We start from the raw sequence: 144179 nt of genomic DNA on the forward strand, positions 1-144179 counted from the left end.
ATATGCCCTCCTGTGCTAGTAGTATTGGCTGTGTGCCATTAGTACTTTCTGGATCTTTGTTGAAACATATATAAGTTGAATTCTTTTGTGAAATAAAGGGAATCTTGCACAGAGAGTTTGAGCGCTTAATCGAGTCTCCGCAATAAACTGTAAATCTCAGAACCCAAACGATCACTGGGGATTTAGAATGTATTGATGAGGTTAGATCTAAAATCCTGTGTCCTGATCAGTAAGAGAGTAAACTGTAAACTCCAGTTGATAAACACTGAGCCCTAAAAATTAAAGTAATAAAGCTCAACTCTCAAGTGAGAAACCGTGCAAAACAAACTTTAAACAGCAAACCTTAAGTGAAAAACTCTGAACTCTGTTTTAAGGGACAAATTCCAAAGCATATATAACCAGGAAGACTGTAACAAGAAGCTGAGTAACGTTAGCCCACAGTTTTAAAATTTTCCCCTTTATTGGGCAGAGCAGTAGAACATGAACACACCAAGAACACTTTACAGTCACTGTTCATACGCTTGGTTTCAGTCACCATTCACATGTGACCATATGCATGAATCAATCCATATGGCTGCACTAAGATGCACTTCCACAGAACCTACCTGCACCACTGAGAGCACTAATTCATCTCCATTGCAGACAATTAATATTTGTGGTCCTCTGAGCTCCACAGGCAAATATCCAGAGCCAGTGGGGCTACATCTGGCTGGCAACCGGTCACCAGTGGTGTTCCTCAGGGCTCAATTCTAGGGCCACTTCTGTTCAACATTTTTATCAAAGATCTAGATGCGGGAGTCGAACGCACCATTAGCAAGTTTGCTCATGATACCAAACTGGGAGATGCCATTAGCCCTCTCGAGGGCCAAGAGGCCTTGCAGAGGGATCTAGATAGATTGGAGCATTAGGCAATCATCAATGGCATGAAATTTAACAAGCATTCTGCACCTGGGATGGAGTAACACCAGGCACAAGTCTAAATTGGGAGAGGAGTGGCTGGAAAGCAGCCCTGCAGAAAGGAACCCGGGGGTGCTGGTCAGCAGCAGGCTCAATAGGAGCCAGCAGCGTGCCCTGGCAGCCAAGAGGACAAACTGCATCCTGGGGGGCATCAAACACAGCCGGTCAAAAGAGGGGATTATCCTGCTGTATTCAGCATTGGTGCGGCCTCACCTGGAGTACTGTGTGCAGTTCTGGGCCCCACCATTTAAGGAAGATGTGAAGCTGCTTGAACATCTCCAGAGGAGGGCAACCAAGCTGGTGACAGCGCTGGAAGGCATGTCCTGTGAGGAGCAGCTGAGGACTCTGGGTTTGTCTAGTTTGGAGAAAACGAGGCTGAGGGACGACCTCATTGCTCTCTACAGCTTCCTGAGGAGGGGACGTGGAGAGGGAGGTGCTGAGCTCTTCTCCCTGGGAACCAGTGATAGGATGCATGGGAATGGCTCAAAGCTGCATCAGAGGAGGTTTAGACTGGACATTAGGAAGCTTTTCCTTAGAAAGAGGGTGGTCAAACACTGCAACAGGCTTCTTGGGGAGGTGGTCAATGATGCCCCAAGCGGGTCAGTGTTTAAGTGGCATTTGGACAATGCCCTTAATAACATGCTTCAACTTTTGGTCGTCCCTGAATTGGTCAGGCAGTTGGACTAGATGATCGTTGTAGATCCCTTCCAACTGAAATATTCTATTCTATTCTATTCTATTCTATGACACCTATAACCACCAACCAGCATCTCCTTAAGGGAAGTGGTACCTGCTGAGAGACAGAAGCATTTATGACAACCAGTAAGACAACTCCTGCAGTCACTAATGCTGCCTCAAAAGCCTTTTCCTCTGGCAAGCAAATCCCACCCTGAGGACTCACTGGAAAATATCTCACAGACTGACCAAGGGATGCCTGGGCACAACAGAGGAGGAGATGGTGATGGCAAAGAACTCACTGGGAAGCCCAAAAGAGGCATCACGGAACTCACATCGCAGAAGAGCCATGGGGGACCCCTATGTCCTAGAGGAGGAGAAGGCATCACACTGCTGCACCAGCACTGGAAATATCCAGATCCCAGTGATAGCATATTTCCATACATTCTGTATGGCGCGTCTAAATATTTGGATGGTTCTAATATTTTGTACCAGCCGTGGAAACTGGTTTGCTGCTAGGTGACCGTAAAAGTGAGATTTGGTAAATAATTATTAGAAATCTTACACTCACACTATGATTGAAACAATAGACAAAAGTATAGCCAAGCAATTAACTAGTAGAGGTAGTTACTCATAAGTTTTGCAGTTCTTTGCTCTTATGACTAGATGTTCCTGTGCACTAGATGAGAACAATGCTGAAACTGACCACGTGCGATTGAAACTGCATTAAGCTTCAAGATCAAAGAACAAGGACAAGAATAAAGACTTCAAGGACAGCCAGCAAGAACTTCAAATGGGTCGGTGGTCGTAAAAGCAGCCCTTCGACTCAAATGGATCCTTCATTGCGCATGATCAGATATAGGCAGTACTATGATAATCAGTTGCCATCATTTTTATGTATATGTATACTAATCTGATTAATATGCAATTAGTTATTCTATATAACCTGTTTGTGCTAAAGCTGTGGCATGCACGCTAGGTGGAACTATCCCATGTGCATCCAGCACTGCAATAAAGAATGCCTGCTTTCTAAACCTCCAAAATGAGTCTTAGAGAGTTTCTTCGGCTTTTCAGTATCACCAGCGTGGTGTGTGGATGCCTTGGGGACAGGGGAACCTTATGCTTTGCAGCAGCTGTACAAGCTGTGCAAGGCTTGTGGAGGCTCAGTGGAGGTTTTAATTAACCCTTGGTTTAGTTGGTGCCCACATTTTGTGCACAGGGACAGACGTAGCTTCAGAGTGCCCAAGGATATCTTTCCTCTCTCTGTTTTTGTTTCCTCCATTCTCAAGTAACTAACTTGCGGCTGCACTAATTGTCCCTTACTCAAAAGTACCTTAAGTCTGCTTGGTTCACCAGTTTTAAACTTCTGCGTTGCTCACCAGCACTCCTGGGCATGCTTGCTACAACCAGCTGACCTCCTCCCGTGGATGCTGTGCCAAAATTCTGCTCCAGGGCCCATTTGCTTTCCCCACAGCTCCAGAGGGTCCGAAGAGCCGAGTGTGCACACAGGCCCACACTGCGGAAGACGCTGTGGGACCTAAAAGCGAGATAAGGAAAAGGGAAAGTTTTCCCCAGTGTCCCAGCACTGAGCGTGGCGGGGCCGAGCCCTCCCTGCGCACTTGCCTCCAGGCAGCGACGACCCCGGCCGGCCGCAATCGCCCCCACGCTCAAGCGCGGACAAAGGGATGCACTCGCCTCACAGCGGCTCCCGGCCCCTCAGCGCCGAGCTCTCACCTCGCTGCGGCTCCCGGCCCCTCACCGCCGAGCTCTCACCTCGCCGCGGCTCCCGGCCCCTCAGCGCCGAGCGCTCGTCTGCCTCGCCGCGGCTCCCGGCCCCTCAGCGCCGAGCTCTCACCTCGCCGCGGCTCCCGGCCACTCAGCGCCGAGCGCCCCCCGTCCGCACTCGCTCCCGCACTACTCCGAGACACGACGCACGCGCCGGCCGCGAGCACGGCGGAAGCTGCTGTGCGCCGTCCACGGCCGCGCGTGAACGGCCCAAGAGGTGTGGCGACGACGGGGCGGGGGGACTGCGACGGGAAGCGGCGCCATCGAGCGCTCAGGGCCCGCCGCTGCGGCCGGCGCGCTCGCTGCTGACCCCCGGTGAGCACAGCCCGGCACTGCAGGCGGCCGCGCTCCGCTCCCAGGCGCTGGTCACACGGCAGACGGCGCATCGCAGCCCATCGGGCGCGCGGCCGTACCCGCAGCGGTGAACGCTTCCAAGCAGCTCTGTCTGTCCCGATGCACCGGCGAGGACCGACGGGGTGAGCAGCTGTACCGGCCTGTAAGCGACACGAAGCAGCTACGAGAAGACAATTCGCGTCCCTGTGACAACAGGGACTAACGGCAAGAGCTAAGACCTGTTCTAAGCACTGGGAAGGGGTGGCGAGAACGGCCGGTTATTTAACAAACACATAAAAATTATATATGTTTCTTTTCCGAGTTAAGTAAAGGTGGCCCGTCCACCTGTGTCAAATCCGGTAAAGTGGTCCAAATTAGTAAAAAATTTTGACATTTCCAATTAGTATTTTGTCCAGATTTAGGTTGGTGCTACCGAAACACTGCAGTGGCACCCTGCGCTAACACACACTGCGCAGCAGCGCGGGGCGCTCTGTACTGCGCATGTGGCATGCTCGAGCGAGGGCAGCAGAGTACGGCAGGCCGCATTGCGCATGCGTGCTCTGGCAGCAAGCGTGCACCATCGCAGTCCGGGCAGCCACCGAGCGCCTGGCAGGCTGGGCTGGGCTGGGCTGGGCTGCACGTGTCTGGTACTGCTCCAAACGAGTCGTCATTGCTCATGCGTCTGTCTGCCGGCAGGCTGCGGTACCGCGCACTGAGCACGTGAGGTCAGCAGTAACCGGGACCAGCTGCCGCTGCCAGCACTCGCACCAGCTTACTCCCGTACGGAAGCCATACACGCTCTGTGGCGTCGTTGGCGGAGGTGCCGCCCTGCGACATCCGGTGTGCGGTTCTTTCCTCTCAGAGGGCAGCCGTCTGCGGTGCGTGAGCTGGAGTCTTCACCGGAGAGCCCCAGCCGGGGCCGCAGGGCCTTTCTCAGCGCCGTCCGGGCGCGGCGCAGCTGCTCCGTCACTCTTCTTACCCCTCGAGCTGGCGAGCTGCGAGTGCAACCCGAACCAGGCTGTTGGCAGCGCGGTGCGCGCAGGACCGCCCTGCCCGCGGCTGCCGCTGCCCGGTTCAGGTGCACGCCGGTGCCGTTCTGCAGACGAGGGGTTTCGATGATGTCTCGGTGGCCCGGCAGGACCCGAAGCGGGGCTGGCAGCTGCTTCTGTGCCGCAGTGGTGCCAGGTTCCCTCCAGGCTGGTCGGTGGCACGGCAGCCGCGGGGCCCTCGGAAGGCGTGGAGCAGCGCGGGAGCGGCCTCCTCCTCCTCACCCAGCCCGTGGCCCTCGTCTTTCCCGGTGACGGGGTGGCCCCCCGGGGCCTTGGGCGGGAGCGGCGCCTGGGGAGCGCAGTGAGGGTCTTACAGGTGGGACTGGGGGGGCCTGGTCAGGCTGGCCGGGGCCCTGCGATGGATGTAAAGGGTTTCTGTCGGAGCAGTGCTTTGTTACCGCTCTGCTCATGTAACTCAGTGAACTTTACTAGTAAGGTTCAAAACAAATGCTTCCAGGGAACTTTTAACACAGATCTGGATTTACATTGTCTTATGTTCCTCTTACGGTACCCTGGAGCACCTGTTCTCCCTTATTGCCCAATACTTGGTCGGTGTCGCAGTAAATAGTCATAGTTTTTCATGAACTCTGAATTTTGTGGTTTATTTTTTTCTAGGTTTAAGAATCTACAAGTGGCCCTGAAGTTAAGTTGTATACTGGTTCCCCCCAACTTGCCTCTGATATTTAGGGTGGGGTAGGTACTAAAATACCTGAGGAGACAGATAATTTTTGGTCCACTGAAAAACTATGCAAGTTGGAAAAGGTGGGTTTTTAATATGCACATAGTTCTTGATAGCTGTTTCTATTGTGTGCTTTGCAACATAACCTGCTTGATTTTGGAAACTTTTGCTGTTGTCTCTGGAGAGACTGATGCCATGATTCCCTTATAGGCAGGGATTCCCTTATAGGCAGAGATTCTATGGCGAGTAGAAAGCCAGAAGCTGAGCAAAAGCCTCAAAACTACCTATTTATGAAAATATTTTGAATTATGTCGGTAATGTATGGATGTCTTCTGTGAGAAAAGAAGGTCCGGATGTTGATGTCTGGCATTTTGAGTTTTAACCACTTTGGTGTAGGTAGTTATGGCGGCTAGTTTTCTGGCTCAGTCCATATAGCTTTCTCCTGATGCACAATGCTATCCTCAGTCTTGTTCTGCTGTGATTTGTAATAAACTCCAGAATAGAATATCATTGGCCTGTTTTGTCTTCTGAAGATTTCTTTATTACAACTGGAGTAAAGAAGGGTGTGTTTTGCTTGTTTGTTTCTGCAGCTTTTTCAGGATGATGCAGGTGTATTGGTCAAGTTCCTGACGTGAGTTACTGGAATTGGGTACAACCTTTTTGCCCTGTTTATTTGATGGAGTTATGAACAGAAACTGGGAGGCTGGAGACTGTGAGAAGAAAGAATTTTGGTTTATGCAGCAGTGCCCAAACTGAGACACCAGATGTGAAATTCACTGAAAGAAAGGGGTACAGAGTTGCCTGATATGGACTTTGCAGTAGAGAAGTAGAAGTGGTGACTTCATGTGTGCAAGTTGAGATGGGAAGGAGAGAGGAGCTGGTCAAAAAGAGAGCCATGAAAAACTGAGAGTACTAAAAGTGGAGAGGTAGAGTAGGAGCCTTTAGACATGTGGTAGGAGATCGGGCCAGGCATAATGGTATTCCACAGTGTGTTTCTCAGAGGAGCAAAGGGGCCCTGAAGCAGAAGGAAAATCAGGGCTGTTCAGGAAGGTGCTGTAAGAAGGTACCAGGCTTGTTCCAGTTTCTGTTCCTTGCCTAGAGAATTCCCAGCAGAAAAGAGTTCAGCCTACAGACATGGGGGTTGCAGGTGCATCAAAGGCAGCAGCAGTAGAAACAGATCCCTTGGAAGTGAAGGGGGCTATGATACTGGTTGCTAAGAACAGGTTTGGCTGAATAGAGAGAATGTAAAATTAATTTATGCTTAGAAACAAAGCAAAGTGTTGGTATAGAGAGTAGAACAACTTTTATGAGGACCACAATGGTTTGCAAGTGTTTGGAAGATTTGTTCAAAGTTTGAAGATACATAATGGCTTGAGATTGTGCTTGAGAAATCAGGGTTGCATGCAGTGTGTGAAGTTTGGATGCGTGTCTTAGGACAGTGAAGGATGCCTCTCTTGGTCTGGAGTTTGGTAGAAGATAACAGGAAGGATTGCCACTATGACATGATAATTCGAGATTTGTCAGTTTTGTGGTAATGTGAGGGCTGAGGTTTTTGGTGGGACAAAGTGGATTCAAAGTCTGTAAGGGTGGTAGAGAAGCTGTAACTGTGGTATTTTGGAGTTGGAGGGCAGGAAGGTTTGATGGTTTCCAGGCTGATCATTGTTGGTGCTGTGAGGTACTGGACAGATAATGGAATAAAATGTTTTACTTGCCTTCTGTTTGCAATGTTGGTCTTTTCCAGCAGAATGGTGAAGATTAATCTAGTCACACAACTTCTAATGGGAAAAAAGTTCAACTATTCATTGGAGTATTGTGCTTATGATGCACACTCTATCCAAACTGAAATTTGGACTGCTTTGCTCTACTGTAGGCTGCAAGTTTGTTTCTTAAGTACTAATCTAAAGATGCTTCTGCTGCTGTGACCATAAGTTCATTCAAAAGTGATTATGGTGAAAGAAGACCTTAGCATGCAGCAAATTAGATCTCTGTTGTCTGAAGTCTGTTGAGTGAGATGTTTTGTGTTGTTTGGGGGTTTTTAAATGATTACATGTCAGTATATAGTTCCATTAACACTAAAACTGTGCATGCCAAGCCTCCAGTGGCCATTGCTGTTGATTGAAAGTACAGCTTGAAAACGTGTCTGCCAAGTGAAAGGCAAATATCAAAAATTACTTTAGCCTTGATCTTGAAGAGCCAAGTGGGTGACAGGAAATTCTAAAATTCCTTTCAGTGTTATAAGACTTTTCCTGTTTCTTCTTACAAACTGCCAGGAAGTTTGTGAAGGAAGGAATTAAGACTTTAGAAGGTGAGTGTGTCATACGCTGCACTGACTGGGTCCTCAATTCAAACTCCAAATAGTGTTTCTTTTGTCAAGCTGTCAAGCCTCACAGTGATACTGTGCTAGCAGGTATGCTGAGGTTTTGAGGAATTAAAAATCTAAAGTTAGTGCAGAGAGTAAGTGCTTTATATACATTTTCACAATAAGATGTTTCCAGAGTAACATAGATTCTGTAATAGAGGTAAAAGGTCTGTTAAAGTCTTATGGCTTTATTAGATGATTCTGTATGTGTTCTGACTTGTGCCATAATATGTTGACCAGGCTCTGCTTAAAATACCTTCTTTTGTGTTTGACTTCGAAGTTGCTGTTTTGTTATGTGTTTTTTACTTGGGTCATCTTTGTAGTATGGGAAACTCACTGTCCAAATTTTGGTCCTCGGGTAACATGATTATTTTCTTTTTTTTTTTTTTTTTTCCTTCTTGTAACTCTAAGGAATAATGAGCACAAGCTGACTCATTGTCAGCAAACAGGGCTGAAGTAAGCTTTCTTGCTTAGCTTTTCTAATGACTCCTGTAGACAGCAGGATGTTATCTGAGGTTGCAGAGGCCAAGGTAGGTCTCATTCTTTTTGTGTGATCTATGGTTTTTTTCAGCAGCACAGGTTTTGTGTCTTGGATTCAGAATTCAGTAGGCTTTATCTCCACCTTGAAGGGATTTCTGAATGACTTCTCGGATGGCTCATGGAGGATTGCTTTAACAAGATTGCATTGTGTTCCTTGATGATCCATTTCTGAAATGGCCTGCACTCCCGACCAAAACACTACAGAGGTGCCCCAAGGTGTTTTTCTTATGTGCTGCATGCAAGATAAGGCCTTTGCAATACCTAAACTTAAGAATGTTATTCAGTGTGTGTGCCTTTCCCTCAGTACTTACTAGTATGAATGCTGCATACCAAGTGGTTATTCCCCTGTGCTGGTCTTGGAAAAATTATAGGTGTGTTTGCAAGAAACTGCAAATGAACCACTAAATCCTGATATATCTGACCTGGTTCTGTGTGGGGACAACTCTATAGGGCTTCTGCATTAATCGTAAAATCACAGAATGTGTGACCAGAGCAAACTGTCTACTATTGAGTGAGAAATGTTACACAGTGATTGTCTTCTCACCGCTCATCTCTGAGCCCCGTATCTGGTATGCATCTTCACCTTCGTGTGTGTATGAGTATTTAAAGGAAAACTTTTCATTGTGGAAATATGACGTAATGCAGGCGATCCATCCAGGTGTTATAGACGCTCGTGACAAATTGGAGGAGCCAATTTGTATTAAATAAAAGATCAAATTTATTAGCAAGCGATAAAAGAGCAAAACAGCGCTGGGCGGCCGGGGAGACAGTGCTCCGCCACAAGCTCGCACTCAAACAGGGGAAGAGCCTCTTTATTTATACAGTCTTTTTAGTCCCTGATACATGACGGCTGGCTGGTATCTTCGGTATCTTGTGCCATCAGGTGTTAAGTGGTCGTAATTTGCCTTCTGGTGGTTGTTGGGATGAAGGCCGAAGTTTTCCTCAGCTGTTCTTTAGGTGACTCAAGTCCCATTCATGCTCTGTAAACGTCTCTCTACATATGCTAATCATCGGTACTCATGGTCTTAGATAAGTGAAGAATATCCCTACCCCCACATGCGATTTCATGAACAAAGTTAACCCGTTCATTACAATCCCCCCTTTTCTATTTTATCCTGATTTTGTTCATTAAATCGATCTAATACTTCTTTTGCCCGCCCGAGGATAGGATTAATTCCTTTATCCTTTATTTGTTTATATTGTTTTCGTAACAGTATTAAGTGTGCAGCTTCTAAGCGCCCTTTAACAATAGCGATCAACTTATTAAAAATGCATGGCCCAAAAGTCAAAAATAAGATCAACAAGATAAGGGGTCCTGTAATAGTTGACAATAGGGTGGTTAACCAGGGTGAATAATTAAACATAGACTCATACCAGCTCTGTTGTGCTTCCCTGTCTTTTTTTCCGTTTTTCTAACCTCTCCCGTAGCTTGGCCATTGTATCTTTAACTACTCCAGTATGGTCAACATATACACAACACTCTTCCCGTAGGGCTGCACATAACTCCCCCTGCTGCATGAACATTAGGTCTAAGCCCTGTCTGTTTTGTAATACTACTTCTGATAAAGACCTAACAGACTCAGACTGTTCTAGGGCTGTCATGGCTTTTTCTATCCTAGCCAAATCCTCGTCGACTGCTATTCTTAAGGATTGAAATTTTTGATTTTGTTGTACGAGGGAGGTTATTCCTGTACCAGCTCCAGCAGCTCCGACTGCTATGAGGGTTGTTACCGTGAGGGCTGTCAAGGGCTCACTTTTTTGTATGTGATGGGCCTGAGTAGTTTGATAGTCATAAACAAAATCTTCGGGATGGTAAATAAGCTTAGGTATTACAGTTACTTGTATACAATATTTAGTTATCCAATTAAAAACCTTTAGGGATATACAAGGTGTAAGCTCAGTTTGGGAACAAATCCACTTAGTATTATCTGTAGGAATTAACCACTCAGCTGTTATTTCTCTTGATTTGTGAATTGTGTTACACAGGTGTCGTTTGTCTTTTGGGACATTCCCTATACATCTTCCTTTTCTTGATACTTGGGACTTTGTTATCCCTTGTTTACGTCCAGATTCCTTATTCCATAAGCACTGAGCTGGCTTTGTTCCGTTGGACTTTTTAAATCTACTGTCTACCCCAATAGCTTCATAAAAGGGTGGTCGAATGTCGTAACACAACCAACAATGCTTAGTTATATTAGGGTGGGTGGCATTCAGTACCTGATAACTGGCTGGGAGCATATCTCACAATGGATTGATTCTTGTTGATACGCCCGAGATATTGTTTTCAGTGATGTCTATATTAGGGAGGATAGTAGCAGTCTGTACAATACTGTTACTATCATCTTCCTCTGTTAGGACTGAATTTGGTCCTACACCAGAGGGTTCATTTGGCACCAGCTCTTTCCTTATCGTAATTATTCCCCCTTAATCTGCGCCTGGTTTTCAAAGTCTGACTCCCCATGTTCCCTCGGTTAACCAAGCAGGATCTTTCGGGTTGGTTGCATTAATATAAATATATGGGCAATTTCCACTCTATAGTCCTGTTTGGCTTCCATCCCAACCATGTGAAGCAGGTGTACATCCATGAGACCCCCACCTTACAGATAGGAATTTATCTGTACCTCACCTAGGAATCCAATCAGAAGCTATAGTTTTGCAACCCCAATAAGCACAATAGTAAGAGTCGGGATGGTTGCAATACCCCTTTCCAGGGTTAGAACTGGGACAAAACTAAAAGCCTAAGTTATGTAGACATGGGTTCCTGGGTATGATCTGACATAAGGATTGATTAAAGCTTGGGACCCCGGCAGCAATTACTTGCTGTAGTATTTTTTGATCCTCCCACCTATAGAGCGTCCATTTGTAAGGTTGGTGGGGGTTCCCTTTGCCTTGGGTTGTCTCTATTAGCATTAGTAACAGTCCTATCATTCAAGTGCTTAATCTCAAGTTTGAGAAAAGTGGTGTCCCTTTACCCTTGCGACAGGTATTCCGAGGGTGCTGATAATCATTTTGATTTTTGTTTTCATCTCTGGTGAGAGATGGGAGACTTTGGGGAAGCTCTGAGGATGTTTTATTTGGGAGTAATAAGTCAAGAGGCTCCGTGAGCCTTCTCTGGAGGTAGTTCATCAACCTTAATCCCCACAGCAGTACGTCTCTGCCCTCTTCTCTGCCTACTCTGTTGCTTAGAGCAGCGAGGTGTACCATCTTCTCGGCAGCAGTCGTATTCTTCAGGGGAACCTCCTTTATATTTACTTTGCTTTGACTCATATGCGTCCCAGTTTGTATCTTTCACTTCCCAAGCTCCCCACCCCACTCTGACTACTGTTCGTCTGCGGGATACTTGTACTATTTCAGCCTTCGTTGGGCATAACGCATTTACATAAAGACAACACCTCTCAGGGTTTATGTCTTTAGCAAAAATATCCCACCATTCTTTGGAGTCTTTTATAATTTTTCCAGTTGATATTCCCATACATAATGCTTGCTCAATTAATTCCTGTTCGTAATTATAACATTCGTGGCAAATGTCACTAGGGGAATACCCATAAGAGCAATGTGTCCACCACTTTTCTCTACAAAGTTTACACTTGTAACATATAAAGATAACATATACAGTGAGGATTTTTACAAAAGACAGTCTCACTCCTCCACTTTTCTTCGGAACTTGATTTTCAAGCTGTCAGGGTCTTTGGTCGCCTCTCAATGAGAACTCCAAATTGGTCCTTTGATCCTGCTTGCATGAGTCCATCCTCGTTCTGCAGTTCGGACAGCAGTTTCTGTGGTAAGTAAAACAAGAAAGGGCCCCTCCCACCTAGGAGTGAGAGAGGATTCTTTCCAGGCTCTTATTAAAACCATATCACCTGGCTTCACTGAATTTCAGGGGTTGTTCTTCTTTGGTGTTCCTTAACATGTACCACAGTTATTCGCTTGGGCTCTCTTATTGCTTGTCCTGACTTCCTTTTCCCTGTTATTACTCGAGATGACCCATCAGCGAATAACTTTTCTCCCTCTCCCAATTCTACTTCTTCCAGATCTAGCCTAATTTTTGTTTGTTCTTCAATGGTCTGAAGGCAATTATGTGTTAATTTTTCTTCAGGACTCCCATACAAAAATTGCTCCAGATTTTGCAAGTTCGTTGTTCCGATCTCCAATTTAGGGGAATGGATTAGGATCCTCTTATATTTTAAAAGCTTAGCATCGGTGATCCATTTTTCAGCTTTTTGTTGGAGATCCCCTCCATTATAAGGGGAGAACACCCTTAATTCACTTCTAAACGTTATCTTATTTGCTTCTTCCACTATCAGGGCTACAGCAACAACTGCTTGTAAACAGGTGGGCCACCCTCTACCGACGGGGTCTAATAATTTGGAAATGTACCCCACGGGTCTCTTTTTTCCTGTCCATTCCTGGGTCAAAACCTCGTATGCTCTCCCCTCCTCAGTGGACACAAATAAATAAAAGGGTCTTTTCACATCAGGCAGACTCAAGACAGGGGCGTTAACTAGATCGGCCTTGAGACCTTCTAATCTCTCTTCATCCTCCGGGGTCCATTTAAGCAACCCATCCATAGTTAACTTTTGATACAAAAATCGTGTTTTCGCACTAAAGTTTTCAATCTACTGCCTACAATACCCAAATAGTCCCAACAATTGTCTAATCTGTCGTTTACTCCTCGGGGCTTTCAGTGATAAAATTCCATTTACTCGTTCGGGGTCCAACTTCTTAGTCCCCTTGCTTATCCAGTGTCCTAAATATTTCACCTCCTTTTCCACAAACTGTAGTTTTGGCCGTGATACCTTGAGGCCTTAAAGGCCCAAGAAATTTAACAACCGTATGCTTTCTTTTCTGACTGTTTCTTGATTTTCTCCTGCTAACAATAAGTCATCTACATACTGTATTAGTACAACTCCATCCTGCAGTTGGTATTCCTGTAGAACCCGTTCTAGGGCTTGTCCAAATAAGTTTGGGGATTCTGTAAACTCCTGGGGGAGTACAGTCCACCTTAACTGCTGTCTCCTATGAGTGTCTGGGTCTTCCCACTCGAAGGCAAAATAATCTCTACATTTCTCCTTTAGAGGGCATGACCAGAATGCATCCTTAAGATCTATTACGCTATACCATTGGTTCTCGGGTCCCAATTGACTCAGCAGGGTGTGTGGGTTTGTCACTACCGGGAACCGGCTGACAGTCCATTGATTTCCCTTAGGTCATGCACCAACCGATAGCTACCATCGGATTTTTTTACTGGTAAAATCGGGGTATTAAAGGGGGACATGCAGGGTTCGAGTACCCCCTTTCCCAATAGTCTTTTAATCTCAGGTTTTAGTCCCCTTCTCCCTTCATTAGATAAGGGATATTGTTTAACTCTCACTGGAATCTCGGGGTTCTTAATAACCACCTCAAATGGTTCAATCAAGCCATTCCATTGGGGTATCATCTTTTTCCTGTGAGTTGGATCCTGATTATTCCAGTTTGGCCGATTTAAGGGCTATTTTTGATCCGTCGCCGGGCCAGCCTGATGTTGTTGGTCCCAGAGTCTCATCCCAGCCCCCCTAATCTTGTCCCTTTCTTCTACGGTAAATAATATGCCCAGGATAGACTGTAATTCATCCCACGTGTACAAATTCAGTCCCAAGAATTGATCCAACCTTTCGGCTACCCCCAGGGGATCATCTAACAGATTCCCCATTTCCTTCTTAAATTTTTTACATCCCCTGTATTAAGGGGGACTGCCACATACCCCGTTCCCGGTCCCCCCTGTTCATCCTCACCAGGCACCAACATTTCCCGAAGAAAGAACAATCTTTCCTTTCTTCGTATTTTATTACGTGCAGACCTTCTGGGAGGGGGTGCCGGGGTTGAGGGGCCTGGGCTATTTCCTGGCCTTGGAGTGGGTCCTGAGGAGGAGGGGCCTGAGGGGCATAGGGAGGGGGCCAAAGGGGGTCCTTAGCATCTTTTAGAAGTTTATCTGGTCTGTTTTCCCTTAAGGCAAAGAGGAATGACATTTCCCAGGATTGGGGAATCCATAAGGCAGCATATTCACTTTCCTCTGGGCTGGCTGGTGGTCTTTTATTGTTTACCCATATATTTAATTGTTGACACACCCAATCCTCAGAGGACCCGAACACAGGCGAGAGTACATGAGGATTGCTGGGAGGTTTTCCACCCCAAATCTCAATACAATAACTAATCATCTTTTTCCTTAGACCTATCCTTTTTCCTTGGTGAACTGTCTCAATATCTTAACATCAGGCTTAGGGGACTGTCCGGGGGTATGTCTGGTAACTTATTTCCCTTCCCCATCCCCATGGGTCCAGAGGGCTTGCTTTTCCTCTGTCCCATCTTCCGAGGTGCCTTTATCCACACACACACACTCACTTCCCCTCGGTCGTGACTCGCTCCCTCGCGGGCTACGAGAACTGCACTACTGGAGGGTCCGCACTCGTGTGATCTCAGAGAGACCTCTCACACAATCGCACCTCGGGATAACCACCCCAACCAAACGGCTCACGCTTTATATACTCACCCGCTCCTGGGGTCTTCGTTTGGTCTTCGTGCACAAAATTTAAGGGGTCCTGCAGGTTCTTTTGCTCAGTTATCGTAATTTAGAGGGGTTCGTGGGTCCAGGGTATGGCGGCAGCACCTCTTCAAGACGGGGCTATCCAGGGATAGGGCGCCTCCCCGCTTGAAAGGGCCCGCACCAAAGAACCTGGATCCGAGTCACGGCACCAAGTTTGTTATAGACGCTCGTGACAAATTGGAGGAGCCAATTTGTATTAAATAAAAGATCAAATTTATTAGCAAGCGATAAAAGAGCAAAACAGCGCTGGGCGGCCGGGGAGACAGTGCTCCGCCACAAGCTCGCACTCAAACAGGGGAAGAGCCTCTTTATTTATACAGTCTTTTTAGTCCCTGATACATGACGGCTGGCTGGTATCTTCGGTATCTTGTGCCATCAGGTGTTAAGTGGTCGTAATTTGCCTTCTGGTGGTTGTTGGGATGAAGGCCGAAGTTTTCCTCAGCTGTTCTTTAGGTGACTCAAGTCCCATTCATGCTCTGTAAACGTCTCTCTACATATGCTAATCATCGGTACTCATGGTCTTAGATAAGTGAAGAATATCCCTACCCCCACATGCGATTTCATGAACAAAGTTAACCCGTTCATTACACAGGTTTCCTGCATGTTGTTAGTGCATGCCTTGCCCATGGGTCTGGTCCTGGCATTGTGTTCAGATCTTGTTTCACAGTCACTGGAAAGTGCTGAACTGCAAGAATGATTTCAGTGCAATATGTTTTTCTTTTTGTCCCCAGTTCCACTACACTCCCTGAAAAAAAAGTGGTTTCTTGTCTCATACCCAGAACCCTTACAACAGTTTTGGCTGATATTTCATGCTGATGTTTTGAAGATTTTTGAGAAAAGAATCATGAGGGAAGAAATGCTGAAAATGCACATTAGAAGGTTTTCATTGAGGATATGAGGCAGTGAGGGCAAATGAATGGCTGACATATTGAATAACTAATCTTCCCTCTTTCTATGGGAAATTGTACTGGTAGAGTTAAAGAAACTGGACCCAAACTGTATTATTACAGTTTGTGGCAGTTTTGGATGAGATTGGTGTTCCTGTGGCACTTTCATGTTATTTTGGGCCAATAAGATGTAGAATTTATTGGTATGCATATGACTTGGAAATTGCTATTCTGACTGTTTTAATACGTGTTGTTCTTCTGAAGAGATGGTTTATGTCATATCCCTGCTGCCTGTTTTGCAATTAACTGGGCTGGTTGGTTTGGCAACAAAGCTCCCACAAACTTCATCGCTTCCACCTCCCCACACCACCACCACCCCAAATAGTGTATTGCAAAGTATAAATTGTTCTCTTTGTTTTACCTTTACAGCATTCATTGCTACACAGTACAGCAGGAAGTTCTCAGGTACTTTCTGAGATGGAGGGTGATGCCAAGTCATCTGTGATGGAAGAGCAGTGTTCTCTTACTTAAAGATCAGTTTTTCCACAGGTGTCCTGGATAGTCACTGAGTGTTTTCTACTGGAAAAACACATTTATAAAACAGGTTAGATGAATGTCTGTCAGTGTTAGTATAGTTTCTGTTAGTGACGAGTACTAGAGTTTAGACAGAAAGCTTAGCTTTAACTGGTCTTGTTAAAGCAGACAGCAGAGTTTGCCCTGAGGTATTTTCTTTGCTGCTTAATTTCCTAGGCACAGAGTCAGGCCAGGGGATAAAGATTATCTCCCAACTAGTCCAAATTTCACATCAGAACATACAAACAGGTATGTGTCTTTGCATTACGGTGAAGTACTTCTATGCCTTACTACCAGAATGGTACATATTTTGAAATTCAGCAGAAGATATGCAATCTCAGACATGTATTGCAGCTTCTTCCATGTCTCTCTTACTGTAATAGTAACCTGTTCTCTTTGACCAACGTGTTTTAAGGAGTTACAACCACTTCTTATGTCTACGTATTTTATGTTATGATGTCATTGCAGCAATACTTAGTTGCTTACTCTTATCTCTCCCTCCTTTTACTGTTCTCCTCATCCCCCTCCAATAATTTGTTTTACTTTAACAAGCTTTAAGTGTAAGAACTAGCTGAATAAAGCAGTGACTAAAGAGAAACTCAGTATCTCTTTATATGGTTGTAACCCTTTGGAGGAGAAACAAATATCCTACTGTGGTTTGTAACATTTCTGGGATAACTCTGGAAAATATTAATGACATTTTGCACATTTTGTGATTTTATTTTATTTTTTTATAGAGTCATGATTTTGAAAGCTCAACACTCAACTAAGAAACAAGTTTTGCCATTTCTAATGAAAGTTATCTGATGACATAGGTATCAGTGGAACATTTTATTATGTCTTCACAGTTAAAATTTTGTTAGCTTTTTCTAAGTATTGATGCAGCATATTTTTGTGTTCAGATTTCATGTAGCAGCAGTGATGTACAGTGCTAATGCAAGTCATTCCTGAACAAGTAAGACACTTATGATTTGTAAATTACTTTTTTTTTTTTAAATTGTGTTATCACCTTTCCTAGCCAAAGCTATTGCATCAAGCTGTAGAACAACTAGGAAAAAATCTACTTTGTCACAGATATGCTGTCCAAAGGTGAAAACAAATTCATGGTAAGGTTTTTTTTGGAGGTGAGGGATATAGGGGAGGTTATATCTCACAACAGAAGTTTGGAAGTATTTATAAGGTATGTTGTTTATAGATTTTGGCAGTTGCTGCCTAGTGAATCTCTTTTAAGGATTTCAGTATTAGAAAATCTACAGATACTTTTGTATTTATTTTTCTATGTTTTGTAGTTGAAACCCCCCGAAATCATGTCGACCACGTCTCTGTTTTGCGTAATGTTTCTCCATGAGCTTGGCACTACCTCATCGTTTCTTAAGCCACATCATTGCCCTCTCATTCCTGTGTCCTAACCATCTTGAACTTGATTACTGATTTCAGTTGCATCTTTACTGTGTTTTGGCTAACATACCACTCACTTTTGTCTCCTTTTCTGTAGATGTTGTTGCAGAGCAGTTAGAAGATACGCTGGTAGGCTGGGGATATAATACAGAATGGGGGAGGTGCCTAGGGAGAGTAGTGGATTATAGGAGGTGATGACATTACGTTTTGTTAGGTCCTTTACTTACAGCACAACTGCTATTTGTTTTCTTAAACGTGGACCGTGTTGTCTTGGGTTAGTTCTGGTTGTGAGTTTTAACAGATCTGGACAAGGGATGTATGCAAGGTGGCTTCTTAAGAGTTTTGGACTCCAATTTCATTTGTTAGCTCAAAGCTAGCAGTTGGAGAAGAACTCAAGTGGCCATGGTGTGACCATGAGCACCATGTTCAACACTGTCTAGAATGTGTAGAAGATTAGAGTCTAACTTAAGGGACTATGACCATCCTCGTAAAAATCACTTGCTAGAAAAGCCTATGTGTAATGCATCCAGATCTAAAATCATGGCTTAGCTGGGCAACCTGAAAAGTAATGCCTTAGGTTGTGATTTATTCGTGTGGTGTGTGTGTATCTTAGTTTGCATTCACAGTTCTGCAAGCTTGTTATAATTTGACTATTTTCTTTGCGTAACCCTCTCTGCTTTAAGAAATTGTTCTGGAATAGTCCTTGTCTTCAAAGTAAAAGGTAAGAAAGGAATGTTGCAAGAAATGGAAATGTGATTGCAGCTGAGAATCCGAGAGGAGCATGGCTTTGTATGGAAACAGGTGGCATAACTTTCAAAGGATGGGCAATCTTGAGCTTTCAAAATAAAGTTAAGAATAGAAGGGGAAGTGTGAAGCTGGAGGATACATTTATGAGACTGTGTACTGTCTAAATATGTCTAATCATTATGGTTCATTTCCCCCCCATTTGCTGCATTATCATTTTAGGTGATGACAGACTAGACATAAAACAACAAAGCTGAAAAATGAATTGTGTAGAGATTACAAAACATTTTGATAGGAAAAGTGGCAGAAAGAGGTTTGCTTTCTTGCATCTATCAGCACGAGCTTCATCTGCATTTTTCTTAGGCTGCTGTGATTTGCTCACACTGTTGCATAGTGAGCAGCCTGGTAACAATTAGGGCCGAGGAATGGAGAGTAGGAAGTCCTGTGGTCCTTCCTGCTTTAATATCACTTTAGGTGTACACTAAGGTGAACAACAGTACTCATAGTAGTATAAAACAGTGTTTCACAGTACTGTATGTCATCTGCATGTTCTAATGGAATACATAACTAATCAGTTCAGCAGGGATTTCACTTCGATCTCCAGGGTGACTGCGAGTCAGCTCTGTGTCCAGACACACATTGTCATTAATGAATGTGGATTTCAGTAACTTCCTAAATGATGACCTACAGTCAAAGTCCAAGTTAAGGTAGAGATAAGCTATAGTAACATGCTGTTGAAAGCTTTAACACTTTCTTCAAAGTGTTTTGATTTTCCTTTTTGGTTTATTATACTATGTATGAGTCGTACATCCTTTTGAAACTGTTAAAATTCTGTATTACAATTTCATTCCTGTTTGACAAGCATTATCTATTATTAGTTTCTCAAGAATGCACATCCGGGCAGAACTGCATGTATTCAGAGATATGTATTTCTAAAGATGGTTTTGATGTGATGGCACATCAATCAAACCATATGAAACCACCTCAAATCTGTTTGATTTCATTTTGAATTTCTTGCTTTCTTTGCTTCCTTGCAGAGTGTCTCTCAGCTACCAAATAAAGACAGTGTATCCACCAAGGAGAAATGATATCTGGTAAACCTAAAAAATCAGTTGGTCTCTGGTACGCCACAGGCATTTCTTTAAGGTTTTATGTTCAAATCTACTTCCATGCCCAGAGCATGGCACTTACTAGGTATCTAACTCCTTTGTGTAGTATTGCATTGGTTTTGGATGGGGTGGAGTTAATTTTCTTCATAGCACCTTGTATATGGTTCTGTGACCAAAACAGTGTTGACAACACACCAGTGTTTTGGCTATTGCTGAACAGTGCTCGCAAGTGTCAAGGCTGCCTCTGTTTCTCACACTGCCCCCTACCAGCAAGTAGACTGGGGATTGCACAAGAAGCCGGGACAGCTGATCCAAACTGGCCAGGGGGATATTTTATACCATATGGCATTGTGCGCAGCAATAAAAGCTCAGGAAAATGAGGAGGAAGGGCTGGTGAGGGTGAGTGAGCACTGGAACAGGTTGCCCAGGGACCTTGTGAAGTCTCCATCCTTTGAGATACACAAAAGTTGTCTGGGTATGGTCCTGGGCAACTGGCTCTAGGCCCCTCTTGAGCAGGGGGGGGCTGAATCAGGTGACTTCTGGAGGTCCCTTCTGAACTCAACCCTTCTGTGATTTGATTCTGTGGAGTTACAGCATTTGTCTTGCCAAGTAACTGTTACGTGTGACAAAGCCCCACTTTCCTGGAATTGGCTAAATATCATCATCCCTGCTGATGGGAGGTAGTAAAGGAATTCCTTATTCTGCTTTGCTTGCACACACTACTTTCCTTCACTTATTAGACTGTCTTTATCTCAACCCACAAGTTTCCTCACTTTCACCCTTCCAATTCTTTCCCGCATCCTGCTGGGGTGAGGGGGCAAGTGACTGGCTGCATGGGGCTCAGCTGCCTACCGGGGTTAATGCACAAGTGTGGAAGCCACTGTATAGCTGCCAATCTCCACAGCGGGTTATTGGCAAGAATGCTGCATTTCAACTCCTGACTGCAAAGCAGGATCTCTTTACCCAGTTTCAGAATTGCAATCTACTTTATCACATGAATTCTAGGCAAGATTGTAGCACCGTAACTATGCAGCATTGAATACCAATAATTTATAGACCAGAGCAGTTGTGCTGCATCTTTTTGATATGCATTTCATTCTCGCATCAGCAGTTTTGTAAAAATAAACTAATAGAGAATTCCAGAATTTGTGTACTTAAATAGGGAGTAAATCAAGAAGAATGTGGCTGTTATAAACGCTCGTGACAAATTGGAGGAGCCAATTTGTATTGGATAAAAAAATCGAATTTATTAGCAAGTGATAAGAGAGCAAAACAGCGCTGGGCGGCCAGGGAGGCAATGCTCCGCCATAGGCCCGCAACTTTATGTTACTGTTACATTCCTTACATACATTTCATGTACCCCTTTCTTGTAAGTCTCTGCCTTGTCCTGCTTCTTCTTTCTTCATTCGTGCAGGTTTGTTACTATGCAGATTCGGTAAATTTTCTCAAGGATGAGTATCCTTTGATGTAGAACGTCTTTTGACGTGGAGAAATACAGTCTTGGTAAATTGCAGCTGTTGTCTTTCCTCTCCTTATCTAGTAAGTTATAGCTGTTGTTCTTTTCCCTCCTTATATGGTAAGTTATAGCCATTGCTCTTTTCCCCCCTTATCTAGTAAGTTATAGCCATTGCCCTCCTCCTGCGACCTTTACGCATCACTTAAGCAAGCTTTGTTATTTACACAAGGCATATGTTAACTCTCAATATGTCTCTTCCCCCTTCTCGATTTCATGAACAAAGTTAACCCGTTCATTACAATCCCCCCTTTTCTATTTTATCCTGATTTTGTTCATTAAATCGATCCAATGCTTCTTTTGCCCGCCCGAGGATAGGAGTAATTCCTCCATCTCCTATCTGTTCATATTGCTTTCGTAGCAGCATTAAATGTGCAGCTTCTAAGCGCCTTTTAACAACAGCGATCAACTTATTAAAAATGCATGGCCCAAAAGTCAAAAATAAGATCAACAAAATAAGAGGTCTTGTAATAGTTGACAATAGGGTGGTTAACCAGGGTGAATAATTAAACATGGACTCATACTAGTTCTGTTGTACTTCTCAGTCTTTTTTCCATTTTTCTAACCCCTCCCGTAGCTTGGCCATTGTATCTCTAACTACTCCAGTATGGTCAACATATACACAACACTCCTCCCGTAGGGCTGCACATAACCCCCTCTGCTGCATGAACATTAAGTCCAAGCCCCGTCTGTTTTGCAATACTACTTCTGATAAAGACCTAACAGACTGTTCTAGGGTTGTCATGGCCTCTTCTATCTTAGCCAAATCCTCGTCGACCGCTACCCTTAGGGATTGAAATTTTTTTATTTTGTTGTACGAGGGAGGTTATTCCTGTACCAGCTCCAGCAGCTCCGATTGCCATGAGAGTTGCTACCGTGAGGGCTGTAAAGGGCTCACGTTTCTGTATGTGATGGGCCTGAGTAGTTTGATAGTCATAAACAAAACTTTCGGGATGGTAAATAAGCCTAGGTATCACAGCTACTTGTATACAATATTCAGCTGTCTAATTAAAGACCTTTAGGGATATACAAGGTGTAACCCCAGTTTGGGAGCAAATCCACTTAGTATTATCTGCAGGAATTAACCACTCAGCTGTTATTTCTCCTGATTTGCGAGTTGTGTTACACAGGTGTCGTTTGTCCTTTGGGACATTTTTGATACACTTTCTTTTTCCCGATACTTGGGACATTGTTATCCCTTGTTTACATCCAGATTCTTTATTCTACATACACTGAGCTGGATTTGTTCCGTTGGACTTTTTAAATCTACTGTCCACCTCAATAGCTTCATAAAAGGGCGGTCGAATGTCGTAACACAACCAACAATGCTCAGTTATATTAGGGTGGGTGGCATTCAGTACCTGATAACTGGCTTGGAGCATATCCCACAATGGGTTGATTCTTGTTGATACGCCTGAGATATTGTTTTCAGCGATGTCTATGTTAGGGAGGATAGTAGCAGTCTGTACAATACTGTTACTATCATCTTCCTCTGTTACGACCGAATTTGGTCCTACACCAGAGGGTTCATTTGGCACCAGCTCTTTCCTTATCGTAATTATTCCCCCTGAATCTGCGCCTGGTTTTCAAAGTCTGACTCCCCATGTTCTCCCGGTTAACCAAGCAGGATCTTTCGGGTTGGTTATATTAATATAAATATATGGGCAGTTTCCACTCCATAGTCCTGTTTGGCTTCCATCCCAACCATGTGAAGCAGGTGTACATCCATGAGGTCCCCACCCTACAGATAGGAATTTATCTGGACCTCCCCCAGGAATCCAATCAGAAGCTATAGTTTCGCAACCCCAATAAGCACAATAGTAAGAGTCGGGATGGTTGTAATACCCCTTTCCAGGGTTAGAACTGGGACAAAAGTAAAAGCCTAAGTTATGTAGACATGGGTTCCTGGGTACGATTTGACATAAGGATTGATTAAAGCTTGGGGCCCCGGCAGCAATTACTTGCTGTAGTATCTTTTGATCCTCCCACCTATAGAGCGTCCATTTGTAAGGTTGGTGGGGGTTCCCTTTACCTTGGGTTGTCTCTATTAGCATTAGTAACAGTCCTATCATCCAAGTGCTTAATCTCAAGTTTGAGAAAAGTGGTGTCCCTTTACCCTTGCGACAGGTATTCCGAGGGTGCTGATAATCATTTTGATTTTTGTCTTCATCCCTGGTGAGAGATGGGAGACTTTGGGGAAGCTCTGAGGACGTTTTGTTTGGGAGTAATAAGTCAAGAGGCTCCGTAAGCCTTCTCTGGAGGTAGTTCATCAACCTTAATCCCCACAGCAGTACGTCTCTGCCCTCTTTGCCTACTCTGTTGCTTAGAGCAGCAAGGTGTATCATCTTCTCGGCAGCAGTCGTATTCTTCAGGGGAACCTCCTTTATATTTACTTTGCTTTGACTTATATGCGTCCCAGTTTGTATCCTTCACTTCCCAAGCTCCCCACCCCACTCTGACCACTGTTCGTCTGCGGGATACTTGCACTATTTCAGCCTTTGTTGGGCATAACTCATTTACATAAAGACAACACTTCTCAGGGTTTATGCCTTTAGCAAAAATATCCCACCATTCTTTGGAGTCTTTTATAATTTTCCCAGTTGATATTCCCACACATAATGCTTGCTCAATTAATTCCTGTTCGTAATTATAACATTCGTGGCAAATGTCACTAGGGGAATACCCATAGGAGCAATGTGTCCACCACTTTTCTCTACAAAGTTTACACCTGTAACATACAAAGATAACATATACAGTGAGGATTTTTACAAAAGACAGTCTCACTCCTCCACTTTTCTTCAGAACTTGATTTTCAAGCTGTCAGGGTCTCTGGTCGCCTCCCAATGAGAACTCCGAATTGGTCCTTTGATCCTGCTTGCATGAGTCCATCCTCATTCTGCAGTTCGGACAGCGGTTTCTGTGGTAAGTAAAACAAGAAAGGGCACCTCCCACCTAGGAGTTAGAGAGGATTCTTTCCAGGCTCTGATTAATACCATATCACCTGGCTTCACTGAATGTATGGATATATCTAAGGGTGGCTTCTGTACTACCATTCCCTTCTTTCGCAATCGCTCTCTCTTTTTCATTATCTGAACAATATAAGGGTTAATACTATCTTCATCTAAAGTAGGATAATTGGCTGGGCATTCCATATCATAGGGCATGCCATATAACATTTCAAATGGGGAAATTCCAGTATCCGCTCGGGGCTGAGTCCGAATATTTAATAAAGCAATTGGCAAACATTTTACCCAGGACATTTTGGTTTCTATCATTAACTTACTTAGTTGCTTCTTTATTTCTCCATTCATTCGTTCTACTTTCCCGGAATTTTGGGGATGCCACGGGGTATGGAACTCCCACTTAGTTCCAAAGGGGGCTAGAGCTTCTTTTATTACTTTGGAAACGAAATGTGGGCCTCTATCTGAATCAATAGTTTCAATATTTCCATATCGCGGTATGATATGCTCTAAAAGTATTTTTACCACTGTATTGGCAGTTGCCCCAGCAGTAGGGAACGCCTCGACATAATGAGTGAGGTGGTCTACCAATACAAGTAAGTGTTTATATCGCCCTACTTTAGGGAGATCAGTAAAATCAATTTGTATTAGCACGACTCCATTTTGCAACCGGTATTCCCGTAGAATCCGTTCTAGGGCTTGTCCAAATAAGTTTGGGGATTCCGTGAACTCTTGGGGAAATACAGTCCACCTTAACTGCTGTTTCCTATGAGTGTCTGGGTCTTCTCACTCAAAGGCAAAATAATCTCTACATTCCTCCTTAAGAGGGCATGACCAGAATGCATCTTTAAGATCTATTACACTATACCATTGGTTTTCAGGCCCCAATTGACTCAACAGGGTGTGTGGGTTTGCCACTACCGGGAACGGGCTGACAGTCCGTTTATTGATTTCTCTTAGGTCATGCACCAGCCGATAGCTACCATCAGATTTTTTTACTGGTAAAATCGGGGTATTAAAAGGGGACATGCAGGGTTCGAGTACCCCCTTTCCCAATAGTCTTTCAATCTCAGGTTTTAGTCCCCTTCTCCCTTCATTAGATAAGGGATATTGTTTAACTCTCACTGGAATCTCTGGGTTCTTAATAACCACTTCAAACGGTTCAATATCCAGTTTTCCAACTGTTTCGGGAGTATACCACACTTCAGGGTTAATTTGCTTCTTGTCCACCTCTGTAAGGGGACAAAGCCTGATTTTCAACTCTTCCTTTTCCACATCCACCCGAATCCCCATTTCTATGATTAAATCCTTATCTAATAAGTTATATTCTGCTTCAGGTACCAACAACAGCATTCCGATTCTATATCTGTAACTTGATTCCACCGCCACATCTTTTATAACGGGGACCCTAAAAGGTTCCCCTTTTGCTCCAATTACATTAACTTTATCCTCAGATATGTTACATCCCGGAGGTAATGATTGTACCGTAGACCTTTCGGCCCCGGTATCTACAAGAAAGATCACCTCCTGACGCTGAGGACCCACTTTTAAAGTTATTAAGGGCTCTTTCTTATCAGGGGTCCTCAGCACATAGAGCCCCTGACCCCGCTAATCCTCCCGAAACACTTTTTCATCCTGAATCCTTTTTCTACATTCTCTCTTCATGTGTCCTTTTTTCCCGCAATAAAAACATTCCACGGCTTTATCTCCTCTCCCCCCGATTCTTTCCTTATCCCCGCCCCCCCGAGGCCGACCGGGTCTCATTATCACACCTTTCTGTCCCTCTCTTACCGCTGCAACCAGCAGCCTAGTCTGTCGCTTTTCCGTTTCCTCTTCTCGCCTCACATACACCTTTTGAGCTTCTCTAAGTAATTCATCCAACCCCCGCTCCTGCCAGTCCTCAATTTTCCCCAACTTCTTCCTAATATCTCCCCACGACTTGGCCACGAACTGAGTTTTCAGCAACGCTTGTCCTACAGGAGTGGCAGGGTCCACCCCAGAATATAGCTGGAAACTTTTCCTTAACTTTTCAAGCCATTCCGTTGGGGTCTCATCTTTCTTTTGCTGTTCATGAAAGGCTTTATTAATATTCTGTCCTCGGGGAACAGATTCCCGTATCCCCTGAATTATAATTGTTCTCAAGTCTGACATATTATTCCTATGAGCCAGATCCTGATTATTCCAGTTTGGCCGATTTAAGGGCCATTTTTGATCCGCCGCCGGACCAGCCTGATGCTGCTGGTCCTACATTTTCATCCCAGCCCCTCTAATCATGTCTCTTTCCTCTACGGTAAATAATATGCCCAGGATAGACTGTAATTCATCCCACGTGTACAAATTCGGTCCCAAGAATTGATCCAACCTTTCGGCTACCCCCAGGGGATCATCTAACAGATTCCCCATTTCCTTCTTAAATTCCCTTACATCCCCTGTATTAAGGGGGACTGCCACATACCCCGTTCTTGGTCCTCCCTGTCCATCCCCACCAGGCATCAACATTTCCTGAAGAGGAAACAATCTTTCCTTTCCTCGCATTATTCTATTACGTGCAGACCTTCTGAGAGGGGGTGCCGGGATTGGGGAATCAGGTTCCGAATCTGACCCGCCCCGGGCCTGGGCTATTTCCTGGCCTTGGGGTGGGTCCTGAGGCGGAGGGGCCTGAGGGGCATAGGGAGGGAGCCAAAGGGGGTCCTCATCATTTTTTCGAGGTTTATCTGATCTGTTTTCCCTTAAGGCAAAGACGAATGACGGCTCCCAAGATTGGGGAATCCATAAGGCAGCATATTCACTCTCCTCTGGGCTGGCTGGTGGTCTTTTATTGTTTACCCATATATTTAATTGTTGACACACCCAATCCTCAGGGGACCCGAACACAGGCCAAAGTACATGAGGATTGCTGAAAGGTTTCCCACCCCAAATCTCAATACAATAATTGATCATTTTTTTTCCTTAGACTTATCCTTTCTCTTTGGTGAACTGTCCCAATATCTTATCATCAGGCCTAAGGGACTATCAGGGGGTATGTCTGGTAACTTATTTCCCTTCCCCATCCCCATGGGACCAGAGGGCTTGCTTTTCCTCTGTCCCATCTTCCGAGGTGCCCTTATCCACACACACACTCACTTTCCCTCGGTCGTGACTCGCTCCCTTGCGGGCTACGAGAACTGCACTACTGGAGGGTCCGCACTCGCGTGATCTCAGAGAGACCTCTCACACAGTCGCACCTCGGGATAACCACCCCAACCAAACGGCTCACACTTTATATACTCACCCGCTCCTGGGTCTTCGCTTGGTCTTCGTGCACAAAATTTAAGGGGTCCTGCAGGTTCTTTTGCTCAGTTATCGTAATTTAAAGGGGTTCGCGGGTCCAGGGTGTGGCGACGACACCTCCTCAAGACGGGGCTATCCAAGGATAGGGTGCCTCCCCGCTTGCGAGGGTCCGCACCAAAGAACACGGATCCGAGTCACGGCACCAAATTTGTTATAAACACTCGTGACAAATTGGAGGAGCCAATTTGTATTGGATAAAAAAATCGAATTTATTAGCAAGCGATAAGAGAGCAAAACAGCGCTGGGCGGCCGGGGAGGCAATGCTCCGCCATAGGCCCGCAACTTTATGTTACTGTTACATTCCTTACATACATTTCATGTACCCCTTTCTTGTAAGTCTCTGCCTTGTCCTGCTTCTTCTTTCTTCATTCGTGCAGGTTTGTTACTATGCAGATTCGGTAAATTTTCTCAAGGATGAGTATCCTTTGATGTAGAACGTCTTTTGACGTGGAGAAATACAGTCTTGGTAAATTGCAGCTGTTGTCTTTCCTCTCCTTATCTAGTAAGTTATAGCTGTTGTTCTTTTCCCTCCTTATATGGTAAGTTATAGCCATTGCTCTTTTCCCCCCTTATCTAGTAAGTTATAGCCATTGCCCTCCTCCTGCGACCTTTACGCATCACTTAAGCAAGCTTTGTTATTTACACAAGGCATATGTTAACTCTTCAATATGTCTCTTCCCCCTTCTCGATTTCATGAACAAAGTTAACCCGTTCATTACAGTGGCTGAATATCATATGGCTTGTAACTTCTGTCTTCAATGCATGCATGCTTTTCTTTCACTCTTACTCTAGGCTTACACCCACAGCTCTATATTGCTGTGCTGTGCTGTATTCCACAAGCAGTGATTATGTTCAGTCAGACCGTGAGAACTTAGGCTCTGAAAATAGGCTTCATGGTCAGTAAGTACGTGCTGTGCCCCAAGAGTTGCTGGGCAGCTCAGGCCTTTGTGCAGAGTATTCATTCTAGTTGCACGCTCTGCGATCCTCACCCTGAATGATTTTCTCAATGTGTTGCCAATGTTTCTGGTAAATACTGTAGCGTCCTCAATTTCTCGCCATGGCCTCGCTGGTACTGGATGCCGTTATAGCAGGGAGCAGCAGCCTACTTAATACACAGGCAAGATTGCGGCACAAAGGTGTGCCTTCAGAGAGGTCATCTACCTTGGGGTTTCTCTGCTAACTTTAAGTATCAGGTGTTCCAATCACCGGGCACAGCATGCATTTGTCTTTCCATTCTTTTACCAAGCTTACCTGGGTCCTTCGGTTATTTTCTTTTGGAGGGGGTGGGTAGGTGGGATATTCTCTCTCTCTCGTTTTAAACGTCACAAGCCTAGACCCCCCGCAGGGTAACGAATTTCCCCATTTCCGTTGGCACGAGTCAGAGTAACTAAATACCTTTGTGAGTGTGTGAGAAGGTCCGTGGCTGCTGTGCGCGTCGGTTTGACTGGCCGCTCTTTGCCCAACCTCGCCATGCCTCCGGCGGGCGCGGTTTGCTCGGGAGGCTGGCCCGGTGCCGTCCTCGGGGAGGCTTTCACCGGGCGCGGGCTGCTCCCGGAGGGGCGGGGCGCTCGGCCGGGGCCGTGCCGTGCCGGCAAGGCCCGCCGCCGCTGGCGGGAAGGCGCGGCGCGGCTGGTCGGCGGCTCCGCGGCCGTCGCCGCAGGCCGGAGGGCGGTTTGGGAGCGGGTGAGTCGGGGATGTGCCACCCGGGGAGGCCCGGCGTGGGCCGAGAGCGTTGGGATCGGAGGCGGGGGAGGGCAAGGGCCGTGTTGTGGCAGTGAACTCGGCGCTCCCCCTCAAAAGCTCAGAGCCCCACGCCTGCCCCAGCGCGCCCCCCGGCCCCACGTCCACTGCCAACCTCGACCCCCCCCCCACCGGCCCCAAACCCTGCCCCCAAAGGCCCGAAGTAGTAACAGCTTGGTGTTATTAATTGCAAGACTGATTTCTGAAAGGTTTTCTGATGGATGTTAGATGGGATCTGTGTTCCGCCCCCACAAAAATTCCTTTTTTTTTTTCCTATTGGAGAAAAAGGAATTTTCAGCATCTTTTGGTGAATAAGATGATGGGTGGATGCATAGATAATGTTTGCTTGTTGTTTGTTTGTTTGTGCTTTCTCCTTTTTTTCCAAGCCATCTTTCAGAATGCTCTGTCTATATAGCCCTCTAAATGTGCCCACTCTGGTATAGTATCACACTGCAGAATCCTTAAGGGGAACAGGAAGATAAAACTTCAAGCTAAGGAATAGCCTAAAAAAATAAAAGGGTCAGGAAAAGCCAGAGAGAACACTGAAGGGCTGTGCGAAATCTCAGCCATGCTGCAGGACACAGCATGGGTTTTAGGCACATCCTTGGGGAAGGAGCAATGTGTTACTCCAGCTGATGGGATAATGGGCACTATTAATTACCAACTTTAAATACTGGATGTGTTGTAAAAGCAGAAAGAACTAGAGATGTCTGGCTCTCTAGCCCAGCAAAGCTTTAAAAACAAACCAAAAGAACAACAGAACATGCCAAGCAGTCAACCTAAAGCAAACTATTTATGTTTCGGTAACAGAATTGTGTAGCTTTGTGTAATGAGAGGTTATTCCATCAATCACAGTTAAAGCTTTGGAAAAGTGCTCTGAAAGTATGATAGCCTAATTGGTCTCAACATTCTTTTTTGCTTTGTTTTGCAGGGTAATCCTCCAAAGGAGGACACTTGAAGAGAAGCAGCTGGACACAGTAGTACTGTAGTTCATTTCAGTCATTTTCTTTGAGGCAAGCATCCAAGTACAGGAGACATCAAAAAGGTAATAGGTTTAAAACAGCAGGAAATCAGTTAAGTGGTATCACTTTTCTAAGGCAGTTAGGCATTGAAAGAAATGTGGGTTAAGTGTTTCTGTATGAAAGTTTGAGGGGGATTACTGAGCAAAAGAACACCAGAAGCTGCTTGGAGCTGTGGCAGAACCAGGTTTGCTCACTGATTCAACCTTTTCAGGTTTTGTTATTCTCTTACAAATATGAATGAAAACAAACCAAAGAATGATGACATTTGTCTGAAAAACAGAGACTATTTGGGGATCTCTTTAGATAAAGTAAGTTGAAAAAAGATGGAAATAAGGATGCAGAGGGCAGTAGTTTTCCAGGAAAATGGATGCAGAAACATGCAGTTTTCATCCATTACTCAGAGCTTCAACACAGATGACTGTACTTGTGTTTGGCTGAATTAAATGAGGTTTATATCACTGATAAGACTATGTATTTAATGATGTTTATGTTAAGTGGAATTAATTTTGAAGCTTAAACCATTGGAAATGCAACTTCTGTCTGCTTGATCAGTATAGCAAACTAACAGAACTGAGATGCTGCAGACCTCTTAGAAAAAACCTGTGTAAGAAATCATCTCTTCTGACTACATGCACGTAAAGTTTATACTCTGGTAGAAGTTTTTGTGCATCGGGAACCCAAAAAAAGCCCTTCTAAAGCTCTATTTCCATTCAGAAAATGAGTCTTTAGCTGTCTATACAAATTACCATTTTGACTGCAGCTTAAAAAAGGCTGTATTTCCAGTATTCTCCTTCCTTCCTCATTGTGACATCTACTGTGGTCTACTGGATTCAGTTATTGTTACAAGGTCAGGACAATTTTGTCTTGGTGGTAAACATATAAAAGTGCCAACTGAAGGAGGGCAAAGAACAAAGAATTAGGCAGTGGGAGAGAATAAGTGGAAAAACTGAAGTACTGCAAGACACTGAAGATCTGTAGTGGGTCACAAATAAGTAGATATCACTGATCTTCCAGTTTTTTACTGGTTTCTGGGAAGAGGGGGAAGTTAGAGTAAGGTTAGTGAGAGTGAAGGCTGAAGAACACAATAGTAGAAATTTTTAAGGAGTGGATTTAAGGCTGGCACAAGATTCGGTGCTTTTACTTTTTTTTTCTTGAAATATATTAGGTGATTTTTTAATGCTACATTTGAGTTGGTAAGATCAGGGGTTTGGGAGCTTATTTCACTGCAGGATCTTGCTAAGCTCAGGAAAATATGATTGAAGCTGATGTCAATTACAGAGAATATTTCAGGGTTAGTTCTTAGGAAGGTACGAGTCAGTGCTTTAGTTTTGTGAGTGATGTTGTAAGTAATGTTACAGCTGGGGTTAGGATTAAGGAATTGGAAAGAGCAGCTGGACGAACAGAGATTAGTGTAGGATGTTTCAAAGTTTGAACAATTCAGATAGCAGTAAACAAAATGAACAGAAGTCAAAATAATTTCTGTTATCTTGGAATGGCTGTCATGGTACAAAGGAAGATTAGGGCAATTGCTGGGTTTTGTGGTTTATGTGTGTTTGAAGACAGTACCTATGGAAAAAAAAAAATCATGCTGCTTATATTTAACCAAGCTCAGGTTCTGAGCTCTGTGAGGTCTGGGACAGACATTCTTCTCTGAAGCCAATGGAGTAGGTTATTTCTCAGAACTGTTTTCATTACCATGCAGTAGGTTACCTCCTTTGCTGCCAGTGTACATCATAGGTGGGCTTTCCTGACAGAGCTGGGTTAGGGAGTGCTCCCGTAAGCTCCTCAGTCACCAGTTTGTTGAGAAGTAACTTTCAGCAAGCACTAGCAGAAGATACAATCTTCTAATGGCAAAGCAGGACTCTTTGGAAGACAGCTATCCCCTACCTTAAATTAGAGAGTGAATCACGTCTCTTGCTGCTTTCAGTTTAACTTCAGAAAGCAAAACAAAACAGGAGGTTCCTCCGTAGCAAAGAACTGTGAAGAATACATCAGGGTTTTGGCCTCTTGGCAATCTAGCACCTGACAGAAGGTGTTGGATATGACTCTTTTCTTTAAACTGAAACCTGTCTGAGCAAGACTTGTTGCTACCTAAGAATGGTTTGGTTTGAATTAGTTCAAATTGACTGGGAACTAGTTCACGCTGAAGCTCTGTGAATCGGTCGCAAACTGAAATAAACACCCCAGTCAGAGCTTTTAGTGGTTGAACTGCAGCAGAGGGACGCGATTTCCTCGTTATTTTTCTGGGTCTGTTTGAGTTTCGTAACTGGACACCTGCAAGTGCAAATTAGGCATTTTTATCCATGCAAACTATCCAGTTCCAGTGTTAGTAGCCAGCGGTAGCAGAGGATAGGTTTCTTTCAGAAGCACCTGGTTTGGGGAATTAGACACTGTTTCTATGACTCTTATGCAGATGCAGAAATCTGGGAGCTTAAGCACACAGTGGTTTGTGTTCCAGAAATGTGACTGAGAAGTTTGGCTAGGTTAAAACCTGTCTTGATATCTCCTTTTCCTTTCTATTGTCTAAAGCTCATTAGAACAGATATTTCTTTCCCCATATTTATCTCCATAAATTTTCTATAAAGGTATAACGGAATTTTGGCTAATTGTGTCCTGTAAAATTAGAGAACTGGGTTTTACCTTTCGGGATATGGCTGCTTCTCAGTAGCATAAGCAAGTAACAGATGTGAAGATACTCTGCAGGAAGAAAGCATGACATGAAACAAACATTTATTAAAAAGGACTGTACAGACAAATTAAACAGGTAGCACACTCTTACTCCTACTGGGCACAGGAGTAAAATATTTAAAACACAGAAGCCAGTGAAAATGCCAGATATTGCTAAAATACCTAAATGCTAAAATGAAAACCTATGTCGGAGGAATTAGAAAACTGTAAAATAAAGGAAAGCACTTTTATTTATTTAAAGTGCTAGTAAAGTCTTAATTTCTTGAATGTCTGCTATTTAGAGTAACACATCAATGGCTATTCTTTCAAAATTAGATTCTGTAACTTGAAGCCACTGGCAGGTTCAGTCAGTGTCCTGTTTAGAAAGCTGAAATTGAATTCAGGAAGTGCAAGTATTAAAATTTGGCTTACATTTTCTCTATAATTAATGGGGTCCTTGGCACTGAAGTTTGAACAACTGATCTACCCCAGCTTGGGTATGAAAATTTCTACAGCAAAGGCTTTAGACACAATAGAGTGTTCACATCCTTTTAGCATGACCTTAAGGTGGGGGGCAGGGGGAGAGGCTTGTGATTTTTTTTTTTTTCCATTTGGTTGCAGAACAACAGGACTATCCTTTGAGGAGAGTGGGGAACCAGGAAAAGACCCTGGAAACCATCTATAACAAAAGAATCCAGTGATTTTGTTGTCTCTTGAATGCCCATTGAAAAGCGAATGACAAAGCCGGGGTAAACAAGACTTTAGTAATATAAAAGTCTTGAAAGCTTTGAGAAGCATCTCTTTGTGGCTATTAAGAGAATTTAACCCAAATAAGAATGAATTTAAGCCAAGTGAAGAAGTATTCTCAAAGAACCTTAGGTACAAAGGAGGAGGCCATTGTTGCTCCATGGAACAAAACTGCAGTAGACTTGTGGTAAGAACTGTACTTCAGACAGCTTCCTCTTCTGCCTAAAAAAACAGTAAATCAATATTTCATAATTATCCCTCTAGTCTCTTGAGAAAGGTGCCTGGGAGAAAAGGGCCTGGGGCTGTCACAAGAAGAGCTCTTCAGTTAAAATTCCTTAATTAATCTGAGAGAGAAAAGGAGAATACTGGTTCCCTATGAAAGATACTGCTTCCCTCCCTCCCCCCACCCCCAGGATCCCTTAATGCATAATACAGATTTTGTCTCCTTGAAATAGTTAGAGTCATAGACTATCTCAAGTTGGAAGGGACCCATAAGGATCATCAGGTCCGACTCCCTGCTCCTCGCAGGACTACCTCACTAAACCATATGACTAAGAGCATCATCCAGATGCTCCCTGAACTCTGACAGGCTTGGTGCCGTGACCACTTCCTTGGGGACCCTGTTCCACTGATTGACCACCCTCTCAGTGAAGAATCTTTTCCTAATGTCCAACCTGAACTTCCCCTGATGCAGCTTCATTCCATTTCCTTGTGTCCTGTTGCTGGTCACTAGAGAGAGGAGATCAGCACCTCCCCCTCCGCTGTCCCCCCTTGAGGAAGCTGTAGACCGCGTTGAGGTCCCCCCTCAGCCTTCTCTTCTCCAAGCTGAACAAACCAAGTGACCTCAGCTGCTCCTCGTAAATCTTGTCCTTGAGGCCTTTCACCATCTTGGTCACCCTCCTCTGGACACATTCTAATAGTCAGATGTCCTTCTTACACTGAGGCGTCCAAAATTGCACACAGTACTCGAGGCTGCACCAGTGCAGTGTGGAGTGGGACAATCATCTCCCTCAACTGGCTAGCTATGCTGTGCTCGATGCGCTCCAGGACACAGTTGGCCCTTTTGGCTGCCAGGGCACACTGTTGACTCATACTTGGTTAGACTCATCCTCAGCAATTCATGCTATTCATATGGCAGAACTTGTGAAAACAGATTTGTAAACGCTAGTACATTATTGATACAAACACAGTATGTCATATTCACATTTTTTCTTTTTTTTAAAAAAAACTTGTTAAACACGGCACAAGAGACTAGTTTATAAAAGTAAGAATACGAAACTGCCATACTAAATTAGTAAACGGTTTTCCTTAAGCATACTTCAGTTTAGAGCTCTAGAGATCTCCCAAGAAAGAATGAACCTGGCAAAGTAACAGTGAAGTGAGAGCAGCTATGACTAACCCTATCTATTTCAGAACTGTAAGTCGAAGTTTCTACAAATCTATCCTTCTATTCGCACTACTTCATTGCAGACCATTTGCCCATTCTCCATTGTCACTACTTCTTAAATTTATGTACAGCTGTCAAAGTATGCTGCTCTTATGCGTGCACTTTGGGGGAGCTTATATACTGTCCTTTAACCCTGTGTGCATTTTCCCTTAAACCTAATAGGAATTGCTCTGAACAGGGCACACAGCATATGGCCACTCTTGACATTTAAAAGTAGAATCCAGTATTTGTGTTAGGAAACATGCATAACAATAGACTTAGCGCACTACTGCCATTTGGAGCACGGGGTCAGACTATCCTCCGTTATTGCTGTCTCACAGAGACTGAATCCCAGTAATTCAAGTAGCAGAATCCGCTCTTCACATGTTTTCAGGGGCACATGGTCCACATTCTGTCTCTGCTGTTGACAGATGTTTATTTGGCTATGAAACATTAAAATGGGAGAATACCAGCTGAACTTGGCATAAATTACAAGACTATATTCAATAACATATTCGCGTACTTTGTGGCGGAGTTGGGAAATTAATGGCAGCATACGTGACTTGGCCAGCAAAATTGGTTTATGTGGATTTCTACAATCCCCAGTATTTAGCAAAGTTCTGAGCAGGGACTTGGGTTTTCCCTGTTCTTCCTATTTAACAGGCAAAGTTCTCAGTATAACCACTCCAGCATAATAGTAGAGGAAAACCTGGGCTACAGAGAGAAGAATGTAAACCAGCAGTCCCTGCCTCCTGAAGTTAGTGAAAAGAATATTTAATACTTGAGATCAATTTAATCAACAAAGTCAGTAAAAAAACTGGGATTAGAAATTAGTAAATTTTAAGCCCTGGTTCTGTAGCTGGGTCACTGCCATTGTCCCCATTGGAGGAACTGTTGTTACATGAGGTGAAACAAAGGGAAGACACGCATACAGGGAGTGGTCTGAAGGATCCTTTAGTCAGGGTACTTTTGGCACATGTAGAGAGCAAGAAGAAAAAACTGGGCTGAAATAAAGCTTACTTGACAATGCCCTATTAAAAGATACAAAAATAGGAAGTTTTGGTTGAGGGAGGACGATGACACCAAAGCCAGGCAGCTGTGGTGAAATACATCATTTTTAGTTGACACTGTTCCTGGTGCATGTTAGAGAACTTCCCTGTGCTCCAGTGGAGGGTAAGTCTGCCAAGGGAGATTTTGGCTGTAGAAACCAGGAATAGAAGATGTGCAGAATGGCTGATGTTGCAGTCTGTGCACATAGAGGTTTGAGATATTTCATGCATGTTTCCTAGAGAACCACAGTGAGCTGGTTGGCCATAGAGCCTAGGCGGACCACTAATACAGTTCATTTGAGCCTTGTACTTCAGTCAATCAGTCTTCTGACTGCTGAAAATAATACCATATTAAGACATTAAAGCATTACAAATTACATCATTTTTAGAAATTCATACACAGCCAGCAACTTGATTCCCCCTTCCAAATTTTAAGTCGTTTGAGGGAATGGTACAATCAAACTCCAGTAAATCAAATCTCACGTGTGTCCTTAATGCACTGATTTCCTGTAAAACCAATTTCTTTTTTTCCCCTGAACATTTCCTGTATAAAAAGAGCTCTACTGGATACCCAAACCTATGCAGTCTTACTAGCTTGGTAAACAAATTGTTCTTGAGTGAAATAGACAGTCTGCTATTTCAGCACTTCAAATAGTCTCCTGTTACCAGGAGAAAACAGAATAATCTTTTAGTAACATCTGTTTTTAAAAAGACAACATAAAAGCATTTGTGGTAATCGCATTTGGCTAATAGGAATAGCCTGGCATTTAGGATACGTGCCTAAGAATTCTACTTTGTTTATGAGTCCAGAAGATGGAATGATTGAAATGTTAAACTGTAGCACCAGTAATACTTACTTTCCTAAAACCAAATCCTAAGGACTGGAAGGAAATTAAGACAGAACAGGAACATTGTGCTTACATTGCATTAAATAGAAAACAATGGGTCGGTCATACTTGAGTCTGCACTTCAGTAAAGTCTGGCCACATTTGCAGTTCTACTGGAAGAGTACTGGAACAGGTCACATGTTTGCTTGTCAGTCTTCTGGGTTTCATTCATCCTGTTTCCTCTTGGGCTTTTTGGGATTCCGAGATCGGCTCTTTGCTTTGCAGAGCGGGCATATGGGCGCATTTCGATGAATTTGTTGGTGACACGATAAACATGCCTGAAATGTGACATTGCAGCCTCTTGTTAGAAACACTTAAGTGGCATTGTTACATGGGTTATTGAGTATCATATTCTAAGTTACAGTACAGAAAAAAATAACTAAGGGTTCTTGCCTTCAAAGGCAAACCAATGCTACATTCTATATGATCCAGGTCTCTGGATTGTACAGTAACTTCAGGACAACTGAAAAAATAGAGTATCTCATTGAATTGAAACTATGGTTCAGCAGACACATGGTTCAGGCATGTATCAATAACTGTAACATTAAATTCTATTTTGTGTTAAACATTCCACATGTTTTAAAGATGTTTACATGTGTAATAACTCACTGAGTCAGAGAAATTACAGTGAAGGCCAACTGTGATGTCACAGAATTCAAGGCAGGAGCGGGTGATTAGATGAATTCCACATATTTAACACAGGATACAGAACCCTGCCCTTTTGCTCCATACTAAGCCCTTTAACTTCCATTTGACTGAAGCATATGACTTTCAGAAAGGCTTTTCAATGGCCTAACTCCAGATAGTAAGCACATAACTATGGAGTGTAACTACATCAGTTTGCCGCCTTAGTCAGTGAATCTTTGGAACTTGGGTGGGATGAATATTGCTATGGAATTACTTAGCTCTTTTTACTGACTACAGAAGGAGGTGAGTAAAACTGTCACTTAAGTGCCTGTGGTTAGGTTAAATTAATCCATACGTTAGTCTTGACTTGAAGATCCCAAGAAGTGCAGAAACAATCACCTTTCCTCGTAATTTGTACCATCAGTAATTACTCTCCTTCATAAAATACGTGCATTGCTTCTAATAGGAATCCATTTGGGATTAACTCCCAGCTATTAGTTTTTCTTCTGCCCAGCATTTTTTTTTCCTTACATGCCTTTCTCCCACATGAAACACAAGAGAAGTGGGAATTGCCTACATCTCTGCTGATGGAGACTCTTCAGTCATAAAGGAGTCAAATAATACAGAGCCTTGCCCTTAACCCTTGATGACTGGTGCTACTACTTTTAAGTCTACTGGGGTTGCTCTTGATTTGAACCACTGCAAGAAAAAATCAGAATCAGGACACACCATTTCTCCTTTTCGTAAATATTGGTCAACTTTATAAACATAATACATTCCAATGACAAAAGAGAATAAACAACGCATTCCATCTCCTGACCTTCATTGGAGGTGGCTGTTGTCTGAAAGTTGCTGTCTGTCTGGTATCTTGTTTCCTAGCCACTTGCAGCTGTTGGGCAGCCGCTGCAGCTGCAGCCAGAGACTCTGGGATGGGAGGCTCCTGTGGTTCTGTCTGCCATTCTGCTTTCTGCTTTTCAAAGTAGCTAGACAAAAGAAAAACAAAAAATATAACCACCTTCTGGAGTATTCCATCAGTTTGTAAAGGACATTTTGTGTTAAAATATAATGGATCACTTTTCCCTATCATGTTCCTCCACTAGAGTCAAATTGCCTACACTTAGACACCACTTGGACTGGTTCATAAATAGAATTGGTGGTGTTCTCCTCCGCATTTGTACACTTCAGCCAGATTCCAGATTGTCAGCTTCTAAGGTATCTTGATGTACAACTGGACATAAATCTAATAGGATGGAATATAGACAACATATATATTTAATCTTTAACAGCTTTACATGCACCTCTGTCAAACTTAGTTTTTATATTTTGTTCTGTTAAAATGAATAACTTTTGTATGCAATAGATTAATACATTCTTTGTAGTGTCAAGGTGCTTGGAATGGAAGACAGCATTTCTGAAGAAATGCAAAAGAAATCTTGAAAACTGTGTGTCTGTGAAAATGATGCCAAATAATGCTGGGTGTTAAGAGAAATCTAAGTTTCTTAAAACATCACTTGCATTTAAAACGGATCTGTTAAACAAAGGACACTGTTCTTTGAATAGTAGCTAATTCTGTCACCTTCTCCCACCTAGGTTATACCTAAAAATGAAACTGTAATTTATTATCCAAATCTGTTCCACGGCTAGGGTAAACTTACTTGTTGCCAATCGTATGTATATGGCTAAATGCCACTGCCATGTGAATGCAGCAAAAAGTAAAATTCTGACTAGCAATAGCACAAACCAACTGAAGAATACTTGTTTTGTATCCCTTTCTTGTATTGCCTCCTACCTCTGCTTGCTAAACAAGCAAAAAAAAAAAAATTATTTTCATGAAAAAAAAGGTTGCTAGAAAAAGCAGCATACGATATAAAAATCCAGAGAACAAATCACCCCTGAATTTTTGCATGCCATATGTAGGGTTTGCAGCTTGGAATAATCTAAATTTAACTTTGAACAAATTCAGACTGAATGTTATCGAATACATGTGCTCCCACATCCCTTTTTTGTTAACTTTTTTTTTTCATGCTTACCTCTTAAGTTCTACCAACAAAAGTAAAATAACAAAATAACCAGTAGAATCGAGAGAAGCTATAAAGCCACATAATGCTTGCTCTGGAGACTTACTCAAGGGACAGTTTCTCTTCCTCCTCACATAGATCTGGCAGCCTCTGCAATCCCAGAGTCATCCGCAAAGCATCTACATGCTCCTTCAGGGGTTTGTACTCCTCATGCAAGCGACGAGTAGATTCCAAGAGCTTGTTGAGATCGTTCTCAGACTGCTTGATAGTATTCTCCATCTGAAACAGGAGCATGAGCGTGCTTTTAAAGAACTGTTCCTTTATAGCTCTCTGATTCAGCAAGAGACTGTATCAGAAAGATGAGATTTTTCTCACTCAAGTTGGAAAAGATTGGAGACAATGCAATAGTAAAACAAAGAGTTAAGATACTGGGAGGATGAAAACAGCAAGGAAGAAGCAACTGAAAGTGACACACGAGTTGCATTTTCATTTAAAAAAGGTGCACTCAACCTATATGACCTTCTGAACAACAGAAAAAGCAGGTAGACGGGCTACAGACAAGTCAGCAAGTGAGGAGCTATGGAAAACTCTCAAGGGACATTAAAAAAAGAAATTAAAGTAGAATAAACTAATTTTCTGTGTTTCTAAGATACCTGAACACCAATGGTTAGAAGTTAACAAACAAGCTAAGGAAAGGTTCCTGCTTTTCTTACTGCAGTGAATGGGAAAAGCAGCAGAGAAAAAGATAGTCTTACAGGAAAAAGAGGAGAGGATGAAACAGACTGAAGTTATGCAGCTGGGTAGGAGAACAGGCATTTCAAGTGATAAATAAATGCAGTCTGCACATCAAGTACATAGCTTGTACTTGCTTACAGTGTGGGAGCTTTTTTCTTCTGGTGCAAAGCACAGATACCTTCGGAGCTAGAAACCACTGTACAGTCATGTAAGTGCCCTAACATGATGTAAAAACTGCAGGTTTAAAAATACATTCCCCATTTAGTCCCTCTAATTCGCTAATCTTGTTTATAAAGTGTTTTTCTCTTATTTGTATTAATTCCCTTCAGGCTGGTGCTTCTTAATGTTTGGTGGTTCCACTCGGTGATCAAGGTCAGCTTCCCAAAAACTCTTTTCTTCCAAAAACCTCCGATCAAAAGTCTCACCTAGCTGCCAAAGTTTCTCAGTTTCCAGGTGCTAAATGAGAAAAGATTAACAGGAAGAACAGTTTTCTATGGGACTGCCAGAGTGACATTACTGTGGCTACTGGTAAAGTTGTAGCCACAATGGGCTTAGTTATCTACCCTCTTGGTACAAATGCTTACTATGTCAACATTACAAAATATCCTGCCCTACACACACAGGCAAAAAACAATTATCCTGAGGTAAATTTACTTTGCACTCTTTGTAGGATCCTAGGATGGTGTTGTAAAGTCCAGATTATTGAACCAGTGGTAGTTCACTGATGTGCACAATTCCACAATGATTCATATACAACTGTGTCTTAGGCTGCCCGCAGCTGCATACCACATTAATATCAGCATGGATTAGTCGCAGCTCCTCCACATGGGCCATCTTCTCTTGCAGCAGCAGGTCCATTTCCTGTTTGTATTCTTTCAGGTGCCTCTCCTCAGACTCCAGGGCTTCAAATTCTGCTTTCAGTCGTGCCTTTATTTTTTCCATCTGCAAAGTCTTGTTCCTGGATCCCAATGATAATTAAAAATATAGAGAGACAGCAGTAAGTCACTGCAACGTACTTTTGCGAGTTGTCACTTTATATGTGAATAGATGGAAGAAAGTAATAGCAGTAATAGACAAGGGTGAGACTAAACGTGTCTGAAAAAGGATGAGGTGCAATGAGAGAACTGAATGCTAATCCCAGCTTTTTTGCTGAGCTTTTCAGTGCTATGAGAATTCTTATACAGAATTATGAAATTAAGAGAACGCTGTCAGACTTGAACAGTTACTGTAGATTCAGAGAATTTGTACCAACAGAGTTCTACTGCATCAATTAACTCAGATTAAACCCTAGTTCCAAAATGGAGAAATCCAGAAAATCTGGGAGGTTTAGCACAGGATTCTGAGAAATGTAAAATGAATTGGAGGTGATTACAGTGTCATATACACTGACTAAAACTATGTGGACAGTAATTTAAGCTGCTAAAATACTAACTTCAACTTCAGGTTAAAGAAAATTCCAGAGCAATGACATACTGGAATAGTAAAAACTCAGATGACACTGGCCATCAACATCCCACTTGCAAGTAACTGCATTCTCTCGGTTCTTTGCTAAGATCTAGTACCTGTCACATATTTGTAAATGTTTCTACCCATATCCTGCATTCTGATTTTTTTTTTCATTTGTGCCAATCCATAATTCCATAGCAAAAATGTTTAGATACTCAGTCCTTATCTCTCTCTTCAAAGCTAATAATGAAGGAGCATGAGTTTCAGTCGTCAGACAGTTTTAAGCAGCAGAACAGCCTACCGCTGTTGCGATTCAACACTTGTCCAAGCTGTTGAACAGAACAAACAAACTGTTCTTGTTCCTGCAATTTAGTTAATGAAGAGGCCTTAGTTATTTTTCCTGCACTGGAAGTTAGAATATGATACTGGGTAACCAATGTGCCAACAACACTTAAATGTTTCTAACAAGAGGCTGCAATGTCACATTTCAGGCATGTAATCAAGCATTCCACAACTCCTTGCTGTACCTTGCGTGAAACAAACAAGAATGTAGCATTCCTTTTTAGTCACCTAATGCCTAGTACAATTAAATCCATATTGGTTTCCAAGTGCAGTACTGACTAACACAGTAGACTTTCTACAGGCATGATGTAAGAGGGGTCTGGGGAGGAAGAGGTTTGCATTCATATTAAATACACTATTCCTATCCCAATGCAAAGTGGGGTAAGTTTGATTCAAATTCACCATAAGCAGCAAAGCTGACTATAGAACGCAGCATGTAGATTATAGGAAGCTGCCTATCAGATTAGCAATGAAATCTCAGAATAGGGATTTCACCCCGATCCTAGAACTGGGTGTGTGACTCCCCTTCCCACTAGGCCCAGACTTGCTCCCACTGAAGCAAGCAACACAGGTCTGACGTTTTTAATGGGAGCAGAAGGCACTGAACCCCCTGGAGGGAGCTGGTCTATCACCCATTTCTAGGAAAGGAGATTCCTACACCTCTGTGGGGCACTTGTTCCCTTTACAAACTGTTTCCATACCCAGTCCCCACGGGCTCTCTCTGAAACTGCTCCCACAGCACTGAGAAATGGATGGTTTATCTCAGTGTTATTCTATATCATACTTGTAAGAATAGGAGAATATATGTACCCTGGGCTTTAACAGGGTTACTGTTTTCTCTCACTCCAACCAAAATTCCCAAAGACATTTTAAAGCTAGCCTGAGGACTCTTCTTTAAAGCATATGGCAGGTGCCTGTATAGATTTTATTCTTGCTTTCATATGACCAAAGCTTACCCTGTCGCCATCCCTCTTGGGGAGGCTCTGATGTTGTGCCTGTGAATCCTCCTCTCAGTCCCCTCATTTCTGTTTCCAAATCAGTCTTTCTGAGTTCAGTATCTGCTTATGTACCTAGTTTTGGTAATCTTTTCCTGAGTGCGTGAAACATCACTGGCACAATGGGCTTCCACCATTTGCTGAAGAGTGTGGCAGAAAGCAGAGTCAGTCCCTGGGACAACTAATTATGGCTATCTTTTCCAGGTATTATAACCAGTAATGTGACCAGGGTTCCTCCCTCTCTCACTTTAGGACTTTATAAAGCTGCAAGAGATAAAAACGGTGTCATAAATAATTCCTCCAATATGTATTCAGAAATGGGCTGCCTGGTAGGCATAATATAAATGGAGGAGATTTAAAATGGAACAATTAAAAAATTGAAGGTCAGAGGGGCTGCTGTTTGTTTCCTTAGAACAAAATAAGACAAAATTCTGCCTTGCATTGGTACCTCAGAAATAATCTTAACAGTAAAGTTCTTTCCCCGACATATATAAGTCGTAGGAAATACGGATTACTATTCCCAGTGATGGCAACCCATGACTGTTAAGAATAGAAATACCAGACCAAAGACAGATAGAGAAAAAGCCAGTGACAAATAAGGTCACGTCAGAGGTCACTCAGAGACATTTACAGATATTGTGGAAGACATATTTAAAAACAAATTTGATAAAATTCACTTGGTAAGTATGATTATTATGTCTGTACTGTAGCTCACCATAGAGTTCACCTTGTTTCATATAGTACGTTTATTATAGAAAATATGAGTTGTATACCTGTGAGCATACGTCTATTTTAAAAGGTATGCAGTCATTCCAGTTCTGAAAAGTCTGTATCTCACCACTAGAGTAAAAAATACCTGTTGGAATAATAAGTCAACTAGTGAATGTTTTGTGAATGAAGTGCAGAAGAAGCCTGGATATAGATAGAATTCAAGTATGTAGCTACAACACTGTAATCTTTAATGTCATTGGAGGTGTTCTGTCATTTACTACACAATGGCATATACTAGTCTGAATGTAAATATTGGACTTAAACCAGTAAAAGAGATCCACTCTGCCTTCCATTTAAATGTGGCAATATCCCACTAAAAAGTACCATCCAACCATCTACCTCTGTTTTCATCAAGTCTCATTGTTCCCATTTACTTAAAACATTTATTTAGTAATGGCAGCTTTGATTACTGAAACTGGGAGTATTTGTCCCCAATTTCCTCCCTGTTTCCTCTCTTGTATTTATGGCATGCATTCACCTAAGACCATGGAAATAGATCAGTTTCCTCACTGTTACTAGTCACTGGCTGCCATCCTCTGCCAAACTGCGACAACAAATGCGTTGCAGGGGATTGTTTCAGTCCAAATGATTAGCTTTTGATATTAGGAAAGAAAAAGCACACACAAATTAGAACTCTTCCTGTTAGCATGAAGCAACATGCAGTAATGTTTTAAAACAGAAACCGTAAGTGTGATTTCTAGACTGTCTAATGAATTCTGCCCTCCTTTTCTTTTCCCTTCTATTTAAGTTCTTCCACTGCGTTGACGACAGTAGTCACTAAGTGCGTCCCAGTAGGGCATTAAGCAGTGAAACTATCATCTGTCATCAATAAGTTCACTCTCATTCTCTTTTATCTCCTCCCAGTCAGAACACTGAGGTCCAGTCTTTAGGTATTTGCTTAACTTTGTGACTGGGGTTATTTCTGTTCAACTACTTAATGCATAGAAAATAAGCATGTGGAGATACATTTGGATTGTGGGCATATACATAGGTTTACTGACAGCAGTATTCCATTGACTACAAATTGTAAGTATGTATCTATAGATACAGATATGGATTATAGATACAGGTCTTCAAAATCAGATCCCAGAATGCCTTCAAAAACCCAGCTGAGCTGCCTTTAATAAGTGATAGAGATCCACTACAGGAATGGGCAATTTCTTTGATTTTGATTGTGAGGGCTTTTTTCCTCTCTGCCTGTAGAATAATATATGGAATGCAGATTAAAATAAAGCCTGCCAAATCTGTCAAAGGTGTGTCTGTAAACATAAGAAATTCTCATGTTTATTTTGAAGGGAATTCTTCACAGAATGTAAGCTCCTTTTAAAAGATTTGGGGATCAAAAAATAGGTTTATTTGATCAAGTTTTGTTAAAGGCAGCTCAAAATTGACATCAGTGTTGCAAGTAGGATTGACTTTTTGACATTGATTTTTTTTAATTTAAAATATATTCAGGCAACTTTCTCGGTAATTCATTGTACGCTAAAGCTAGTAATGTCACCTTTACAGCACCTTAAGCCCCAAACTAATAGCAAAAATGTCTTAATTACAGTTTATATATCACCTTTGAATATGTTATCAGCAAAATGAATACACCGTAAATTTCCAACTACGGGACACCACTCTCTCTGAAAAGATAATTTAATGAGATATTTAAATTAGGTGTTATAATAATTAGACCACAAACTGTCGTGGGCCATATTTAGATCTGTATTTTAAAACAGAGCCTGCCTAACAGTTGAGTAGAAGAGCATTGTTCTTACTTTGCAAAGTATGCGTTGTCCCATCTCTTTCTACAAATCGTTGTGGGATGTGGCGTTGCATGAGGGCGGCCGAGGCCCATACGCTGCTGCCTAATTCACCTCTTCCATGGGTAAAATGCGCTTCTCAGAGGTGCTGTTAGCGGCCAGAAGTCCCTGTGACCGCCTGCGCTCGCTGCTGGCGGCAGCGCCTTTGTCCCCTGCCCTCTCTCGCCGATAGTCCCTCTCCAGCTGTCGTGTCCCCAGAACGCTTCTCATCGCTCTGGGGCTACCCGCCGCCAGCGTGCCTTGCACCTCCCAGCGACACCGAGTCGCTGCCCGCACCGTCTTTGTGCCGCGTTCTGGCTTTCGGAAGCGCGAATCCCTACTCAGAGTATCCAGCTCCGGCCCTATCCTGAAGGTCAGTGCCCTCAGCCAAAGAGCGCAATGCCCTACCTAAAGCTAACGGGGGCGCGCAGGGTGCCGGCCCCCGTTGTCTGGGAGCCCCCCTCTTCCAACGCGCCCTGCGGTTCAGCGCAGGACGGACGCGCCGTACAAATGCCTGGGTGCCGCCGCGGAGCGAGGCCGCGCGCGCCTGGCGGCGGCTCCCGCCGGGGACCCGCGGCGGCGGGGGCAGCCTCGTGCCGGCGCGGCGGGTCCCGCCCCCCCCCCAATCCGCCGCCGCCCCCCGCAAGCCCCTGCCGCCCCGGCGCTCGCCGCCCTGCTCGCCGCTTCGGGGTGCTGGCCAGAAGGGCGGCGAGGGAGACGGCCGCGGGGCTTCCCCGCCCGCCTCAGCCGCCTCCCCGCCCGCCTCAGCCGCCTCCCAGCCTTCGGGCAAGCGGGACGGCGGGGCTGAAAGGAGCCGGCCGGGCGCTGGCTGCTCCGCGGGCTCGGCCGCTCCCCTCCCGTCTCCTCTCCTCACAGGCGCGCGAATTCCCCGCTCCGCCGCAGGCCGCAGCCCCAGCGCAAAGCTGAACGTGAACCACCCCCCCCCGCCCCGTCCCGGACAGGGCCCGCCGGCCGCCCCGGCAGCTGAGCAGCCCTACGCCCGCCCCACCGGTCTCCGCCCGGCGCCCGCCGCGTCGCCCTGCCCGGCCGGGCTCGGATAGACGTGCCGTCCGCGGGGGCACGTCCGTCCTCGGCTTTCGGTGTCGTACTCCGCTCTCCGGGCCATTCCCTTCCTCTCCCAGCCCGTCGCGGCTCCCGCCGGGGAGGGAGTGGGGCAAAACAGTCGATTTATGACAGAGCGCCTCAGGAATAAGAAATAAGAATTCAAAGGGCTTCAGGAAAACCACCCGCGGCCCGACACCACTCCCCCAGCTGCGTGGGGCTGCTACGTCCTTCCCACCCGCGCACTCTTCCTTCTCGTGTTAGCACTCCGGACTAATTCCCTGGAAATGCACGACCATTGCCGCCCTTCGCTGCGCATACCAGCGGCGATTCCCAGCAGCAGATGTTCCTTCCCTACTTAGAAAAACGTATTTTCAGCTCTTATCATAAAGCCCAGCGGTGGTTTTCTTTCCCTCAGTAGCACAATAGCTACTTTCACATCGATGCAACTCCTCCGCTCCCCCGAGAAAAAAGCCGCTTGGTGTAACTGATGCGGCACAAAGCAAACATACCTGATCTCCTTGATGCTCTCGAGTTTGCACATAATTTCTTGCTCATCTGCCATGCTTTTCAGTCCCGATTTAAACCTCCCGTGAAATGTACAAAATGCCGGGGGGGGGGGGGGGGGAGAAAAAACATACAATAGACACAATGTAGTCACCCCCCTCCTAGCATATGGTCTCTGAGCCTGTGCAGCAGGCTCTAGCGGGAGCTATGGGACTGAGAGTCCAGCTTCCTATTGCTGCTTAGGCAGATAGGCAGCAAAAAGACTACAACACCCACAAGGCAGAGCAGAGCTTTCCTGCCCTTCTTCCTGCAACTACATTTTAAATCAATTTGTCACACCTCATTATGTCAAAGGTTGTTAGGAGTGCAAAAAGAGCAGGAGGCTTCCTCCTGAGATCTGTGCAATGTTTAGCTTTTTGTTAAAATTATCAAATATGCACTAAGAGACTGTTGAATGAGTTCACGATTTTGATTAAAAACTTTTGTGACACAAAGGCATGCTGTAGCCATTATTACTACCATGCTGTTTTCTACTAGATGCTCTGGGTGATGTGACTGTGTCTGGAGTTTGGAAAAGACGTATTTTGTTCTTTAGGTTTTTCTTTTTTATTTCTGCTACTATACATAGCACTTGTAACTGTGGAAAAGAAATGCAAATATAACTGTTGGATTGATGAAAGTGACCATTTGTCTTTCTATGGACATTATATCCAAGAATATCAGAGCCCTTTACAGAGATTGATGAATAAACTCTCAGTCTTTCCTCAGCCAGATAATTATTTTCCTTCAGCTTCTGTAATGTACTAAGCACTGTGTTTTAAGTTATGAAGATAATGGTTATATCTTAACACTTTGGAAGGCCTCTTCATGGGTCTGTCCTAAGAGATCCACAACGTAAATTCACCTATATGCCCAAGCATTTACCCTGGGGTTTACCAGCTCTGATGGTCATGCTGGGCTGAAGGGTCAGCACATTAGAATGAACATTAAGCTCAAGGTCTAGACAGCCAGTAGGGAAACTGGATTCTGCATACATAAACTTCTGTGTGTTACAAATGCACAAGCAGCAGTACCATAGCCTTAGCAAATATAGCAGACCACTCATCAGTCAGTACTGTAAGACTGATGAGAACAGGGCAATTATTCTGGAATATATAACAGAGATGTTATATGGAAGGAGCTGGAAGTACTTAACCTCTACTCAGCACTGATCAAACTTGCTGCTGTCTGGTCTGGTGCTCTGAAAAGGAGGTGAAAAATAAAAATGGACAGAATACAGAGGAGAGCAATGAAAATGGTAAGAGTTTTGGGGACCATGAAAGACAGCTGAATGCAAGACAGTGTGGCCATATTTAAGCGGCGTGTGGTAGATCTGCCTGAGTTTGGGCTTGTGGTCACAGAACTGAATGTCTTGAGCTACTTGCATCTACCGTTGCAGACTGAAGGGCAAGTGGTCCCCCTCATGTATGAATATCTGTGCCTGGAAAGCGAGCAAACTAGAGTATGAGGTAATAAGCAGACAGTGTGAGCCATTGGGGTGTTGTGCTCTAGCTCCAGCACTGACCAAATAGGATGGTACAGAAGTAGCTAATCATCGTCATCATCATCATCATCATCATCATCATCATCATCATCATAGTCTTTCAGTGTGAAAAAGGTGTTGGAAGAGCCATCATAGCAAATAATGCACTAGGTCTGCTGAGAGGGAAGTCTAAAAAGTAATCTATTTAATGAGCAATACAGAAAGTTTAGGACAGATTTCAGTAAAATGTCTGACTACAGAGTTCTTCACTAGGAAAGGCCACCTGGGAGGTGGAGGAGTCTCCATATTGCTTTTAAGAACTACTTAGAGAAAGGTGTCTCCATATTAATCCAAGTGCTGCAGATCCTTGCTTTGAGGTCAGGGTTTTGACCTGGTCGGGGTTGAGTTACCCTTACAAATGTGTCATATAGCCTGCCACCACAGTGACCTGCTCCTGCTTCTTTAGTGACCTCTGAACATGGCCAGGGACCTGGGGACCGGATGAGCTGTCACACATGAGCGTGGATTTAAGTGTCTGCATTAGGTTCTCAAGTCAGAGAACGCACTCTTGAGAGGAAAGAAAAATGAAATAATGTGTCCTGGCAGAGGAGGACCTCTCACCAGGAGTGACGGAGAATGAAAAAGGATAGGCAACCAGGAGGGTTTGTCTGCAGAAGGGATGGGGCCTGAGACTGAGGTGGCAGCTGGGAGGAAGGCAGGCAAACAGATCTGAAAATAAAGCTAATTTGGAATTTTTGTCTAGCCAAGGCTTCAAAGGGGTAACTCCTACTTATCTGTAAATATTTCTACTCCTGCTCATTTATTTCAAAGGAACTGAGGTGTGTTCTGATTCAGTTGCCAATGCATTTACATCAAATGTTGTCTGGAACTTTCCCATTTATTAAGTGTTGTGATGAGGAATCACACAGCCTTCTCTTGTGCACTCAGCTGAGCTAAAACTAAAACTACAATAAAAATATCACTTGCTACCTTTGGAAATGACATACATAGTCTGAAACAATACAGAAAACCTACTGAGAAACCAGGCACAAAAATGAAAGCAAAAAAGAAAAACTCAAAAATGTTCTGTGTAACAAAAGACATTTAGGCCTGTAGAAGGGAATGTGACAAGCTAATTTTCCCTCTACCTTCTCTTGAGTTCTTGTCAAGAAGGAAGAAAAGGCTTAAATTCCTGAATTCTGATACTAGGCCAGTCTCCAAGAAACTTTTGCTAGTATATACCTTCTCTGCCCTGCCCTGCTTGCCTGATGATGATGTTTAAGCAAACCTTTTGTAACTGAGGCAGCAAATGTTTATCAGTGGGATTTTCTTTTTCCTACACAAATTACGCTGAGTGATCAATGTAACGTAATGTGGATCAGACCCTGTCCCAGACAGTGTGAGAAGCTAAAACTCCCCAGAGATGCAGTTTGGCCCTTTTTTTCTGCTTTCACTGATCAGTGGAAATGAAAGATCCAGAAAATCAGGTCAGTCATAAAAACTCTTCAGCAGTTAAGGATGACATCAGAACCAGTGCACTGCCGCTTTCTGCTCATTTTCCCCTGATAATAATAACTGTAGTCATCTTTTTAAATGCTTTTAATTCCTAGTGAAGTAAATGGGAATTTGGAATAAATGCAGACTCCAGTATCAGACCCCCAGTTATTTTAAAAATTGGGTGTTTTGATAGCAAAAATTATTAATTTTCATTAAGCACAGATAAACAAGGTGGGGGTTTTTTCCCTTTGGTTTACCTGTGTTCTTCAACCTGCCCTTTACTATTCTCTTGTTCCCTGCGGCAGTCTGTTTTCTCTAAGTGCTTTTACTGCTGCTTCTGTTTATCACTGTTGTCCCTTGTGCTGCTTTGGAACAGGGACACCATTTTTGTATACAACTGTAAAGTAATATAAATTTGCATGAATTTATGAAGCCAACACAAATCTCAGAAACTAATGCCATGTATTACTGCAATACTTTGTAACTGAACTCACATAATCCAGGTAATACAGCTGGTTCTGAGCTAAAAATTGATCTTGGAAACTCTTCACATGCCACAGTCCCCAGCATTTCATATGGAAGATTTGTGCAGTATAATGGACTTGAGGTGTTGGGAATCACCCTTACCAATTTTCTACCCATGGTTTTGTTTGTTTTTTTTTCCAGGAAAGTTGTAAACTGAAGCTGTGGAGAGGCTTGGATGAAGGTGCTGGAGTTGGAAGAAATAAAAAGCCAGAAAACAGGCTTCAGAGCTGAGCTGCTGTGACTAAGGTTTGTCCTCAGTCTGAGGCAGGGAAGTTCCTAATAGCTGGAGTAAATAGCCCCAAACTGAGATGCCTAAATAGCTATAGTTAGGGAAAATAGCTGAACTGATTTTTGTATGTCCTGCCCTTCACTGTCTTATTATCTTAACCATAATAAAGATAAATCCCTTGATAGGTTGCTTTTGAGCAGCCACTGAAGCACCTGGGTTGATTCAGGATGTGAAGCAAGCCACATTCTCTCAAGGATTAATAGGGAATAGTTTGACTGCTTTTTTACACTTCATTAGTAAATTGGTATTTGCTTTTTGAGAAATGGTTTTCATGGGAGTAGAGGCGTCAGGTCTGAGACCATGCGAATTGTAGGTAGTTGGTATCTCTGAACAGTGAGATCTTCCCTGTCATGAATTTCATCACATTAGTGTCTACAGTCTTAAGCTATGGAGCAGGATCCCTTCATAATTAGCGCTGTAGAAATCCAAGGACAAAAGCTGGTAGTTCCTGTTTCAAATAATTTACCTAAATATAAGGCAAGAAATAAGAAGAGAGAATGAAGAAAAAAAGATGAGAGCACTGGACATCATGAGAAGCAGTGGTTTAGGTTCACCTAACAAGTGAGCAAGTGGCAGTGGTGATCAAATACTCCCCCTCAAACAAAAGATTATTAGTGTTGATAATCTATTTATCACTAATTATAATTAATAATCAATATTTAAAGAGAGTTAAAAACTCAGGTGACTTGCACAAAACATCTACCTTCTTTTTCTATGAGTTCCACTAGACAATAAATTAAGAAATAAATTGAAGGTTTCAAGCATTATAAAAATTATTTCAGAGTCTCTTATGAATCTTCCAAGTAATGATTTTAAGGGTTTATCTGTATTATACAAATCCAATTTTTGCAAATGCACTCTTGCTGGCATTGCAGGAGATGTATTTCTGCAACAGATAATGAATAAGCAGCAGTTGTGAATGGGGAGATGTTTTAATTGTTTTCTGCATTATTTAAGGCCTTTCCCTTGAAAGACGTGATGTCATGTTCTTCAATTAAAGAAAAAAGAGGATGAAGGAAAAACAGTGACAGGCATCAGCATCTTCTTCACCATCTCACAGCTTTTGTAAAGAAATTAGAACATACAAAGTCTGATCCTGATATAATTTGAGTCAATTGCAAACCCTTGCTGCCTTAAAAATTGGAAGACTGTAGGACTGAGCCCTAACTGAGCTGTGTGCTCAAAGGGGGCAGGCTTCTTTGATGCATGATTTAAATAGATGAACTAATTGATTTGAGGGGGTAGGAGACAAGTTAGCTACAGTGGGCCAGTGAATCTTGTTCCTAACACACCGAGGGAGTGAGAGCAGGCAGGGTGAGGATATGAGAGGAAGAGAAGGAAAATCCCATCTAACAGGAGTGGTGAGAATCCCAGTCAACATCTGCAATGTTTATCCTATTTTTCATTTCTGATTTTACAGGCTAAACTAAAAGGTCGAGGACAGAAAGTGAAAATGCAGATGTTCAACTTGTTACTTTACTCTGCTTTGAATGACATGAAGAAAACCACTTCACAAAGTGTTATAAAATATTTAGAAGTTCTTAAACAGGAAGTGAGCCTACCCACAAGCATTAGCAATTATTTTTCTCTCCATGTTTAAAAAAAGGACAGAAAATACTACATCTACATATTTCAAAGTACTTCCAAGTGGTCACAAAGTTTGATGCTTATGGTGTGTTATATGGATTTAGGAATACTTTTAATGATGTAATACAGATGTAGGGATGCTTTTAATGTTATATAAACAATAGCTGAGGAACAATTCCTATCACCTTTCTTCCTTACCTCTGGGATAGAATCTTCCAGTACACTCCTGCATTGCTAAAATTCAGATCACTTTTCTGTTTGGGCTGTTCTTGTTTTAATAGAGAGGATAGAGGCTCTCTCTTCACACAGACCCACATGGAGAAGACAAGGGGCAATGGATACAAGAAGCATCAGGAGAGTTTTCATCTCGATGTAGGAAAGACATTTTTTTACGGTGATAACAGTCATTCACTCTAACAACCTCCCCAGGGACATGGTAGAGTCCCCATCACTGGAGGTTTTCAAGATGCAGTTGGACAGGGTGCTAGATAACATTGTCTAGGCTCCCTTTCCCAAGAAAAGTTGGACCAGATGACTTCAAGGTCCCTTCCAACCTGGGCTATTCTGTGATTCTAATATTTCACCCATTGTATTGCATTTGCGTGGCAAGGTTTTGGTAGTGGAGGGGCTGCCACGATGGCTTCTGTGAGAAGATGCCAGACGTTTTCCCCACGGCAGATGGAGCCAGTTCCAGCCAGCTCCAAGACGGACCTGGCCAAGTCCAAGCCCATCAGCGACGGTGGTAGCGCCTTTGGGATAACATATTTAAGAAGGGAAAAAAAACCCTGGACAACCAACTTCAGCCGGAGAGAGGAATGAGAATATGTAAAAGCAACAACCCTGCAGACCCCAAGGTCAGTGAAGAAGGAGGGGGAGGAGGTGCTCCAGGCACCGGAGCAGAGATTCCCCTGCAGCCCGTGGTGAAGACCATGGTAAGGCAGGCTGTCCCCCTGCAGCCCATGAAGGTCCACGGTGGAGCAGATCTCCACCTGCAGCCCGTGGAGGACCCCACACCAGAGCAAGTGCATGCGCCCTGAAGGAAGCTTTGGACAGTCGGACTAGATGATCATTGTAGGTGTTACAGAAATTACGCATGCCAGCCACCGTAACGGGGTTCGACTCTAGGTTTCAGCATAAGCCAAAAGATAGATACCTTTATGAAAGTACTTTTTATTAATAGTGCTACAGCTCAAGCTGGGTGCCTCTAAAGAGGGACCCTGAACAAAGAAATCCCTGGGCAATTATACCCTTACAATCTAAGTTCCCCACCCCTCACTCGATAGTTTGGACCAATAGTAATGTTAAGGTCTGAGGTCTTCTTGCTTTTTTATTGGTTTGATTATTTGCTCTTTCGTTACTAAGCAGTTGCTAAGTGGTCATCTTCTTGTACAATAGCACATCCTCTTAGGTTGGTTTCAGCCAATTCTGTAGTTAGCTATTCAGCATGTTGTAACATGGTTGTTACAGTTCATATACCATGATCTCTAGGCTTTGTCTACTCTAGCTATTATTAATGTTTAAGCTGCTAGCTTTAAGTTTCAACTAACTTTTTCTACAAGAGTAGGTCCCTTCCAACTAAAAATATTCTATTCTATTCTATTCTATTCTATTCTATTCTATTCTATTCTATTCTATTCTATTCTATTGTCATGCCATGGAGAGCCCACGGTAGAGCAGGCTCCTGGCAGCACGTGTGGCCCGCCCCATGGAGAGGAGCTGACATTGGAGCAGGTTTTCTGGCAGGACTTGTGATCCTGCGCGGGACCCACACTGGAGCAATCTGTTCCTGAAGGACTGCAGCCTGCGGGAAGGACCCACGCTGGAGCAGTTTGTGAAGAACTGCAGCCTGTGGGAAGGACTCACACTGGAGAAGTTTGTGGAAGACTGTCTCCTGTGGGAGGGACCCCACGCTGGAGCAGGGGAAGAGTGTGAGGAGGAAGGAGCGGCAGAGACAACTTGCAATGAACTGACTGCAACCCCCGTTCCCCACCTCCCTGCATCACTCAGGGGGAGGAAGTAGAGAAGTTGGGAATGAAGCTGAGCCCAGGGAAGAAGGGAGGGGTGAGGGGAAGGTGATTTAAGATTTGTTCTTATTTCTCATTATCTTGCTCTGATTTAGATTGGTAATAAATTAAATTCATTTCCCCGAGTCAAGTCTGTTTTGCCCACGATGGTAATTGGTGAGTGATCTCCCTGTCCTTATCTTGACCCACAAGCCTTTTGTCATATTTCCCACTCCCCATCCAGTTCATGTTGGGAGTGATAGAGTGACTTGGTGGGCACGTGGCAGCCAGGCAGGGTCAACCCACTACACCCATCAGAACATTACTGGAGCATATTTAAGACAGCCTCTTGGGACTAGCAGTTGCTTTATGCAAGCCTGTCTTTCCCCTTCATTTCCCCAGAAGAATGAGACTTTAAAGGCTTTTATATAGTTTAATTTTTACTTTATTTATACAATACCTCTCTTTATATAAAAGCAAGGTCAAAGAAGTACCACTTGTGCTCAATATGCATAAGGGTCAAAAACTGGCTGGGTGTGAGGTGTGTTAGGTTTCATAATGTAATTAAAAATATAGGAATACAAACTTCATCATTTGTACAAAACTACAAATAATTAGCTGTGCAGACTAACACGGGGAAGAAGCAATACCTAAAAGTACTCAAAAGAAATGAAGGCTTGAGGCGAACTGTATTTCATATCAGTAGGTAGATTCCCATTGCTTTCAGCAGGTTTTAAATCAGACTCTAGATAACTAGCAGTCTTCTGGAGCATGCAATTAGCTTGAGATCAGCATCCACAGAAAATCAGTGCCTGCTGTGGTAACACATCCTGTGCTTCTCTCAGTTGTGGAACCAGCATGTCTATTTTCTAGTGCTCTCTTCCCTATGCTGCCTTTGAAGTACTGTGAATCTTCTTTGCTGTTTGTATCCTCTCAGCTCTCCCTGGTTTTGGTAACGTAGCAGCATTTTTTCTCCCCACCATTGAACAATACAGTCCTTTATATGCTGCTTCTGCTATTGCTGCCAAATTTCTGAATATTTTTTTCAGTATAACTTTCAGCAGACAAAGTGATAGAGGAAGAAGAGGGAAGTGCGTACTTTCACCACTGCTATCAGCTGAGGTAAGAAGGTGAGGAAAAGGCACAATGTACCCTGGAGAGATGTGTCAGTATTCTGATAGACGTACACTCTGAGATCCTTAGTGTTTCTAGAGATGAAAATCCTTTTCCAGATTGCAAAGTCAAGAATCAGTACATCAAGAGGCATGTTGCTTTGAGTTTAGAGCAGAAGGCCAGGGGTCTGGACACCAGGGTTGCTCTTTTAGCTCTGACGCTAATATTTGCAGTGCAAGCACATTCAAATTGGTAGCATTCAGCTTTTGCTTCATGGCTTTGGTCAAGTGTCTTAATGTGTCTGTGTTTCACCTTGTATACAAAATGGGTCTGTCAGTTCTTTATATGATCTGAAATCACTGCACTGATGTTTAATGTCTATTCTGCTGCTACTTATAAACATTGATATGTGGGATTCAAACAACGATCAGTTTTTCCCAGCGTGCAGGTTAGATTCTTCAAAGAGAGCTAAGGGACTTAAGCACAAAACTGCCATTGAAATAAATCTTTCAGCTGACCTGAAAAATTCAACCTTGCTTCTATTTGATCCTTTCTAAACCAAAAGCCAATAGGCAGATACATTCCAAAACAAGTTGCAGTATTATGCAGAATGAAATCAATGCTAAAATACTCCCCTACTCCATTGAGCACAGGACTGAATTTTGTTGCATGAAAAAAATTAGCTGCTTCCATTTAACAGTCTAACATCAGTCCACCCAGCCTTATCATTGTGACAACAAATATGGTACAGAACAATTCCAACTGCAAGAATGATACCCCCCCCCCCGCCAGGTAATCACCCCGGCTAGAGCAATCAATTCTACAAGACCAGATGTAATGACGAAAATTTTACTTTCTTTTCTCAGTATATGCTTGATATGACACACTAATGTATATTCTTTTCCTTTTTAATTTCTTCACTATTTTCTTTTAAAAAAAAGTAAATTCTAGATACAGAAGAAATGACCCTAACAAAAGTATACTGTTGTTTAATTTGGACATTTCTTCACTATTATTTACAGAAAACTTGACACGTTATAAAGAGCACCCTGATATAATAAAATATCATCAGAGTTCATTTAAAACAAGTCAGTATGACAGATTAATTTATATAACAAAAATTACATACATAATTTTATAGTTTGTCAACTTTTGCATTTTTTTTCATCAGAGTATCTGAAACATCTTTACAGACAAGTATCAGCAAGTTAAAGCAGTCAACCTGTATAATTTCTTTCTTGCAGATGATAAAACTCAGACATTTACTATTTCATAAGGTTTCCCAGCTGGCAGGGGAAACTTGGAGACATGAGGACAGGTGAAAATCTGTAGGGATTGACATTAAAATACCTGGAGTACTGTGTGCAGTTCTGGGCCCCACCATTTAAGGAGGATGTGAAGCTGCTTGAACATCTCCAGAGGAGGGCAACCAAGCTGGTGACAGCGCTGGAAGGCATGTCCTGTGAGGAGCAGCTGAGGACTCTGGGTTTGTCTAGTTTGGAGAAAACGAGGCTGAGGGACGACCTCATTGCTCTCTACAGCTTCCTGAGGAGGGGACGTGGAGAGGGAGGTGCTGAGCTCTTCTCCCTGGGAACCAGTGATAGGATGCATGGGAATGGCTCAAAGCTGCATCAGAGGAGGTTTAGCCTGGACATTAGGAAGCTTTTCCTTAGAAAGAGGGTGGTCAAACACTGCAACAGGCTTCTTGGGGAGGTGGTCAATGATGCCCCAAGCAGGTCAGTGTTTAAGAGGCATTTGGACAATGCCCTTAATAACATGCTTCAACTTTTGGTCGTCCCTGAATTGGTCAGGCAGTTGGACTAGCCGATCATTGTAGGTCCCTTCCAGTTGAACTAATCCGTTATAAAAAAACATGCACAACATGTTTTATGAAACAAATAGCATTTAAAGAAATAGTAGAGAATAAAGACTAATGGAGAAGAGCCCCCAATAAAACATACAACAGGACTGAACTTTGGCTAATGTACTGCTGCTGGATGAGGTACAAGTCACCATGAGTAGAATGGGTAGTAATGTTGTCAAACCTAAACAGAAAATGGATGAGTCAAAATGGTGCATCCTAAGTTGTGAAATTTGCTTCAAATTCCTGAGTTTTTAAAATGGAAACGGATTCTTTCTGTATCCCATTGGGGTTTTGAGTCTTCGAAATGTACTCAAGTCACATTTACAAGATTTTTTCCTACAACCAGGCCACCCCAGTTGTCCTGGCCCACTTTGTATTTTAAGGGAAAGTTGATACTGGTTTCAGGAAGCTTTAGGAAGCCGAAGGCAGTCATAAGCAACACTGAAAGTGGTAGGAGGCAACTATGTGCTAGCCCTGAGACTAGTCCTTAAATGTCAAATTTATGCAAAGCCTGAAGTATTTGCAATTTTTTTTGTTAATCCTTCAATACATACTGTGTGTAAGAGCGCCCATTAGCAACCTAGTGAGCTAAAGGTTTAAGTACCTGCATACGTTGGTCTTGACCCATTCCAAAGGAGGGCCTAAATATCTGAATTGAGTCATGTCCTTTATTTCATCCTCCATTCCCATAATCTGGAAATCTGAGAAAGCACAGTATTTTCGCCCATACCGCCCTCCCTAATCCTCCCCACCTTGCTTCAGCAAGGGGGTTAGATGTCCACTGGGGACGACGCCAAGGCAAAGCGTCTCCCATTTCCCATTCTTTTCTGGAGCCTGAGCACACGAGCCGCCTCGTGACTTGTTTCCAAGAAACGGTGCTCTTGAACGGTAAGGCGTTGCTTACGAGCAAGAAAATACATTAACAGTGCCCCGATTTGCAGAAAACGACTCCGGAAAGCACCAGCAGGTGCAGCCCAGCGCCCCACGCCGCGGCCCTCCCGTGCGCGCCGCGAGCGACGGCCGGCCGCGCACGCGCCCCCCGCCCCGCGGGCGGGGGCAGGGGAACGTGCCCGCAGCGACCCCGCGCCAGGCGGGAGGGCGGGCACGCAACGCCGCGTGCAGGCTGCGCGTGCGCTGCCATCGGGGGCGCGCGGGGCGCCGCGAGGAGCCGGGTGCCTGCAGCAGCGGGGGCTGGGCGCGGTTGCTAGGCGACGGCGCCCGGGCAGCGGCGTTGGCCCGGCTGAGGCGCAGGCAGCGATGAGGCGGAGGCAGCGGCCCCCGGGCTCCCGCCGGCGCTGAGCCCCACTCCCGCATCTTCCCCCTTCCTTCCCCGTCCCGTTCCGCCCTGGCTTTGCTCCTCCCCCCCCCCCCCCTCCTCCTCCTCCTCTCCCCTCGCTCCGGCCTGCCCTTCCCCCTCCATGCGGCGGGAGCGGCCGGAGCGGGGCCCGTGCCGCGGCCGCGCCGAGCCCCGCCGTCCCTCGCCTCTCCGCCGTCAGATCCCGCAGGGAGCCGCGGGCGGTGTCTGCAGCGACAACAGCGGGTGAGGCCCCGGCTGGGGGAAGGGGGTGGTGAGGGAGGGCGGGGGGGGCGGCCGCGGGGCGCCAGCGCTGCGCCCCGGCGGTGGCAGAGCCCCTCTCCTCCGCGGCAGCCGGCGGCACGGCGGAGGCGGTCGGCGTGCTGGGAGAGGCCGGGCGGACGCCGGGCGGTCTCCGGGCCTGGCAGCAGTCGAGGCGCGGCCTTCTGCCGCCGCCCCGGCCTGGCTCCGCCGTGAGCCGCTGCCGCCGCCCCGGGGCTGCCCCCGCCGCCCTGGGCTCACGGGGAGGGGCGGCCGCTCGGTCTGGCGTCTCCCTCCTCCCAGCGTGGCCGCTGTCCTTGGCGTGCTGCGGCCCGCCCCGCCTCAGGTGCTGCCCGGGCGAGGGGCCCCGGGGCCTTCTCGGGAAGCGGGCGTTGTTGTTCTCGCAGCCGCCTGGAGGAGCGTGCTTTGGGTCCAGGAGGCTGCGGTGGCGGGGCGGTAGAAACGGCCTGGGCAGTTGGGTACGGAATCGGGAGATGGCCTGGTTTCATTTGGTAACTGTAAGTGCGAGGGCTGTGTAAGAAGGCGCTCAGTGTCTGGACGTAAGAAGGGTAGCAAGAAACTTGTGTTAACGAAAGCAGGGCGTTGAAATGAGGAAATTACTTTTGTAGAGGGTGCCTGATGATCACTACTCGCATCCTCCCATTTTGCATTGTAGTGCAAATGGGAATAAGGAACTGGTTCACTTACTGCAGTATACATGAGGTTTGAGATACTTTTTCCTAATCAGTTCAGTTAAAAATGTTATTTTTCATAGCCGTCTGCTTTTCTAATTGTCATTTAATCCTTTGGAGATTATCTTTCACAAGAGCTGTGTATTTCCTTCGCAAGTTAGCAAACAGTAAAATTGAATCAAAAGCTATATTGTGTCCTTGTAAGTTGATAAATGCGGATCTAAATTAATTTGGGTTTACTGAGATACATGTGAAACTCTTTCACTTCTTTTTTTTTTTTCCTGAATCTTGCAATGTGTTTCAGTGACTAGCGTGTATTGCCATAAATGGGAAGTAGGAATAGAAAGAAAATTAAAATACTGGTCATTTATGAACTTCCATTATGCGTATCAGTAGTTCTGAGTGCCTGGGAGTGTGCAGCATTCCAGATCCATCTGATTTCTTATGCTTGGTGTGTTTGTTTATTGAAATGGATGTGTCTGTCAAGTAGTCATTTTTTGTATAGGAGGTATCCTTTATTGATGAGAGAGATCTTTTGCTTGCCAGATGTTATAAATGGACCATGGTATGTAGAACTAAAAGGTGTATTGCACAAGTGTAGCTAATGTCACTTATAAAATTATCTTTGCTTCTTGCTGGAAAAATGGGTTAGTGGGAATGTGAAGGTCATCTTCAAATTTAGAACAATTTAACTGCTGTTGGAATACGTCTTTTCTTTTTCACTGTCGTGTGTTTTCCATATATCGATCCTGTGGCTGTTGATATTTTCTGGACCTGTGATCTGTTTGTCTTCTAAAATGATCTAATGCTTAGCGAGTTTTAATAGAGGCAATCTGTAAAGCTTCCCAAGTCATTTTCATTTGAATGACTTCTTTAAGATGTATTTAAAAAAAAGAAAATCTTAAGGGCATCCAAACTCACTATTCAGAAAGAATGGAAACAATAGGTGTTAAGAGGGTGAATGGATACCAATGATACTTTATATGCAGATGAACTAGTAAGAAAGTAAATTCTTACTGTCAGCTGCTGTAAATGAGGTAAGTTCTGGCTTTCTGTTCTTTGATCTTTCTGGATGCCTTTTCCAATGCAAATTATTCCATTGTAGACATCTACTGGTTTTGACTTTCCTAGTTTGCAACTGAAATGTCATTTTGTTGAACACTTATAATTCCACTATAGATCTGTGAATAATAGAAATAAAACAAATTGCTTCTGTCACTTGTACTCTGTTACTGTTTACTTCGAGAGCTAGAAGCATTGGAGCTTTTGGGACTAAGGAAGGCAGCAGGTAAGTTCAGTTAGGGAAGCAGGGCTTGGAAAGGTGAAGAAATGTAATTTTTAAACTCAAGAAGATTCCAGGTGTTGCCACATTGTAAATTAGTTTAATATATTGATTTGTCCATCTCATAATGTAAAAAAAAAAAATATACATAAATGGCTGTAATGCTACCTAGACCTCACACACATCCCTGAGAACTCTGTCCTCTTTTGATCATGGAATCTGCTAGTCATAAAGGTCTTTGAAGACCCATGTGTGCATGGCTAGACAAATATATCTTTTTATATATATAAACTTATATTTTTTGTAAGTTTATTTTAAAAGGCTATTTTTTTCTAGGCATTATAAATGAAAAGCATGTTTGAGTAATAATACTGGCATTTTTAAAATTCTGTTGATGTAGGTTTTTTTATTTCCTGTGAATTGTCACTTTTTGTTGTTGAGCTATATTTGATGCAATATATTCATGGTAACACAGATAATTTATCTGGAAGTAACAATACCATGACCACCTTTACAGATCTAGGCTTTCTGATACCGTGATATATAGTATCGTGTTTGATATATTTCAGATTTAGGAAACATAATTGGAAGTGCAGAGCTAAGCAGTATAGCATCTCCCAAGATGTGGTTTTATTGTTATGAGGTGAACGATTTATTCATGAGATTGACCGTAATAAGAAAAAACTCTTCATTAGCTGGCAGTTTTGATTCAAATATATATGTTCTTTCTATATTTAAACAAGTACTTCAGCTAAGTGTCTTTGAGTTTTAAAGGTAGCTATTGTATTTCATTTTCTTACATGAGTTATTTTTGACATTGCTTGCTAGCAAAGCAGGTTGAATCACCATGTCAAAATAAAACCTAGGCTTTACATGGTTTGTTGTGGGCCTCTTCTAGAATTTCATTAGGATATCATGGTAGTGTATAACTAAAGCCTTTTACAAATCCTAGCATAGGCCAAGGTGCTTGTTAGTTACATAGTTGAAATACAAGAGCTCCTTTTCCACATTCAGTCCATCTGGAGAGAGTCCCCTCATCAAGATTAATATCTGTTCTGATTATCTGAGTCAACTTGTATTTCAGTTGTCTGGAGAGGAATGCTGTAACAGGGACAGAGTATCAACCTTAGGCTAAAGCCAAAAGTTTAAACTCTAATTAATTTAGTAAGGACATCCACAAGAAGTTTAACATATATGCTCCTTTAATGAGCCCACAGACACCTCAGCCAAATCACATAAAGTCAAAACTAAGTCTGAGAATTTTAAACTAAAAGTCACATGCGATTGCCCCCTCTGACCTCCCCTGCCCTTTTTTTTTTTTTTTTTCTTTTCAGATCAAACACTAATTTCAGACTCTCTGCCAAGTCTTTTGCTTTTCTGATTTCTAGGTTGTCCTGATTTAAAAAGTGAACAAAAAACCACCAGCTAAAACAAAATAACCCACCACACCAAAAACCCTTCCTCTCTCAGGTCTAGTCCGTATATTGATCTCCCTTTAGAAAGGGAGAGATGAAGTTGCTGGAGCGTAGGGATTTGCTGTTTTCATTTTTGAAAGCAAAGCAGTAGGCTTTTTCCAGCTTCTTCACCTTGGAAATGAGCAGTGTTGTCATGATAAGAATGAAGGAATCTTAGAATAAAAGAATAATTAGTTTGGATTTGACTTCAGGAGTTCATCTAGTCCAACACCTTTCTCAAAGCAGACCTAATTAGTGATGGAGTGACTGTTTTTGCAAAAGCAAGGTAAAAGGTGTGAAAATCTGAAGTCACAAGATGCCTTTAAGCTCCTCTTGTTGCTTTCCATACAGGTACCATTTGATGCTTCCTGAGCGAGGTGTCTCTCTCTGCTTCTGGCATTTTTTTAGTAGCTTCTAAAGTGGTTGTTTCCGTTTGTCAGAATGCATGTGTCCTAACAGCTGAGTACATCCTGCCTCTTGTTGGATGGCATAGCATGTGAGGGTCCACCCAGTATATTGAGACCTTTAGAAACACACTACCCTTTGTTTTTCAGGTTTCTCAGAGATTGCTTCTGGATGAGATTTTTGGTTAAAGGAACATTAGGTTTAGTCTATCAAAGTAGTGTTCTAAATATTCAATTACAAAATTAGAATTAGTGTAAGTTAAGATGCATCACATCCTTGATGTGTCTTTAACTTAGCTGCAATCGCAACTTTTTTTTTTTTCCTTCCCAGAGCATTAGTGAGTCATTTAGGCCTGCAGAGTAGGTCTCCAAACGGCCTCCTATCAGAATATGGATTAGGAGAACCAGTGTATTGCTTTGGTTTTAGATCTGAATACATGATCTCAGTTTATAAGGAACTGCTAACAAGTAATCTTTTAAGGGGTTATGCTCCTGCTCCTATTTTATGTAATATCAACTGAAGTGTAAATGCTGCCTTGGTAGGGACAACAGACTGTTTGAGTAGCAATAATGCTGGCTGGCTGTAACTGCTTAAGATTATTAGAAAGAGAAGATTGGTGTAAAGAGGTACTACTATATTGTTAGAACAGCTTTTTTTGAATGTGTGTTTACTGTCTACTTTTTTTTTTTGCTCTGTCTTAGGAAGTATGGTTGAATACCTAATGCAATAGAAATATTCCATTTCCTTTCCTTCAGAAGTCTGGCCAGTACTTCATACTTGTCTTGTGCTCAGCACTACCTGTTCTTTCTAGGTCAAGAAATCTGTTAACTCCGTACGCAAATCGTGTATCTTAAGAAACAGCTAAAATGCCACTTCCTTTATTTATAATTCCAACTATGACTGTCTTGTCCCTTTGAATTCGTACTTATGAGTGTGAAAAAATGAATGAAGTTTGAGATAAGATGCTTAAATTCTGTACTACCTTTGCATTTCTCTTCAGTTCATGCTTGATTTGTAGTTGACTCCTCCACAAGCAATTTCAAGTCCTCTATTTGTGACATGCTAGACACAGCTTGCTTTTATGTATAGTTTAATACTGATATCAGTGATCATTTGAAGTATTTACTGAAATAAATTTGAAGTTGAGGTGATATTGAATTGAGGTGATGTTGTAGTTTCTTAGTACAATTTTTCAGTTTAACAAAACTCCACAATATGCTAAGAATGAGGTGAAAATGGATACTTTCCTACCAGGTTTTCTATTCTATGATACTGTTTCTATCATACATTTTGAATTAAATCCTGTAGTCATCACCAAAGCAAAATGGCTTCTTTGCAAGTTTAGTCTTGGTAAAGGCTGTAGATTTGGGCCTAGGGATTCATCACATATTTGCACAGCAAAGAATACGTTGTTTTATTTAATGTTCCAAATCTACTGTGACCTTAGTGTTTAACGGTTGGATTTTCAGAAGTGGCCATGGTTTCTCAAACTTCTAGCTAATTGAAATGCTTTTACTCATTTCCCTGTTGTCTGTTAACAGGATCATGTTTTTCTTTTCCTGGCATTGTCTGAAATGGTCTCTAGGTTAATTTCTGAATCCTTTATGAAAGGTTAGCCATGGAAATGTGCCACAGATGTTCAGTCATACTCTTTAAACTTGTCAGACAGTCCTGCAGGGCAGATGCCTGATGTTTGTGATGTACAATACTACGGTTTGAGTAGAGTTAGAAAACTGAAGTTCTGAGCACCTTCTCTGAGGTCTTATTTCTGATGCAGCAAAGTGCTATGCTTTTCTGTTTAGTGTCTTGCTTGCTATGGGGAGGTTGAGCATAATAGCATAGTAACTCAGCACCATTTCTGCTAAGCTGAACAAGGAAGTTTTCATCAGGGTCAGCCAAAAAAAGATCTGTAACTTTGTAACCTGCTGCAACTCAGTGGCAGATGTGGGAAGTTTTGTTGTTAAATCTTGATCACTAGAATTGTTGTAGCATTTCATCTAATTTTGATCAAATAAAACGACCATTAAAAGGCAGAGTTGTGCACATTAACTTTCACAGTCTGGGAAGTAAGTAGTGGGTCTTGGATGTAATTCAGCTGAATGTCTCGTCATAGCTGGATGACACTGTCACTTTCTGATGCCTTGTTCAGTAGTCCAGACAAACACCAATTGCTTGCGTTCAGCAATGTTGAAATGGAAAGTGAGAAACTGAGGTCCTTAGGGGAGTGGTTGCACAATTACTTTCTTGCATGACAATGCTTATGTAAGATACTTTTGTCTACCATGATGGTTCTTTCTTGCCTTTGTGTTGCAGGACGTTGTTTCCCTTTGCACAGGTGCAATTACTTTTTGAGATGCACAGTAAACTTGATCAGTGTTTAAAACCAAACATTTCTGCCCTAACTCACCCCTCAAAAAAACCCCACCTAGTCCCTTTTCCAGCTGACACTCAGGAGCCCATCAGCCTCTTCTACTGTAGGGAGAGTCATGGACAAGTAGGTAGGTTCCTAGCTTAGGAGTTTTGGTTAAGAGTTTACAGCAAGATTGCATGAATCTAGGTTTTCATACCCACAGATATTCTCATCAAATTTGAAAATTAACTGATCTGCTACCTCAGTGGCTTACCTTACATAATTGGCAGTGACCCCAAATTTCCATAGTTCTCACACAGCATTCATCATTTTTTTTAAACTGAGCCAACTGTGGTAAAGAGATTTCAGGGGCAGTGGGCTAGAAGTTGGTGAGGAAGAACAACAACTGTGACTTGATTTCTTCCTTCCCAAATGCTACAAAAACTTCATTTCACTTTTCTAAATTGGTCTGTGAAATGTGTCAAGTGATACACTGACAGATTCAGAACTTATGTATATATATGGGCATATCTATCTATCTATGTTTGTGTGTCTATATGGTGGGGGTTTTTTCCATCACTGTTCTGTGTAGAGGGGACTCATGTAGGCACAAAAAGATACAGAAGATCAGAAAGGTAAAGCTTTGTGGTATTTGTAAAGTCATTGCTAGTTCTATATATTCTGGTGTGTTGATTCCTCAAATTCAGTCCTCTGCACAGCTGAACCTCTTCTACTGTTACAAGTGTTCCCTCAGCATTTGTTAAAGAATATCCCCTTCAAGGTTGGGTGGTGATGATGATTACATTCATCTTAACTGGTGAGTCAATGCTGAAAATCTTCCTTTGCTCTTTGCCTCTGTAACAGAAGTGTGCTAAGTCATGTTCCTTATTGTTCTACTCCAAAGGTGGTTAAGGGAGGGAGACAGATGCAGAAACAGAAATGGCAAATTTGCTTTTCTTTGAAAATACTACATCTGAATTGACTCAGAAAGGAGGAAGCTTCTAAATAAAAGGTATTACTAACCATAGCCAGCAGGCTATTTTTCAGTTGCAGTTTCCATATTAATTTTAAGGACAAGGTGTTCGCTACTGGTGTTATCTGCTAGTACTTTACTTTAGACTTAATGTATATCAGTGTTTTATTTCAGAGAGGTCATAAAGAGTGGAAAAAGTAAAATATTTTTCTTGATGTTGTTCTGAGTTTGGCTTGATAAAAGACTATACAATATTAGCCCTTTGATTTGTGTAAATTTAAGGTTTCTCTGTTCATCAAAATGACAGTGTTGAAACTTCCCATTAATGTGTTGAGACTGACATTGCATAGTAAGGTAAGAAAAAATCCATTAAACTGAATCAAAATGCTGTCATTTATATAGCTCTAATTATCAAGGGACTAAAAACTCTGATCTGCCATTTTAATGCTTCTGTTAAAAATGCTATTTGACGTAGCGCATACTCTGGGAATACTGATTATACATGTCTCTAAATGTATAAAAGAGCTGCAGATCTATGCTCAGGTCTTTGGTTTAGACCATCTCTTCTAGAACAGAGAAGCGAGTTGGCTTAATTTATTAGATTAAAAAGTACAGAAAGTATTTGAACATGCATTCATTTTAAGTATCCCAAAATCCCTATATTCCTTTTAAATAAGGAAGATCCTTTGCTCCTCAGCGAGCAAAGTACTATAAATGATGTTAATGCCAGATATTTGCGTCAAAAGCCAGATGCTTTTATCTTGGCTAAAGCCCGATATGCTTGTTTTCCTTCATTGAGTGACACGTATGTATTTTGGACTTTTTATCAAAGCTGTATCGGAATATATATGCTATACATCTGTCAACGATTTGATGCTTATATGAGTGTTGTTTGCTAAGTACAAAAGCTCCTAGGACAGTCTTAAAACTAGGTAAAACACAGTTTTAAAAGGAATAAAAGGGCAGAATTCTTTATTCCAGGTCCTGCTAGACAAATTCAGAGTGCTTGGTCATATGGTCTTGTTGACGTTACTGAGAGGTGCACTTGAAACTGTGACCACAAATTTCTGTGCTTTGCAAAGGCATCACATTCTGGACTCACTTTACTTTCAAAATGGCCGACTTAAATAGGCAAATTTTCTGCAAAGCCTGTTTTATCCTCTTTTCCTGCAGTCTTGCAACATTTGACACAGTAAATGAAAATTAAGAATGCTAAGCTACCACATTTGTTACATGCTGAAAATAATTCTTTTTAAGGTTCAAAAAATAAATTGGTTAAAGTGATCAATTGCTGTTGAATTACAACATATGTATTATTATGGTATGCATGTGTAAACTGTAATGTATTCCTGTTATCTGTTTAAAATAATTATAAATATGGACATCTAGTAGTTCAAGGTGTATAAACACACAGGAAAAATGCCACAAATCACCTGTTCTTTTTACTAAGGACAAAAGATAATTGCACATAATGTCACACAGTCCAACTCTTCCATTTTTTTTATCCATTCCGAAATACCCAAATGTTAATTTTAGAATATTCTCTGCTTTTCTCCAGTTGTGAATCTGTCCCAGCAGATGTGTACCACCTAAGCGTGTAATTAGAATGAGAAAAAGCTACCATTTTTATTTGTGACTCATATACTTTGCCAGCTTTAAGCACTTCTTTCTCAGTAGTTAAAATAGTTCACTACCTCAGAAAACATTCAAAGCAGCAAGCAGTAATGTGTAATATCTGTACTGCTCCTGAAATAAGAATACAACAAGAAGGCTGTGTCTTCAATGCCATGAAAACACCAATGTTGAGTTTTGTCGCTTTTTCCATGAGTGCTATAGAAATGCAGTTTTCAAAATTAAGGGCTAATCCAAAGTCCAGTGCCATCTATGCATCTTGAGCTGCCCTTTGTCTATATCCTCTGACAATAACTACTGCCTAATAAATACTGTTTTGTCACATTCCTGAAGACTTGTGCAATGCATTTCGCTTTGGGTTTTTTTTTTGTGCTGCAGGCCCAAATTGTAATGTCTTTAAAATAGCCATTAGTCATGCGTTGGGGAAGTTTTTAAAGATCACAAAAACATACTCCAAGAACGTGTCTTTAGAGTAACCACTAGTCTGTGCTGTAGCACACTGCAATGTTGACGATCCTGTTGGGTGTAGTGCCTCTGAACACTGAATCATTTTTAAAAATACTTCTCTTTCTCTTTGTCTCTATTCACATTGTTTCCATGGTTTTAGACTCTTCATTTACTGTAATCGGTATGTGTGTAACCAGGAAGTTGTCAGCTTTTGTGTTAGTAGGCTTATACACTGTCTACTCTGTAATCATGAGGTGTAGTTGTAGTAGATATATAGTATACCAGCCCTACCTGTTGTTTGGTTGTGAAGATTCATTCATTCGTTCGTTCATGCGTTGCAGAACAAGTAACCTGGGATCATGCTAGGTTTATGCAGTTTGTGTTGAAGTCCATGTTGTTATGATTTGGTTGCTCTTACTGCCTGAGCTTGCTACATGAAAATTAGTTTGGATATATGTCTTTGTGTACTTCAGTCAGCTTCTGATGATGGAGAAATAGCCACAGTAATCAAAGACTTGGCTATTGTTTAGAACATCCTTCTTCCAGAAAGATGCCTCTTCCTGTAGGCCTGTCTAACAGGGAAGAATCTATAGAGAGGAGCATGATAATGGTAAGTTATTGAAATAAAGAGTAAAGAGAGATACTAAGACATTAAAAGTCATGCTGAAGCCATGGAGGGAATAAGTTAATTTTCTTAATAAAAAAATGCCAGTTTTTTTAATTCTTGTGAAGATGTTTATTTGACAGTTTAATACAAAAGGAGAAATTTGCAATATTTGTTCCTCACTGTGCATATGGAAGTCCCCTAGATGTTACCATTTCATTTGTCAGTATGCAGTTAGGTTTTGGGTTCTTTTCTCTTGGAGTGTTATTAAAAAAAAATAAATCACTTATTAACTACATGTATCTCAAAAATATACAAGGGAAAACAAACAATCCTCCCTCTCCTTAATAAATACATATGACAATGATTCTATAGTATTTATTTTATCTAGGTGAGAGAGACATTTGAGAAAATACTTGGGTTGGGTTTGGTTTTTTTGGAGGGTGGGGCTGTTTGTTGGCTCTTTTTTTTTGCGTTTTAGTATCTGGAATGACAGAAAACAAGTAAAGCTGCTTAAAAGTTGATGAAAGGATAATAATGAAATAATAAAATATTTTTCATTTAAAGATTGTTGCTCATAATAGATGTGTGGATCATATAATTGCCCTTTTGAAGGGCATGGCTCAGAACACACTGAGATGGTGGAAAGATAGTGTCATAAGGGACCAAAAGAAGTTGTTCAATCCATTCTTTCACTGTGTCTTGTCTGATTCTGTTGGTGCTGCTGAAATGAATAGGCTTTGAATAGAGTATTTCTAGCACCAGCTCTTTAAAGATCATTGTCATTTGAATAGTAACTGTTAAATAATTTGGAAGTGTTTTTCATGAATGTTACAGTACTTTATTACGGAGCAGACATTTTCCTTCTGTTTAATACAAGCAAAATTAAATAGATGCTTTCAGTTTGGTCCTTTATGAACAAAACATAGATACTTTTGCCTCACTCTTTTCTCTGAATCACATTATCAATTCTGCTAGTCAGTCGTGACTGTTCTGCAAGAGGTGTTTAGTAAGAAAACTTGGTTGCCTAGCAATGACCATCATGAGAATTAAAATTTTAAAGCTGTAGTATATATATTTCTGAGTTATAATATGTTCAAATCAGAAATTGGTAATAGCTTTCTTTTCTCTCCTTAAGTGTGTGTTCATATTGGTCTGTCTTTGGAGAGAATGTAATTCATACTAAACAAACACTAAAATTTCAGTGATACGATGTTATTGTTTATGATCTGTGAGACAAGTGGTTATTCCATCTTTCAGAAGATTTTGAGGCACACTGACTCATTTCTCAATTTTGTAGTTATCAGCAAAATCAAGTGTGTTACTCAAAATTTTTTTTAATGTTTGTTCTCTTTTTGCTTGTAAGTGGATTTTTTTTTAATTTACCCCTATGTGATAACTGCTTAATGCATCTATACTAACTTAAAAGTGTACAGTATAAGCAGTAACAAAACAAAAAAGTGGAAAATTATCTGCAAGGGTAGTTCTGTAAACTGATTATTAGCGCATTTTCTTTTTTCTGTGCGCCTAAGGGCAAAGTGAGTATAAAGGCAGTGAGATAATAGAGAATTCTCAATGGATCACCTATTGCTTCCAGAAATGGAGCTCAACTAAGATATCCCTGTCCAAGGACTTTGCCTGAAAGCTGTCATTTTACTCTAGATGATGCATGAATTGCTTGCACTAGATTAAATGTAATCCACAGTTCATTCCTGTACTATTCAGTGATATACCGTGTTTGCAGGCTAACTTTGTATATGCAGAGTTGAGATTATCACTTTGTCTCTTGACTTTATCCTCACCTCCTCCCATCCTTCTTCCTTTTGTAAAGGGTCCCAGAGTCTCATCACTGTTTCCTTTCAGTCTTTATTCTGTACCATGTTATTGGGGAGTTAATTCAAATGGCTTGAACTGTTTATTTGCTTCACAAATTTCTCATCTGCAGATCTCTCCTTTTGCTCAAACTTCTGACTTGAATAGAATTTTACAGTTCCCCCTAAATGTTCAGGTTCTAATTTAAACTGAAAATGGCTGAAACACTGCTTTCATTTCTCCTGGATATGTGGGCCTGAAATCTAGGAGTTCTCTTAGACTTGGCTATCTTCTTAGACCCATGCAGCCAGACTATTTCTGAGATTTCTCAGTGTTATGGCCAGGGAGATGGCTGAGATCAAGTCTTCTGTTTCTGTTAATCCACCAAAACATTTATCCAGGCTCTCACTTTGTACTGAGATCCTTTCCTAAGCTGCTTATTTTGAGGTGTATGTTTGCACAGGTGCATATTAAATGCATAATTTCTTTTCACTTGCCCCTTTAAAACCTCTCCATAAACTCCCTTAGTGTGTGCCCACAAAGTACTACCTTCCAAAGGTGTCTGGACAAACAGTGAACTGAAACAATACCAAAATGTTTCATGTAGTCTTTCTGATATTCCAGTTATCACTTGTTTAATTCATCCATAGCCTGTCACCATAATTCCAGATTGTATTTTCTTTTGGGCAGGGACTATATAGTCAGAACAGAATAGGAACTGATTGAGGTCCCTAGGTACAGCTGTACTTACCACTGCTAGACAATGTAAATCAGAAAGAAAAGAAATTCTTCATTATTGTCAGTACTCTGCAAGATGATGTGTTTGAATTTCTGAGGAGTGCAGTGTGGAAAAACAAACCAACCAACCATACTATTGTAGCTTTGAGGTTTTTTACTCTAAATGCCAGTGAGTTAATTGCATACATATGTTGCTGCTGACTGGAAGTTCTCTCGGAGATGTGGCACTGATTGTGGTTGGTTTTACATGTATCAAAGAAATTATTATCTTTCTCACTTAAAGTGGGAAGCAGAAAGAAGAGTAATGGTCGGGAGTTGCTTTCATATGGATGTGGAAAATGTGAACTACCAAACGATCTTTTATTTTAAAAGACCCAACTTTATATTTTTGCATGTACTTTCTTTTAAGACTATATGTGTACAAATTATGCATATTACATACAGGCTATCACTTTAAAGTTTGGATATTATCTTTACTCCATCTCTTTTATTGTAGAAAAATTCAGTGGTGACTTGGCCGATTCAGAAAGTTAATCATGTGGGACCTGATGCCATTGTTAGAGAAGAAGTTGAATATATAGGGCTTTAGCTGTTTCCTTTACAAAACATGGAAATTTGAAGGTTTAAGTGCACCACATGAGATGTGTGCTTTGTGCAGTTACTAGTAAGAAAGATAGTCTTGTAACTCAGTAACGAAGGTACTTTAATTCAGATGTTAAGTTCTTTGCATTGTATTTTTGCATTTTGTACTTTATTAAATCTTTTTAAAAAGAATTTAAAGGCAAAATTACAATGTTTGGACAAAATGTGATATTTAAGTTGAGAGAAATGTGTGTAATATTCATGTAATATTTCACTTGATATTTAAGAACTGCAATGTAAATTGTATTATGTATATTAGGAGTTTAGTACTAGATCTAGCTTTTGCTGTTTGAACCTCTTCTAAGCTTGTGTTTATTATGATGCTAGAATATAATTTGATTGTCCTCTCGGTCATGGTTCTTTCAGCTGTATGGAAAACATTCTGACAGAAATACTTGTAACAAATTACTTAGCTCAAGTAGCAAAAATGTAGATATTTATATAGACATAATAATAAAAAATGCATCTTGCCTGAAATGTTTGAAATAAACTGTTAGAGTGTGATAAAAAGCTCATCTCCAGAACCACAAAGGAGCATGGGGTCACAATGGCAGGCAGGGGAACCCCAATAACACAGTCAGAGAAATGGTGGCCCAGCGCAGGCTTCTCCGGGGACTGTCATAGGAGAGCCATCAGCCCTGTGCTCTGGAGGTGACACCCAACACAATGGGTCGACTAATGGTAGAGGCTCTCTGGACCATCTCACAGGCTGAGGGGGTATGGGACACGGTTGGGGGATGCAAAGAAAGAGCATTTTGTGATTGCATACAACTTGGGCAGTCTGGGGCAGGAACCAAAGGCATTGTAGGGGTCAGGGGAGAGAATGGAGGCTTTGGTTTGATTTGTGAAGGAACCACCGTAGGAAAATAGAGGGAGAAGGGGTTAAAAGGGACAGGTTGCCTGTAAAGGGGTTGTTGATCAGTATGCATGTCTGGCCATGTCATGAACCCGGTCAGCACACTGTCCTTTCTTCACATTAAACTCCATTTCTAACTATTTTTCTGTGTCAAGGTCTCTCTAGGGACCTATGTGTCTGTGGTGCAAGCAAGTGGAGGATGTACATGTTGGTGCATGATTGCTAGCAAGCATCAAGCTGAACTAGCTAGCAAGATGTTTAAGTGGTTAGGAAGGCACGTATATGTGTTTATCTCTGGAGTGAGACAACTGGAAGGTCCAGGCCAACTGCTGCAGAGACTAAGGTCTGGGGGTCGACTGAGAGTGCTGGTTTGGGGAGTGTGTGTGTGTGTCTAAGGAGGATGTAACGGGGGAGACTGAGGAAGACAGAGGTGCCACCAGCATTGCTGATGGGCTCAGCTTTGGCCAGTGATGAGTCCGTCTTGGAGCTGGCTGAAACTGGCTCTGTCTGACATGGGGTCAGCTCCTGGTCTCTTCTCACAGAAGCAGCCCCCCTGCTACCAAAATCTTGCCACGTAAACCCAATACCTATATATATATGTATTTCCCACTAGTGGACCTTCGTCTTTATCAGCCAGAGAGGGGAACAAGATGAGGCCGTTGGTACTGCTTGCGTTTGTGTGAGTGCTGAGTGTTTGTGTCTGTGTTGGCCATGTATGTGTGCTGTATATATGTGTGTGGTTGTGTGTGTAACCTGAGATTACATGCTCAGCCTTGCTAATGGCTGGAACTGGGGGTATGCAGCTGCTCAGGCTTTCTTGAACAGAAACAATAGTTATTTGGAACATTATATGGCATGTATTTGATAAGTGATCCTTAAGAACCTATAAGCAGCATGGGAAGCAGGAAACAATGCTAGCAACTATAAATGTGTTTTAAAATTCTTTATTAGGTTAGGCTTCAATGGCAACAGATACAAACAGTGAAGCAAGGACCTCATTTTAGTTGAAGAAGCGGTGAGAGGAAGGCAAGACAAGCTACTTATGAAAAGCTTAATTAAAAAATCCAAAACTTGCTCAAAAATGTATTAGAAATTGTAAGAGCAATAAAAAATGGAGGACTTGGACTTGACTTAATGTCAAGATAAAATGTTAATCTTGTGCCTGCTTAACACCATTTCACCTTTCCTGTGAGAAGGTTTAAAGAGCAGTTGCCACAACTCTTCCCTGGGCCCTTTTTGTATTTGAGGTAGCAAGATAGAATCTGGTCAGTATCTCATTCATTCTTTATTTTCTGCCAGCATCAATCTTCTTCTAAAGGAACTTCGTAAGTTCCCACTTACAGTTTTTAATCAGCAATTTCTTTAGTTTGACTGTTGCAAAGGAAACGGTTGTATAGTTGAGATAGGTGGTGAATTCAAGCCACTGAGCTTAAATGCTTTGAACATACAGAAAAGTCATTTCCCTGATATGCCTACATAATAGATGACTCCTTTATTTGAAGGAGAACCATGTGGTCCACTAAGAAGGGATAATATACTGAATGCTTGCCACACTGGAGGTAGAGAGGTAATGATAGCAAGTAGAGGTACTTAACTGTAAGTCAGAAATAAACTGAGACCAAATATGGTTTCAGACATAGTGGTACAGAGCAGAGACCTCAGTTTTCCAAGAACAGGGCATCTGAGCCTTTTCAGAGTGGTGGTACTGATTACGTCTGGATTGCTGGCATTGACAAAGGCAGTGACTGACAGGCTTGTTAGGTCAAAATACTGACTGACTGAAAAGAGATACTATCTGTACTGTAGTGATCCTGGGCTCCAGAATAGGATTACAGATTTATTTAAAAAAAACCAAAACAACCAAACAAAACCAAAAAACAAACCACAACTGCAGTTTGAGGACAAGTTGTAATCAGTTTCTGTAGATAGGTTCTGGATCATAGTCTGTGAACACACATGGTAAATCTATAGTGATAATTGTGGGTCTACAGGTAGTTCCAGGGATTGCAGTAGGGTATAGATTGGAGTGTTCAGGGCTGTGAAGAAATGACAGAGAGACCATAGTGCTGTTTTTGTAGCTGAAGGATGGTACTTCAAGTCTGATTTCTAATCTGGAGTGTGTCAGGAAGGGTGCTGTGTTAAAGTAGTGGTAGTTGCTGCTGCTGCTTTCTCTTGCTCAGTTCTTCATTCCACCATGCTTGCTGGCTTAGGAGCAACACAACACTTCTTCCTTCCTAGGTGCCCTCTTTCAAAGGTCAGTGGGAAAACTTGGTCCTGTGCTGTAATATTTCTGTTGGTGGTGGTTTTTTGTTGTTGCATTTTTTGTTCGTTTGTTTTGGTGCTCCCAAGCCAACAATGAGATGACCCTCATTGTTTGAGAGTCTTAACCTTACGCATTTGGGAGCAAATCCTACAATGTCCCAAGCCTGTGGATGCAGCAGAGCAGTTAAGTTGCACAGATGGAGCAACTGGCTAAGGGTGGAGAGGCTTCAGTGCAAGCTGACTTGTTTCCTAGGAGCTCTTTGTAGAAAAGTGTAGAGGGTTGTAGAGATGGGCTCTAGAGACTGCCTGCCTTGTTTTCTGTCAACATGGCAGTTGATGCTAAAACAGGTTATCTAAACTATTTGTCAAAAGTTGCCTCTTCAGAAATGGGCTTTGCGTGCTGGGTTTTAAAGGGAAAAACTCCTTACTTTTCCAGAAGTTGAAAGTCTACATACTGTATCTTTTTTTGTGAAAGATCTGATATATCTTGGTAGAAATGACTAGAGTTGGTACAGACAGGACCTTTTGACTTTCAGTGCTTTGTTCACAAGATCCTAGATGGATATGAAGAAGAGATTTTTATAAAACACTGATCTAATTTTTAAATAGTTTGAGGGTTATTAGAGATTTATTTCTTTTTTAGTGGATTTTTAATTCCCATCTCAAATATTTGAAAGATAATGGTGATCATTACATCACAGACCAAATATTTTCCACTGCTATGCAAGAGAGGGATGAGACAGCTAAAATTTCCCTAGTTAGTGGCTTTCAACCAAAGGCTGACAGGAATGAAAAAAAAGGCAAGAAACTCCAAGATGAATCATAGAAGTGGGTGTTTCCATAGAGTAAGCTTTCCATAACAGGTCCAGCAATCTATCACTAGCGACCAAAGAATAGTAAACCACAGCACGGGACTGGCAGAGAGCAGTCCTTCTAGATACACAACACTGCTTCCTAACCCGGATTGTACCTGGGCCGCTTTCTTTGTAAGGGCGACAAGAAGTGAGTATATCAGCAGCAGTGACAGAAATTGTTCTTAGAATTAAATTTCTTCATTTATATTTTAAATAGTTTTTGAATTCAAGATTATTTAGATCTGACTATGATCAAACTATCTTCTTGTTAAAATAAGATCTTACTTTCAGGGAAGGACAAATGAAATTTATGATAAATTGCCTATATGATGTTAAATGACAGAAAACTAGAGATATGTATGTGGAACTGGGACAATGCAACAAAATGGTGAAATCAGTTTATATGCAGACAAGATATATTATTTTTCAGCTAAGAAAGAGGGAAAAAATTAGGAGCAAAACTTGTATAGTTGTCATTTACAAAAAAAAAAAAAGGAAAGTTGGGGGGGGAAATATCATAGTTTCTTTGAGTGAGTCCAGTTCATTTATTTTCCAGTTGGGAAGGAACATTACTTTGCCTGTAGTTTAAATTAAAATTTAAGTGTTTATAAAAGAATGTAAATTTGGTCCTCTAAAAATTGGTTTAAATGGTTTACTTCTGGAAAATCATGTGTTGAAATAAAACCAATGAAGAAGTTAACAATAAATTTGAAAACCTAAACAACCTCCTTTCTCTTCATCATACTTCAAAGGCTTTTTCCAGTCTTAAGAACCTTTGGCTGATCATTCTTCTGAGATTTCCACTGGCAGAGGGGTTAGGATTATTTATTAGAGGTGGAAAAACAAGCATGATAAGTTTAACAAAAGCCAAAAACATTCTTGTGACATTACGTTTAAAGACATTATGACAATTTGGGAAAAAGAATGGAGATCTTTAAACTTGGACCAACAGAATCACACTGGTTTTTGTCCAGTGCCAAAGCAGTACAGTGTCATAAATTTGAAAAAAATGCATGTTACCACAGGTATTGTAAAATGTTCTTTAGTTGTAGTATTTTGTATGCTGAGGGTGCAGTGTGTTGATAATCTGTTTTTTTAATCTTCTTTCATTATCATTTTTTATACCCTTTTAGTTTTGGCAAGGTACAAGGTTATACGTGAGACCTAATTAAAATCCATTCCAGATTAAGCTGATTAATACATCTATGTTGGCAAGTACTTGCGTTGTAAATACACTGCTATTAGTGCTATGTGAGAGAAAGTCACCTCAAATGAAAATAGAGAGTACTGTAATAATAATGATATATAAGTATTTAGAGGGATACTCTTTGAATGCATAATATTAAAGAACAGCAAGTATCTAAATCTAACCTAATCTAAGTCTAACCTAAACCTAAGTATAATCAAACATTGGAATTTCCATTCAAATGCAGGGAAACTCTGTTTTTATTCCATGTTGCATAAAGGACTTAGAATATGGTTCTTCTTTATTAAAAAATAATGTTGGTTGACTCAAAACTTGGCCTTTTAGGGTTTTTTTTTACATAAATTATTAGCATTTTCTTTAATTAGCTTGATTTCTTACAGAAACTAGGCTTTTGAGCAGCCCTCTCTGCATGCATATGTGTTTGTGTTTGCGTGTATGTGCATCACAAAAAGAGCATGAACAAGTGAGAGTCATTACATTTGGCACTGTTTGGAGTAATTGTGAGACCATTAATGGTTATCAGTCAAGCTAGCCACCTTTGCTATGTAATTCTCTTGGTTACTTAAGAACGACACAGTTGTAGCTGAAAATCTTGCTGTTCATATTCATCAAAAGAAATTTTCAGACTGTTCTTCACATGATATGAGACCTAGGACTATATTTTAGAATATTGTATCTTTTTCTTCTAAACCTTTTTTTTTTCCCACTGTACAGGTAATGAAGTAATTCCCTCTTAGCCACTCTTTTGAACAGAATCTGAAAGATCTTTATCCCCAAAGCAAACAAAGCACACAAATAAATAAAATTTCAATCTAAGATATTTACCTACAATTGCTCATTTGTAAACATACCTATTCTTCAAATACCTGCCTTTAGTAGGTAGGTACTTCCCAGTGTCACTGGAAATGTGGGTTGAAGTTCATTGTATTCTGGATATATATCTACCATCTCCACCAGTATGTAGATTTAACACAGCCAAGTGAGATGTATAAGTAAAGAGCATAAATTAGAGTGCAGTTTTGTGGAATGTTACTGTTTGGCCTGTTTAAGGTAATTATATATTACTGTGTGAATGTTTCGCAGATTAATAATCTTTGTTTCACTTTGAGACAATTTTAGGTTTTGTTGTTGTTGTTAGGCCAATAGGGACCTCTCTTAGAGATCCTTTGACATTTTTATGGGTTTGATTATCAAATTTTATCACTAGATTCTAGACCTGTTGTTCTCTGAAATACTCCCATAGGCAACAGAAAACCATCATTTAATGTAGGGAAAATAGTCAAGGAAGAAAGCTTTCTGAGATGAGTGAATTTCAGCATCTACCTAAAAACGAAAGGATACGAAAACTCAGAATGAGTAAGCTTTGACTTATGTGCACACTGGTGGTTCTTTCATTTTTCTTTTGTGGCTTAGAAAGCTTTGTAAAATGTCCATACCATTCTTCAGAAAAAAAAAAAAAAAAAAAATCAGTTTTTCATTTTGAAGATACTTCTAGTATGTAAGGTTTTGGTTTTATGTTTATTATATTTGTTTTACATCACTAAATGAATATATTCACGCATGTCAGCATTTCTATTATTTTTCTCTTGATTTCAGTATCTACTGAACTTTGTTCTGTGGAAAAATTTAAAGTTCTTCTTTTAGGAAGAAAATCAAATAAACAATAAAATTAACAATGTCAGAGATGCTCCTCTTCTAGCTACGCTAGACGTAACTTTCCCCCCAAGTCCAATACTTATTTTTAGTCCCTAGATTTGGCATTCCTGTACACCAAGGAAGTTACACTGCTGTACATTAAGGGAGTATTTCTTCTATTGTTTGCTGTTTTGGTAGACCACAGTAATTAAATAAGAGCCACTGCAGTCTCTTGGGGAGATAGCAATCAGATTTTTAAAAAGCTTTTGAATACAAGTGTATTTGATAATGTCCTGTATATAAATAATTCATGTACTTGGTTCAGTGCTTATGCTCTTTTGAAGAAAATTTTGTTGTCTTTTAATGCTTGCGCATAGCCTGACGGAGTGGAAGAGACGTGAGAGGAGATTAAAAAGGTGCATGAAAGAGATATAAATTTATTCTTAGTTACACTAGTGACCAACAGCCCTCCCAAAAAACATGAGTTATACTTTCAATTTTTTTTTTTTACTTCTTTTTTGGGTGCATGAGGAGCTTATTAGGAAAGCACATCTTTGAGCAATCTCTGTTCCAGTGCCAAAGTCATGCCTATTTTATGTCACAAAAATTCTCATAGGAATACTGGGAAAGATCTTTTCATGCACCCACAGTTTATATCTACAACATTCATCAGAACACAAAGGTAACTGGCTATACTGTTAAAAACAAAGGTATATTAGAAAACTGGTGTCAATACTAGGTCTTTCTTCTGTGATTGCTGTTTAAATCCAGGATCATGCTTCTCACGCTTCTTCTGTCAGCAAAGATGTAGTCTGAAGTCTCTGTAGTAGATACAGCTTTAAAACTGTGCTCTTTCAGAAGTTTGGCACCTTTTCATTTTCTACCTTTCATTCTTTCTTCTCTTTGTCTATAGTTACATCTAAAAGAGGTGACTTTAAGAAAAGCAAGATTTATCAAAATGAGAAAGTGGATTTAAAATAAATGGTTTCTTCAAGACTATTTGTCGTGGTTTAACCCCAGCCAGCAACTAAGTACCACGCAGCCACTCACTCACTTCCCCCCCACCCAATGGGATGGGGGAGAGAATTGGGGAAAAAAACCCAACCCAAAAACTCATGGGTTGAGATAAGAACAGTTTAATAGAACAGAAAGGAAGAAAATAATAATGGTAATAATAACAATAATAAAAGAATTGGAATATACAGAACAAGTGATGCACAATGCAATTGCTCACTACTCGCCAACTGATGCCCAGTTAGTTCCCGAGCAGTGATCCCCCCCCAGGCCAACTCCCCCCAGTTTATATACTGGGCATGACATCACATGGTATGGAATATCCCTTTGGCCAGTTTGGGTTAGCTGTGCCAGCTGTGTCCCCTCCCAACCTCTTGTGCCCCTCCAGCCTTTTTGCCGGCTGGGCATGAGAAGCTGAAAAATCCTTGACTTGGTCTAAACACTACTTAGCAACAACTGAAAACATCAGTGTGTTATCAACGTTCTTCTCATACTAAATCCAAAACACATCATTTTACCAGCTACCAGAAAGAAAATTAACTCTATCCCAGCTGAAACCAGGACACTAGTATATCATTATTTTTTGTTATTCACACTGGATCCTGCATTCTCAAGTCTGCTGTTTTACAGAGAAGAGGAAAGTGGGACTTGCAGCTTTCTGAAAGTAGGCCTCTAGCTAATTACTTTGGTAATCAATTTTCTCCTGTTACCTGCATTTATATCTAGGTCTTAGTTTACCATTTGATCTAAAACATGCACTGCTGTAGGTGCAATTCCTTTTAAAAACTATTTTCCAAAGGCTCCATGATGTCAGTTTGTCCCTTCACAGGTCACTTGAATCTTCTAGTTTGTCAGACCTCTCACTAGAATTCCTTGAACAATTTTTCTTCTGGTATAAGACAAGAATTATGAATGTCTATCCTGACTTTTGGACAAAATGCAGTAATATCCATCCTTGATTTTGGAATTTTCAGTGCAGTAGGTATAGTAAACGGAGCACAAGATGATAGTCGTGTTTTGTGCATCTTGTTATTGTCCTTTACACGTCTAGCAGCCAGCTTGCTTGCAGTAAATTTAACTTGTCATCTTCTATCCTGGTTCTGATAGTAAATCCTTACTGAAAGAGGCTGAAATGGTTTGTGTTAAATTTGATGCATACTGAAACTCCACACAGTTGTTCCTGATGTAGACAGGCTGTTCCTGCAGTAGAAGGCTGTAAAGACAGGTTTCTAGTGAAATTGGTGGATCACGCTTTTCTGTTTTATTATCTTTAAATATTACTGAGATACTCCATTAATTCCAGCTGTAAGTTTATTGTGTGGGAAGTGTAATTTTTTTTGTACATACAGTAACTGGGGGAGGGAAAGAGAGTTTAATTTGTTATTAAAGAGACAACATAATTATATGCTTTATTATGAACAATTTTTACACAGAAATGTGAATGACTAGGGACCTCTACTGACTTGTAAACAAAATTATTGCAGTTGAGTATTTCGCAGAATTTGTCAAAAGCTAATTTTTTTATTTTTTTTTTTTTTGAAGGAACTTCATGTTGGTGTTGTTTATGCCAGAACATAGTAAGCAAGGCAAATTAACTCCAGCCTTGTGTAAACTTTTAATTGGCCAACACAATGCAATTGAGTATGAATTCCAGGTGGCTTTGGAAATGAAAGAGAACTGAGCTCTCTGGCTGGAAGCTGAACGTGATGACGGCCTGGTCTATGGTAGGGAAGCTGAAAATGGAGAAGAGGCACTCCAGAGAAGACAGAAATGTGGAACAAGATGCTGGGGAATGCAGTGCTGAATCTGAGGAATGGACGAGCTCAGAAAGTGAACCTGAGCAACCATACTTCAGAAGCAGCTGTAGCAATACTCAGTGGAGAGAAAAGGAGGTTTCCACTAAACCACATCGGCCACTCTGTCGGTCCCCTTGTTTGGATCGCCCAAGTTTTTCACAGAGCAGTATCACGCAAGACTTGAAGCTAGACGAATGCAAAACAAATTTGGACAAGGAATACCAAGCTAAAATGGATTTTGCTTTAAAGCTTGGGTATGCAGGAGATCAGATCCAGGCTGTACTGAATAAATTGGGAGCAGATGCGCTCATCAATGATGTTCTGGCAGAGCTTGTGAGACTTGGCAACAAAAGTGAATCAGAGGGACAAAGCAGTGCCAGCAGTACCACCAGTACTCTGGTACCAAGAGGCCCTTGCCCAAAGGAAATAGCAAGCCCTGAATTGTCACTTGAAGATGAAGTTGTGGATAACAGTGATAACTTGAGGCCAATTGTCATTGATGGAAGCAATGTGGCTATGAGGTGGGTCTCCCTGTCACAACATTTGAAAAGAATAAATCACTAAAATATTTATAAGAAAAATCAGTATTGATGGCAAAGTCATTTTAAGTCATGTAGTATATTTTACACTGATAATACATCTCTTTTTAAGAACTCTTTAGTCCAGGCTTTTAATTATGCTGTTACTCCTTTATATGTAATCTGTGTTCCAATTTCCTTCTCCCCCCTTTTCAAACTAAGTTCTCCCCTCAAATCTTTTGTTCTAGCAATCTAGCTGTAGTGTGCTTTTGTTTGAATGGGTTTAATTTTTTGAAGTCCTTGAACAATGTTGAAAATTATTTTTCTTTAATGTCCAGAGGCAACCAAATAGGGGAGGAAGACTTGGTTCTTTTTAAAATGACATGCAGTGTATGCTGATGATGTGCAGTGGACTTCAGGGTATTTGAGCTCCTGCTGATCAAGCCTGCTTAGAATTCAAAGCAATTTATCTGTGTCAGTAGAGGGATATGCATGACCTAAATGTGCTGACTTGCACAGCTATGGTGCTTGTCATTTCAGATGTGTGTGCACAAGTGCACTTGGCTGCTTGGGTTAACACTAACTCGAGAGATACCTGTCCCATGCTGCTTTTGAGCATGTCTGTATAATACACAATTCAGCTAGCCAATGATTTGTTTGTCATTAAGAAAGTATTATTTCCTATGAGGGAGTTCTTTAAACAGTCTGTTTAATCATCAGTGATACCAAGCTTTCTTCAGGTGGTGTTTGCACAATAGATTTCCTTTAGTATCAGCTTTCCGCTCTAAAAGAATTTGTGATCTGAATTATTTTTTTTCTATGTATTAAGAAAATTCAGATTTTTATAGGTGTATTGAGTACTCTGAGTTTTGAAATACATAAACCCCCCAAATCCTACAAGAATATTTTATATACTGGATTTTCCAGTGCCAAGTTGTGGTTACATCAATCCAAAAGATGTTTCTATAAAGCAACATCACCAATATTGGATTTAACTTTTTTCTTTCCTTTTTTTTTCTGTGCTTGTTGAATTTGTAGTCTCTGTACTGCTCGAGTTACTGCTGAGCATAATGTGGCAGCAACTGGAGAAAAGTGTACGTGTACTCTTTACTATTGCATAGCTTAGAACTGATGCTCTATTTATTTATAGAATCATAGAATATCTCAAGTTGGAAGGGACCCATAAGGATCATTGATTCCAACTCGTAACAAAATGCATATGCATCTGAAATGTACAAAAATCTAAAGAAAAATGCTTTAGCAACATTGCAGCTTCTGTATTCATTATTTAAGTTGTAAGAATTTGGACCACACTGGTGATCCATAGGCCTTAGTCATACAGATGGTACTAGATCTGTCTACCTTCGATCTGTTTCAGTGTTACTTTATTTAACATTTTCAGCCAGGAAGAGCATGCATGTTGTTCTATAATAATAACAACAACAACGCCAACACTACTGAAGTAAAATTTTGAATGATAATCTATAGAATAATGCTGAAGACAATTTTAATAAGATGCAAATCTCTTAATTGTGCAGCATCTGCTCTACAGACTGAGAATATCTGAAAAGTGCAAGGGTTATACACTTCTCATGCTTAAAAATACTGCAATTATTGATAATGCAAACGGAGGCCTTGCCTTTATGGTAAAGTGTGTCTGTTGTAACTGAAAGGTGGCTATATATGGAAAATGGAACCATTTCCATTTTCACTATTGAAATTTTCTTGAAGTAAACAGTTTTGGGGGATGCTACACAGAACTAACAGCTTGGAACAGGATGGTGCAGCAGCTGGATGCCACTTTGTACAGTCAAATGCTGGCTGCTTCAAGTAGTGGGAGGAGTACCTAGCATTATATAGCACCACAAAGCCTCCTTAATTACAGCCAACTGTGTGGACTGCCAACACGCTTCAGGGCTGCTATAGCAGTCCTCTCCTGTGTCTTCTGCCCAGCACTGCTACCTAGGCCCCTTGTGTTTTTTTTCTAATAGGGAGCGTCATTGGTGCACATGGCCTCCCCTGCCCTTACAGTATTCTGTAACCCTCCCTGACCTGGCCGCTCAACCACTTTTTTGTGGTGAGGATCTCGTTCCTCAATACGGCATCACTGATGTGATTCAGTTAGCACCTTTTGCAATGGATGGAATGATTTGAAGAAATTAATTAATTTTCTTCACAAATTAATATATAAGTGTCTTCAGAAATAATGACTGGTAGGTGCCAAACTAACTGGGCAGCATCACTCCTCCTATCACAACTGATGAAAAATTGCAGCTATGTTGAGAAAGGGGGAAAAAAGATTGAATTAATACATTTTGAAGAGTGCGCATCAAGGAGCATAGCATTGGCTTACTAGTCTACCCTTTTCAGATGCAATTTTGGAAGTAGTTCACTTTGCTAGCCAAACTGTGTAAGTGTGTAACAAAGAGCGTTGTTGTTATTTGGTGGGGTTTTGTGTTTGGTTTTGGGGTTTGGTTTTTTTTTTAGTAAAAAGAGCAGACCAATTTTTTTTTCTCAAGTAGCTACAATATTAATGGAAAAGAACCAGAACCCTTAGTTTTTATTATTCAATTATGTGGTGTAGCAGTAATATATGCACTCTGTTTTTCAGACAAAGAAAATGTCAGCTTGAATCTAAATATGAAATTCAGCCATAATGCAAAGATCTGTGTGTGTCTCTTACCTGTGTAGACTAACTACTAAGGATATTATAATGAAATGTTGTCATCTTCTCTTATATATGTGCTTATGTATTATTCAGGCATTCCTAAACTATTTCCTGAGAGGATTTAAAACCTGATTCTTTAGTTCAGTCTACGTTTAGCAAATCAAGATAGGTGTACCCATGAGGTAGACTGAATAAGATTCATAATTAAGATTCTCCTTAGTTTCTATCAAACCTTTAAAGAACTTTTTTTCCTTTGCAGAAACTTCTTAAGCCATTCTAAAAATTAAATCCCTTTATCTGAATTGTGTGCTGTTTTAGAGACTCCTGTGTGTTTCAGAAGACAAACTGGGGGGGTGTGGGGTGTGCTTAAACAACTTTGAGTTATTTCTTTCCCTTAAAGAGAAAAAGTCCTAGTAAAAAATGCAGAACACTTAGTATTAATGTATTTTTTTAATCTAGATGTTTAAAAGCACCTATCACCCATGACAGCCACCATTGTTAGTTCATTCCTTTTTTTGTTATTGATAACTTTTTATGGTACTGTTTAAGGTAAGCTCAATTTGTTGGGGAAAGTGATATTTTTCATTAGCTCAGCTAATAAAATTAAAAAGCAGAAAAACTTCATGTTTGTTTGTTTTTGCTTTTGGGATAGTGAAATTTCCCCATTTCTAGAGTTTTAAGTAGCAGTGTTGCTGTAATCTGATGGCTGGATAGCTCTGGACAATTGTCTTTTTTCCAGTTATGTAAGCTGGTCTAATAAAAAGGTTTACCTATCTTTACAGACTTTGTTTCCCTTGTATCCTTAGACCATGGTAGCTTTAGAAGAAAAAAACCAAACCCCAAACCAAACACACCATAACAACAAAAACCAAAACCAAATGTAACTTTTGTCCTTGCTGTTTCTAAAACTTTTGCATGTCCTTCAGCCATGGGAATAAAGAAGGATTTTCCTGTCGGGGAATTCAGCTAGCTGTTGATTGGTTTCTGGAAAAAGGACATAAAGATATCACTGTGTTTGTACCTGCATGGAGAAAAGAACAGTCCCGACCTGATGCACCAATTACAGGTAACAGATCAAGATTTTCTTTGACCCCTTGGTTAAAAAGAAGAAAAAAGAATTGCATTAAAACACAACCATGTTATCTTTCTGATGGGTGCTACATACTGGGCTGTGCATGTGGTGTTGCATGATGATGTTGCACTCAACTGTTCATTTGAAAACACAATTATTTCACTGGTGAGGAAACAAGCATTTAAGTATCTGCACCTGTAAACAATGCTGGTTTTTTGTAACATTACTGGATCATTGCAACACTTTTGAGAAGTAGTAGTCATAATTTTCCCATTAGCAATCATTGTTAAGCATATAGGACCTGATTCTTAGTTGCTGGGTGAGTATAAAATAAGTATTATCAGGCCAGGGACTCATTTAGTAGGATTATTTTGAACACTGAAGAGGCAGCATGTGCTTTGACCCATAGAAGGTGCTTACCTTTTACTCCAGGCTAACAAGAAGGCTATTGCAATACAGTAACAACTGAGTTCTTCACATGTTCAGGAAGATTGAGTAAAGGTATACAGTTGTTTACAGAGGAGTAGAGTGGTTGTGAAGCTTAAATATTGAATATTTACCCAGTGCTTTGAAACGTCAGAAATAAAATGGCACTCTGCACCTAGGTATTTTTTAATTATAAGGGGGACCGTATATGAACATAATTACAAAATACTTTGTCAGATAAGAGGGCAAGAAGTTTCATATTTCAAAGGCTGCATTTCTTTCTTTTAAAACTTTTTTAAAAGCTGCTTAACTAAAATTATTTTACAGATCAAGAAATCTTACGGAAATTGGAGAAAGAAAAAATTCTTGTTTTCACCCCATCTCGGAGAGTTCAGGGAAGAAGAGTAGTTTGCTATGATGATCGATTCATAGTAAAACTCGCTTTCGACTCAGATGGCATCATTGTATCAAATGACAACTATCGGGATCTTCAAAATGAAAAACCAGAATGGAAGAAGTTCATAGAGGAGCGGCTGCTAATGTATTCTTTTGTGAATGACAAGTATGTTTTTTTCTTCAAAAGTAAGGGAATTTGGTAATTCAGAATCCTCAGTAAAAACTGAAATTCACATTTAATTTCTTTCCACTTAGATTTATGCCTCCTGATGATCCTTTAGGACGCCATGGTCCAAGCCTTGAAAATTTCTTAAGGAAAAGGCCAGTTATTCCTGAACATAAGAAACAACCGTGTCCTTATGGTAAGTGCCTAAGTCAGATTGATTTGTTGTATTCAAAGGTAGGTGAAGCAAGCAATTAATTAACATCTTGTCATTACTGGGAAAAAAAAAAAAAAGTGCCATTTTTTGTGTTGCCAGCCAAGCACTACATCCATTTTTATACCCTTCATACACATATTAATAAACACAATGTAGCAGAAAATTAAGGATTACCAGACATACCTTGTGGATAACACAGCTTATTGCTATTTTCTTCCGCTTTTTATTCAAGGAGGGAGATTCATAACTATACAAACTGTGTTAGACCAGTTTTGTTTTATATAGCATTGAGTATGTTTGTTGTCAGTATTGAAATCATGAGCCAGTAGGAAGAAAAGTGATGTGTCTTGCCCTTGGTGCAATGATATAAGTGGATACAGGTCACAGAGTCTGTGACCGCCTGTATATACAATATATATGATTATTCCTTAGGGGGTTAATCTAGAAATATTACTATCGAGAAGTGGTGAAAGATATAAAGAAAAAAGATAGCAGCTGGTGGTATTGATTAGTTTTTGCTTTATTTAACCTGAAAACACTTTTCTTCCAGGTAAAAAGTGCACCTATGGGCACAAATGTAAATATTACCACCCAGAACGGGCAAACCAGCCTCAAAGGTCAGTAGCGGATGAGCTTCGAATAAGTGCCAAATTATCTGCTGTGAAAACTATGAGTGAGGGAGCCTTAGCCAAATGTGGCACAGGGCCATCCAGCTCCAAAGGAGAAATCAGTTCTGAAGTGAAACGCATTGCCCCAAAACGTCAGTCAGATCCAAGCATTAGATCAGTAGCTGTGGAGCCTGAGGAAAAGTTATCAGTAGCCCGGAAGTCTGAGGCCAGCTCTGTCCCGTCTCTGGTTTCTGCATTAAGTGTACCAACGCTCCCTCCACCAAAAAGCCATGCAGCTGGTGCATTAAATACTCGTTCTGCAAGCAGTCCGGTGCCAGGTTCCTCACAGTTCATGCATCAGAAATCCTCACTGGAACATATGTCCAGTGTGCAATATCCTCCTATACTAGTCACCAATAGCCATGGCACCTCAGTTAGCTATACTGACCAGTATCCCAAATATGAATCATTGGGGGACCATGGCTATTACTCCTTACTCAGTGATTTCTCCAACTTGAGCATAAGTAGTATCCGTAACACAGATTATTACGGGGCTGATATGGACCAGGGGATGTATTCTAGAAACTCAAGCCCCTGTCCTGACAATTGCTTAAGCCATACAAGTAATGATTCTTATTCCTCTTACAATGACTTGTATCTGGGTGTAGCAGATGCCAGTCCAGAAGACAATGTGAAGATCCACAGACTGCCATCGCAAAATCGACTTCAGCCTTTTTCCCATGGTTACCATGAAGCCTTAAATAGAGTTCAGAGTTACGGAACTGAAGAGCCTAAGCAATCCCTTCGCAAACAGTCAGTTTCCCACTTAGGCCTACATGCCCAGCATCCAGTTGTTGGAGCACGGTCCAGTTGTCCAGGCGAATACTCTGTGCCTCAAAATGTTCATCCATCAACTGCACAACCAAGCCGTGCCTTGGTCATGACGCGAATGGACAGTGTTTCTGACTCACGGCTTTATGAAAGTAACCCTACAAGGCAGAGAAGACCACCTCTCTGTCGAGAGCAGCATGCTAGTTGGGATCCATTACCATGTGCATCAGACTCTTACACTTATCACTCATATCCACTGAGTAACAACCTCATGCAGCCATGTTATGAACCTGTAATGGTAAGAAGTATGCCCGAGAAGATGGAGCAACTCTGGAGGAATCCCTGGATTGGGATATGTGGTGAGCCACGGGAACCTCATATCATCCCAGAACATCAGTATCAAACATACAAGAACCTCTGCAATATTTTCCCTCCAAGCATTGTACTTTCTGTGATGGAAAAGAATCCCCACATGACAGATGCACAACAGTTGGCAGCTATGATTGTTGCCAAATTAAGAACAGGGCGTTAAAGCATTACAGCTTCTTTTGGATAAATGAAACTATACAGCATATAGGACCTGGAGGAAAACTTAAACGATGAAGGAAGGGGCCAATCTATTGTAAATATTTTCTACTAAGATAGTATAAAATTCTGTACACAGTAGCAATCATACATATGCTGAGGCACTATATAAGAGTTGATTGTATTGTAAATTTTAAGATTTTAAATATAGGGATTTTTTAATAGTATTTTATAGGAAATGCATACCTTGCTGCATGGATAGCTCATTAAGAACTACAATGTCACGTTCAGTGTCTCAAAGCTGTAACTACAAAATTACTGTTAGCAATTATATTGCATGTATTAGTGTACACTTTCAATTTGCTTATAAATATCTAATCGGCCTTTAAAAGTATGCTCTATACACACCCAGATGACTTTTAGGGTTTCAGCTTTGTCATTTGACACTGCTTACTGGCATATTAAATATTGACAAAAAAGTAAACTTGACAAAAGTTAAAGCACTCAATTTGTAAAAGAAAAAACTGATTTCAGCTTTTGAATTTCAATATTGTTGTTGGTACTTAAATTTCAAAACTGTTCCCCAACAGGTTGAGTATCTATTATATTGTCCAATACATTGGCTCAGTCCAGCAGAAGCCAGATACTTTATTAAATTAGGACCAAAACATTAAGGAATGTGAAGGTGTGAGTGCCATTCAATAAACTAAAAGAAGTTTAACTGTAGCTTCTCTCTTCAGAATTGCCTCTCAACTGTGCAGTAAGCACAGATGACCCAGTAAGCCCAGATGACTAGACAAGCTGACCGTAAATTGTCAGTTTTATGTAAATTGGATTACTCAACCTGAAGCAGTGGAAACTGTAGCTCGTCAGTAACTACAGCCCTTCCTCTGGGGGCAAGGATGGTGTTTAAGTGAGGCTAACAGTCAGAATGGCTGTACAAGATCAACTTGAGAAGGGAGGGTGGGGGGACTGCCTCTTGAAAAGAGATGCTACAGTTTGGGTTTGTGGCAAAGCTGGCCTGGTTGTTTTTGCTCTTCAGATCCACGCAAAGGTGTGCATTTGCCTCATGAAGGCTTTTAGAGTTCCTGTTTCAACAGGTGAGATAATTTTGTGTGGCATTGTTTGCGCAACTGGTATCTTGCTCAGGGTGGGAACCTTTGTAGCTAAATGTCTCCAAAAGAGGCGTTTATTGTTTTTTAAGCTGCACTGACTGGACGCCCTTTTTTGAATCCATTGTATATTTCAGCATTTCGAACCATTACTAACTCGATACTTCTCGAGCTAGGACTTGTTGACTTCTACTGTAGTTTTTTTCATGAAAGTTGAGAAGGCCTGGTTTATGGCCTTTTGTTTCTTCATGAGAAGGTGTGACACTGCCTAAATGTTTCTTACTGTGAAACACACGGAACGTGAGGCTGCAGTCAGGGTTGTTTCTGGTGTTTTGATAATGGCTTGCATGCTGCTTTCTAGTTATCTGTTTGTCTGAGGAACAAAGTTATATCATTTCCTCCACTTGTGTTACTGTAATGGTTGGTTTGATTCAAATTATCTTGTGGGCTCTCTTATCATGTGCAAAATATGTTCCTGTCATATATTAAAGAAAACCCCAAACCAATAACAAACTACAATTACAGGTGCAACTACAGTTAATTTACTGATATTTGATAACCGTATCATTTCACACAGGATGAATATTCTTGTGTTGGTACAGGTAACATATATAATGACCACGTCATTATGTATTTAAAATGAGTTAACTTGAAGGTAATTCTGTATTTACACTTGGTGTTTGAAAATAACTTGTTTTAATTAGTTGGTTATCGTCTCTGTTAATGGGAAAAAATAAAACTTCAGACATTTTTAATAGTTGGGGAAAACAGATTTAACTCTTGACCAGTTTTCAAAAACATTTCTTACTAACCAGCATTTTATATTTTTAATTTGCGATTAATTCTTATTCTCTTCTCTTGCATGGTATAAGCAGCTGAGAGCAATGCCTCAAATAACCAGAAATGACCTTTTGTTTGTTGATACAAATTGTATCTCTTTTTCTTGATTGTATAAAAACTGTGTATAAAAAAAAATAATCTCTAGATTAACTTCAGTATTACATTTTCACCACAATGTTTGTGACACCATGTGTCACAGGGAAGTAGCCCATGAGTAATTATGGATCTTTTTTATTTAAAATGGGCACTTGTAGTTTATAGACAAACAAGGACAACTTTTCAGAACCAGTTTATTATGTGCACAGATACTGTGTGTACACCTCAAAGCATTACATAGTTATCTTTAGTCTATTTATTAAGCAGATACATTCTTGCACTAAACTTTATGTAAAAATGTTGCTGTTAACTCATCTGCATGTGTTTAAAATGTAACAATACAATTGCTATAGACCCTGCTTTATTCGTAACGGATTAATTTATAAATTATTTAGGTATAAAATGAAGTTTATTGTGCACTCATGTTTCCATCTTGCACGGAATTAAATATTTGTATGTAGAAAAATGTTTGTTCCCTTTTTCTCCAATTATAAAGATAAGCTATTTTAAGAGAGGTTTAGTAGGTGTTTTTGATGTTTTCTAACGTGGAAAACTGAGCAGAAATTTCTGTATGAAGTGCGAGGTGGTTTATGGAGATAGTCATTTTTGTAGGATTTGTCTAGTCATTTTAATTTTCACTAACTTTTGTCTTGCTGATAAGAGTAATTCCTTTTTCAACAATGGGAACGCTATGCCAATACAAACCCAGCATACTATTTCCCTAAGGCACTTTGAAGGCAAATTGTCTTTTTCTAAGAAGCTATTAGCATCTATCATGCATAGAGTTACAGAATGGGCAGTGTGGCCTTGTGGAAATAATTTGCAAATTTTGTGCTTGATTAGCCCTCCTTAGAGGTAATGAAACTTTTGTATGTGATGTAGTCTTTCCTAATCAACTACTATAAGTGAGAATTCAGTCATCCACGTCTGTTTTCAGATATGTTTACAAGCCAACTCAAAACACTGACACATTCATTAATCTTCAGCGCATAAGCTTAGATTTCTTCTTACATGGAAGAGTTGATCTTACTAACACCTGATCATAACTGTTTATATTGTAAATATAAGACTTTGTATAAATGCTCTTTTTGAGAGCATGGTATTTAAATGTTTTTAAAACTGTAAGAGAACAGTTCTAGAAACTATATTTTAATAAAATCCATGACATTACAATTCTAGATGAGAGGGGAAAAAAAAAAAAGTGGGAAGGTAAAATCCTGGCCTACTGCAATCAGCAAGAGGTAAGCAGTAGACTTCAGTGCTTTGCTGGGGCCAGAGTGTTTTCTGGGAGTTCTGATTTACTGATCTTTCATCTTTAGCTATATTACTTTCACATAATTTGTCACTTAAAAGTGTATAACCTTAAATTCATGAATCAAAAATCAAATGCTTTAGGGGATGTCAGTCCAGTTTAAGTTATTTAATGGGTTTTTTTTGTAAGAATTACATGTCAGTAATATATTAAATTGTACATATAGATGATTTCACTACTGTTAGTCCTGTTGTCGTATTGAGCTGCAGTAGTTGGCTTTATTCATTTGTAGAATTAAACATTATTGTTTGTTGTAAAATTTTATAAATCTCTTTGGGTTTTTTTGGTTGACCCAAATATAATGTAAGTCTTAATGACAAAATGAGTGAAAATGGATGTTAAACCAGTATGTGGTATTCGTAAATCTCTGTAGTAATAAGTGTGCACTGATCTAGTTGCTGCTGCATGTAATTCATTCGCTAGCATGAGTCTGTTTAGCTTTCGTAAAAATACTTTAATTGTAAACTTAAAAATGGAAGGTGTGGGTATGGTTGCTTAGAACAAGCAGAAGGATCCTCATTAAAAAAACAAACAAAACCAAACCATTTATCTAGGTGAGTTCTCCCCTATATACTTTTAATGCCAGTTTGCCTCAAATTGTGAATTTTGGCATTTTGAAATTCTTAATGATAAAGTCAGAACACACCAAGAATCTGTCCAAATAATTCAGTTAAAAAATACTTGGTGACATGCATGTATACCTGTGCTGTATACCAAACCACAAACAGGAACATTTCAAGGGACATATTTAGACTATAGCTATTCTTAAAACTCCATGCTAAAGAGAAGGACCATGCATCATTTCTGTGAGACTTTTCTCCACAGAGTTATTACTTTATCTTGACTAGCCAAAAGTTTACCTGAAGCATTAGTACCAGAGGACTCGTAATAGTCAGATCATTAGATCTGTCACTATTATTTCCATGGAGAGTGTTCAGCTTTAATACTCCTCTTATGTACCCATAGCTTGTCTGTGTGACACAGCCCTTATTAACTGTATTTCTTGCAGTATTTCAACTGGAAAAATACAAGCGCACCGTCACTTCAATTCTTCTCATGCCAGTGTTTGGTTAGCCTTTGAAGAGCCATTATACAATATGTATGATTTTTACTGTGGTATTTAAAGTTTGTAAATGTATTAGAAGACTTGAGAGAAGAATCTAAAAGAAATATAGGCTATTACCTGTTCCCCCCCTGCTCTGTGTAAAAGGTTTGCACAATTATTTAATAATATGAAACATGTTATACTTTATATATATATATATATAAATTTGCTTATTTAATAAAACTGAGAGCCATTGGATTATTTGTATCTAGCTTTTTATTTTGTAACCCTCTTTAGATGAGAGCCCCAAAAAGCTGTTTTGTCCAAAACAAGTGTTGTAGTCCAAATTATTTCTCAGTATTTTTAGTTGACTTACTGAAAAATACCCAGATTCTGAAATCATACATAATGCTCAAATGTTCCATCTGTGCTTAAATCTGTGCAGGAACAGGACAAGAATTTTACATTTCTTTAAAAAGCAGAGAAAAAAGTACTACTTAGGTCCCACTGTCTCGTCAGAATAACATCCTTTGTCCATCTCTGTATTACACAAATTTAAAGATCATCTCAATCTGAATTTGCCTGAACTTCTCACCATTACCATGTTTGTTCTCACAATGGCCAGGAACCAGGGGCTTCAAAAGACACCACAAAAGCAATCAAAACCAATAAAATACCTGTATTACAAAGTTGCTTTTTCCTAATCCCAGGCCCTTTATGCTTAATTTACATCCTCAAGTATATCACTCCTGAAAACGAAGTAGTAATTAGATTTCAAGGGATATTCTTACTGTTCCAGTTTTTGCCCCAAAACTGTGACCCCTGGGTCGAGCTGAAGTCCTTGTCAGAGTATCTGCCTTTGGGAATGAGAGAACAGCATATTGAAGACTTGAATAGCCAGCAACAAATTATCTTAATAAGGTTCCACTACTCTGTCCAATTACTTACATTGAAAAGAAATTCAAAAGGTGGAAAAAGCCAGGAAAAAGGGCTCAAAGGCCACAAAAACAGTGGACCCAGGCCTTAACTTCCTCAGCAATTCCTCTTTGCGTGATTTATTCCATATATATTTATTCCATATAGTCCCAGCTTCTATCTCTAATCCTTTCTATAGCTTCCCTTTAGAGATGGGTTTTTCTGGACAGTGAAAATCTGTCTGGAGGGATTCATTTACAGGGAGAAAGCAGTCTCAAGAAGGCCTGGCCAATGCAAAGGAAAAATCAGGTAATCTAGAAATACAGCAACATTGCCCTTCCTATCCCCACTCAGAATGTGCTTCTAGCAAAGAAAGTAATTAGCATGTTGAAAACACATTTTACCAAGTAAACTTTTACCAAAGGGGAAAAAAATTACATGTAGCACAGTATTTTGCTAGTATTGCCCTTTCCTTTTTAAACTGTTATGTTTGCATAACTCAGAAGTACCCAATAAAGTAATTGTTTTCTTACTTGCTTTTCAAGTACTTTTGAACTGGCTGGATTTAAAGGTTAAGATTATCTATGCATTTATTTTGTATTATTCATAGTAACACTGTCATTTCGCAGGTACTTGGGAAAGTAGCTACAAAATTGTTCCTGTGAATTAATCAGATCAAACAAACACAAAGTTTCATAATCCTGAACAAGGTGATACATAATTGTCTAGGTTTTACACTTCTGTTTTTTAATAGAAGCCCCTTCTTCACTTTTTAAAACCCAAAACATTTGTTTCTTTTCTCCAGCCATTCTTCCCCCCCCCCTTTGTTTCAAGCCTGCTTCCTCCCCCACCCCCCCAGTAACACTTAGTTTAAATTTCATGCCATTACTATGGCTTCTCCTCAAATCTTGGTATTCTTTTTTTTAAAGCATCTGGCAGTTTTGTGCTTTTCTGCAAGTCAGCCACAGCGCTGGATTTAACTATTTATTTGACTCTGCAATTAGATCAAAGACCAGGATTTTTATTCCATAATTCACTAGGTGGGGTAATGGCGGATGCACAGGGCAGTAACTACTACAGCTGATGAAGAAACTACAGTAGCACATGATTTTACCAAGTAAATCTTCACCAAAGCAGAAAAAGATTATATGCAGCACAGTATTTGCCAGCATCACACTTTCCTTTTTGAAGTGTTGTGCTTGGTTGCATTGACAGACCTCTGAAGTACCAAATACAATAACTTAAGTAATTTCATACTCTACCAAATACAATAATAAAAGAATAAATCCTCTTCACTAAAAATTGCCTAAATAAGCTTGAGGAACTGCTGGGTAAAAGGAGAAATTTCTCAAAATACTAGAAAGGGGAAGGACTTACATGAAAAATCTCTCCTAAAAGAGAAGTTTGTTTTCTTTTGCACTAGCACTGCTTGTTTTTAGAGAAGGAAAGGTACAACATGTTTTAAATAACTTTTGCCTGTCTGGTAAAGAGCAACTGCAGTAGAACAGGATGCCAAAAAATTAGAACAAAGAAATATTACTTACATTATGGACATTTAGCTAAGCCTTTACTTGAGAGCCAGCCCAAAGCATCCATGAAGGTGCTGTTCTAAACTTGCAATTCAATCCTATCCACTGTACTGTTAAAGTTGTATGTCCTGTTTTGTATCTCTTTCTACAGAACAATAGCACATAATGTCAGCAGTAGCTCTGAAGAACTAAAAAGATTCCATTTCACAATGCTGCACTGACAGGTTCCTGTTTCTGTTTGGTTTGTAAATACTGCAAATTACCAGACTGACTCAGAAGAAAGCTCTGTCTTACCCTCTAGCAGATACACTCCAACAAATTCTTACTGAGGAGTCCCACAACGAATATATGCTTGAACTCCTGATAGGTAACTGCAGAAGCCTCTAAGTTCCAAGAACCTTTAATACAGGTAAAGAAAACTGAATTTACAAAAAACTGAGTGGAGGTCCTTTTTCTCAACCACTTTCCAACAAGGCACTCAAGTCCATTACTGCAGTAATCACACTAGCTCTCAGCAAAGACCACAGCATTAGTTATCAACCTCAGCAAAATAACAAATAGAAATAACATCAAGAAGAAAACTAATTAAAAAGAGATAGTAGAGGCCTCAAAACTATGACTTGAAAAAAATGGTGAGAAAAAAAAATTTAAAAGATATTTATGCTCTATGGTGCATTCAGCCATGCTGTAACTAGGCTGGATCCCTGACGCTTCATGTGAAATCCTAGCTAGATGAGAATTGTAGCACAATCTTATCCTGGCAAAATCATGCAAACTCACACAGGACAATATCAGCGTCACTGAAATAGGCAGGGCTCAATAGCCTGGCTAACGAGGGGAGGACCAGAGGACACTTTCCAGAATACCTGACTGAAAAAGGAAAAACAGGATCCAGAAAAAAGGTTTGCCTTCAGTCAGTTCTATTTATTAACTATGAGAAAAATTAAGGAACACTGAGGGATTCCCAAATATTCTAACTGTATTTGGCAAAAATCAACTAGAGCTAAAAGTTAATGTTAGTGGTTAAGCAAGACAATGGTTACCACACATGGAACTTAAAACACACCACCTTTATAAAATATTGATTTTACATGGTAAAAATCAGTAAATCTTCATGAAAAAAAATATATCCTGGAGTGGCTATTTCCCCATCACCATTACTAGTTGTTCCATGCCACTTATCTTGTGCAATATTGAAAGCCGCAGAGCACTCTGCTGTCTTAGAAAAGTTGAAGGCCACTTTTTATTTTATGGAAGTCATTCTGGGTCCATAACAATCCTCCTGTCACAGGAATATTCAATTCTGCAGAGCTGTGAGAAGACGAGAAATAAAGCACATAAGCACTGAGCTGGTTTAGAAGCTCACATCACCAAAGTAATGTTGATAGCACCTTAAACTTAACAAGTTTTATTTCAAAAACAAAAAGTCATTTCTCATTTTTAGCTCTCAACATTTAGCTGCTGCAATGTCCTTAGTTTTTCATCAGTTCATTCAAGAGAGGCAGCAGTCCTGAGGTGCCAGAAGTACCAAAGCACAAACCAAAGGAAATGTTACCAGTTACCAACAATTGTGAGGGAGACATGACTTCAAAAATAACCACACAAGAATTTTCATCTGAACCTTCATCTCTCCTTTGCAGCTATGAATACAAGCTCATCAGGTGAAATGCTAACACAGCAAGTAGTCAATATGAGAACAATCTGTCAGAAGCTACAGATGTTACAAAGCCTATATACTCTGCACAAGGAAACTAGCCATTTCTATGGCTTTACAAAGAAGTCACAGAAACTAGTGCTTTCAGAGACTTTAAAGGAAGTTGTTGTTTGGTGATACCCACAGCATGCCAAATAATTTCTAATTTTAGAAGGTGGTTCACTCAAACAGGGGTAAAATCCCTTTTCATAGCAGAAGTTACCCAGTTAGGGCTGAGTCCCAGGAGGTCCCCCAAACAATGACCCGTTTACATGACAGCTCGCTAACACAGCATACAAAGCAACAAGTAAGATTATTTTACAGAGTGTTCCTAGACATAAGGCACTGTCAAACACAAGGCTCAAAGAACAGTTGGAGAACGTAAGTAAACCTTTTCCTACCCAAAGTTTTACCATGTGAAGGAACTTATATCACTACCATATTGTTAAGTAGGTCAGATAAGGGTTTGTTTTATCATTTTTGTTCATTTTATGAGAATGGTGAAGGTGAAAGCTAAATTTTATCAATAAAAGAAATTCTTAAAGGATCCACTTGAAACCTGGTATCTGAAATTGTGAAGGAGAAACAGGGAAAATGTGTTTGTCTTGTGCATGTTTTTCACTTTCTCTATTCCTTATGCCCAAGGAAAGCTCATACACTCCTAGCTATAACCTAGCATCCTCCAGGATAAGAATATATTCCCTGCCTACTCACTGTCTTTACCCTTCAGCACGTATTAACCTCCCCTCTCACCTACCTGCTTATGCATCTCATCCTTAGGACAACAAAATCCAGTCATTATCCACGACCATCATGAATCCCATTTTTGAAATGTCTGTGCAACCACTTGATCCAATCCCTAAAGCAATTGCACATCAGCAACTCCACCCTCAGAAAACTCTCCAAGTGGTCATTATTTGCCGAGTTTGCCCCTCCTGTCAGGTAAAACTGACACTGGGAATAAACAAAAAGCACATATGCTTATTACAAAAACCAAAACGACTGCCTGAGGATGACAGCAGCTATTCAAAGTTTCCGAGGTTGCCACAGCAACACTAAACACAAACTTTGACAACACACATACAGAGCATACACCAGAAAACCCACCAAAGAACACAATCTTTTGGGATCAGGGAGGAAGGAACCCCAAGCTTTTCCAAAGTATCCAAGCATCACAGGAACTTATGTCTCATGTTAAAATAAAACCAAAAACCTCTGAAGACAGAAAATAATTTCTGCAAACAAGATTGAGATGTTTGGAAGGTTTTATTTATACAGCAACTTCAAGCTATACACCAAAAAACTCAATGCCTTTTCCAGATGTTCAGTACAGGAATAACTGGCTATATAGCAGAGGCTGTTGTTCAGAGCTCCTGAGAGACAGATAATTTCTCCTTTAAGGTCAAAACACCTCTTAGACACTCCCTGTTCAGATGAGACACTGCCAGAGGCCTTGCAGACAAAGCCAACACAGAAACATCACAGCTATCACACCCAGTGTAATGACGCAACAGTCTTCCTCTGGCTGTTGGAAACTATCCTGAATTCAGCCTGCTAATGGGAAAATTTTTCCTCCCTTGTGATGTATACTCCTCATCATTCATGACTTCACAGACCTGCTGTCATTCCCAGGACAGGGATTCAGGGGACAGACACTGACATCATTCTCTGTCTTAACTGTACTGCAAGAAGGTTGCCAAGAACAAGCTCATCATAGCAGATCAACCACTTTTCAGGAGGGAAGAAACTGGAGTATCACCAAGCAGAATAACAGCACTTTATTATTTGGGATTCAAGGGAGAAAGTGCCATTTCCATAATAAGTGCTACTTTTTCCCCCAGCCACTTGCTTGCCACTAGTTTCTTCCAATAGTATATCTGCAAAGACAGCTAAATACGTGACAATGGAGTACAGCCTCAAAATTCACTGGGTTTGGGTGGATTCATCTTTTTTGAACTATTTTGCTTCTCTGAGATCCAGGCTATTCTGTTTTGGAAACAGCATGCTCATCTTTGGGAAGATCTGATGGCAAACCACAGAAACTGTGTGTAAAGGGTTCCACAAAAGTGTTCCACAAATGTCCAAAAGTTCCACAAACTGTGTCATAAGTGGCAGGCAGGAAACTATGAGCAGAGAAAGAACAAAAAATAACTTATCCAGCATCCTTGTGGGGGAAAACTTCGTGGATAGCTAGGCTGTTGCTTTCAGCATAGGGAAGGCACATTCTCCAATTTTCTGAACATCCAGAAACAACAACAAAAGCAGAAAAAGAAGTGAAACACAGGAAAAGAGATGGGCTCTTGGTTGTCTCTCAAGATAGAGCTCATCTTTAAAAGGGAAGGGAGGTTGTCAACTGAAACGTATTTTTCCTGGTATGTAATCAAGTTTTGCTACAGATTCATAGGAACTATTTAGTAAGAAGCACAGACCTCAAACAAGGCAGGCAGAATTCAGGCAGATTTTAAACAACATAGATTAAATGCATCATAAGATCACCAAGCACTCCATTCTCATCTGTGGACCTGGTGAATTAGGGCTGCAGCAAGAGGTTCTGCTTCTGTGACATGACTTGTCCAAAGCGCTTTTTCCAAATTAATGTCAAACTCCATGCTCCAGGAAACCCATTATGCAGTTCATTACCTTCATTTGCTTTAAGTCTGTGGAGCCAGAGAGAAAGACAAAGACAGCCACAGCTTTTAGAAAGGGCGTGTCCCATTGCCTATACTGCAGATGCTTTTTGCAAGCATCTTATGGATATTTTCAAAGTAAAGTGTCAAATTTTCACAATCTCTCATACCATACTGTGGTACCCCTACAGTCAGCCTGCCAGAACAGCTCTGTGCAGATAGAGAAGTTGGAGGGCAGTATCAAAGGAGCAGCAAATAGCAAACACCCCTTCTGGAATAGCCCATACAAACCCCTTTTGAAGGGGAAGCAGAAAACCCATGTAGCTGCAAGACTGTGGACAAAAGTTTCTACATAGAAGAATACATGAGAAGTAGGCAAGAAGATCTATTCCCCTCTGCCTCTGGGCAAGTCAGACAACCTTTCTGATGGCACATGGCCTTTGGCAAACAGAGAAGCTGTGATGCAAGGGAAATAAGAATAATGAACAAGCTGCTGTTGTAACACTCCTGATGAAATGTGGATTGTTTCCAGGCACAGCTACAGGAATAAATCAGGTTCTGCTCCTTTTTATTTCTGGTAACAACAGGTTTTCCTCATGTGTCTTTCTAAGGTTTTTTCCTTGGCCTCCTGCCAGGCTGTGATCTGAGTGGCAGAAACTGTCTGCCCCTCTCACCCACACAAAAGAGATGCAGAATCATGTGTTACTTTTGGCCTGGTATGTGCTTTTTCATTTTCTACATGGGTATTTTCTAGTAATACAAGCTGCATGACACATTACACTTCAAAAAATAGCCAACTGGAAGCAGCACATCAGGAGAAAAAGAAAACCACCTCCCTGGCTGAATATAGACGAAGCTCTTGCAGTCACTCCTCTCTGTATCTCTGCATCTTAGCCCACATGGAAAACAATTATTGGGTGCAGAGGGAAAAGCAACACCTGCTGGCTTTTTTCAGAGTCTGCACAATGAAGCACTGAAATCTATGTGTCTGACTTGCAACTTTTTAGTCTGCAATCAGTATACAGTCAGTCCTCACCATGACTAAATCATATTTCAAAATGCAGTCCAAGCATCTTCCTCCAAAGGAACCTCGTGCTACTGATAATGGAAGGAAACATTAAACCGGTCAATTAGCTTGATCTAGACCATTGCAGAATTTGATCTGCCAACATGAGAGACAAACTTTTCTTTTGACATATTATTTGCTGCTTGTGACCTGCTTGCTGAAATGGTTTACTGGCAGGCCTAGAAAGAACTCTCAGTCACAGAGGCGAAAGGACAGCATAATACTTGCTAACCTATGAGAACTCTACCATTTAATGAAAATAAAAGCTATTTAAAGACTCCCCCCCCGCAGTCAATCACAGATCAAAAGATCTTCAATTCTGAAGCCAGTAAAGAAATGATCATCCTTTCAAAAATGAGGGGGGGGGGAGGGGGAAGACATATCTGTTTCTTTTTCAGGGTATAAGACTCCAAATACTGTTAGGTGAACAGAAGTTGCACAAAGAAATCAAATCCACAACATAAACACTCCCACATTTGCTCTCTGAGTAGCCAGAACTAGGTGCTTCAGAAGACACCACAAAACCAAACAGAAACAATAAAATACTTGTATTACAAAGTTGCTGTTTCCCAATCGCAGGCTCTTGGTGGTTAACTTATATGTCCTCAGATATACTACTCCTGAAAAACAAGTACTAACTAGATTCCACTGGATAGTCTTACTGTTCCTATTAACACCTCAAATTAGTTTTTGTTTTGGACAAAAGCAGTTACATGTGGAGGCTTGTTTTCAATTAGTTTTTAGGTTACTACTAAAACTACTTCAGCAGTTTATTGCTATTATCAGTTTTCATTGAGGAAGTGGGAAGAGAAATGAGCAGAGATATTTTCATAAAATCAGTGAGGTTGGAAGAAACCTCTTAAGATTGTCTAGTCCAATCCCCCTGCTCCGGTCATCTGGAACAGGCTGCCCAGGCCCATGTCCAGCTGGGTTTTGAATGTCTCCAAGGATGAAGACTTCACAATCTTTCTGGGCAATTTATTCCCGTATTAACTACCTTTAAAATTCAGAGTGACCCAAACAATTTGCCGGCAGCTATGCCTAGCATGCCCTTTTTCTAAAGGATAAGAAATGTCACCTTTGTGTGCTTTTTCCTGCTCTTTGACAACTCTGCTTTCTGTAATTGAAATTTGTCCCAGGCCTTTCTACTACTGCACTGTGACTGAATTTCTAGAAGACAAACCCAGTATGCTACATCAGGTCGCTGCATACTTCTGATGCCATTACATTATTTTTACTGTTTTTTAAAAAAATCTTTAAATAAACAAATTGAGGTTGTTCTTTCCTTCCACAGAAAGGTTTCCATGAAGCTGTCCTCTGTGACTACCATTAGTAGTGATCTTGAATAGTTTAAGGTAAGCGAGAGCCATTCCATGCCAATGAGCAGTATAAATTGTGTCCAATGCTGCATCACAGTGCATTTATTCACACCGATTTGCATCACTCAATTGCCTGGTTTTAAGTGAAGGCGGGGGGGTGGGGGGGAATACAGGAATCACATGCAGCAACATTTAGGATACTGTTTCTAACTGAAATGCATTCATTAGGTCTCTTCAGCTAAATGCCCTTTCTTCTGTTTCAACAAAATAGTTCTCGGTAGTACTGGGAAACCACAAGGCAAACAGTATCAGGCAGTTGGGTATCAGAAAGTATCTACCATAAGAAGCAAGCAAAGTATGCCACACCATTGGAATGTGTGCAGATAACCAATTCAACTGCAAACACAGTCATAAAATACACCGGACTAAGGAAGAACAGATAAGCTGGTCAGCCTAATCCCCTTTGCAACAGACAAGTAATTTCTAGAATTCTATCTTCCACTTTACCTTGAAGCTGCCACCATATTCCCTTGCTATCTTCTTGGATTCCAGTTCTCTCCTTCTGTCATTTCCTAATAAACCCAGGAACCTCTCTCTCCCCTCAGGAAAGGGGAAAGCCTTCCCCAAAGAAAAGAAAAACCCAAGCTTCACACTAATTGCTTCCATTCAAGGAAGGGCCCAACAGCTCTGTTCTTGTAGCACAACTCAGTTTTTACAGTGCATCACAACACTACTCACTTGAAAAGACCGTATTAAATCTGTAACAGTACAGAACAGTGTAGGCAAAATATTGCTGTGGGCTCAAATGAATGTGAATGTTTTGAGCCTAATCTCAGTTTGTTTGCTAGTTTAGGGACCGAGCTTAATGTCGAAAACAAAACCTTCTCGCTTGATCCAAGACAACCCATGGTAGATAGAGCTGAGGTAGGATACACACCAGCAGAAATGGTAGAGGAATGAACCTTTTTACTCACCAACTCAATCCTATTTTTCTAGTATAAAAATCACCTAGACTGCCATGCTAATTCTTCACAGCATCAATGAGTTTCTCTGCTCTGGCAAAGGGTGCCTCTTTATTTCCAGCATTCAAAAGCAGGCTAGAGCCAGCTTCCTGCTCTACTGGTGCAACCATGCTTTTCTTGAAATAAGCACAGGTTCTAGGTCTTTCAGATTCTGTTGTAACCACTCCAGCCCACTCTCCATCCCCACATCTCTGGCAATAAGAGAACAGAGGTTTGCCATGAGAAATGGTTTGTCGTCATCTCTCCCTGCTCCTGTTCATGCATAAATACAGTATGAGGAAACATGCCTCCAGCCATCAAACCATGCTCCCTTCCCACAGGTTTGCTTTTTCTCCAATATCAAAAGCAGTTAACAACAATAAATTAAAATTAATCCACCTTCTGGATTTGCCAGTGGGTTTTGACTCATCTTTTTCCTGTCTTTTAGGCTAGAAAAACTCTTTAAACTGGTACCGTCTTGTATACTCATGACACCACTGGTGCCTTAAGGCACTTCAGTACCTTTGTGCCACTAACACACGCAGCGTAGAAGGCAAAGAGGTATGAACAGGAAGAGTAGTATGACTTGAAGCAAAGCCTCAGGTTCTTTTGAGGCACCTGCTGGACAACAAGGTCTTGTAACTTACACGAGAATCATGTAAGAGCAATTATAAATCTTGTCACTGACATTATTTAAAACGAGGTCTCTTCAAAGATGACAACAGCAAATTCTGATTAAAGCAAGTTTCAAGACAATTTACAAATTCCTAGAAGCAATTAATTGTATACCTCTATGGCAATTTCACCACTGAATATATGCTGAAATTGTTTCATACTAAAATATGAAGAAAAGGCATGCAGCAATCTATGCAGAAGACTGTTTTCAAGACAATATGAAAAAAACAGCCTATAGTGAGAGGAAATTGGTAAGTGTGACCTTTGCTATTTTAAGTTTTCAAGGTACTACTTTTCCAGCATACTTCTGCTATGCTTGTCTTAGCTGCCACCACGTTCCACTCAAGAAGCGGCTGAACTTTAGGGTTAGCAAGATGATTCTTTATGCACCTGCTTTGTAAATTGCTTTGGTTTTCTCTGCAGTAAGAGTTCAAGAAGTACAAGTAATTCTGTGCTACACAGAACAGGCAACAGACTGTGCAGGTCTGCAATGCAGCAGTTAGCGGGGACTCATTCTGCTTCTGTAACATAATCATGAGGCACTGCACTGCAGCATAAATCAGCTCTTACGCGATTTCTTCAGGAAGTCAGCTACATCGTGTACATCACTTTCCCTCTTTTATTTCCATGGTATACAAAGAGAACAGAATACCATAGGTAAAAAGTGAATGATACCCTCAACCTTAACTGCAAGATATTTACTGATGGCTCAGGCTTCCCCTCCCTTTTTTAAAACAAGGTTTCTAAACCATCTTCTGTAATTGGTTTCACTGATGGCTAGTTCCATGGCAACATCAGTATAAGCCTCTCTGCAAAGCGCCACCATAGAAATTACACCCTTGCCCCCAGGACAGGGATTGCAGAAAAGGTCTAATTCTCTCCAGGGCAATCTACTACTTTGAACTATAAAATGAAACAGCAGCTTCCTCCTAACCATAAAAGTACGAACAACCAATCTACACCAACTACTCTGTCATGAATTCCTTAATGTCACCACACGTTTTTTCATATCCCTGCGAGCACCAAATAACTAGGCATTATCTACAAGAAAAGCATCAAAGAAACTGGAAAAAACACATCCTTCCAGCTGTCCACTTGCAGATACCAAGAGGATTGTTTTGGCACATGTGAGCAAGAATTTATAATGCAAATTAGGTTTGTCTCTTCCAGGAACAGAGGAGCTGTGTGCCTTGGCAAACACTTCTGTCCTGGTTACTAGCAGCTTATTCTCCAAGTCAAGGTAGGGACCACAGCCAAGTGTGTAAGCAAGTACTATGGCACTAATTCCTAAAGATGACCCACGTTATTCCAAGGTTCTTGCCTCTGCTAAGTATCTTTAGCAAAATTTCCCATTACAGTTACACAAGCATGGTACAGAGCAGAAATTCCTGGAAATTTATATACTTCAGCTAAGCCTTGAGCCCAAGAACCTCTTGGCAATCTTCAACTGGCTGACAGACAGTTTTTTCTATCCTACAGCAACATATTTGCTCTTCTTCTGTGTACAGACAGGTTGACCTAGCATTTCCCCATAGCCATGTCTGTTTTGTATGTCTTGTTGCTTCTTTTCATATACCCAGAAGCATGGACCACTTATTTCTAATTTTTTTTGCAAGCCATGGAATCATAAGCAAGTCCTAGAAGGTAAAACCTAGAGAACATTACCTAAAGTATGGATAAGTAACAGCTCACTTGTGGAAAACCATTGAACAGTGCATTGCAAAGAACAGCTTACAAATAAAGAAAATGGTTAATTTGTAACTATGAGAATCAATTTCAGTATCTAATTAGCAGTATAAATATTTTTCTCATTTTGTTTTAAAACTAGAGTGACTCTACAGCTATGCATTTTTTTTAAACCTGCATGTTGCAGGTTGTTTATGACCAAGTATATAAATCTGACCTTCCAATGCTTTTTACAGCATGGAGGGGAGAAAAATACCCCTGACAAGTTTGTTATGAGAAAGAGGCCTTTTAAAAAAACAGCCATGTGTATCTCCTATACTATTAACATTCAGGGAGAAGGGAGGATGAATGCATCCTAGATCTTCCAGAGGATGCATCATGCTGTTAGGGTCCAGATTTAGCTGCACATCAGTTCCAGTATGTAAAAGTGTTTGCACTAGCTCAGATCAAAGGTCTGAGTTCCCTGCCTCCAACTACATTCAAAAGCAGATGCATAAGTAAGCACACAAGCACAGAGGAACAGTGTTCCCAATTACCCTCACACCTGCCAGCAGTTTGTGGATCTGAAACTTGTTGAGCCAAATGCTCAGCCTCACGTTTAGATGCACTTGTTGACATGTGGGTGTTTGTTTTGTGTTCGGGGTTTTTCCTTAAGATCCTTTAAAGATGTGTCTTTGCAGACTACTCAAGCAAGAATCTCAAAGCACCTTCACAGACATCGTAACTCCCAGAACCACAGTTCCAGCTTCCATGTTAATGACACTGTGATGCTTTGCTCTTGAAGCATGATAAGGAAAGCAAGTTTTGGAAAACTAGAAATCTTACCACTTTGGACATTTAATGGATCTGCAAAAATCCTAACAAGTTTTACCTCCCAAAACTCTTTACTACCACCCTTATATGCCCTCCAAATCCAAAGAATTAGATCACATTTATTCTGATGTCACAAGAGGTGATGTTAAGTCAGGGACAGACTAGAAGCTTTACCAAGTCTAATCATAACACTCAACTACTGCTTGCCAGTGCTGTAAAACTGCCAAGACTTGAACTGCTTCACATGATTCACTGCAACAACTGAGCATCACAAAAGCAGCTACAAGTGTCAAGTTTGCTAAGGAGAAAGGAACATAACTCTGAAGGTGCAGCAGGACCAGGTGCACCCAGTGGTTGCTTGCTTCATGGTTCTGCTTTCTAGTTGTTAGGAACTGTGATGGAACTCTAAACACAGAGGACTTTTTCTTGTTGGAACACAGCCAAAATACCTTGGAAATACTATTTGGAAAACATCTCCAGGTCAGCTGCCAGCATCCACAGCTGAGCCTTTCTTATGAAGGGCTAGCAAGCAAAACTTCTAACAGTAGTAGGAAGGAGGATTTAGTGGGGATTAAATGAAAGCAGACAAAACCAAAGTAAAAGCAATGAGAACACAGTTAATTACCTTGCTGATGACAAAGCAGTAGAAACTGCAAGGTATTTTGCCAGCTGCAGGAGCGGCTAGCAGTATACTGATGTCACAGACTTTTGATGAATTTGGGATATAGGAGAATGCTGTCATGGTGATAAATCTCAATTCGTCACCTTCCCTGTGAGAGTATAGGAGCATATTGCCACTGTTGGCACTTGTATTCAACAAAACAAACAACTACCTGCTCACTCTCATGACCACAGATGCTGGAAGCTGCAGCAGAATGACCACTGGTATGGGGAGGGAAAAGGAGGCAAAGTGGCTGGGGCTGGGAGACCGACAAAAGAACCACCAGATCATCTCTCTAACCACCTGCAACTAGAGGATTAGAGGTAAAAGAAACGGACACAGATTACCAAAGATCCTAAATCACTCCTGTTACGATATAATGTGTGGAATAAAAGTGGCAAGGATAAAATATTGGTAAGCATATCAGCTGCAAAAATCCGGCAGCACCATAGCAATAGCTTCTGCTTGCTGTTTTCTCTCCAAAAATACTCGCATTTCTCAGGAATCCAGAAATAGAAAAGCCTGGTGGCTTTTTTCCTCTTCTGGGGGTCTTTTGCACTGCCCCTCCTGCTATCAAGTTTAGCCCATTAGATAAGAGGCATTTGGCAAGGATGGAGTTTGTATAATCTCATCTCGGCTCCCTTTCCCACAGAAGGCTGGACCAGATGATGTTTCGAGGTCCTTTCCAGCCTGGGTTATTCTATGATATCACGTTATTTGGAATGGAGCAGAGATGCACATGAGATGACTTATATTGGTAATTCGACCAAAACTTTCTGTTCTTAATTCTATTCTAAATTTTATTTAACAGAGATGTTTCCACACTCGAGAGTAAAGCTGTAACTAATCACACTTCAATACTAGCACTCACTTTAACTCCTGCTGACACTAGCAAAGACTTTGTTGAAGTCCAAAGCAAAATGGCAAAAACATTTATTAGTAATTTTAGTGAATTTTTATTAAAAAACTTAATTGAGTAATACATGCTGTGGATTTTCAGACAGCAGACTTTCGTATGGCCAAGTTCTATCTCCTTTAACATCTACATCAGTGGTATGATATAAAGTTTGTATCTAGAGGAATTCCTTTGCTTGTAGAGCAGAACCTGGAATCACTAGGTGATTTTTAATTCCTGTTACTCTAGAAACCACTCCGAGAAATATACTGGGATTATAGAACACTTGAAGGCTACAACACACAAGCCAGAAAGGGCACATGCTAAAGCTGGTTTCAAGTAGCAGCTTACAAACAAGCCAGAACAGTGAATCACACTACTCCACATACACTTCATTACAGCCTTCATAATGATGACTCCAGCTACCGTGTGTAGAAAACTCAAGCGAGCCAATGAGGATCAGATTAAGAAACCCCCATCCATCTCGTCAGAGCCTGCTGGCTAGATGCTGAAGGGTACTGGTTACTGCAGCTAATTAGAATTCTGCTGCAGAATTCTTATTCTTATCAGTGATCTCACCCACCTAAATATCAAGTCAAACAGCTTTATGTATGAAGTCTTTGAGATCAAGTATTCTATCATTTGTGACTACAGTGAGAGTGCTGGGGCTCTGCAGACTAGAAGCAGATATGCAAATCCCAGGAATTTGCCTTATTCCCAACATGGAACATGTTGCAAGAAACATGATCCATGGCTGGCTGACACCAAAGGGCTCTTCTACTGAATCAAAAGGGGTTTTCTGCATCTAGTATAGGTTTACTCTTCTTTTGGGAATGATAAACTATCAGAAGACAAATGGTTACCTGCTCTCTTCATAGTCTGAGAAGAAATTCGTGCAGCGCTCAAAGCATAGGTCTTGTCAGTGATTAACATCATTGAGGAAGACTCAAAAGGATAACTTATTTAACCTTTTGATATAAAGAGAGGCAGGTTTGGTCCTGCCTCTAGTAGAAATGTTGGAACCAATGACTTCATTAAGTATTTGGACCGTTAGAAAGAAGAGCAGTAGGAAAGGAGAGTTTCTTTTTGATTACCCAGCAATCTCCAAGATGCTAATTTTACATTTCAATTGGATGAATCAAGCAGAAACGATACTCTCTCAGCAGGCCTGAACTGACAAAAGAGCAGACTAGTCCCCGGGAGGATGACCAAGAGGATGGAGAAGAATGGAAACCTTGCTCTTTGGAAGGTTTGGAACTGGAAGCTAACCTGAAGACAACTCTGAATATGTGAAAATACGTGCAAGAGCTCTTCCCAATGCAACACCCCAGGCTACATGACTGTCACTGTTACGTTTTTTGGAAGCTACTAGATTGGGCCCATTGGGCTACTACATTGGGCCCATCAACTACAGGGAAAGAATCACTGATTAGAAAGTTATCCTATCAAGCATTTAATAACATAACTGCCATTCATTTATATTCTGAAGTATTCCTTGGATTAAGATACATATAAGCCCATCTCCTATTGTGTATGTGATGAAACTGATTCGACAGCTCACAGCGTTCAAGTTCCTTTGACTTCAAAGGGTGAAATAATGACCCTATTAAAATGTCTTCAGTGAGATGGTTTAACTGGATAAGCTTCATTTAGTAACAGAGTTGATCTAACTAAAGCTTTATAGAATGCTACCATTATTTCCATGACAACCTGTGTTTCTTTACTGAGGTCAGATCTGCAGCTTAAATTACTAGCTGCAGCTCTGAAAAGGTCACTCAGCGATGCAACATACTGTGGCTGAGGATCAGAGCCCCAGTTAATAGAAACTAAGTTTTCAAGCCTGCTGAGGCTGTGTTAGTAACTTCCAAACTGCTAAACAGCAGTATCTCATAATCCTTGCAGTGGTTTCTTTTAGAAAGAACAGGAGGAGTGAAGATGGTAAGATTATAAATTGACTTCCTCAAAGGATACCATGGAAATCACATTTTTGATTGCCAATTATGCCACTGCATTTAACTTTCAGATACTGCAAAAGACCAAAGGAGTGCAAAACAAAAGTACGTTTGAGAACGGCAGCAAATACAAATAGCAGCTCTCAGACTTGATGACAGGAAAAGATGAAGGAGACAAATGCAGAGAGGTAAGCATTGAGAATATTCTTTCAGCTTTGAAGGATGACTGTTAGGGCTTCATGAAGTAACTTCCTATGATACTGGTGAGTTGTCACAGCAATACAGGTAGCAGTAACTTCTTTCTGACCGTGTCCATCAACAATGCAAGCATACTGTCAGACTAATGCAGTACAAACAAGCAGGAAGAGTGTCCTCTTGCCATGGGGGAGGGTGAGGAGAAGAGAGTTTGTCTCATGCTGGGTTAACCATAGGATGAATAACTGGGACTGCAGTGACATAGACTTTACTCAGGAACCGTACTATAGTCTCCATTTCAAGCATTCAGAAAAGAGACATGTTTGCATTCACTGATGTGAAACTCTCAGCATATTCGCCACCCCAGTTATGTAAAGCCAATTCCTTCCTCAGGTGTTAGAAAAGTAATCTGCAGTCAACGACTTCCTGTGGCTACCTTCTCTCCTCATCCTCAGGCTTTTCCGCTAATGCACCTCAAAGTGCTTCAGCAAACCACTGTGCATTTTAGAATGACTCCTCCTTCCTATACAAGATTAGCTAGTCTGGGAAAACTGACATTGGGGGAGGCTAAGTGACTTCTGAGGCTTCTAGTCTTGAACACTTTAATTGCAAGGCCACAGTTCTTCCCATTAAAGTTATTAATCCTAGCGTATCACCAGACAGATTCTGCATCAGCTCTCAGTAGCCTGTTTTAAAAATTCTGCACTTCCAGACTAGTAACTCTACAGAAGGCTGTATCTTACTAACAGCATCAGACAACACTGAAAGCTGTCAGCAGAGTCTGAAGAGCGGACTGTTACACTATTACACCAGCACTGCAAAGGTCCTTTCAAACACACACATTACTTGAAAACTCCATGAGAAGCGCAGTTAGTAGGTATTACAGATAGTAGTAGATATTTGGGTCAAACTATTTAGTCAAACAGAAGTAAAAAGGAAATCTCATCCTTAATTTTTCACACCATATAGTACAAGGCACAGAGAGACAAATGCATTTCATGGTTCAGGGGCAAAGTCCTGCCCGCACCATTACTCACTTTGTATTGGAAGACTTCCACTCATCTCTCACTGGCTGATCAAGCAGGGACATCATGGAGTAATTATCCAGCATGAGACCATCAGGGTCATCTGTCTGACCTGGGAGTTTCCCAAGAGGAAAGTCTTTCCATCGTACTTCATCTGGGTAAAAACAGTACATAAACAAGAAGTATGAGCTCCCCAGAGAGATTTTCAAAAAACAAGATCCCCGCAAGTCCACAAATACTGTCTCACGCAACTCAGCCGTTCAGCAAAAATGAACAAGCTCAGGTACTCAGCAAAAAACAGTTTGAACTACAGTTCTAACTAATTTTATTTCTAACCTTACTATCTCTTCCAAAGAAAGTCACTGTAGCATGCGAGACATCAGGGACACATCTGGAATCACATAACATCACACAGTCTACACAGTGCAGCTCATCCAAACCACTGTGAGACAGTGTCCATTAAAAGAAACCCCACAGTATTCTAGAGCAAGCCTTCATATCTACCTTCCTCTTTTAAGCATACTTTCATTTGAAACATACACATTGACTTACTTACATACGTTCATTTTAAAAAATTACTCTGCATACTTCTGTAAATGGAAAGAGCCATTTGTACACATATGAAGATAAAAACCAGCACTTTTGCATCCAGTAGCTCATTCCTCCAGTGAGACTAAGCATCAGCTTCTTAACAACTCACTGAGGTTAGCAGCTGCACAGCAACAGTGACTAAAGAAGAACTGAAACCACAAAAGTAGAGTAGTGTAAGGCTGGGGAAGCCTAATTAACCAATAAGGCAATTCTGGACAGACAGGTGGGCTGGGATGAGATGGCAAAGAAAAAGAATATGACAATGTCTTGGAAATTCTGCTATTTGTTTTTACAAGCACCTATTGCTGTTTCCTCTCCATGACTTCACATTTGTTAAATTCGGCTTCCAATGGGGACCAGAAACTGCACAATGGTAAACCATCACAACTGATAACGTCAGTGAGTCCATTCCTTTATATTGTGATGCCAAAATTTCAAAGGCAGTTCCCAATAGGGAAATCCCCCTTTAAATTTCATTCTTATTTCACATCTAACTAAATGAAAGATACAAATTGCTATGTGTCATTGTTTTGACAGTAAGATTTCTTAAGCCTATGTGCTTTCTTGATACCAGAACACTTATTTCTGGAATGCTTACTAGCAGCTCAGCAAAGACCAGCAGACAGAAGCCTTCAGAAGATAAGGCACTCCACTCCAGAGAGCCAGCAATAATTACACACATGATTTGAGACCCCTGCTAATCATGTATAACTTGGCCATTTCCTTCTCTTTGCCTGAAACTGATTTGTTTTGTGTACCTGGTATCTGCTCAAAACCCCAGGCACTGCCCTAAAGAACCAGCAGATTTATTTGTTTTAACTTTTATACCATTCTTGGGCATTTAATAGAACAAAACCAAAAAACCTTGACATAGGATAGACCTTTCTAACTGTTGTAATTTTACAATTAAAAAAGGGGCAGAAATAACATTTGGTAACATTCAACGCAGCTGTAAGGCAAATTACCGTTATATATATTTAACAGGCTAAGCCCTCTCTCTGGGGAACAACCTAGTAAATAGTTGATACACCACATGTAGTCATGGGTTTGTACATACCTACTGGCTATAGTTCAAATTGTTTAAGGATGGTAACTACACAGATGTTATTCAAACAGAAATTAAGTTTACCCATAAACAACTACATAAACAGAATCTTCACCAAAATCAGGTGGTTCAGGACACAATGCATGTTCCTTCAGTGAAAGCTTTGCTTGATCTGAACCAAAGTCACTGAAGCAGAGGACAATTTTGCTTCTGTTCTCAAAAGGTCCAGCTCTAACAAGCTGTTCACATCTGCCAACCTGCTTAGGCAGATTTTTATTTTTTTTTTTGACTTGGGAAAATTTCCCTGAGTGGGGTACAAGAGTTCATTGTCTTCTAATGCCTGCTTTTCTTCCTTTAAATATCACTCTGCCTCCAACTCCTCTCCACCAACCTCTTCCTCATGTCTTCAAGTCCTTCCATAAATCACTCATCCAAAATCTCCTTAGCTACAGAACCCTCTACCCCAACAAGAAAGTATAGCTACCACAATAAAGCTAACAAAACATTGGATATACTGTTTATTACCTCTAAAAACTTGCCTTGCTCCTTTCTTTTGCTTGCCACCATGTCATAACAGCAATTTTCCTGGAGCTTGGAACTTAGGAGCATATGACTAGTGCTTTCCAGCACAGCTAAACTGTGCTTTCAAATACCCCCAAGTCTGACAAACAGAAGTCAAAGAAACATCCGTATTTTCTTTGCCATTCACAGCTGACATACATGCTGCCCTATCAATTGAATACACTGAAATTTTAAACAGTTTGGAAAAGCCTGATAAAAAATTCAATGAGGCAGTAACAACATGCTCTTGGAAACAGCACTCACAGTATTTTAAGAGTTTAAGAGAGATGACTCCTGCACATAAACAGAAGACTGGAAAAAAAACAGTTTTCAGTGAGATGGTGTTTAGATGACTTTGAAGTACATTTCAATTCTGGCCAGGCCCAGAGGGCTGAGATGCCTTTGCATTTCAATTAACATTTGCCAGTGACAAAGATTGTCTCAAGTCTTACAAAATCATTTTTTACCTGCAGTGATCTGCCAGGCAGACCCTTGCAGTGCTGCCCTTTTCTCAGCAATAGCCACCATGTTACCGGAATGAGCAAGTCCTTCCAAAGGATTTGTTTCAGTTACCATCTCTTCTTCCTCCTCCTCCACCTCCTCTACACCATCATCTCTCTCCAGCACATCTTCTTGTTTCTCTACAGTCTGCCCTTGATTTTTAACCTGATTTTCTTGCCTGGCCCTCCACTGTAGGCTCTCTATAGTGTAAATTGGCTGTTCACTGCAGTCTGAAGAGAGGCCTGGACTGGACAAAGGGCCACCTCCTTCTGTGTAAACAGAAGCGAGATAGAGAAGGTTCTTCCGCGAAGAACGTGGCAAGCGAGGTCTCATGATTGTGAGGATCCTAGAAAGAAAAAGGGCAATGTAAAAGTCTTAAAAGCAAAAAAGATTCCAGATAAAGGCTTATCAAGCTGAGCAGCCTTTTACATGTGAGTTTCCTCCAAGGACAGCTCGCTCATTATCTCCTCTAACAGGCAAATCTGATTATTCCCTGGTGGGTGGATGCTAGAATACTCCCTCTTTGTGATTAAAATTGAGGACTTGGGATACTTCTAACTGAATTCCTGCTTTGCTGTTTTCATGTGAAAAAGTTGTGCTAAATTCATATCTCCTGTATAAGCAGTCACTTCTCTGCTACCAAGTCACTTTTCTTCTGACCAGGTTGCTGCTTTAATACTTCCCCAGATAACCTCCGCTTTTCATCTCCTTCTTCTCCTTGTAGAATCAATGGGGAGATGAGCAGCAACAAGCAGGGCTTTATATGCACCTGCCACAATTTCTACTAGATGCAAAGGTAGGGAAGGGAACACAGCTATAACTCAGCATATCACAAGGGGGCTGGCTAAAGCTGTTACAGAGCACCGTTTGCTGTCCCTTTTCTAGGTCACAGGATCAAACTTACAGCTGAAGAAGGTGTGGGGTTGCCCAGCAGGGAGCTTCCAAGCAATTATCAGTCAGTCTTATCCACTGCAAAGGAACTTTATGGAGGAACAGCTCCTTCGTGGACACCTGTTTGTTACAGTGTTGTCTTTTCTTCCCTTCAAAGAAGATAATGAAAACAACAAGGTGCTCAAAACTCATTAAAGATATGCCCTTCATCCTTTTGCATTTTTTTACTGGAACACTCATCCTCAAATAAGCTGGCATTTCAATCCAAGTCCAAGACCAGATGTACTGACCAAATACATCGAGGTTGTTACAAGGGACTTGCCAATGCACTGACAGCTAGCTTAGCTCCACAAGACATGACCACAGTGAGGTGCAGACGTTCCCAAGCTGGTTCTGTGCCTGCCATCCCAGACAGGAATGCCACAAGATGTGTTTGTACAGTATTGTCCCAAATAAATGCAGTACACTGCTTCTGGGACCCAAGATGATTCCAGATGGCACTGCAATGAGTAGACTTAACAGCTGGGAACTACTGCTATTCAGGGATCTTGGTACATAATAGATATGGGCAGCACTGACTGAAAGCATCAAACATTAACGCATGACTGCCACAGATACTGGCAACACCTCGGTGCAGACTGAGCCAGACCGGGAGAGGACAGAAGAGGTGGCAAAATTAATCAGCTGGAAACCTCCTCCGGGATACACTATATCGCAGGATAAAAGTCCTGTTAACAGAATTCCTGAGACACACTTAGAATAATTAAAGCTCTTCTGTGCCCCTGTCTCTGGAGTGAAACATACAGTTTGCCAATTCTAAGGAGTTAGGAACAGAAAACAAATTATTACTTATTACTTTTGTGTAAGTTTAGAAGGCATGAAAATCCTGTGATAGGATTAAAAAAGGACAGCAGGACTATATAAGTATTTTGAAGAGGCAGGCTTCTGTTAAGTGAGGAAAGAACTGGGAACAGCGAACTCATAACAGGTTGCATATGACATCTTTATTTGTTATCTCCTACTGTTATTTTCTACAAGTACTAGTATCTGGAAAAAATAGCACTTAAGTGCCTGATCTTTTCATGGGAGAGATTGGCTTTTCCTATCTTGAGGAGACTGCAGTGAAGTTAGCAAAAAATTGAAATTGTTATTGACAACAAATGCATGACTTACATAAGCTGCAGGTTGAAAAGTGTAAGAAATGCAACAATAAAAGCTCTACTTTCACACAACAAAAATGTAATAATTAGGCTATTGCACTTTCCATCTAAAGGTCACACCACTCTCCCAGTTTTCGGAATAGTACAGAAGAGACTCATACACACAGGAATTCCAGATATACTCACCAGCATTTACTTTGGCAATGCCAGTCAGCATCTCAGAAATCCAGTTGATCAAGAACTGAGGCCGCAGTTCTGAAGAGTCAGAACATTCCTTCAACTCCATAAACATTTTCTCTATTAGGATCTGTGTAAAACTTCGGGAGAGGAGGCCTGTCAGCAAAGGCTGCCAAAAGCAGTAAAACGTCTGAGGAATTTTGAACTGCCATACCTCTTTATTTGCTGCAATAAGAAGGAAAAAAAAAAAAAAAAAAAAACACAACCCCAAAATCACTGTTTTGTAATTTTTCATGAACCACAGGTGTGACACTTTTTCCAAACTAAAGTAGTTTGTTCTGAGATCACTGGTTCCATGGTATTTCCTAGGATCCTCACTGAACCTGGAACTACTATTTTCTTATGTTATTTTCTTATGCTAGGGAAGTAAAATAAGCAGCAAATTAATAATTAACACAGCAGCTCAATGAAAGCAAAAAATACAATGCCTGATCTAATCACATGGTAAACCACAGGAAAATCTACCTGTTTTGCTAATCCCTTTCCAGTTTCAGCTTATTTCACACATAATGAAAAGCTATTCTGTCTAAAAATATACTGCAAAGAGAAGGCATGTTTAGCAAAACAACACAGAATCAAAAAGCTCATAAATTTTTCCTGCTGTAATATAGTCACAGAAATTTGAGGATCTTTCTTGGAAAGTTCTTTGGCTGGTGTTTCCAAGAGGTCCCAGGGAAATACACAAATTACTAATTTTCATTGCCTTTAGGTACTTAATTCTCTTGCAGAAAATCCATGCAACTCCACACGTATGGGCAGCAGCATGGAACTAAATGCAACTGATGAATAAGGCTCAAAAAAACCCCCATTTAGATTTGCTTCAAAACTTCACTGTAGAAAAGAAACTAGTGGGAGTCCATGAAGTCAGTTAACTACTGCAGATAAGGGCAGAGATGCAACCTTCAAAAGATGTTTTGGCCAGGCAGCATTCAGTGCTGAAGAGCTGTCCTTCCATGGTAAGAGATTCCTGCAAAAGCAATAGCTAAGCATGGCCATAAAGGGGTCCGGAGAATAGGTCAAAAGATGTTTAAGGACCCGGATATATGAAAAACATGCAAAGAATTATAGATTTCAATATAATGAGAAAAAAAGAACAGACTTAGACATAACACTAGCTACAGACTTTTTACTTATGTGGTGCCCAAAACACTAACCTTCATACTTGATATTTAGCATCTTCAGACAATCCATCTTTGGGATGAGAAAGCCATCACTGAGAAGAGCTTCAGCCACTGTCTCCCTAGAGCAATCAGAGAGTCTTATTAATGCCACTTACTCCTTTACCTATCAAAACACCACTTGCAGCAGTTCTGAAACAAGTTTGAGAGCCAAATACCTGGAACTATGAGGAGGTGATGTAGCTTGTTGTAAGGCCCTAAAATTGTGTGCCAGTTTTGGGCTGGCTATATCCCACTAGACGTGGAGGGAACAGGCAGTTGTGCTAACTGGAACAGAACCAGAACCTTGAAAGAAACATTTCTGCTTGAGTTGCAGAGGCAAGTATCTTGGTATTTCAAAAGCACAGGAACATTTGTCATAAACATATCAAAAGCACAGGAACGTTTATCATACTGAAATACCTATGGTTTGCAGTATAATTCAAGTCTTCTGCCAGCAGGCCAGCCAAGATTTGAGGACCTCTGACCCACAGAGCTAGGTTAAATTTCAGGGGAAAAGCCAACCTCATTGACTTCCTGGCAAGGCACACCTTAAGGCACAATTCACACAGCTGTTCAGCAGATAAGTTGCAGTAGGGTCACAACTCCTCTTCCTTACAGTACCTACAGCTCTTTTTTGGATGTCTCCTGCCATTATAGCTATCCTGTAAACTTCAGATAGTCTGACAGCACTGAATGGCCCAGCTCAAGGACCACTTCATCTCCTATTAGGCTGGCTTAATGCAAGTGGAAGACTGAGGAGACCCACATAGGTAGGCTGAACTGATCCTTGAAGGTAAAATACAGCAAAAGGGACAGAAGTAAAATTCCCACAACTACCCCAATATCCAGCCATGGGATTCTCTTGAGTTCTTCTGTTCACGCTTCTATCCATTAGCTTCTCTATCCATGCAAAGATACAGCACTAAAATAAACACTTCTCAGAATAAAAATCAAGATGACTATTTTCAAACACTGAATAAATTCCATAGAAACAACTGCTTTTGCTATCAGATTCATTTGATTTGGAATGGTAGTACCCATGCCACACATGGCATACTTTGGTATGGTATGGACAAGAAAATTTGTCTTCTCCAATAGGAGAAAACAATAGGGGTGACTTCCAAATCTAAACATGCAGGCACGACTTGAATCCAACACAGGATTTTTATAAATACAAACAGCAGCTAAAGATCTCAGAGTGCAGAAACAACACACACAAGCGCTAGACCACTTTGTCATAAGTAAATGATGTAGTGGGAGATCAGAAGGCAAGTGGTAGAATGTAATTTGTTTCCAAAAACAAAATCCAGTTTCAATCCTCTTCTCTGGAAACTATTCTGGCATAATTACCGTTATTCCTACATGCAATGACTGATCATCACTACTATTAAGAACATCTCCACGCAGATGGCAGTTTCAGTAGAGAACCATTTAAGCAGAAGAACATCTGACTAAAAAAGGTCCACTGGGTCAGTTCTCTGAAACAGACAGCAGAGGATCCTTTACAGTTAGCTCATTTTGCTTTAGGTCTAAAGGAACCTTCTGCCCCCTCCACAATCCAAATTACAGGGTATGTCGATACGGGAAATGAAACGCTTTACTCAGAATTACATAGGCATTCTAAATTAAAAAAGCACTTTCATAGGTCACTTGACATATTCAAAAGAACTCATAAACTCTGTTATCTCTGAGTCCATAATCCAAGCCTCTGAACCTAATGAAGTCACAACCTTGTCAATGCATTCCGTGCCAGCCTTCACCCCTCCCACATGGTCTGTCTTCCATAAGTGACCTAAAAAAAAAAATTCTCTCTTAACTGAAAGCAAGAAGCTGAGTCCTTAAATTAAGCACCTTCAGAAATACATAGGAGACTGCAGGAAGAACCCTGTCTTCAGCCGAGAAGGGAAGTACCGTTAGTCAGTCCTTCAGAAAACTTAAGACAGAGGCCACTAGGGAAGCACTAGCCCAGCTGCATTTGTGATACATGACAGACTCTATGTGACTGAAAGAGTAAAGAGTCACAGCATTTCAGGACAGATATGAAGCAAAGCAGAAGCAATTACCACAATGGTATTCAAAAACAACTTCTAGGAACCTCTGTGTTCACTTATATAAACATCTACACACAAACATATGTCTAAAGCTTGTGGAGTTTCTTTGGTTTTTTGAGTAAAAGAGTGACTTGATTATAAGTACTTGCACACTCATTGCTGCTTTGGTAGCATAATACTATTCATCTTCTCAAACAAATATCATGGTGCAGAATGGACTGGTAGCAAGGGCTACAGAAGATAGAGCTTTTATTGAGTTTCTGAAGAAGTAAGAGAATCTGTGACCATTCACATAAAAACATTTAATGGAGAGTTGCCTCTAAAGATAAATCTGCACTTAAGAGAAACCCCATGCCATATCACTGTATTTATGTTGCTATATAAAGACTAATGGAAACCAGAGTGTGATAGGGTCTCATTTTCAATACAGTTAACATGCTGTTATTAATAAATAGAAGTAGAAGGTACATGTATGAATCCATTTTGGGCTCTCAGAGAAAATGTGTAGGTGGTTCTAAAATGCTGGACATAGGCACAGCCTTCCATTAATTATAAATACAACAGCTTGTGTTCTTTAAAAGTTGCATCTGGATGCTGGAATAAAAATAGCATGAGATGAAGTAGGCACTCAAGGATGAAATACAGGAGTGCTAAATCCAAGAGTTTGCTCTACCATTCTGAGGCTTCCAACTCACCTCTGTCTCCCCCTCCACAATATGAATGTACTTGTGATTTGCCTGACTGTTCATCATGCTCAGCCAGCTCAGCTTGGTTCTTACTGGGATTTAGCATTTGTCCATAAGGACACTTGTTACATGTAGCCTAGCGTAGCACTTGTTCAGATGCAATGTGGCATTTGTCTTGTTATTACTCTGAAACGAGCAACAGAGTGGAAATCTTCCAACCGAGGACAGCTTCAGCAGAAAACACAGATTAATTGAAAAATTATTTTCTCTCTCAAGCAAAACTGTATTATTCAAGCAACTTTCTAACATTAAACAATGTAAAGGCCTGGAACAGGATTCTTTATTAAGCCACCTGCATGTTGCAAAACAAGTAACTGTATGCTATCAAGATTCTCCCTTAAGGATACAGACAGGAGAACAGGGCAAGTTGGGTTTTGAGACCTGGCTGCAGGAAGCAAACTCCAAAACTTCCTGAATAGTCATCATGGTTCCATCAGCAGGTTGCGAAGAAGATGGCAAGAGACAAGTGGTTAGTGGGATTTTCTTGCTTTTCCCCTCCCTCCCAGCTCAACTTTGACACAGTCAGGTGTTTTTAAAAGCGTAGTGAAGGTAGCAATCTCACTGCAGTGCTAGTTCCAGCCTTTGCTATAACATATACATGATCTTGCTGTGGGGAAAAAGAAAAAGGAAAAAAAAAAAACCAGCAACTGTATGCTTGTAGGTTTCTTTTAAATAGCAGGTCTGCAGAAAGGACACTCCAGCAAGGTTAAAGATGTGAATTTTTATTATTTTTAAGTCTTAAATTGATTTTCAAGTAAATAATTTTCAGCCTGCAGGATTAAAATGGGGAAAGTAGGCATAAAGGAGGCTTAAATAAGGGGAAGCATGGCAGCACCTGGCCTACATTGCTTGAACCAAAACCAGAGATTGAGAATGGATAAAGTAGCTCTTTGGTACGACAACAGTCAACAGAAAAAACGACTGTACCTCAATACCCTGCTAAAATCTGTTTCCAATGGCTGTTGCCTCACATTCCACAACTGTGGAGCTGAGCCGCACTGTCACCCTGGTGAAACATTCCCATTACATGATTATTACTTCAGGTACTTCACAGAGAGCTTTGCAGAAGTGCAACAAAACCCATGCAGAGCTACCACGTGATGCATGACTGGATCTTGCCCAGAGGCCTGGAAACTACCACCACCCCCAGCGGCACCCAGCACCAGAGCCATGCTCAGCACTAGGTTTCCAGTTGTGCTAGCTAGAATGAAGGTGGTAAAGCTTAAGGGTCACCTATTCGGTTTTGAAGAAAGGTGTCAATCAAGTCCCCTGTCCCACTTCTCTCTTTATCTCCTGATTAAGGAATGAGAAACTCACTGGGAGAAATAATAAGCTGAGTGACCAGACTTCCACATTCTCCTGTAACACACGCCCCCTTCCTACTTAGGCTCTGCCAGCTTCCCGGAATAAGCCCATGTGTGAACATAGTCAAACCACTCTGCACAAATCAAGGAAAATGCTTCATTACAGCAGCTGGCCTATCTGACATCTATTGTTGACAAGAGCAGGAAAATACAGAAAAGTACCAAAACTAGCAGTATGTAGCCTGACACCCAGTTCCTGGGGCTTTCTGAAGCTAATACTGCTTAAAGAAGCAAAAGGAGTGGAGAGAGAGCCTGTAAAGTAAAAGGAATAAGGGTTGGAAACTCACTGCCAAAGCTGATCTGATCCAGAAACATGTATGTTTCCTTTCCACAAGTTCAGTCCAAAGTCTGGAATTGTGGAACCAATATTTACTGGGAATAATATACACACATACACACACACACACACACACACACACAAAGATTCTTGCCAAAACTTCTCTCCGAACAGTGAGCACACAAGGCAGTTAAATGCAATTGCAAAATCTCTCTGCAGTACCATCACTACTGAAGGGTTTTGGTCTTTGCTAGTTTTGCAAGCTGTGAGTTGTGAAAGAGTCCCCCATCCTGGGCTGCTGTAAGTGGGGGATTTCCCTGCATATCAGAGCAGCTATTTTATTGAAGTTGCCTGATCATTAGGAGTCACTCAGGACACCATGAAACAGCTAACAGAAACAAAACCCACAACACAAAAAAAAAAAAAAAAAAAAAAAAAAAAAAAAAAGTATTTTTAGTCACAGAAACCAGATTCCTCCTCTCTGTCTTCTTTGTCTTATTTGAAGCCTGGGCCTAAGGGAACTATCAAAAAAGCCTTATTCAATGTAGCATAATGCAGTGAAGACAAAGTTCTTATGAAAGCGTTACTGCCAGATTACTTAAGAAATGACAGATACCCTAGAGATACTATACCATCAAATTTTTTTGTTGGAACAAAGGATCCGGTGATGCTGTTTTTCACAGATTCTTGCCCTATCTTTGACGTTTCTTTAGGCCACACATAGCACCTGAGTTTCATACCCTTACCTAAGTTACTGGGCTGGAATTCCAAACAAAGCTCTTGGAAAACTGACAGTGAAAGCTGGAAATTAAATCAGGCTCCTAAGATGTGCCACCTAGTTCTAGAACTTTCCCAGATAGATGACAAACTTTTAAAACTGCTTTAATTTTGGAAGCAGCACCTCCTAAGCACACCAATTCATTGCTGCCCTGTAATTCATGCTATCACATACACCTGAAGAAGGAAGAATGTAAAACCAATTCTATCCTACTGCCACTTTACCTTCTAAAGAAATTACTGCAAAGCAGCGAAATTCCCAACACACTGTGCAGGAATTAAATGTTTCATTTATAATCTACAGCTATCCTAAAATATTTCTACAAGTAGATCTTTTTGAAAGACAGGAGTAGTCTAACCCTTCCATTTGACTTGCCAACATGTAAGGACACAAGCCTACACATTGCAGTAACAACACTGAAGCATCTTAACTACTCATCCACAATAACAGCTTTTCAGAAGAAAAGATTCACGCACAGGCAGTTTTGGACTAACAAAACATGACAACTGCACAGATTCCTTCCAAGCTAGAGGTGGTGTTGGGGGCGGGATGGTTACTTTTCAAGTCTTCTCTACATCTGCCAGACCAGAGTTTCCTGTAGGAACAGTAATGCAAAAAAGGCTGCCACATCCTGGTGACAGCACCCTGTACATAACAGCATTCCACTGAACCAGGTTCAAGCAGCTTAAAGCCACACTTGAATTCAAGCCTGTTAAACTGTTTCAGAGATGCCAGGCTGATTTCAGGAAAGCAAACTCTTGCTTACTTCCCCACTGGCCAGATACACCCCAGGCAGGCCTACGCAGGCTCCCTCCACTATGCTGCTCTCGGAGTATTTGCTATTTGCTCAGGAGCACCCATGAGAAGCAATGGGAAAAACATAACCAAGCTTATCAGCAGAAAAGCTAATTATGACAAGCTGTGATAACTGTTGATGCTGTACACAAGCACCACTTCAAGTCAGACTACTAGCAGTATCCCAGAGTTGGGAAGTGCTCTGGAGACATTCAGTCCTCTGCAAAGCAGAAAACTGACTATTGACGTTAGGGAGTTTGGGGTTTTGTTTGTTTGTTTTAAAGTTACTACTTCCAAAGAGAGACTAGAGATTCCCCTTTTTACTGCACACTCCTGGGTCAGCAGTGGCTCCATATTAGGATCATATGTTATAAAACACATCATGTGCCATAATCTTTTCACTGAACAGATCTCCAAAGAGGCTTCCCTTCCCCACATACCCGCCCCCCAGCTAGTACACAGTCAGGCACAATATGCAAGGTTTAATCGACAGCCCTGCCTCAGAATCCCATCCTACTCACTTGCTGTCCATTTTAACAGTTTAGGCACTGCTGAGATGGTGAATTCAGCCTAAAGACCTCTGAAAATCGCCCATGAAATATATAAAGATATAGTGTGACGTGTTTAAGATAGAAACTTGAGATTATTTATTTAAATGGAAAAACGTTAGCATGGTTTGGTTGTGTTAGTAGTAAAGAACAAGCATTGCAGAGCGCTGGGAACTGGCTAGGTATTCCAGGTGTTTGTATTCTCAAATACGCCATCAGTTCCAAGGGTATGAAAAAATGAAGCTGCCCCAACTCCCCTCTTCACTCCCCAGCACATGGTATTTTGCAGCTTGATGAGGACAGCAACTTTGAAACACCAGTGCCTCAAAGGCTACAAATACAGTCACCAGCATCTAAATTCTAAGTTTGAGTATTCTGGGGGAAGATTTAATTTGATAGATGAAGGAGATTCTTGATTCTTTTGGAAATCCACACAATCAGGGTTGAATGTACTTTGTGCAGTTGCACAGGGCAAATAGCAAGACCTGATGCAACAGGTGGTTCATACAAAGATGATGACAAATAACTGCTAGAATGTGATTTAGCACGCTTTCATGGGATACCACAAGCATGTTTTGCAGAATCAGTGCACAGCAAGTGAATCAAAAGCACAGTATTTTCCAAATTAAGTACTTGTTTTGATCATATACTTATAGGACAGTACTGTTATGAAAACTAAGTTTTGCACAGACATAAACTAATAGGAGAGCATGCCAACAAGGCAGCATTAGAAAGACCCCAAGTAGATCATCATCTTAAGATCTTCACTAATTCAATTTTCCTGTGTGGAAAGGGACTTCCTACGATCTTTTACCTGTTACCAACGCATTACAACTCTTGCCTGAATGTTCCCCGCAAAACCCATTTCACATAAGATGAAGTCTATTGTTCTCACTCGAACCTTTCAAAATCCTTGTTTTGTACTGTGGCAGCCTGTTTCCCCTCTACCATGTAGCTGATGCCAGGTTCAAATAGCTATTTATATATAAAAGCAGTTGCACTTGGTCCATTCATGTTCTGACAGTGGCTAACAGAGGATGCTTAGGGAGAGATTATCAGAATCACAGGTAGGTACAATGGCTTGCTTCCACTAGTAACTTCCAACATCTAGCAACAGACAGTTTAAGTGATACAGAAGTCCCATGTTTACTAAGTTATGCTTCTCATTACAGAATGTTCATGCCTACTTGCTCATTACTCCATGCTCAGCAACCGATGGGCAATGCCACTAAGGTACAAGTCTCTTCCTCAGGGTTTTCTTCTGGCACAACATCACATAACCTCTTTATCTAATCAGCAGTTTGTATGGCATATATATTTATATTCAAAACATCAGGAGTTACAGCTTGTATCTGTAACGTGATACTCTCGCCCCTCTACAGAGTTACACTGATAACGTTTCTCAGAGCCGGACAAGATCTTCAAGCAAATTTATATAGTAATAATAAAGTCTCAACACACTGGGCCCTAGAGGCCCTGTAGTAATAGAAAGTATAGAAGAGGCCAAGTATTGCCCCGCAATTTTGAAGAATTCTAAAGGTTACAGTGAAATCAAAGTCTACACAAGGTTGTTGGGAGAGCTTTTGAAGACACTGAAGATGCTGCCATGCCTTGGGGCCAGCATAGCTAAGTCAGGACAACACCTTGGAGATCATCTGGCACAGGAAACATTACTCATTAACAGAGATTAACAACTCAATCCTCAAAAATGTTGAGGAAATCAACCAATTGCTTTCTCCACGATCAGCTGAACAACACAGTGAAAACGTAGTGCAACAGGTCTATAGGCCCAGCTCTGCACTGTACCTTCCACCTCAGTTCCTTATCAGAGATGTACCTGTTCTCTTGCATCAGGTCTTTGATCTGAGCCAAAATCCAGTCCACTTCTGAAGAGGAGTCGGACCACAGTTCTCGAGATTTTGAAACAGACTGCACAGTCTGCATAACCTGAGTGAAGGAAAAATCCAAGCATTAACAGAAAATACGCTCTAATAGTGAACAGAAAGGCATTGCTATGAAGAGAATATGCACATGCCATATGTACTTCATCGACAGTACTTCATCAACAGTACTTCAAAAAAAACTCATAAAAGTTCCCCTTCCTAGGGGTATATTAAAAATTAATATAAGCCATGTCATACTTGGAAAATGCCTGAATTAAAAAGGCAGCAGCACCAAGTAGTCACAGTCCTGGCATCCTCATTCTGGTTCTAAACCTTGCTCTCCCCGACTTCAGCACAAATCAGGACAGACTCATTTTGAATCATTAACTCCACATGTGGAGTGGGGGATGAGCTTGCCTACTCAGGACAAGGGTTTGCCAGTCATATTACAGGAACAGTAGATCAAAACGTCAAATCAACACAGCCATCTAGGCAACCTGTAATCACCTGAGAGCATCTGATGAGTAGGAGCAATACACAAAACAGACTACCAGGTTGTACCAAGAATGGAAGAGAGAATACTGGAGGTTAGTACTCTTCTGAAAGTTAGTTATTTCTTGGTTTGATATATACCTTACCTGAGTCTGTCCAGCAAGGTAAGACACGCCTTCTACTTATGCTCACAACCTACCCAAGTGGCAATTCTACCATCACCACCTTTGATAAAATATCAGCATGAAGCATGTTACATCACCAACAAGTATCTAGCAGATTCTTTTTGGAAGACAATAACTACTGAGAGAAAGGAAGAAATTATTTTTCCTGCCAGGTAGGAATGCAATGTAAAATGAGACTGGAAAACCAAGGCGTCATTTTCAGGACTGTGATTAGCTCTCTTAACCTATACATGCAAAGCTACCACTGCATGCAAAAGATACTTCAGATGACAAATCAAGTATAAAGACATGACCTAAAGTGACTAAAGAACCTCTAGCCTACCCATAGGAACAATCAGACAACAAAGTACACAGCCCCCATGACAGAGTTTATTTTGGCCTAGTTTACACCTTTACAGATTTACATAAACTTTTAAGTATACTAAGTAGTTAACAAAATAGCTAGAGAAGTATCTGGATCAGAGAGTGTACAGTTACACTGTTATAAAGATGACTTAGGTATAAGTGGTTCTCCTTCTTACATGAAAGAGATTAAAGACAGACCATACATTTATGCAGGGAGACTCACAGCGCTGTCTCCCTGCAGGGAGACTAGCAAAGACACTGTACCACTCTTCCTATGCCAATCCAGGGTGTTTAAATATAAGCCTAGAAAAGCTTCAAGTAGTATTTATTTGATATTTGGAACATTCAGTTGCTGTCATGGTTAAGAAATCATTTGGATGCACCAAACCGTCTGCCCTTAAAGGGCACAAGAACAAGCCCATGTCATTTTTTTCAATCCATTTCGAAGTGTCAGAGATTTTATCAGCTATAATCAGTTTTAAATTACATGTCTGTTGTTTTACAGAACAGAGTTTCAGAGGCCAACAAAGGACCAATATGCTTGCATCTCTTCAAATGACTAGCAGTAGTTATTAATGCATAAAAGTATTATTATTTTTTTTATTAAAAACAAACTTTGGTTAAGAACTTGCAGGTTATCAGCCATAAGGAGTTAACACTCCTTGCTGCTGACAGATCTCAGCGAGCCCTTTGCCCACCCTTACTCAGTGTGCCTCAGAGTGGCAAAAATGATGTATTAAAAGAAGCTATATCCACAACACATGGATCTACAGAGCATTAATTTTTCACAATTCAGCTCTATTTCATCACAGCTGACAGAATTAGAAGTGCACCACTGGAAATTATTCAACAAGAAAGGCAGCCTTACGGGGTGAACAGAGAAATTTCAAAAGCACAGTAAGCAGCATTGAATTCAACTGAGGCGCATGACACAGTTTACTCTTCTGCCTGTTTTTACACCATTTTGACGGGATAAGGAGAGTTCCACATGAGCTTTAAAACAAAAGTTTTGAAATTACTCTTTAGCAATTGACTGACTACTCCTTTCCCCCTTTCAACCCCGGCCAGTTTAAACTTTGAAGTTGCATTTTCCTATTCAGCTTGAAATACTCCCCTCTGTTCTCTTAATATGTTAAGAGGTCACTCACAAATCAATTTGTCTCCTTTACAATGCAAAGCAAAACGTACAAAATAAGCCAGTACCAACTACAGAAAGGGAAGGATGAACAAAAGAGGATCACCTATATACTCCAAAACCAAGACAACAAAGGAAACTAGATGTCAATTTTCAATAAAATTCCTGACCCTAGTTCTCATTGCTGATTAAGTCTACACTTCACCTGAATATTAGCACACTTTCTCCTTTAGCCCCTAATGATATTAATCAAAGTGAGAACAGCTCCCCAGTAACAACAGTGTGTTGGTGAGGTCATATTCAAAGACATTTTATGGAGTCTGTAACCCAGCTCTCACCACATCTTAAGAACTACCCCATTATTAAGAAGGGGAAGCTGAGCAGAGAGAGATTTCTGGAGCAAATTATTCACAAACCTGAACTGCAGCACCTCAGCCACGGGGCGACTGCAAAAATATACAATGGATGACAGAAGACAGGGGCTAGTGACTTCTGAATGACAGGTCTCAATTTCCAGAGACACTAGGATGAACAAAAACAAACTGAGCACTATCCACCTGGACAAGGAAGACTTGGGATGTCCAACAAGTACACATCTCATTTATAAACATGAACAAAGTGTTTGCATTAGAAATCATCACAGCTCAAATTGCTTGTTCTCTGCAGTGAAGCTTTACTTTGGTAAGCCATGTATGACAAGACTAGGATAGACATCTGAACAACGAACTAATCAAGCCTCTCACTGCACATGCAGCAGTCACAGGTCCCCTGTGGGCTACACACTAGACAGCAGCACTACTTTAGGAAAGAGTACACAACCTGGCAAGCATTGGTAGCACTTGGACACCGGCGTACTGTCACCTCTGCAGCACTGATACAAATACCACTTCTGTATCACTGACACTTCTGGACAGATTCTAACTGTGGGAGGACGCTACACGGAGACAAAAGGGATCCCTGCAGTTATATGAAATAAACTCCTGGCACAGCAACTTAGTCATACTAGCACCCAGGCATTTCAGATGAGGCCTGGCCAAGAGCACCAGTTCTTCATTTTGGGCAAAAATGAAGAGAAGACTTACTGCCCCGAGCAGGAAATGAGAAGAACTAAAAATGCTAATGATCAGACTGCACTTACCCGAAACTGCTCATTCTTGTAGGATATCAGCACATCTCTGACTTTCTCTAGAAATAAACATAAATATATAGTTTAAACAAGGAATGGATCAACCATATAAAGGAATTTTGCATCTGGGCAAGCTGCTTAGTTCTGCTGAGTATACACTCAAGGAAGACATAAGTCAAATGAAGTCACAAATTCCGATTCAGACAACACTCTGAAGACTCCTACAGCTCCCAGACTTTTCCAGCAACGTAAATTTTATCAAGTGGTGTTGAACCAGGAGTTCAGTATTTTATCACTAACAGTGCCCAAAGACAGGCAAGTTGGATAAATCCAGACACCTCAAAAAAAATCCCTAAATAGATCAGTTTAGGAAGAAATTGTTCTGATTCACATTTGAAGTTCTGTTCTGATGCATATTTGTATTCCTTATACTTGCATTTTAAAGCTATTGCAACAGCACTGGGGCTATTCTCAAACCAACCATATCCTTATTGGACTTTACTAAACTTTAATTTACCATCTACAAGAAACGTCCTTTCTCTATCTGTGTATCGCTTTTACCATACCTGACATAGCACCATCTTTCAAAACACTTCACCACTCAGGTGTCATTGTCACCTGCTATCAGGATGCCCACCACCCAGTCTCAGCTAGATAAAACTTCAGATGCATTTGAACTGTAGGACTCATATACCATTGCCATTCCATTACTCTGGACATATAAATCACAAAATCTACTGTATCATTCTGTGGTTCTCTCTTTCAGCAACTGGGGGTGGGCTGTTCTTTTTTTTTTTAGGGTAGCCAGGAAGAGGAAGGAATAGCACATGCTTGGATCTCATCCAGCATGAAGTCAGACAGAAACCCAGACATAACTCTCTGACAAGAAAAGTGGCAAGTGCTGCTGCATTCCAAAGTTTAGTACTGCCTCTAGGTTTGGACTGTTCTAATAAATTCTGTATTAAACTCAAAGTGCACAACAAATTAGCTAGTATTTTCTGGATCACAGCTACTGTATCTATGTATGAGTCTGTGACAAAGGAATCTAGAAAAGACTTGCAACAAATCCATAGAAACTAAAGCCAGAAAGATCATTATAGTCACCTAGTGTGACCTTCCAGGGAGCAATAAGGGTCACTTCAGCATTTCTGCACACTCTCTGGACCTTGGATTGGGCTGCTGTAATCTGTTGGATGAGTTACTCCCCATAAGCATGCCATGTTTTGCCAGAAAAAATTCTGACTAATTTGGTTTTACTGTTTGAGGTACTGTGTGATACCTCACACGCCTCAAACTCGCACACCAGCCATGTAATCTGAACTCCCACTTCCTCCAGTAAGTCATTCAAACTAGAAATCCACTTTGAGAAAAGCTCCTTATTTGGGTTTCAAAGACTTCTGGTGATAGAAAAGCAACCACTGGAACAGTTTACCAAAGTTTTCCTGTTGTTTTGCACTTTGTATCTTAGGTTATGTCCAGGCTGAGAGACTGAGTTACCTGTGATTTTTTTTTTTTTTTTTTTTAAATGCTACTGGCAGCTAGTGATTTTTCTGTCTGCATGCGAAGTATTTTGAAACTGGCTGAACTGCCTTTATCCTGCTCTTGCTCAAGTTATGAATCTACAGAGTTTTGAGGGCTATAAAAGGACCATAGCCTTATTTGTCAGTAGCAGTTTCAATACCAAAACTGTGGCTGTCAAGACACTACAACTAATTTTTACAATATTTGGTCCTAAACCATCCCAGTGTAACTGTTGCTACTGATTAGGATATTGTATATTCAATAGAAGTAAAAGATTTTATGCTACCAATTCAGTGAGCTAACACCAAAAAGGTCAGTCACCCCAAGAATCCACCAAGGCCCAAAGAGGAATCCCAAAACCTGAGCTGAATCTTTATGCATTGTCAGGGCTAGAAGATGACACCTTTAAACTGCTTCCTCTAGCATGGGACATATCTAATCCTTGTATCTGTCGTTGTTCCAGGGACACCTACCATGAAATTCCTTGTGTTTCTGACAGGCCTCATGCTGTGGAGTTCGAATCTCCCACCCATCATTGTCCAGCTCTGCATTTGCTTCCACCCCTTCCTGCTCCTCTTCCTCTTCCTCGTCCTCACTTTCTTCACACAAGTTATTGCCCAGCTGACGGCTCCAATACGTCTTGCGTAGCCACTCCAGCACAACATCACAACCTAAGGGAGAACAGAAAACATTCTCTTCTCAGTGAGGTGTTCTTTGTTATTGAAAAAAAAGAAAAAAAAAAAAAGGTGGCACATTGCTGGCTTGCATTGTGAAAAGAGACGCTGTTAACAAGTTACCAACCCTGAAATCACATACAACTCCATTACTGGTGAACGAGTTTTAAAAAAAGAAACAACAAAAACCACAACAAAAAACCCCCACAACCCAGTATCACAGGCGTGATAACACCCACCCACTGTCTTTTTGGCAACAAAAAAGATTGGACACTGCTACAGTGCTACACCTCGCCCAAGGTAGGCCAAATTTAAGCAGAACATAAGTCCCAGCAGTGGCGTTCTGATGAGAAAATGAGTCAGTTCTTTAGAACCACCAGGACGAACATAGTGTCTATAACAATAATTTTTTGTGCAGAGACTACACTAGGCATACATTAGATAGAATGGAAAGAAAACCCCTTTTCTCCCATCACTATTTCACTACCCAACTCAGTTTAAGGACCCTGCTGAAGGTTATTTAACTGGCTCCTCAGTGCTTAACCCAAAATTCTTGGGAATCCCTTCAAACGCCATGAGCTTGTCATTCATTCAGGCTTGCAGTACCTACTGCATTTCCCCCTAAATGGGATTTTTTTAAGAGTCTCAGGTATCTCTAACCCATCAGGAAAAGCATTTACCTCTTTCCCCGAGATGAACTTCCTGTGCTGTAAAGAAGCAAGAGGATCGAACTACTGTTTCCAGTATTTTTTTCAGGGCAAGGAGAAAGTCTCTGAACACCTGCCCTGTGGTGCACCACAGCCTGGAGCCACCAGACACAGTTCAGCTAGCCCCACAGGGCAGCAGCAAACCCTCCCAGTGTCTCACACCACAACTCTCCCTGCCAGGACAAGCCCGCTGCCTGCCCTGCAGCACCCCAAAATCAAGGGAGGGGTGCTCCTCTCAGGGCCTGCAACACTGGCATTGCCACCCCACACGCGCCTCAGGCCAGGCCCTCCCCATGCCACCCTCCAGCAGCACTCACCCTTGCGGCACAGAGCTAGCCGCGGCAGCTTCCCGTGGGTCAGCTCATGACGGAGATCCACAACCCAGATGGGGATATCCACCTGGAAGAACAGCCATGGGCGTCACCCCACAGTTCCCACTGCATCATGCCACGACTGTATGCAGCCCTGTAAGGCTGCACAGAGCCTCTACCTGGGTGGGAATGGCCTCTTCCAGGCCACTCCTGCACCGCAGTCCTGCAGCTTCCCACTTCAAGGGTGGGCTGAAATCCCCTCCTCTCTGATCCCACTCCTCCTGTGGCCCAGGATCCATACAAACTTGGTATTGTACAGTTTAAGTTCTTCAATGTTACTTGCAACAACAGATGTCTTTTTAGACAGAGGTGCTATGTGTAATTTAAGCAGTTAAATTACATTTAAACTGATGAAACATTCTGGATGACAGTTTGTATATCAAATATGCAAATCATATCATATATAATACTCAAGTCATACACACTCTAAGTTGCACACAATTTTTCCCAACTTTCCTAAGGACAACTAACTTTAACTATGCAAGACCTCTATTTTTAAGCTTGATCAGTTTTAAAAGGTGAGCAGCAGCACCTTTCTTAAAAACCCAGGGGGGGGAAAAAAAAAATAAAAAAATCAATTCATCATTCTCACATAGGGGCCCCAGACAAGGCTGCATATATAGAAGAGTCGCAAATACTGCCTGTTCTTCACTTTCAAAACTTGCTGTTCAGACCCAGATATGATGCTTAGTGCAGCTGGCACCAAAAGGACTCAAGTTAGTCCTGCTACTACAATTATACCTTGAACCTTCCCTCCTCCACACAGAAGTGGACAAGCTCACCTCAAACAAGACACATGAGGTAAAAATGCCTGCAAATGTGATTAAGTGCTTTTATGTATAACCTTGCTTGTCAAAGACTAGAATTTATAAACATATTTAGCTCTTTTTCCATATCTCAGTAGCTAAGAAACAAAAACATGTGATGTACATGTCAAGTGTGACTATTTACAGGTAAATCAAGACTTTTGATTACACGTTATTCAAAATGCTTTGGTGACCATCAGCCTTTGTTACTCCTAATCTGACTTTGTTCTTTAAAGTTTTAGATCTAGTTACATCAAGCCTCTTTAGAACTTTGCAATTGAAAAGAACTGACATCTACATCCATTATTTTGGTTACAAAAGAATGATCCCCCCACAACTTCCTCCACCCAGTATTGTTAATAGACAATGCATATGCTTTCTGTATATATATAAGTTATTGAGTAACTCTTATTAAATATTTACCTCTCTGGCTAATTGTCTCAGAGGAATGCTGACCATTTTCTGCTTCCTTTCTGTGATCAAGTTGACAAACCTGCATGCAGGTTACAGAAAAGATAAATTACTATCAAGAGCTGCAGAGAAACGCGGAGGCCCAGAGACAAATCCCCCACATGCTGTTACAGCTCTGCGGTCCCAGAGATGCAAAGTGAAATTAGGCAGCTGAATACTACTACCTGTCCAGGTCTCTCTCTCACAGCACACAGGCCTTCAGAGCCCTACCTTACAAGAGCCAGCCCATAAGAGAGGATGAGCTCATGCGACTTCAATCTGCCAGATGAATCCAGGACCTTGCAACGAATCAGTTCAGCAGTGCAATCCACTGCAAGAGGCATTTTTGGACCATACCTGGAGATAAAGGAAAAGCAGGTGAGCAGTCTCACAGCAGTACACTCCCACTGCAAAAAGTGTGGCTTTCCAGCTACTTTTTGCGCTCTCTGGTACACAACAGCCCGAGAAACTGCACGCAGAAAGACACCATCAAAGGCTCTCTCCAGAAGGCTCTTATATGGAGCAGTGATTACACGGCTACTCCTACGCATATGTTAAAGGAGTACTTACCGATATGCTCAGCACATACCCAATACAAGATGCGATACCTAGACTGGTCTTGTTGCAGCAGGGGCAACGCAAACAGGCGGAGGCGATCTGGAGGCCTTGGATACCTCACTGCAGCACTCTGCCTTGAGAAACCAGCCAGTGAACCCGCGGGCACGCAGGGCTTCTGCCTCCCCTGAGGCCCACGGGGCCGGCCTACGTCTGGCATGAGCTACATGCCCGAAGCGTGAAGAAGGCGCCCCGCAAGACGGAGCTGCCCGCCCGGCAGCACCGACGGGCTGCACACACAACTCCAGCCGCGGAGCAGCGCCGGGGGCGGGGGGGGCGCCGCGGCCGGGTCCCGGGCGCCCTACGGGCCCGAGAGAGAGGGCGTCAGGAGCAGCCCGGGGCGGAGGGCTGGCAGGGCCGCGCCAGGGACGGAGGCGGCAGCCTAGAAGGCAGCGCGAGCCCCGCAAGGCCGCGGCGCGCTCCCTGCCCGCGGTGCGCGGCCCGTACCGACTCTTCCAGGCCGAGACCCGGTCCAGCGCTTCCTGCTGCAGCCGGCTGTCCCCGCAGTACAGCCCCACCATCACCTGGTCCCACTCCGCCCTGCCCCTCCACGCCACCACAGTCCGCAGCGGCCTGAGCCGCTTGCGGGCCGGGGACAGGCACCGCCGCCCGCGGCGCCACGCCAGCTCCGCGCCGCCCGCCATTCCGCCGCCGCTCTCTGCGCCCCGCCCACCGCGCCGAGCCTGCGCGGGGGCCGCTTCCGCGGCGGGGGCGGGCGCTGGCGGCCGCGGGGCGTCGTGGGCCTGCGGGGGCTCTCGGCCCGCCTGGAGAGGTCGCGCGCGCCCGAGGGCTGTGGGACTCGTCTCCCAGGCGTGGGGGGGGGGGTGGTGTCTCCGGCAGTGATTCGCCGCAGGGGCCGCGGCCCCCGGCCGAGAGGGGCTGGGGTTTTTGCAGGCGGCGCAGAGCAGACGTGTTCTCCCCTCACGTAGCTGGGGGAGCTGCGGGACGGTGAGGTGCGTTCGGGGTCAGGGCAGAGAGCGGTGTGAGGAAGGGTGGCCAGAGGACTCGCGGGCGGGTTGCTGGACCCGGTGGGGCGTGGAGCACAGTCCCGCAGCAAGAGGGGAAGGCGCTCGGGTCACGCAGGGCTTCGCGCTGTCTCCGCGGGACCTCGCTGACTCAGCGCTGCCGGGAAGATGGAGCCCGCCACGGGCCTCGAGGGAGAGGCAGGAGGCAGTTCTCAGCAAAGTGGCGCGGATCATACGGATGATTTTGGTGTCCCTGACCGCCCAGCCTTGGCCGTGTGTGTCTGCGCTCGCAGAAGACTTAACTGCTCTTCTTTCCAGTTGCAACGTTTTGCAGGTTTTTGCAGTAGGCTGAATCAATAAACGGTCCAGGCTGTAAATCATCTTGGCTTTGGCGGCTTTTTTTTTTTCACACTTATGTTTTCACCGATCTGTTTGCATAATCCCAGGTATACACTTGTGTTAGAGGTCAGAAGGGCAGTAGAACTGAAACGTGGGATGGGAAAAAAAGCACCGGAGGTGGTGGAAGCCCACAGAAGCTACTTACACTGGTTTTGCTAGTAGAAAAGCTAAGCCTGTAGGTTTTGGTGCTATCTCCACCACCTAAAGGGTAGCTTGGTCTTTCCTCAAGGCAGACAGGACTTTAGGATAGCTTAAGCTTTTTTGTTCAGTATTCCAAAGAAAGATCTTTGTTTGCAAAACTGTTAGTCATCCTCCCCAGCTTTTTATGAACTTTCTCTGAAGAAGTGCTTGTACTGGAAAGCTAAAACTCCTCTTACATTCTAGCGCAAATGCAGTTAACGAAGCCCCCCCTAATTTAGACTAACACGAGTGTGCCTGAGTGCATAGTTGAGACCATGTGCATCTGAATATGAGTGAATGGGAAAAAAATTACAGAACTGCTGCCCTGTCTGAAATATTCATTTTATTAAATACCACAGATTATGGGAAAGAAATGCTGAATGAGTTCTGTTAAAATACCATCTTTGAAAAATGCCTCAGTTCATTACGGCTTCAACCTCCTCTCCCCTGCCTCCCCCCGCAGAAAGTCTACCTTGTTCTTTGGTGTTAATAATTGTAGGCCAAATTGAAACAAGAGCTTCATTACTCAAAAGTAAGGTTGAGGGAGCAGATTTGACATTTGTTGCCAAACTCCCGCAATGCCTCACGCAGTGAAAGTGAATTCTTAGAAGATATGAGGCAGGGAGAAAACTTGGAATAGGGCCCCGTTCTCTGGAAATGGAGTTGCAGTTTTCATTTGCTTAAAAAATGTCCTGAAAGGACAAGCTGTTTACTGCAATCAAAGGGTCTTATTCAGAGCATAGGAACACCATGTGTCATTTTGCTTGCCAGATTATTTCTGGATTTCAGAAATCAACTGCAGTGCAAAGGTTGTAAAAGGCAAATACTGCAGTGCTGTGGAACAGATAGGATACATCAAACTTGATCAGATCACCTGCTTCCAGAACCTCAGAGACATACCAGAAATTAAATTAAAAGGAGTGTTTTTCATTCCTATTCTCTGTGAAGAGGGAGAAAAAGCTGAATAATTTGGTGTCTGTTACAGAGATGGAAGGGACCAAGGACTGAACTAGCATAGATTTCACATGCTTCATGGGCTTTCAGAGTCTGGATCTAAGGGGAATTATGCTTGTGCTGTTGCTCTGCTTGTGATGTCTGGCTACGAGGTTGCTCAGTACAGAATTGGGAGGTAATGGGCAAAGGTGGCTTGTTGCCGAGAATGTCCCACACAAGATTGGCAGCAATTTGCCACTCTAGTTTCTGCAGCCTTGCTGTGGTGTTGGCTGAGAGAAGAGGCCAGGATTGCCTGTGGTGTCCTTGTAGTACTTTGGGAATCTGGATGGTGAGGGTGAGTGAGGTTACTTGCACCTGCAGGTGAAGTGCTAATGAGGAGTGAAGAACCAGACTGCTACCTAGGTAAAAGGCCTAAATTGAAAACCTATTTTTTAAAAGAAGAGAGATTTCAGTGTGTCAGGGTAATGTAGGTAGTGGATTAAAATGAAAAATCTTGCAGATGAACTGTGATAATACTTCCTTTAAAGAGACATGAATCTGCTTTTCTTTTGAGTAACTGAAAAGGAAGACCCCATGCCTTCCTGAATAGTCTTGCTCTTGCTGGGAATAAGGAAATTCCTTTTCCTGCTTTCTTTCCAGAGAGCTTGAAGTAAGCAGAGGTGATACTTAGAAATGGCCTCGGAATGTCGGCTGAAAGTAAATTCCACACGCAGCATGCCTCTCTTGACTGAGATTAACAACTATGTGCCAAGCTTCTTCCTGGAGTAATCGATGACAAAAAATGCATTTAAAATCAGTGGGTTTGAAAGATTAAGCTTTGGGTTATCCAGAAATGAAGAAAAGGCCCTTTAAACCAAAAAAGGAGAGAGTGTGACAAGAAGATGGGAGGTCAGGTGGTTTGTTTGTTTGCTCCTGTTGTTTTCTATATTATTTTTTAACTCAAACTTGAATAAGGCACAGCCAAGAAAGAACAATGCTCTGTCTGCCTTTCTGTGGCTTGATAGTTTAATCTTTAATTGGTCCTAGGACATTTGAGCTCCACGTATTTCCCAAACACTATGGCCCTTTGAGATTGTTAGTAGAGCAGTGGGTGGCAGTGTAGTGAGAGCGTATCTGGCCGGGCAGTTGTTGCCTTCTTGTTTGAGTGTTATTCCCTGAGTGGGGAGAGAGACTGCTGATAGGGTAGAGAACAAGGGAGAGGGGCCTCTGCATCTTCTCAGTGCTATTGGCTGGTTTTATTTTCTGGCATCTATGAGAGTTGAGCTTTGGAGACTAGCCATCAGACATCCTGTTTTCACTGAATTTGTCTCTGTTCTTCCCAGTCTCTTCTCCTTTCTTCTGGTTGAAGAGTTGCTGCAATAGCACCAAGGTAAGAATATGAAATGGCACTTCTCGGCTCATTTCTCACATGGGGATTGTTATGTTTGAGCAAGAGGTGTCTGGCAGATACTCTAAGCAGATAAAGGCAATTTTAGCTGGGATCTCAAAAATCACTGTGCTCTTTAGAAAGCTAGGCAACAGAGGCCAATAATGTAACTCCAGATTTGCTGAGTGCTGAATTAATCTAACCTGCTTAGAATCACGCTGTGTGGATTCCTGTGCAGCAAGTACTAAGCAATGCCTGCACACTTTTAGTCCTTATGCTCAATCCTGCTCTCTTTGAAGTTACTGGAAGTTTTAGGGTAAAGCTGCATCGAGCCTCACATATGTTGGGATTGGCAAGGACAGCAGATGGGCAGTAATTCTCTTGTGCCGTGAGCATGTGACCAAGCTGCAGCTTCCACTCTTTTCTGATAAAGCTGAATGAAGTGCTGTATGTAGTTCTTTACTTCTGGGAGTCTCCCCTGGTGCCGGGCTTGTTTCCCTGCTAATCCTGGATGGAAAGGTTTGTTGCAGAAGTGACCTGTGACTCCCATGCTCAGCACTTTCTGCAAAAAGGGGAGGAGGGACAACTGGAGTTTCTGTGTGCATGGTTCCAGCACACTGAGCAGCCACCTCTGGGTAAGAGAAGGAAAGATAGAGAAGCATGCTCTGTTACAAGAAGAGAAGGGCCAGAACTAGAAATGCAGGGCGTAAGAGAAAGTTGGATGGAAATGTATAGGAATAGAGGAGGGGAAATGGAGGGGTACAGACAGTCAGAAGTGGATACCTGTGGGTGAAAGACAGTCCTAGTCACTTTCTCAGGAACATCCTGCCCCTATTCTGCACCTCTCCTACGTGCCTCTGAGGCTACAGAGATCCTTGGTTTCCCTCCCTTCTTAGAGTAATATTCATAAAGCAGGGCTCAAGTTTCTCCCAGGTATGTAGGATTTTGAAGAGCAAAACAGGGGATGTATTACAGGAAATAAGCAACTGAACATGCTTTCCAATGCCAGAGGCCTTGGCAGCAGGTTCTGGTGCTATTCTGAGATGTCAGCCAGCCCTGAAGGAGGAGGCAGGATGTTGTTCTGCATTTCTATCTAGTCCAGGAATCCTGCATATAGATTCCAGGTAAAGAGCAGCTTCCTGCAGAGAGAAAGGTGATTTGGTTCAGTGGGACTCTGTATAGGGAAGACTCAAGGAAAAAACATAACTCAGACAACCTAAATGTTTCCACGAGGCAGCAGGATCTCTTGTGAAACTTGTTATGCCAGGCTCAACACAGGAGATTATGTTTAAAGACTTGTTTGGAGAATAAGCTATTGATGACTGTTTTACCTCTTTGGCACATGAAGGTGTGCTTTACTGCTTGTAAAGAAAGAAATTGGGGGCGGAGGTGGAAGAACTAGAGGAGGGGAGGGATAGTGGAAGGAACACCTTGGGAATGAGACTCAAATGAGTTTATTGCAATGATTATCTACAGCATACGAACAAATGTCGTGAAACAGACTCTGGATTGTGTGCTCTGTCCCCATGGGGAGAAGCTGAGAGGGAGAGCAATGCAAACCAGATGTTTGTCATTTTGTTTGATGCATCTCCTGAAAAGTGCTCAGACAATATGGCCGTGGAGCAGAGTCTGGGAACAGGCACTGAACATGATGGGAAATGGCAGAAGTGCCTTCCTGCCTATAGGAGATGCAGGTTGCAGGTACAAAATGTGCTTTAAAAGCACTGGAATGAGGTACCCTGGAAAACGTTCCTGCTCCAAAACTTGCTTTACTTTACTTCTTTTAATTTGTGTTCTTCTCTTTTTGACTGAAGATAAACAAGAGCCTATGAGGACTTGCACCTCCCTCGCAGATGGAAGGCTCCAAGGAAAAAATCATCTTGAATATTGGGGGAGTCAGATATGAGACATACAGCAGCACCCTCCGGACCTTCCCAGGGACCAAGTTGTGCAGCCTAACAGAGCCCCATGCCCCAAGCATCTATGACTATGATCCCACCACCAAACAGTTCTTTTTTGATAGGAGTGCTGAGATCTTCAGCTATGTGTTGAACTATTACAGGACCAAACATTTCCACTGCCCCATCAATACCTGTAGGTCAGTCTTAGAAGAAGAGTTGACTTTTTGGGAAATAAATGAGACACAGCTAGCATCCTGCTGCTGGCTGAAGCTGAATAATAAAGAGGTCCATCCAGAGGAGTTTAACATTTGGGATGAAAATGAACAGACTGATGACCAATGCCTCATAGTCCAGACAGAAAGAAGGGATTTCATCTGGCGAACCAGGTGGCAGCCAAAGATTTGGTCTATATTTGAGAAACCCTTTTCCTCTTTCAGTGCTAAGGTAATACTGTATGTGGAGACGGACATAGCCTGTGTCCTTTGGGATTACTGGAATGGGTCCATGAAAAATGCTAATGGGTTCATAGCTTTGATAAGTATGCTTTGAGTGCCAGATTAAAAAAGAAAATAAAATTCTCTCTTCTCATTAACAGACACCTCCTTCTCTCTTCTTGTCCCTGTTCTCTGTACAAAATGCATGCCCCCTGCCTCTTTAAAATGTCAGGCATGTAGAGCAACAAGCACAAGTCAGAGACTGCAGAGGATGTTTTCTGTGCTGCTGGTATTTCTAGAGCCAACATTTAGTGCTGAAGAGGCCCTCAGTGTGAGTCTGTCTGTATTACTCCAGCTGTCAGACATTTCCGCTTCCTTACAAACTCCGATATATGAGTTCAGGTGTTTTTTTCTTTGACTCCAATCTTCTCTATTATTTTTCAAATCTGGAAGGAGAAAATGCACTGCATGTGAGCAAAACAATGGTGATTTGAGAAAGATTAGTCTGGGATTGTACTGTGCCTGTGGAGGGGATCCTGGGATTGTGGTGGGGCAGTGAGGTTATGCAATACTTGTTTGTTGAATTAATTGCATGCGTGCCCTTTCCTCCCTCTGCAGTGCTTGGCTTTTATTTCTCTGCTGTTCATCGTTGGAATTGTCATCATATTCTGTGAGGAGACCAAGGCACAATTTGAGTTCTTTACTGCTAACTTCACCTCTGTTGGCTATTCTGCTGTCTCCCACAACGACCGTGAACCCTATTACCACCAGGCTGCCTACTTGCTTCATCTGGAGCTTTTCTGCGTCCTCTGGTTTACTTTTGAGTTCTCCGTGCGATTTTGTTTCTGCCCAGACAAGAAGTTGTTCTTCCAAAATCCCCTGAACGTGGTTGACTTCCTCTCCCTCTTCCCAGTTTATATTGAGCTCTTTGTGGCTGGGCAGATTCAGAGAATGCCAAGCCTGGGGCTTTGGTTGGGCTTTGTTCGCATTGTCTATCTCCTCAAACTCCTGAAGATATCCAAGCTGATAGAAACGCCACTGATCCTGAGGGTTCTGTGCTACACTCTCAAGTCTATCCTCAGAGAGATTTGCATCCTGCTGATGATTTTGGCCTTTGAGACCCTCTTCTTTGGCTCTCTCTTTTTCTATGTGGAGTTGCTTGGTAGCCATCCCTCCTACACAGGGGAGCTGCACTTCACTGACATTCTTGTTTGCTTCTGGTGGGCTTTGATCACACTCACTACAGTGGGCTATGGAGATATTATTCCTCTCACCACAGTTGGCCAAGTGACGGCAGCCTTAGCTGCGGTATTCGGCATGTTAACTATTATTATCCCAATACCTATTTTCCTGGTGAAATTTAAAAGCTATTATGACATTGCTAACTTCAAACAGAAGCTGAAAAGGAGCAAGAAACATTAACACTTCAGAACCTCTGTTCCCCCTTGCCTTTAGCAGTAAACCTTCAGCATGGTTTATTCCCTTGGTTGGAAGGGAGTGCAAATAGTTCTTACTGCATTTACTTGCTGCCTTAGCATGTTTCAAATGATTGGTTAGGCCTCAGGTTGCAGTACTTGATACACAACTGATCAGACCTGTTGAATCCCATGGGTCTTTCCCATATTGTACTTCATCCCATGCTCTTTTACATGCCTCTCTCTCATCTAGCTGTTTGGAGGCAGGCTGTGATGCTGCATTATAGCCTGAATGTGCACCACATAGCCCGGTTCCATGACCTGGGGCCACAGCATATTCCCTCAGCTGGCATACACCCCATGACGCTAGCTATGCCCTCCATCACCTGACAGACCATAATCTCATTTTGTATGCTGGGAAAGAAGATTTGTGCTCGGTCCTGCTCTGACAGCGAGGAGGAAGCCTGGGTATTTTTTTTTTCAACAATGTTCTGTTTCCTCGTTTTACCTAAACAAGCCAGTACATCTGATTTGCCTGCACTCACGCACATGTAAAGAAGGCAGCAGTTTGAACTGAATATCTGTGGTCCTGAGAGCCAGCACTGTTTGATAACCTGCTTTGCGGGCTCACAGGAATTGCTGTGGCATTCGGGTAGCAGCAAGGGAGCCCTCTGACAGCAAATCCTTTTTGGCTCTGCTGAATTCAATGGCAACCTTTCCTTGACCTCAGTGAGATCAAAATTGCATCGGAAACTTTCAGTGGATGAACACATTTCAACAGTTCTTGATTTTTATGTAACAAAGTCACTGAGCTATTAGCCAAAATATCTATATGGGTTTTGCTGTTCAAAACATAATCTACAGTACTTAATATTATTTTAAGGTAATTTACTTTCTTAAGGCATAGATATAAACTATGAATATTTATCTTTTAACTAACTGGATAGTCTTAATTGTTACCTATGATTAATTTTGAAATAACAAATATTGTTGAGCTATGAAAAAAAGCCCACATCCCATTGTTTATATAGCAGGATGATGTGCTAAGATTATTTTGTTTAGTAAGTAAAAATTTCTGTGTACAGTAACATTTATGTATTTAAATTTCATTAAGGCTGTATTTTTATTGCAATTTTGATTAAGTTTTGTCTGTCACTATGACTTTCCTGTTCAGGATAGCATTTTAAGGCTGCTTTATTTTTATTGAAACACCAGGTAACTTCCCTCTATTCCAATGCAATTACAATGAATTAGTTTTCGTCTAAAGAGAAAGAAAAAACACTGCAAACATTTCAGGCACAAAGCACATGAAAAGTTGGAGACACCCTGGCAGTGGAAGGAAGGCCTAGGTGTTCTCCTGCACCCACCTTTGCTATGCATAGAGTGGAGGGTGTGACCAGGGTAAAGCTACGCGTGCTGGCGCATAGGAATTTTTCTTGATTAGATCAAAGTGGTGCTATGTTTTCTGTGGACATGTATAGTCTTCTTGGAAATTCATATTAATTGCAACAGTTTAACAGAGATTTATCAGCACTGTTCTCGAGTTTTCCCCAGTCAGATAAAGGGTCCATGATATAATCATAGGCCATGACCCCATTTTAAGAATCCAAGTCAAATCCCCTGGAACAGTTACATCTTACTGCCTGCGAAGTTAGGAGGTAGTTCAGAATGCTGCAGTGCTTATTTCCATGTTTACTCTGCTGGTGTACATCCGTTTTTCAGCAGCTGCTTCACAGGAGACAGATTTTTCTGCAGTTGAG

The 144179-nt window shown here is 41.6% G+C and overlaps 4 protein-coding genes across 36 annotated transcripts; 2 read left to right on the forward strand and 2 right to left on the reverse strand.

Annotated features, from left to right (window-relative positions):
• Positions 1–4402: 4402 nt before the first annotated feature.
• ZC3H12B (zinc finger CCCH-type containing 12B) lies at positions 4403–93260 on the forward strand. Of its 23 annotated transcripts, none has more exons than XM_041118978.1 (9): positions 4403–5561; positions 6069–6267; positions 7709–8367; positions 68963–69099; positions 81656–82430; positions 86022–86161; positions 86921–87155; positions 87245–87351; positions 87920–93260. In XM_041118978.1, the coding sequence occupies exons 5-9, from the start codon at positions 81820–81822 to the stop codon at positions 89338–89340; spliced, it is 2514 nt and encodes an 837-aa protein (XP_040974912.1). In that variant the 5' UTR covers positions 4403–5561; positions 6069–6267; positions 7709–8367; positions 68963–69099; positions 81656–81819; the 3' UTR covers positions 89341–93260. The 23 variants fall into 23 exon arrangements, 14 of the variants coding, with proteins under 14 accessions (XP_040974912.1, XP_040974916.1, XP_040974917.1 ...); XM_041118982.1 differs by having other exon boundaries at positions 6069–6127; XM_041118983.1 differs by having other exon boundaries at positions 6069–6127; positions 7749–8367.
• On the reverse strand, positions 32947–47481 carry ZC4H2 (zinc finger C4H2-type containing). 3 transcript variants are annotated; one of them, XM_029996404.2, is made up of 5 exons: positions 47305–47481; positions 41176–41347; positions 39761–39933; positions 38457–38619; positions 32947–37287 (listed from the first exon to the last, which is right to left on the reverse strand). In XM_029996404.2, exons 1-5 carry the CDS (start codon positions 47355–47357, stop codon positions 37174–37176), a joined length of 675 nt encoding a protein of 224 aa, XP_029852264.1. In that variant the 5' UTR covers positions 47358–47481; the 3' UTR covers positions 32947–37173. The 3 variants fall into 3 exon arrangements, with proteins under 3 accessions (XP_029852264.1, XP_029852263.1, XP_040974924.1); XM_029996403.2 differs by lacking the exon at positions 47305–47481 and adding an exon at positions 45707–46264; XM_041118990.1 differs by lacking the exon at positions 47305–47481 and adding an exon at positions 43134–43406.
• A 3825-nt stretch (positions 93261–97085) lies between the features above and the next one.
• Positions 97086–135469, reverse strand: LAS1L (LAS1 like ribosome biogenesis factor). 6 transcript variants are annotated; one of them, XM_029997527.2, is made up of 13 exons: positions 135253–135467; positions 134422–134547; positions 134164–134233; positions 132881–132962; positions 131656–131853; positions 129674–129720; positions 126333–126442; positions 117931–118016; positions 116726–116941; positions 115393–115528; positions 114455–114834; positions 111803–111944; positions 97086–97493 (listed from the first exon to the last, which is right to left on the reverse strand). In XM_029997527.2, the coding sequence occupies exons 1-13, from the start codon at positions 135447–135449 to the stop codon at positions 97403–97405; spliced, it is 1881 nt and encodes a 626-aa protein (XP_029853387.1). In that variant the 5' UTR covers positions 135450–135467; the 3' UTR covers positions 97086–97402. The 6 variants fall into 6 exon arrangements, with proteins under 6 accessions (XP_029853387.1, XP_029853389.1, XP_040974922.1 ...); XM_041118988.1 differs by lacking the exon at positions 97086–97493 and adding an exon at positions 98613–98829; XM_029997526.1 differs by lacking the exon at positions 97086–97493 and adding an exon at positions 99123–100532 and having other exon boundaries at positions 135253–135469.
• A 56-nt stretch (positions 135470–135525) lies between these two features.
• LOC115333930 (potassium voltage-gated channel subfamily C member 3-like) lies at positions 135526–143887 on the forward strand. Of its 4 annotated transcripts, none has more exons than XM_041119133.1 (4): positions 135526–135758; positions 138626–138672; positions 140484–141014; positions 141623–143887. In XM_041119133.1, the coding sequence occupies exons 3-4, from the start codon at positions 140523–140525 to the stop codon at positions 142424–142426; spliced, it is 1296 nt and encodes a 431-aa protein (XP_040975067.1). In that variant the 5' UTR covers positions 135526–135758; positions 138626–138672; positions 140484–140522; the 3' UTR covers positions 142427–143887. The 4 variants fall into 4 exon arrangements, with proteins under 4 accessions (XP_040975067.1, XP_029853391.1, XP_029853390.1 ...); XM_029997531.1 differs by having other exon boundaries at positions 135526–135753; XM_029997530.2 differs by lacking the exon at positions 135526–135758 and adding an exon at positions 136930–137637 and having other exon boundaries at positions 137943–138672.
• The last annotated feature ends 292 nt before the right edge of the window (positions 143888–144179 follow it).

This window comes from Aquila chrysaetos, chromosome 21 (genome assembly GCF_900496995.4).
Source record: "Aquila chrysaetos chrysaetos chromosome 21, bAquChr1.4, whole genome shotgun sequence".
Taxonomy (NCBI): domain Eukaryota; kingdom Metazoa; phylum Chordata; class Aves; order Accipitriformes; family Accipitridae; genus Aquila; species Aquila chrysaetos.

Coding starts and splice junctions, on each gene's coding strand:
- ZC4H2 (XM_029996403.2), bottom strand. CDS start 45,786: ATGGGCCTCGGCCGCCCTCATGCAACGCCACATCCCACAACGATTTGT. Junction 41,348..45,706: donor GACAACGCATACTTTGCAAA/GTAAGAACAATG, acceptor ATTGGGATCCAG/GAACAAGACTTTGCAGATGG. Junction 39,934..41,175: donor TCCATGCTGATATTAATGTG/GTATGCAGCTGC, acceptor CTCCTGTTTCAG/ATGGAGAATACTATCAAGCA.
- LAS1L (XM_029997526.1), bottom strand. CDS start 135,449: ATGGCGGGCGGCGCGGAGCTGGCGTGGCGCCGCGGGCGGCGGTGCCTG. Junction 132,963..134,163: donor TGAGACAATTAGCCAGAGAG/GTAAATATTTAA, acceptor CTGTTCTTCCAG/GTGGATATCCCCATCTGGGT. Junction 131,854..132,880: donor GCTAGCTCTGTGCCGCAAGG/GTGAGTGCTGCT, acceptor GTTCTCCCTTAG/GTTGTGATGTTGTGCTGGAG.
- ZC3H12B (XM_041118978.1), top strand. CDS start 81,820: ATGACGGCCTGGTCTATGGTAGGGAAGCTGAAAATGGAGAAGAGGCAC. Junction 82,431..86,021: donor GGAAGCAATGTGGCTATGAG/GTGGGTCTCCCT, acceptor CATGTCCTTCAG/CCATGGGAATAAAGAAGGAT. Junction 86,162..86,920: donor ACCTGATGCACCAATTACAG/GTAACAGATCAA, acceptor ATTATTTTACAG/ATCAAGAAATCTTACGGAAA.
- LOC115333930 (XM_041119133.1), top strand. CDS start 140,523: ATGGAAGGCTCCAAGGAAAAAATCATCTTGAATATTGGGGGAGTCAGA. Junction 141,015..141,622: donor TTTCCTCTTTCAGTGCTAAG/GTAATACTGTAT, acceptor CTCCCTCTGCAG/TGCTTGGCTTTTATTTCTCT.